At 49.1% G+C, this 142603-nt stretch overlaps 2 protein-coding genes across 2 annotated transcripts in view; one reads left to right on the top strand and one right to left on the bottom strand.

Annotated features, from left to right (window-relative positions):
• Positions 1–54832, top strand: part of SETX (senataxin) — a 64354-nt gene extending 9522 nt beyond the window's left edge. Inside the window, exons 6-24 of the mRNA XM_065878749.1 lie at positions 3444–3615; positions 3749–3836; positions 4330–8523; positions 17870–17969; positions 25361–25534; positions 27652–27884; positions 29491–29657; positions 30332–30489; positions 35594–35695; positions 35901–36016; positions 37427–37498; positions 39212–39361; positions 40314–40421; positions 43169–43356; positions 43980–44072; positions 45756–45920; positions 49291–49389; positions 49993–50080; positions 54080–54832. Coding sequence (XP_065734821.1) covers positions 3444–3615; positions 3749–3836; positions 4330–8523; positions 17870–17969; positions 25361–25534; positions 27652–27884; positions 29491–29657; positions 30332–30489; positions 35594–35695; positions 35901–36016; positions 37427–37498; positions 39212–39361; positions 40314–40421; positions 43169–43356; positions 43980–44072; positions 45756–45920; positions 49291–49389; positions 49993–50080; positions 54080–54832 — 7220 coding nt within the window. The remainder of the gene's footprint in view (positions 1–3443; positions 3616–3748; positions 3837–4329; positions 8524–17869; positions 17970–25360; positions 25535–27651; positions 27885–29490; positions 29658–30331; positions 30490–35593; positions 35696–35900; positions 36017–37426; positions 37499–39211; positions 39362–40313; positions 40422–43168; positions 43357–43979; positions 44073–45755; positions 45921–49290; positions 49390–49992; positions 50081–54079) is intronic.
• A 15035-nt stretch (positions 54833–69867) lies between these two features.
• NTNG2 (netrin G2) lies at positions 69868–137850 on the bottom strand. The gene is made up of 7 exons (XM_065879025.1): positions 137638–137850; positions 110930–111573; positions 82514–82686; positions 79971–79997; positions 72344–72511; positions 70793–70927; positions 69868–70103 (listed from the first exon to the last, which is right to left on the bottom strand). The coding sequence occupies exons 1-7, from the start codon at positions 137848–137850 to the stop codon at positions 69868–69870; spliced, it is 1596 nt and encodes a 531-aa protein (XP_065735097.1).
• Positions 137851–142603: the final 4753 nt, after the last annotated feature.

Genomic DNA, 142603 nt, shown 5'->3' with positions numbered 1-142603 from the left:
TCTTTTGTGGGGGATTCTAAAAGAAATACGTAAACGTTATTTATTTATTTATTTATTTTGTGGTGCGCGGGCATCTCACTGTTGTGGCCTCTCCCGTTGCGGAGCACAGGCTCCGGACGCGCAGGCTCAGTGGCCATGGCTCACGGGCCTAGCCGCTCTGCAGCATGTGGGATCTTCCCGGACCGGGGCACGAACCCGTGTCCCCTGCGTCGGCAGGTGGACTCTCAACCACTGCACCATCAGGGAAGCCCGCTAGATGATTTTTGATTAAGGTTATTACTAATTAGGGACTTCCCTGGTGGTGCAGTGGTAAAGAATCTGCCTGCCAATGCAGGGGACACGGGTTTGAGCCCTGGTCCAGGAAGATCCCACATGCCGCAGAGCAACTAAGCCCGTGCGCCACAACTACTGAGCCTGCAAGCCACAGCTACTGAAGCCCGTGCACCAGAGTCTGTGCTCCGCAACAAAAGAAGCCACCACAATGAGAAGCCTGTTCACCACAACAAAGAGTAACCCCTGCTCTCCGCAACTAGAGAAGGCCCGCGCACAATAACAAAGACCCAGCACAGCCCCCCAAATAAACAAATAAATAAATTTATTGAAAAGGTTATTACTAATTTGCTTACCGGCATTAACTACATAAATTGTTAGTTTTTTTCCCAGTGCTTTGCATATATATTTCTGTCCTCTCCGTTAATCCAGCTCCCCAACACTCCTTCAAAATGAGTCACCTCCTTTTTTTTAAGCACCTTTTTTTTTTTTTAAGATTGGCATTTTTATTTATTTTATTTATAAGTTCATTTATTTATTTTTGGGGCTGTGTTGGGTCTTCATTGCTTCGTGTGGGCTTTCTCTACTTACAGCAAGTGTGGGGCTACTCTTCGTTGTGGTGCACGGGCTTCTCATTGTGGCGGCTTCTCTTGTTACAGAGCACGGGCTCTAGGCGCGTGGGCTCAGTAGTTGTGGCTCGTGGGCTCTAGACGGCAGGCTCAGTAGTTGTGGCGCATGGGCTTAGTTGCTCCGTGGCATGTGGGATCGTCCTGGACCAGGGCTCAAACCCGTGTCCCCTGCATTGGCAGGCAGATTCTTTCTTTAACATCTTTATTGGAGTATAATTGCTTTACAATGGTGTGTTAGTTTCTGCTGTATAACAAAGTGAATCAGCTATACATATACATATATCCCCATATCCCCTCCCTCTTGCGTCTCCCTCCCACCCTCCCTATCCCACCCATCTAGGTGGTCACAGAGCACCAAGCTAATGTCCCTGTGCTATGTGGCCGCTTCCCACTAGCTATCTGTTTTACATGTGGTAGTGTATGTACGTCCATGCCACTCTCCCACTTCGTCCCAGCTTACCCTTCCCTCTCCCCGTGTCCTCACGTCCATTCTCTACATCTGCGTCTTTATTCCTGTCCTGCCCCTAGGTTCTTCAGAAGCTTTTTTTTTTTTTTTTTGTAGATTCCATATATAAGTGTCAGCATACAGTATTTGTTTTTCTCTTTCTGACTTACTGCACTCTGTACGACAGACTCTAGGTCCATCCACCTCACTACAAATAACTCGATTTCGTTTCTTTTTATGGCTGAGTAATATTCCACTGTATGTGTATGCCACATCTTCTTTATCTATTCATCTGTCGATGGACACTTAGGTTGCTTCCATGTCCTGGCTATTGTAGATAGAGCTGCAATGAACACGGTGGTACATGTCTCTTTTTGAATTATGGTTTTCTCAGGGTATATGCCCAGTAATGGGATTGCTGAGTCATAATGTTATTTCTATTTTTAATTTTTTAAGGAACCTCCATACTGTTCTCCATAGTGGCTGTATCAATTTACATTCCCACCAACAGTGCAAGAGCGTTCCCTTTTCTCCACACCCTCTCCAGCATTTATTGTTTGTAGATTTTTGATGATAGCCATTCTGACTGGTGTAAGATGATATCTCATTGTAGTTTTGATATGCATTTCTCTAATGATTAGTGATGTTGAGCATCCTTTCATGTGTTTGTTGGCAATCTGTATGTCTTCTTTGGGGAAATGTCTATGTAGGTCTTCTGCCCATTTTTGGATTGGGTTGTTTGTGTTTTTGATATTGAGCTGCTTGTAAATTTTGGAGATTAATCCTTTGTCTGTTGCTTCATTTGCAAATATTTTCTCCCATTCTGAGGGTTGTCTTTTCATCTTGTTTATGTTTTCCTTTGCTGTGCAAAAGCTTTTAAGTTTCATTAGGTCCCATTTGTTTGTTGTTATTTCCATGTCTCTAGGAGGTGGGTCAAAAAGGATCTTTCATGTCATAGAGTGTTCTGCCTGTGTTTTGGCAGGCGGATTCTTTACCACTTCACCACCAGGGAAGTCCCAAGTCACCTCTTTAAGAAACATTCCATAATTGTCTTCACCTAACTGATGACTTTCTTCCTTATTTGAGAGCTTCCTAGACATAAGACAGCTTCAGTAGAGGATAAAAAAGTATATGAGAAGTTCTACTCAAACGACTATGATAAAAAAAGGAATCTAAGAGCCCTGAGGGAAATAAAGCAGTAAGTTCTAGGGTTGTCAGTAATTGGGTGAGTTAGAGCACTTGCCTCCTGAGAATACTGCTGAGGATGATAGGGGGTGCTAATAGTGAAGCCGTTCTGGTTCTTACTTGGAAAAAGCCAGCTATCTGTTTTCTTCTGTAGGTGGTGTATCTTTATGTGAGTGTAAAAAAATAAATCTGGAAAGAAGGAATAGAGTAAGATCTTACAAATGCTTGACTGAGGACTTCTAATTTCCTTAGAAGACATTAAGGAGCAAGTGCAGGTCTTTGAGCAGGGCAGTGTTTCGCCACTGCATGTAGAGAGGAGGGAAAGGACCGGCCATAAGAGTGTGTGAGTAATGGGAATGCCTGCCAGTTGGGTGTAATGGAGATAACAACAAAGCCATGTTGAGACATGGGTGGATGAAGAGTATGTATCTCTGCTTCTCCAGTGGATGAGGGGTTCAGTCCTTTATACCAGCCAAATGACACCCACAATTCAGGATTTCTTGTATCATGGACTTTGTTTAGATCTGAAAATACCAAGTTTTTCTTTCTCTCCCTTCTTTTTCTACTTTACTTCTGTTATTTATTGAAGGATGGGCGTATAAAGGTCTGGAAGAAGCAGAGGAGGAAAGATTGTTTCAGGCTGGCAAACAGGATGAGAAAGTTGAGTTTATCTAGACTATCTCAGTTTGTTCCACACGAAAAAATTTCTTAACAGAGGTGTATTGCTTTAAAAAAAAAAGCAGACACTATTTAAAAGTTTGCCAGCTTTCTAAAACCTGTAGTTGGCAATGCTTTACTTTAAATTACTTCCTGCTTTGCTTTCAGTTTTGTTGCTACCCAGGTAAAGAATGCTTAATTCTCAATATAGTTTAGTGCCTTTCTCTAATTTGGCAAATTACTCCATTGTATTTCAGATGATAGTGTGGATCCTTTCTGGCCAGCGTTACACTGTTTCATGGTGATTCTGGATCGCCTTGGATCCAAGGTCTGGGGTCAACTTATTGATCCTATTGAGGCATTTCAAACCATTATCAACAATGTGAGCTACAATAAAGAGATTCAGAATATACGGAACAGCTCTATGAGGTTCGTGCAGTTCCTGTGTCAGGATGTCAAACAAGCTGTATGAGGAAGTCTACTATAATTGACTTAACAGTAGGATATTTCTCTTCTTTTTATCCTTCATTTCAGTAATTTCTATTTATTCTTAATATTTAAGGACCAGGTTCGAACCAGAGTCATATTTGGATGATATGGTGACTTGCAGCCAGATTGTATACAATTATAACCCTGAAAAGACCAAAAAGGTATAAAACATTTTGAGAATTCAGATGATATTGTATTGCCTTTATATTGTATAGACAGTGTTTTGTGTGGTTAGTTGCATTGCTGATTTTATATGTAGCTATTCTGAATCAACTGTTGCGTAAAACCTTTCTGATTGAACAGTAGCTCATGAGGAAAAATGGGCTCTAATGAGAGCGTGCACACTTTGAGAGATTAATTTTTCAGTACATTTCGGAAGGGTAGAACATTTATGGCATGAGGGAGATAAATCACATGACTAGAAATCAAAACCAACTGAAGGAAAGAGGTCCAGAGTACATGGAGGTTTTGTAAATTTAACCTTTTCATGAAACCTTAACCTCAAAATTGAACTGTTTTCAATTTCTTGGGGGTCCATATATGTACATCAAAACAGGAAAGTTGAGCAGTGTATTTTCTTGTTTGCAGCTTTTGTGTTAAACCTGTCGTGAATGGTACTTGTTTATCTGAATGTCAGTATCTCTTTCATTTTAGGATTCAGGGTGGAGATCAGCCATTTGCCCAGATTATTGTCCTAACATGTATGAAGAAATGGAAACATTAGCTAATGTGCTTCAGTCAGATATCGGTCAAGACATGCGTGTTCATAACAGCACGTTTCTGTGGTTCATCCCTTTTGTGCAGTCCCTCATGGATCTTAAGGATCTGGGTGTGGCTTATATAGTGGAGGTTATTCATCATCTGCATTCTGAAGTCAAAGACGTCCTCAACCAGACAGACGCCGTGTGTGACACAGTCACTGAGTTTTTCCTTCTGATTTTGGTGTCAGTGATTGAACTGCATAGAAATAAAAAGTGTTTGCATTTGCTGTGGGTTAGTTCCCAGCAGTGGGTGGAAGCCATCGTAAAATGTGCCAAGCTTCCCACCACCGCGTTTGCACGGAGTTCTGAGAAGTCATCTGGAAACGGCTCCAAAGGCACAATGATATCATCTCTGTCATTGCATTCAGTGCCATCTAACTCTGTACAACTTGCTTGTGTGCAGCTGATCAGAAGTCTCCTTAAAGAAGGCTGTCAGCTTGGGCAGCAGACTCTTTGTAAGCGATTCCGGGATAAGCTCAACTTATTCCTGCGAGGAAATTTATCTTTAGGTTGGCAGTTGACTAGTCAGGAAACCCATGAGTTACAAACTTGTTTAAAGCAAATTATTAGAAACATAAAATTCAAAGTACCTCAATGTAGCACTTCTGTGGATCTGACTTCTCCAGGTAAAATGCCTCCTGCATCATATAATAAAGAAGAAAGTGAACAAACAAGGAAGAAGTCTAAAAAAGACAGGCACTGTCTGGAAAACTCCAGCCCAACATTCTCTAAAGAACCAATGAAAGCTGATGCATGTCAAGTGCAAGAGAGTATTTTCAGCAAAGCAAATAATGCCATAGAAGAGGATAATGAGCAAACTTATATAAAAGATTTGAAACTCAAAGACCATCTCTCAGCTGAGTTGTGCTTGAAGCCGAGTAGTAAAAGGCTTGTTAATGAAAGAACTCGAGGCCAAGTTAAAATAAGTACAGGGAAGCATAAGTCTGTAAAAGAGAATTCCTCATATACCCCACAGAATTGTACTTCAAGGAATGGTCCAGAAAAGGTATTTGACAGAGGAATAATAACATCAACACGTTTGTTGACTGATTCTAGCAATGAGTCTCTGGAAAAGGTGTCTACATCAAATGAGGATTTCTCTTTAAAGGATGATGCTCTTGGCAAAACCTCAAAAGCAAAAACTAAGGCACATAAAGATGAAATCTGTGCTAAGTTATCACATGTAATAAAAAAGCAACACAGGAAAAGTATCACTTTAGAGGAAAACCTGACTGTATCTAGCATTGAAAGTTTCTATTCAAAGAAGGATACAGGAGGTCAGAAAGGAGATGGCTTCATGTACAATCTCTCTTTAGGCCCTAATGGTATTCTGGATGATAAAAATGGAGAGCAAAAATCTGAAAACAGTTTATTGCTGAAAAAGAAACAAGTACAGGAAGAAGAGTTAGGCATTTTCTCTACCCGTGAACTCAGTTGTCAAATACTAGAATGTCATGTTGGTAATAAAGATTTGGTCTCATTTACAGAAATGACCAATATTTTTGTGGAGAAAACACCTCCCTTTAAAGATCCTGTGACTGGACTTGAATCAAGAGATACGGAAATTATCAAGAGTACTGCTCAGTTTTCTTCTGATTTAAGAGAGCAAGTCCTTAGCATCAGTCCTAAGTCTGACACCTTAACAGATTCTCAGATAGACAGAGACCTCCACAAATTATCTTTAGTAGCTCAAGCCAGTGTTATTAAGTTCCCATCAGATTCAACTCAAAAAAGTTTATCCCAGCTACAAAGAAAAGTTAAAGATGATAGAAGATGTTTCACAGCCAACCAAAATAGTGTTAGGGAAACCTGCTGTGAACAGGTCATTATTATTTCAGATTCTGACGAAGAAGATGATGAGGAAAGAATTGTGGGTTTTAAGAAACACATTACACAGGATAAAACATGCATTGAGAAAGAATGTCCAGAGCAGCACGCTTCAATAGCTAACACAAACGTGGAACAGAAGGTAATAAGGGAAGAAAATGCCGGGTCCCTTTTGCAGTTTGAGGAATCTGATTCTCAGTTTTTTGAGTTTGAAAGTCCATGTGAAGTGTTTTCAGTTTGGCAAGATCGGAAGCCAGACAACAAGAATTCAGTTCAAGAGAATGAAGAAAATTCGTGCTTGACTCATGCAGGTGATACCACAAATGATTGGGGTTATGGTACAGATGATGTACCTGAAGAGGTCATTAAAAAAGCAGCAGAGGGCATTGAGGAACACGCAGAACCACACAGTAGTAGTATTTCTGTTGAGAAGTTTTGTGAGATTGAAGTAAAAAAACCCAAGAGAAGGCGATATCAGAAAGCTGCTATGGCTGAAGATCCTCTAAGGCCTTCATCTCCTGTCAAAAGTGAGGACCAGTCTGATATTCTTAATGAGGGAGATGTGACTGAAAATGATTTTAAAAGTATGGCCGTAAGGACTACAACTCCCAGTTCAAGCGTTCAGACCACTACGGTTTCCCTGAAGAGGTCTCCACCAAAGCTTCGCTCTTATTCCAAACGTGTTAGGAGAGTCTCACTTTCTAAAACTCCTAAAAAAACACGTTCGGATACCAAAACAGGGCAGAGTAAAAGTTCAAATTACCTAAGTTGTAGAACAACTCCTGCTATAGTGCCACCAAAGAAATTTCGCCAGTGTCCTGAACCAACTTCAACGGTTGAGAAACTTGGTCTGAAAAAGGCTCCTCGTAGGGCATTTGAGTTGTCCCAGCGATCTTTGGAGTGTTTAGCTCAGTTACGTGACCATGGCAAAACTGTTGGAGCAGTTGATACCCGGAAAAAGACTAAATTAATTTCTCCTCAGACTCTCTCTGTCAGAAATAATAAGAAACTGCTGACAAGTCAAGACCTTCAGCTGCGAAGGCAGCTGAGACCCAAATCACAGCGTAACAGACAAAGATGTTTTGATTATCAGAGTACAGATACAACACGAGCAGGCCCACGTGGAGCACAGAATTCTGACAAATGTGTGCCAGAATCAGATACGTCAGATTATAGCTATAAAGGAGGAGTTGAGGTAACTGCTAAAAGTAAGGAAAAAGAGTTAATAAAATGTGTGTCTTCTGAAACAGAACCCATGAAAGCAAAATACGTTTCTCAGGGAGCTGATGACACTTGTCTTTTGAACCAGTGTACTTCTGTAGTATTAAATGGAGAAATACCAACAAATGAAATAGTTGTTTCTACCTCAGGGGACCCTTTAGGTGGAGGTGACCTAACAGTACATCATTTAGATGTGGCAGCCTTGAGAGAGGGAGATCCTGAATCCAGCAGTGACGTAGAGGAAGAAAATATATTTTTAACACAACGTGATCCTGAAGATATGGATTTATGTTCACAAATGGAGAAAGAGAATGATAAACTCACTGAAGTAGTTCATGGAAAAGATACAGTCCAGGTAGAAGAAGATTCTGTGAGTCGGCCTCAGTTGGAATCTTTGAGTAGCACAAAATGTAAATACAAAGATTGTGTTGAAACACTGAAAAACCAGGGTGAATACTGTTCAAAACACTCTGAAGCTAAAGCAGCAGATGAAGATATATTTCGTAAACCTGGCTTGCCTCTCTCTGCATCTAAACCTTCGAGACCTCCCACTGCTAAGATTTTTAGCTCCAGTAGTACTTCGCGAATTGCTGGTCTTTCCAAGTCTTTGGAAAATACGGCATCGCTCTTACCAACTCTGAAAAATAAGTCAAGTGGGGTACAGTCTGTTTTGAAAGTACCGCCAGTCTCTCTGGTGTCCAAGAAGCCAGTGGCTGAAGTGAAGGGTTTGTGCAACGTTCTCCATTCTCATACTCCAAATAATTCCAACAGGCAAGGCTACAAAGTTCCATTTTGTGAAAACAGATCTTTTTCGGCTTCCCCTCCAGTAAACGTTCTCTTGTCAGCACAGTCCATCTCTGACACCTTCGTTAAAGAGGTCTTAAAATGGAAATACGAAATGTTTGTGAACTTTGATCAGTGTGGACCCCCGTCAACTCTGTGTCAGTCCATCTCAAGACCTGTGCCTGTGAGATTTCAAGATGGTGGAGATTATTTTAATGTGTTTTTCCCTTTGATGATGCTGAATACTTTTGAAACAGTAAGTATATGTTCTAATCGTATACGTTCAGACTTTGAAATTACCTTTCTTTACCGTGCTGAGTACGGCTAAAATAACTGAGCACATTTTGATTTAGATGTAGCTTGTAGATTTCATGTTGAACGGACATTGTGCCCGACACTGTTCTAGTTGCTGGTGCTACAGAGGAAACACTTAAACTCTGCCCTTCTGGAGCTTACAGACACAATTCAGAGTGCTAATGTACCAAGTCCAGAGGTGGCACAGGAGGAGGAAATGTTTTTCGGTGTAAAATAAGGGAAGACTTCTCAGAGGACATAGTCTCTCATCTGCGTTTATTTTTTTGAAAAGTAGTGTAAACCTTTACTGAAGTTTTCTTGAGGAGGTAGCAAAGGGCAAGTTACACTGATCAGCACAAAGCAATAAATCCCAAATTTCTCATCTGTCTTCCCAACTTCTTATGCCTCATAGCAGCCTTTAGCTGCCTCCCTACCCCAACACATCCCATTCTGGTTCTTCTCTCTTTCTTACTCCCCGACTGGGATTGCCAAGTAAAATATAGGATTCCCAGTTAAATTTGAACCTCAGAAAAACAGTAATTCTTTAGTGTAGACATCCACTTGCACTTGGAAGGATGTTTTTGGTGTTCTCAAAGCAGGTAGATTTTTACTTTTTTTCAAATTCCTTTAAAAAAAAAACCCAAAACGTGAGCATGCAATGAGACTCTTCAAAACCAAGAACGCTGAGGTAAATAACCACGTATTCAGTCAGGAGATACTTGGGTGCCTGATACTTGCCAAATACTATCACAGACCTGGGGCGGTAACGTGGTGAACACGACAGGCAAGGCCTCTGCCTTCTGGGAGTGATCATTTCAGATCAGGACCAAAGGCTCTAGAGTGCTCTAGAATGATCTAGAACAAAAGGGAGCAGGCACGGTGAGACAGCCTCTGTGAGCAATGGTATTCACACCGAGACCAGAGTGAGTAGAAGGAGTTGGCCATAGGAAGTATATCCCAGGCAGAGAGACTGCAAAGATCCAGCTTAGAATTGTTAAAGGCAAGGGAGGTATACTGCACAAAGAGGCAAGTTGGTGTCGATGTATGCCCTAAATTTCAGCCATTGTCTTAAGAATTATTTTACTAGTGTTTCAGAAACATTAGAAACAACTAATTGATAAAGGGCCTTCAGTCCGTCTCCTTAACAACAATGTGAAATGGTATTACAAGAATGATCTTCTTACCTTACAAAAGTGTTAGTTCAGTGAACAGTGTATACAGTTAAATAAGCTGGGGAATATACAGAGATTTTCTTCATTTTGAAGCTTATTTTTTTCTTGAACGTTTATCCTTTCCAGAAAACACTAAATCGCTTAGAAGCCATTCATAGCCCTTAAATTTAGGACACATATTTGTGATTTTATTTTTCCCTTAGTTAAGAAGTATTTATATGTTTATCTTTAAGATTTCTTCCTTCAGGACATTTCTGTAGCCAAAACCTTTTCAAAACAGAATGAGCACAAGTTCCGTTGGTATATACACAAAGTTCAAAATAGTCAAATACTTGTGGAAGACCCATTATAAAAAAAAAACAGCAGCCACTCTCACCTCCCCAAGTAATTATTTTTGATCCTTGATGGATCCTTTTGTTTACTTCCATATTTCTAAATAACATGCCACTATTTTGACTTGTTAATTTTTCAGTTCTAGACATTTTCTGTAGTTACCCACTACAGGAAGTACCCTCTCTTCCCAGCCCTGTGTTCACACACACCTCTCCTGTTTCCCCATCCTCACTATGGAGTAGTCTTGTAATTTTTAGATCAGTGTTTGTTATTATTTTGACGATATAAAAGGTGTCCACGGCTAAGTCATGTGGTAGCTGTAACTACTTTTTGTTTCCGACTCCTTGCTTTCTCTGGATTTATTGTTTACTTAATTTTCTATGAACGTATTACTAAATTAGCTTCAGATTGTCTCTTGGATTTGTAGGTCTCTCAGTATGATCAGGCACATCAGATAGTTGATCAATTTCATCTTCTTGGTTTAGGATGGTTAACCTGAAATGCTCACCATCCTCGTCCTAGGGCTTGCATTTCCTTCTTCCTGTGTTGGATCTCTGTCTCCTGTACCCAGGGTTGTCTGTTTTTGTCACCCCCTCACTTTAGTAAGGCACATCCTTCAAACTTCCTGAGAAAAGAATGTGTAGGAGATAAATTTTGAAACTTTGCATGTCTTAAAATTTCTTTCTATTTTGCCATCTCTGTCTGTTGTCGTCGTCGTTCTACTTCCTTGGAGACTTTCTCAGCGTCCAAGTCTATTGAAAAATTTTTGAGTGTATTTTTAGTTTCACGGAACTCTTGTTCTCTCATTATTCCTTTTTATAGGATTCTGTGCTTTCTTCATGTACACAGTATTTTTTATTACCTAAAGTTAATTAATGATACGTTTAAAGTTAGTTGAAAGTTTTCCTCTCTTTGCATCGTGCCTGTTTTCCCAGTTGCTTTTTTCCTATTCATTTTAGTGTCTACAGAGCTTTCATGTTAACTCCTTTCTTCACGTGTCTAATGATTTTTGGTGGTTTACTCACACTTAAGAACAGGATACTAAAAAGCAGATTGGAGCATTGTTCATAATAGCCAGAAGTTGAAAACAACTGAGATGTCCATCAGGAGATGAATGGATAAGCAAAACATGGTATATGCGTACAGTGGAACATTAGTCTGCTATCAAAAGGAGTGACCCGTTATATGCACTTTGACCTGTTCTTTGATGAACCTTGAAAATATTATGCTAAGTGAAAGAAGTCAGGTACAGAAGGCCACATATTGTGTAATTCCATTTATATGAATTTTCCAGAATAGGCAAATCTGTAGAGACAGAAAGTGGATTAGTAGTTGCCAGGGGATGGGTGGGGGGGCGGGAGTTAGGACTGACTGCTAATAGGTATACGGCTTGTTTTGGGATGGTGGGAATGTTCTGGAGTTAGATAATGGTGATGGTTGCACAAAATAGTGAATGTACTAAAAACACACTGTAGTGTGCACACTTTAAAGTGGTGAATTTTATATTGTGAAATATATCTCAACTTTTTAATGCTATAAGAAAAGAGGATGCATTTAAATAATGACAGGTCAAAAGAGATGCTTAGGAAAAGAGATACTTTTACTAAAATGGTCCTTTATTATTTGCACTGTGGAAGTCAAATGTGATCTGAAGGACACCATCACGTGGTGAAATCCAAATTAGTTTCATTCTTTATATTAAGATTATATGCTTAGGTATAGTTGTAATCTATATTTTGTTACACGTAAGATTTTAAAACAGATTAGAAGCTCTGAGTGAAAGGGATAGGCTTGTTGACCATTGGCATTTTATTGGGAAGCCTCATCCCCACCCTCATGTCACTGTTCTTAGTCTTTTTTTTTTTCCCCCTCTTAGTGAGGTCAGATTTCCCCAAGAAGAATCTTCAGATCGATTGCCTGGAAAGCATAGGCCTGATGGGGAGCTGACTGTGGGGTGAGGGTGGGGGCAGAGGGAAGGGTCCAGGCATTCAGTATATAAACATTTGCTTCATTCCTTTTTTTAAAATTGTTTTATTTTATTTTTAAAATTTATTTATTTATTTTTGGCTGCATTGGGTCTTCGTTGCTGCACGCGGGCTTTTCTCTAGTTGTGGTGAGGGCTTCAGTAGTTGTGGCTCGCGGACTCTAGAGCGCCGGCTCAGTAGTTGTGGTGCACGGGCTTAGTTGCTCCGCAGCATGTGGGATATTCCCGGACCAGGGATCGAACCCGTGTCCCCTGCATTGGCAGGCGGATTCCTAACCACGGTGCCACCAGGGACGTTCCCCCCCCCCCCCACCTTTTTTTTTTTTAAGTACCTTATCCCCTCTCTGTCTGCTGCCCCACAGCCAGAGACTGTCACACTTTATAGAGATGAAACCACTATAGCTTTTTGCTAGGAGCAGGGAGGGGCAGTCTCCCTTCAGCCCTCCTCCTTCTAGAGTGTATGTCAGACGCTTCCTGCTTAGGGTTCAGCTTCTTGGACTTGCTGAGTTAGCTAACCATTCATCCATCTGCTTACCAGCTTCCCAGATTTTGATACTTTTGCCTCCTCTTCTGTTCTCTTCATCCTAATGAATTAATCCTGTTGTGAAAAATCCCTGGGGTGTTTTAGTGGGGTTTCAGGGGGAATGAAAGGAAATGCCCGTGTCCAATCTGTCATCTTTACCACGAAGTTTTATCTTGTTCCTTTTTTTTTAACCATGTAGTGAAACAGCATTGTTTTAGCATTTCTAGTTTATATAGGCCCACATTTATTAATGGTATTATTAATATACCTTGATTACTTTTTTTTTTTTCCCCACTGTAACGTGTGGCTTGTGGTATCTTAGTTCCCTGACCAGGGATTGAACCTGGGCCCTCGGCAGTGAAAGCGCTAACAACTGAACTGCCAGAGAATTCTCAGATACCTTGATTACTTTTAATTTTTTCTTCTTTCTGATAAGCCAGAGACTGTGGCATCAACCACAGTCTTGGGCCAAGGCTTCTTACCCTCATTTGGATGTAATTTGACTTCATAATATTGTTTGTTAATGGAATGCTGAAGTGTGTTTAGAGTCCTTTGACAAAAATGCGGTTGGTATCCTCTTTAGGACATGAAATGCAGTGTTTGGTTATCCAGTTATTATGTCTTATTGCAGGTGGAATGCAATGACATTGCGTAGAATTATCCCTTGCCCCAAAGGGAAACGAGCAAATTCAACTTTTAGAAATATGAGTCTCTTGAATTAAAAAAAAAAAAAAAATCCCACAAGGACTCAGAGGCAAAAAATATACAAATCAATTTTCACAGCAAAGTAAAGGAGCTGTTACAGTGGAGGATTCCTGGACTGAATGTCAATATTACGACATAGTGTGAGTGTGTTTTGTGTTTGGTAATTGCGGTCATTGTTGCTTTTTGTTGTGGTCATCCATTTACAATGCTTGGCGTCAGTTTATTCATCTCTTGTAAAAATAAAATACAGTGTGTGTGGGGAAAAAAAAAGAAATATGAGTCTTTTGTGTACTGATGTGACTGATAGAGGATATATTAGTTTTTAATCCTTACGTTTAACACACAAAAGTATTAGATAAATGTGCAGTTTTGACAGGGACCAATTTTTTGGTCAGTTTTTGCGAATACTCTTTTTTCTTAAAGTTTCGGTTTGCAGTCCCCTTCTGTTACCTGTGTGTGCATGCATGTATATGCAGAGTGTAATTGGCAGGCGCTTTTTAGGTTGTGTAGACAAGGAGCAGGCAGAAAGGGGGCTCTTCTGGAGTACCAGCTGTGATTCTTAGTGCCCAAACCCCTTATAGGGAGATTGCACCGTTTTTTAGCTAATTTACAGTTATAATTTGTTCTGTGAAGGAAACAAAACAGGTTGATATGATGAGCGACATTGGGAGGCTGCTTTTGAGATCGGGCTGAGAGCCAGGAGAGGAGGGTTTTGTGCAGAGGAGGGGGGAGGGTCAAGACTATAATGCTTTGAAGTAGGCCCAACTGAGCATGTGTGAGCAAAGAGATTAGGCTGATGTGGCTGGAGTAAGGTAACTTAGAGGTAAAGGGAAATGAAGTAAGATTGGAGAAATCAGTCAAGAGCTGGATGGTATACAACCCTGTAAGTGCAGGTTGGGGTTTCATTCTCAGTACAGTGAGAAGATGTTGGAGAATTTTTAGCTGGTTGGTGTTTAGGCTGGGGGAGTAGAAATATGTAGTAGTTTACTTTTTAAAAAAAAAAAAAAACATTCTTAGTTGCTCATTAGAGAGTAACTGTAGAAAGGTAAGCATAGATGCAGTAGACCTGTCGGGGGCTATTACAGTAGCCCAGGAGAAAGATGCTGGTAGCTTGATCTAGGTGGCAGCTTTGGAGATAAAGAGAAGTGAATGCATTGGGCACACATTTTGGAGATAGTACTCAGTACCTCTCTTTTTATATATATATAAATTTATGTTATTTATCTTTGGTTGGGTTGGGTCTTGGTTGATGCACACAGGCTTTCTCTAGCTGCAGGGAGCTAGAGAAACTCTGCATAGCATCCCCCATTATCAACATCCCCTACCAGTGTAGTACATTTGTACAACTGATGAACCTACATTGACAAGTCATTACCACCCAGAGTCCATAGTTTTCATTAGGGTTCACTCTTGATTTGTACATTCTAAGGGTTTGGACAAACGTATAATGACATGTATCAGTCCTTTAATATCAGAGTACTTTCACTGCCCTAAAAATCCTCTGTGCTCTGCCTGTTCACCCCTCCCCCATCTCACCCCTGGCAATCACTCATCCTTTTACTGTCTCCATAGTTTGCCTTTTCCAGCATGTCACATAGTTGGAATCACACAGTATGTGGCCTTTCCAGATTGGCTTCTTTCACTTAGTAAGGTGCATTTCAGGTTCTTCCATGTCTTTTCATGGCTTGATAGCTCATTTCTTTTTAGCACTAAATAATATTCCATTGTCTGGTTGTACCATAGTTTGTTTATCCATTCACCCACTGAAGGGCATCTTGGTTGCTTCCAAGTTTAGGCAGTTATGAATAAAGCTGCTGTAAACATCCACGTGCAGGTTTTTAACGTAAATCTAAGTTTTCAGTTCATTTGGATAAATACTGAGGGCACTATTGCTGGATCCTACAGTAAGAATATGTTTAGTTTCATAAGAAACCACTGAACAGTCTTCCAAAGTGGTGCTACCATTTTGGGAATTCTCTGGCGGTCCAGTGGTTAGGACTATGCGCTTCCGCTGCAGGGGGCACAGGTTCGATCCCTGGTCAGGGAACTAAGATCCCACAAGCCATGTGGCTCAGCCAAAAAAAAAAAAAAAAAAGTAATGGTGCCATTTTACATTCCCACCAGCAATAAATGAGAGTTCCTACTGCTCCACATCCCCGTCAGCATTTGGTGCTGTCAGTGCTCCAGATCTTGGCCATTCTAATAGGTGTGTAATAGTATCTCATTGTTTTAATTTGCATTCCTTTGATGACATAAGATATGGAGCATTTTTTCATATACTAATTTACAGTCTGTATATCTACTTTGGTGAGGTGTCTGTCCAGGCCTTTTGCACATCTTTTTCATCAGGTTGTCTGTTTTCTTACTGTTGAGTTTTTTTTTTTTTAGTAAATTTATTTTATTTATTTTTGGCTGCATTGGGTCTTCATTGCTGTGCGCAGGCTTCCTCTAGTTGCAGAGAGCAGGGGCTACTCTTCATTGCAGTGCGCAGGCTTCTCATTTCGGTGGCTTCTCTTGTTATGGAGCACGGGCTCTAGGCATGGGGCCTTCAGTAGTTGTGGCACGCGGGCTCAGTAGTTGTGGCACGTGGGCTCAGTAGTTGTGGCTCACGGGCTTAGTTGCTTCGTGGCATGTGAGATCTTCCTGGACCAGGGATCGAACCTTTGTCCCCTGCGTTGGCAGGCGGATTCTTAACCACTGCACCACTAGGGAAGCCCTTCTCCTTCACTTTTAGAGGATAATTTTGCAGGATTCAGAATTCTAGGTTGGTAGGTTTTATTCTCTCAACAGTCTAAATATTTCACTACTCTCTCCTTGCTTGCATGGTTTCTGAGGAGAAGTTAGATGTAATTCTTATTTTTCCTCCTCTATAGATAAGGGGTTTTTTCCCACAGGCTTCTTTCATGATTTTTTTCTTTATCTTTGATATTTCATATTCCTGAAGTTTGAATATGATATGCCTAGGTGTAGTTTCTGGCATTGCTTCTGCTTGGTCTTGGAGTCATTATTGCCTCAAATACTGCTTCTTTTTCTCTCTCTCTTCTTCTCGTATCCCCATTATGTGTATGCTGTATCTTTTGTCATTGTCTCACAGTCTTGGATATTCCGGGGTGTGTGTTTTTCCCCCATTTTTTTTTTCTCCTTGCATTTTTTTTTTTTTCTCTCCTTGCTCTTCAGCTTTGGTAGCTTCTATTGCTGTAGCCTCAAGCTCAGAGATTGTTTCCTCAGCAATGTCCAGTGTACTAGTGAGCCCATCAGAGGCCTCCTTCATTTCTGTTACAGTGTTTTGTTTTGTTGGTTTTTTTCGCGGTACACGGGCCTCCCACTGCTGCGGCCTCTCCCGTTGCGGAGCACAGGCTCCGGATGCGCAGGCCCAGCGGCCATGGCCTATGGGCCCAGCTGCGCCGCGGCATGTGGGATCCTCCCGGACCGGGGCACGAACCCACGTCCCTTGCATCGGCAGGCGGACTCTCAACCACTGTGCCACCAGGGAAGCCCTGTTACAGTGTTTTTGATCTCTAGCATTACCTTTTGATTCTTTCTACTTTACATCTCATTCATTACCCATCTATGATTTCATGGTCTCCTTTTTCCGTTAAACTCTTAGTGTATTAACTATAGTTTAAAAAAAAATAATTCCTGGTCTGATAATTCCAGTATTCCTGCCATATCTGACAGGTTTTAGTGCTTCTTTAGTCTGTTCAAACTGTGTTTTTTGCCTTTGAGTATGCCTTGTAATTTTTTGTTGCAAGGCGGTCATAATCTACTAAATAAAAGGAACAGCGGTAAATAGGCCTTTAGTGATACAGAAATGAGGTATGGGGGAAGGAAGCTCATTCCACAGTCCTGTGATAAGGTGTCACTCTTTCAGTGAGCCTTTGCCTCTGGACTGAGAGCTTTACACCACATGCTTCTTAGTTTCCCCCACCTCCTTGGGTGAGACAGGATGGTTAGAATGGGCTGGAGCTGGTTTTCTTCCCTCAAGTAGGTTAGGCTCTGATAAAACCCCAGCAAGTTTGACTCTGGTAAAATAGCTTCTCATAGATCAGGCCTTGTTAAGAAGGTCAAGAATGCTCTGGTGTATTTCAGAATGTTTCCTTTTCCCCAGTCCCCACCACCCCCCACCACCCCCCACCCCCGCTGGAAGCACACAGGGAATTTTCTCCAGTGTTCACTGTGAGGGCCTGTTAGAGCTCCTAGAGGTAAAACTCACCAAAGTGTGGGGTCCCTCTTATGACTGGGTCCCCCTATATAAGAGAGTTGTTCATGCCGAGCCTCCAACAGTTTGTCACATCCAGTTCAGGTTTTCCTCCTGGCATGGAGGTTTCTACTTAAGAGTTTTCTGCTCTGGTAAGTTGTGGTTGCATCTACCTTTTTGTCTCTTTTTACTTGTTAGGATGGAGTGGTGACTTCTAAGTTCCTTAAATGCCAAGCTGGAAACCAGAAGTCCCAAATTAATTTTTAATGTTTGTGTCACACAGGAGTTCTAGGTTCTGGATTTTATGGTTGCTTACTTTGGAAATTTTTGCTGTTTAACATTGGCTTTTCAGATGTTTTTGCTTTCTTAATTTGCTTTTTTTGCTTTGCGTAGGTGGCACAGGAATGGATCAGCTCTCCAAACAAAGAGAAATTCCATCAGTTGCATTTACGAAAATTTCCTTCTGAGTATAAAAAACAGTGGGAGTTTGTGGGTAAGTTCTTTCTTATGTAACTTGGGCTATATCATATAGTAATTGGTGATTGCTGTTTGAGGGAACATAATAATTGTTTGAATTTTCTGGGATATAGGTTTCCTAAGGTGAATTTGTAACCTCTTACTAAGAATATGTTTAAAGTCTTTAATTAATGAGAATAATTACTGGGACAGTTATAAAATTCGTGGTTTTAACCATTGTGCAATCAAAATACCACAGGCCAAAGTGTCCCTAGATGCTGGGCAAGGGAGAGAGAAGGTGAGTGAGGGAGTTTGACTGGCGGGGGCGGAGGGGGCGTTGACATGATCGTGCGTACAGATTCTGAGTTAATCTCTCTGCCGTCTCTGCTCTCACTTCATGAGTGGTCTGGAGCACGTGTCACGGTTATGTCTTAGTTATAAATAAACCAAGCATTTAGAACCCTTTAAAATAAAACGTATAAATTTTCCGTCTGCCTCCTTCCCCCTTGCAATCCATCCTACTCCATAGATTCACTTAAGGAAAAAAGCATGTACATATATTTGGGGGGAAAGGTATTATATGTTCACTGTAGAATATTCAGATAATATTAGCCAATAGTAAAATAAACATCACTCACAGTTCCCATCATTCAGAGATAATCCTATGAACATAGTAGTGTATATCTTACTGTTAGACTTCCTACTCATCTGAGTGAAGTGGGGGTGGGAGGGGGTGGGGGGGTTGGTAGGGTTATTTTACCTAAGTGACTGTTTTCATGTATTTATTCAGCAAATATTTACTGACTTTATACTACCTGATAGTGTATGATTCTAGATGCTAGGTATGTAGCTGTGATGAAAACATAAAATTCCACCTTCATGAAGCTTACATTTGACTTATTTTCACTTAATCTATTATAAATGTCTTTTTAGAGATAAATAATAATAGCATGTTCGCTGTATGTAGTTATTCCATTGTAAGTATATTCCATAGTTCTATTTAACCAGTAATTTCTAGTTAGACATGTACATTATTTATGGTTTTTTACTGTTACACTGAATAAATCCCTTTGCTAGATCAGTGTGTGCATTTTAAGACTTTTGATTCATATTGCCTCTGTCTACCAAGAAGAATACGATTTTCACTTCTAACATAAGAATGTATCTCTTCTCATTTGCTAGTTTAAACTTTTCCCCCAGTTTTATATGGAAAATGTATCTCATTTGAGGTTGTAGTTTTTGTCCTCAAATCTTTATTGGTCTTTTGTATTCTTTGGGGGGCATGGATAATTGTCTGTTGATGCCTTTTGTCCTTTTTTTTTTTCTGTTAGGGAGGTTGTTTTCTTATTTGTGTGCATTGTTAATTTTTTTTCAATTTCATTATTTGCTGTTCAGCTTCACATGCAGTTTTTGAGGCAGACAGTTTTTATCTTCACATGTTCAAAAATACCGTATTTATTTCTTTACCATTCAGTTGGTTTTAGAAATCAGATAAATGCTTCCATATTTTCTTGTAGTAGTTTTATATTTCTTTTTAATGTTTAAATCACTGATTTATCTGCCGTTTATCTTGATGGTATGATAGAATCACATAACACTCTCGTGTCTGACTTCTTTCACGTAACATGTCTTCGTAATTCATCAGTTTTGTGTGCATCTTTGGTATTTTTTTTTCATTGCTGTGGTGGTATTTCAGTGTGTGACTATGTCACAATTTTACCGTTGATGGACATTTTTATTATTATTATTTTGAAGAAGTTTTTTTGGCAGTGCCATGTGGCTTGTGGGATCTTAGTTCCCTGACCAGGGATTGAACCCAGGCCACAGCAGTGAAAGCGCCGCCTCCTAACCACTGGATCGCCAGGGAACTCCCGTTAATGGACATTTTTTCCAGCAGTTTAGGTGTGTGTGTCAGGGCTCCCCAAGCCCATCCCCACGTTCAGTGATTTGCTAGGAGGACTCACAGGAATTGTATTCATGCTCATGGCTATGACTTACTGTGGCAAAAGGATACAAAGCAAAATTAGCCAAGGGAAAAAGCAAACCAGGAGCAAGTTTCCAAGAGTCCTTTCCCAGCGAAGTCACACAGGACGCACTTAACCTTCCCAGTAGTGAGGTGTGACACATTACCTACCAGGGAAGCTGAGACACTCAGTGCCTAAAACACCCTCTGCCTAGCTCAAATTCATGACTTTTCACAAGTAAAGTGGGTGTTCGACATAAGCTGTAGAGAAAAAATTTGGCAAACAGGTAAGGTACAGTGAGCCATTCTCATCAGCAAATGATGAGAGGTGTCCGGAAATCCAAGTTCCCAGATTCCAAGGGGGACCAACGTTGTAAGCAGGCCTTTCTAATGATAGCAGCCTCAGGCCTGCTTCTACACACAGCATTTTATGAATAATGCTACTATGATCATTCATGTGTCTCTTCATGTTATGCGAGGGCGTTTTTGTGGAGTCTGTCTCCTGAAGTGGGTCTCAGAGTCTCAGGGTATTATGTGTGAGCTTAACAAAAGTAGATAACGCCAAGCCAGTCATGCAAAATGACACGCCCCCACCAGCGTATGGAAGTCACGTTGCTCCATGTCTGTGCCAACACATTTGTGTTGATTGTGCTGTTCATTTTAGCCATTGCAATGTGTGTGTATTGATGGCCATTTGTGGTTTTATTTTGTACTATCCTGGCTATCAGTGAGATTGAGCACCTTCTCGTATATTTAGTAGATGCTTAAGTAACCTCTTTGGGGAAGCACCTATTAAAGACTCTTGTTCATTTTCTGTTAGTTGTCTTTTTCTTACTGATTTGTAGCGAGTTCTTTATATAATCTGGATATAAACCATTCTCTCACTTTGGCTTGCATTATGACTCTCTTAGTGATGTCTTTAAAATTCTTATTTTATTCTTGTTTAGAATTTATTTTTTAACATAACAAACGCATCTATGTATTTTTTACGGTTAATGGTCTGTGCCTCATTTAAGAAGCCTTTCCCTGCTGCAGGTCATAAATATATTATTTTAACATCTAGAACAGGTGTCAGCAAACCACAGCTTGCAGATCTACCCAGTATCCTGTTTTTATACTGCGGAAGAGTAAGGTTTTTTTTGTTTTGTTTTGTTTTTTTGCGGTACGCGGGCCTCTCACTGTTGTGGCCTCTCCCGTTGCGGAGCACAGGCTCCAGATGTGCAGGCTCAGCGGCCATGGCTCACAGGCCCAGCTGCTCTATGGCATGTGGGATCTTCCCAGACTGGGGCACGAACTCGTGTCCCCTGCATCGGCAGGTGGACTCTCAACCACTGCGCCACCAGGGAAACCCTCTGAATTTTAACCATTTCCAATTTATCGTGATTTTTTTTTTTTTTTCTATTTTTTTGCAGTACGCGGGCCTCTCACTGTTGTGGCCTCTCCCGTTGCGGAGCACAGGCTCCGGACGCACAGGCTCAGTGGCCATGGCTCACGGGCCTAGCCGCTCCGCGGCATGTGGGATCTTCCCGGACCGGGTCACAAACCCATGTCCCCTGCATCAGCAGGCGGACTCTCAACCACTGCGCCACCAGGGAAGCCCTTTGTTAAGGTTTTGAAAAAAAGATTATGATGAATATGCAACAGTCACCATATGTGGCCTGCAAAGAAAAATCTGGCTCTTTACAGAAAGTTTGCCAATCCCTTTTCTAGAGGCTTCACTGTTTTGCCAACCTGGAATGGATTTTGTACACGAGTAAGATAATAGGGGCCGTGTTTCATTTTTTTCCCTAATGGAGATGTTATTACCCCAGTAGTGTTTATTGAAAAGATTATCCTTTCTCCATGGTCTGCAGTGCCATATTTTTCATAAATCTAGTGTCCATTTAATGTACTGACCTTTTTCTGGACTCGTTTCTTCTTTATTGGATCATTTGCCTACCTCTCTGCCCATATCACGTTGCTTAATTTTACTTAATTAAGCTTTATTATAAACTTTAATGAGCAAGTCCGCCTACCTTGTTTTGCCTTAAGAGTATGTTGGCTATTCTTGTCCCTTTGCATTTCCATGTAAGTTTTAGAGAAAAAAAAAAATGTGGAAATTTGTTAAGAATTGACATCTTTCTAATACTGATTTGAATAAGATACATACATTCAGTTATTTAGGTTTACTTTCAGTAATGTTTTACAGTTTTCTAGGGAGAGGTTTTGCAGATCATCATTGGTTAGATTTTTTTTCTTTTGGTGCCATTTGTAATTATTTAAGTGACTATCTCTAAAAGATATGGACCTAAAAATTCATAGTAAAACATTATTTTGTTGCTAAAGTATTAACCGTGCTTTCTTAATATTAGATAGCTAGACAGTGTTCAAGTTTTCAGTTTCCTCATAAAGAACAATTTATTTCAGCCTGTTTGAATTAAGATCCAAATTAGGTCCACTCATTGACATTGTTAATATGTCTTCTTCAATTATAATTGTCTCCTTCATGGATTTCCCCCCCCCCTTTGTAATTTATTTGTTGAAGAAATTGTGTTGTTGACCCTGTAGAATTACTGTCTGTGTCTTGCTGATAGCATCCCCCTGGTGGTGTTTAGTATGTTTTTCAGTCCTTTGTATTTCTTGTAAATTGATAGTTGGATCTAGAGGCTTGATCAGATTCATTTGATCTAATATTTTTGGCAAAACTATTTCATAGCTGGGGTTGGTGTGTTCCTTTATCAGGAGGTGCTTGATCTTTAATTTCTCTTTTTGTAATATCTATAACCGTTGATCCTTAATGCCTAGATTAATTATTTTACTAAAGGATACAAAATGGTGATATTTTTATTTTATCATTTCTTTATTAGCTGTTGTAGTTCTATAAAGAGAAAGTGCTCCATTTTATTTGATTACTCAGTAGTATACTTTATAAAGAAGGGTAGAATAAGTATTGATACTTGACTCCTGACCAGTTTTCAAAATGATGACTTAATTCTCTGCAAGTGCTGGGTTGACCAGTGAACTTTAAAAAAAATTTTTTTCGTTACAAACACATGGACTTAAATACACTTCTGTTTCAAGTCTTTGTAATTGGCTTCTTCAGGTTGGCTCCTGAGCCCTTTAGACAGGACCCTACTAGTCTTTGAGAGCTCTCTTGCTACCTGATATAACCGATACCATCTATATTTTTTATCCTGTATGTGAGCTTGTGATTTTCTAAGTAGCCTTTGTATCTTTGGGTAGAAAAAGTTATTTCAAGATCAGTATTGGCATGTTATATGCTGTTAACAAGTAATACATGTAAACATAAGGATACAGGAAGGTTGGAAGAGAAAGATTGGAGAAAGCTACTCATGCAAACCCAACTAAAAGAAACTTGTTTTGCTCTGTTAATACCAGACTAAATAGACTTTACGGCAGAAAAGCATTATTTGAGATTAAAAGAGTATTTCACAATGATAGCAAGTTCAGTTAACAGAAGATAGGACCATTTTGCATACCTAATACAATATGTAAAGAAAAAACTGGCAGAACTAGAGTATACTCTTTACATATATGTGAGACCTTTGAACCATTCATTTTTTTCTTTTAGTTTGGAAATTATACCTCAATTTTTACCTCTTTTGCCATTTAGTAGTTCAGGTGAAAACTTAACAGCGTGCATAATTCAAAGCTTACAGTTTTAATCGATACTTTAAGTGTCTCCATAGGTAAGGCAAAATCTTAAAAACTTCAACCCTGTTTATCTGTTCCACTGCGTATACTCTTATTGTTGTGTATTTTTTAACTCTGTATTTTAAACTGTGTAAGGCATACAGTTGGTGCTCTGTATTTGCGGGATTTGCATCATCGGATTCAACCGTGGATTGAAAATATTCAGGGAAAAGAATTCAGAAAAACATATTTGCTATGCACCAGCACCTGTTTACATACCACTCACGTTGGATTTACAACTATGTACATAGCGTTTGCATTGTATTAGGTATTATAAGTAATCTAGAGATGATTTAAAGTGTACTGGAGGATGTGCGTGGGTTATATGCAAATACTACGCCATTTTACATAAGGGACTTGAGCATCTGAGGATTTTGGTGTCTGCGGGGGTTCTGGAACCAATTCAAGGACTGTACGACTGTACTCTGTGTAGTGCCTTGTGCAGCCCTTTTTTGTTTGTTTGTTTGTTGATACTACTAGTTCATGTATTTCTTCTCTCCTGGTGCTTTGCTTATCTCTAATATGTTGGTCATTGTCTTTGGAAAGTTATTTAAAAAATAATCAGAGGCCTAGGATGATAGGATGTGTTCTTCCAGAGAGGATTTTTCTTTGCTTCTGCCAGGATTCTGGGAGTACTAGCAATGTGGGATCATCTTAATCTGGTTTAAAGAATTGAGCTTTCCTGAAGTACTCGGGTGAATTGAAGCTGCCTTCATTCTTGGGTGTAGTCCTTCATGGTCCCAACCTGAAGCTTGAGGGCTACCAGGATGCCTACTCTATCTGTGCAGGCCCTGGACTCCAGTTTTTATCTCTTTTTTTGTACAAGGCTATCCCAGGTACGGCTCAAATTCCTGGCTGCCCACTCCCTGAAGAGTTCAGATGTTTCTAGGGAAAATACTGGGCTGATCCCTATGGATTTCCACATTGTTCTGGATCTCAACAGAGTAATTCTTCATTGTTGTATTTGGTCTCTGTTGCCTTCAAATAGACATTTCTTACATGATGCATTTTTTAAATTCTTTTTTTTTGCGGCACGCAGGCCTCTCACTGCTGTGGCCTCTCCCATTGCGGAGCACAGGCTCCGGATGCGCAGGCTCAGCGGCCATGGATCACGGGCCTAGCTGCTCCATGGCATGTGGGATCCTCCCGGACCAGGGTGCACGAACCCACGTCCCCTGCATCGGCAGGCGGACTCTCAACCACTGCACCACCAGGGGAGCCCTAAAATTCTTTTTTGACTTAGTAGTTCAGTCTACTTAATCCTAGTACTTCGTGCTTTGGTTCAGTATGTTGTTGCTGGATTTGGCAGTTGGTACTGAACTTTTTAATTTTAGATCTTGCTCTGTTTTCTCAGCCCCATTTATTTTACTACTGTCCTTTCCCCCTTGTTTGAAATGCCACTAGTAGGCTCAAAATTCGTATGTGTACATGGATCTGTTTCCAGATTTTCTTTTGGGATTTTCAAAGTAGGGCACAAAAGTGAAATTTTCTTGATTAAAAACTAAGATAAACTTCAAGGAAAAGAAATTTATTAGCTGCTTTTTAATATTATGACTTCATGTATTTTGGCTTTGTAGCAGTTTTTAAGAAGACTTTTATAATACTGTGTGATCAATATTTGACAATGCTGACTAGCTTAGACTGTCATTTTGAAGTATGTACAAAGTCCACTAGTGCTGTATACTTGCTTGAACTTAGTAAAAGGGTTTAATATCCTTTAATCTCATGTAAAATAATTCTGTTAGAATAAATGCTGATTTCTTGTTTTATAGTTTATCTTGAGGAATGTGAACTAGCTAAACAGCTTCATCCAAAGGAAAATGATTTGGTGTTTTTGATTCCTGAAAGACTAAATGGAGAGGAGGAGGACATAGAGAGAAATCGCATGCAAGATCCCTATGAATATTATTGTGGTTATGTTCATAAATTCCGCCGCACTTCAGTCAGTAAGTACCTAATGAGACATTGAAGCGAAATCTGTCAGCAGCTCATCTTTTAATTTCCCTCTAAATTAGGCTTTACTAGCCATGTATTTGCTATACATTTACCAGATGTATATTTGCTCGATGTTTACCAGACTGTATTTGCTAGGTTGACAGAGTCCTCTTTTAGTTTTTCTAGACTCAGCTGGAAAAGGCCCAGCATTTATTGCTTTAGACTTAGGATTTAAAACCTTTCTTTTGTAATGTCTTCTCCTTCTAGTAAATTCCTTCGTCTGTCAGTGTGTTTGTTATAAAACAGACAATTTGCAAACCATCTGTTTGTTAAATCACATTCCAGCCTTGGTTTTGTGGCTAATTATTGATGAGCAGACCAAACACATAACTAATTGTAAGGCAACTGGAGGGGTTTACTGTTTCATCACTCCCATCCATCGTGTTGTAGGGACCTCTCTCCCTAAGGTAGCATAACAAAAATAATGTTAGCTTGAATTTAAGGACTACTGACTATGTGCCAGCCAGTGTGCCCTGTCCTTCCTGTGCACATTTATCATCTTTTCCCAGAGCCCTGCAAAGCAGAATGGTTTGTTCCCTGCTCATTGGGAAATCAGAGTTCAGAGATGTTAAGTAACTTATCCAAAGACATCCTTAGTATTAAACGCTAGGTCCAGAATTGAAACCTAATTTTGTTTGACTGCGAAGTCCACACGCTTGATATATGCCAAGCTGCCTTTTTGACATTGCTGCTCTCTTAGTCCCTGTTATGTGAAGAGAATATGTGATCATTATTCCTTCACCTTTTTGCATCATATCTTAAAAATAGCAACAGAGCTGTTAGAGTTTACCATTGTGCCGCATCATAACTGGTGTGCCATGTTTACTGTTGTGTGATCAGAGCTCAGTCCTTTATGCAACAGGGATATATAGCTTCACCTGTGCTTTCAACTCTTACAAGTGGTTACATTTGCCAAAGTTCTGTTTCTAAGATTTAGAAACGGTTTCTGTCTCCTTCCCTGAACTCCTCATGCATCCAACTATCTGACATCTCCATTTGGAGATTATTAGACATTTCAAACCTACTCCAAAAAGAAACACTTGATTTACTGCCTGACATGTGCTGTTGCTTCGGTTTTTCCCAACTCAGCATGTGGGAGTTGGGACCTCCATCCCATTCTTCCAGTTGCTCAGCCCAAAACCTCAGAGTCATCCTTGAGTCTTGCTTTCCCTCACACGCTCCATCTAATGCATCAGGAAATCCTATCGGATCTTCCTTTGCCATATATCCTACATCCAAGCGCCACCTCTCCTGCTACCTCCTGGCCCACACGACCATTCACTTTTACCTAGATTTTAGCCTCTTAAGTTGTCTTTTTCCATTGCAGTTTATTCTTCATTCTCAATAAGTGATTCATGTGTGAGTTAGCGCATGTCACTTTGTTCTGAAAATAATCCAGGCACCTCGCTGCCTCATTGTCTGTGCAGTTGCTGGTTCTCTGCCTGTGACCCACTTCCCCTGGTTACGGGCATGGCTCACTCACATAATGCCATGTCTCTGCTCAAATATCATATCAGGAAGACCTCCCCTGACTCTCCTGTCTACGATAGCACGCCCTCACAACCCTCATCACTTCCTCATCCCCCCTCTCGGCTTTTTCCTAACACTTACCGTCACCTGACATGTTTATTTGCTTATCTGCCCCCTTCTTCTAAAAAACAAGCCTCCAGAAGACAGGAACGTTGCCTGGTTCTTAGGAAGCAGTCAGTAGATACTTGTGAGAAAATTATTTAAATGATGTATAAAAAACATGTTACAGGGCTTCCCTGGTGGCGCAGTGGTTGAGAGTCCGCCTGCCGATGCAGGGGACACGGGTTCACGCCTCGGTCCGTGAAGATCCCACGTGTGCGGAGCGGCTGGGCCCGTGAGCCATGGCCGCTGAGCCTGCACGTCCGGAGCCTGTGCTCCGCAACGGGAGAGGCCACAACAGTGAGAGGCCCACGTACTGCACAAAAAGAAAAAAAAAAAGAAAAAAAAAAGTTACAAAACATGTTGTTCTGAGTAACCTTTTTAACTGGACACTTATTCACTGGTAACTGAAATTGCCTTTTCTCCTTCTTGATAATAGTGCATAATGGGAAATCTGAGTGTTCCGTTTCCATCCAGACTCAACATAATTTACCAGTCAATTTAAATGAATTCGTGAAATGTCTTGTAATCAGCTCTCTGGTGACTACACAAAGGAAGTTGAAAGCCATGTCTTTGCTGAGTGGTCGGAACCAACTGGCCAGAGCCGTTCTGAATCCAAACCCCATGGACTTCTGTACAAAAGATTTACTAACTACAGCATCTGAGAAAATTGTGAGTGATAGTCATTTGATAACAGGGAAAGTCAGAACATTTCATGTCAGGATGTTAAAGCATCATGTTATTTTTATCTGTCACACATTCCCTTTTGTCTACAACAAAGACATAGTCACCATGTGTGCCCAGTGATATATTTAATATTACAAAGTAGTTCTTTGTGTTAGGTTAGTCAGCTTACCTCAGGAAAAAAGGTAGAGTGCAAAAAGGAATTGAAAATATGCTTGAAGAGCAACATTAAAATGTGAGGTGAACATCCTACTTAACTGTTTGTTAGGTGATTAAATGCAGGAGTAAGAGTAGGTTTAATGGAATGAATTTTGCATTTGAATGATCAGTGGAGCATTGACTGGTATTGTTGCCAGTGTGACAACGAAGTTGTGATTTTGTGTGAACACATATTTCTCACTGTTGTAAGAGTTGTGTGTAAGTTCCAGGAAATTAACACAGAGACAGGCGGAAGGAAAGGAATGTTATTTGAACCCCTGTCTTGTGTTAGGGCTTTCATATGCATTTTCTCAGTCAGTTCTTGTTGTAGTTTACCTTAGGACAGGGCCGAAAGTCAGCTCATCACACGAGATGAACTGTGCCGAAGCCCAGCAGTAGAGGGCTGCCGCTGGCTCGGGCAGAACAGCGCCGTCTGTCCTGCTGTGGTAGCTTTTATTAAAGCATTATCTAGGTTTACACTTTAAGACTTGTTTTCTTAACATTTCAGAAGTGCCAAAGCAGCAACCTATGTTTTTATTAATTATAGAAGCAATAATTGGCTTTCGTGAGCACCTGCCGTGCTTCGTCCTTGAGCGCAAAAGCAGCACAGGGTTCCCGCCATTATTCTGATTATACTGAAGCAGCACAAGGACATTTCCTCGCGTTCCCACCACTCTGATTATACTGAGGACATCTCATGGATCAGTGTCCAAAGCATTCAGTGCTTCTTCGCAGGCCCCCGGTTTGCCGGGGTCGGGGGGTGCTCAAAGCAATCAGGACTGTTTGCAGTTCTGGCTTATTCGCCAGCCCCCAGTTTGCTGGGGCGGGGGGGTGGCTCATGGGTCACGTCTGCTTTCCATCCTCAGTTATTCCACTACAGTTCTCACCCTCTAAGGAATCCCGGATTTAATGATTGACAAAGGCTGAAGCCCAGAGAGGTTAGGAGTTTAGAGACCTAGCTTTTGAGTGAAACTGAGGTGTAGACTCAAATCTGACCCAAAATCCATGCTTTTTCGATTGTATGACTTGTGTTAGGAAAGGAAATCTTGGAATGTTTTTACTGTCTAAAGAGAGAATTGACTAAAATGGGAAGAACCACAGAATAAAAAGAAAAAAAGTGCAAAACAATTTATTGTGATCAGCTTTATAAGAATCACAAATAAAAATATAGTTGTTGTAGTTGTAGGTGGACTGAGGCCTGTAGACACTCATCAGTAGCTCTTTCCAGTAGTGAAAGTGGTTCTTAGATTAAGGGTCATTTTGGGGTCTTGCCTGATCATCACCAAAGCTTCTGTCTGACAAAGGTCAGCAGATTCAAACAGATGCCTTCCACTCTCTTGCTCTCCTGTGCCTTCACAGGAAGAACCACTCATTCTCACTAATGTCTTTTGTATAGATTGCCCACCTAAGAGATTTCAATGAAGACCAAAAGAAAGCAATAGAAACTGCATATGCCATGGTGAAACACTCCCCAGCAGTTGCCAAGATCTGTCTGATTCATGGACCACCCGGGACAGGAAAATCAAAAACCATTGTGGGCCTCCTGTACCGCCTACTGACAGAGGTAGAGTGTGCGCGAGGGCATCTGTGCCCTTAATTGAGTATGTTGTTTTACTTTAACTAACGTGTAAATAAGTACTAAAGTGCGTTTTTTCCCTTCACTTATGTGTATCTTTTTGATACTGTGTGGAACTATATCAGATAAAGCGGTAGCAGAGGTAGAGAAGATTATAAGAAATAAAAGGAACAGAAAATGTTATCTTGTGTGAAACTAATGCTAAGGGCTAGAATGGTGGTCTTCGGGCTTTATTATAGGTCACAGCTAATCCCAGGAGACCATCTTGAATGTATTTCTGGGCTACATTTTGAACATTGAATAAAATAAGTGGATAGTAAGGTAAGGCTCAGAGAAGTTACGATAAAATTTTATGCCAGAGTAGTTTTTTGGTGGGGGGGGGTGGCGGGCACGCCATGTGGGATCTTAGTTCCCCGACCAGGGATCGAACCTGGGCCCTTGGCAGTAAGAGCACCGCATCCTAACCACTCGTTTGCCAGGGAATTCCCTGCCAGAGTAATTTTTTAACATCAATGTAAGATGTGGGTGCTTTTATTTACTTTTAACTATTTATTAGGGGAACTTTCAAATATATGTGGCAGTAGAGAAGAACTATAACGCTGCATAATAGAGCTCATCAGTATTTTTTGTTTGTTTGTTTGTTTGTTTGGTGCAAATTGTCGAACCAGAGGAGGGGACATTCAGATGAGAACTCCAATGCCAAAATCAAACAAAACCGTGTCCTTGTGTGTGCGCCTTCCAATGCAGCTGTTGATGAACTTATGAAAAAAATTATCCTTCAATTCAAAGAGAAGTGTAAAGACAAGAAGAATCCTTTGGGTATGATACTTATGTGGGCTTTTAATTTGTTTTTGTTTTCAATGTTTAGTGTGGGTAACCTTGGATGACAAAGAGCAAGCCAGTTCTGGTAATTTTTTCTACTTGAGGCTGTGGCCTATGTGTACTTACTGGTTTGTTTAATGAATATTTTGGAGCATTTATTCTGTGCCAGGCCCTGTGCTATGTACTGAGGTTTCAACAGTGAAACCCTCAAAGAGACAGGAAGTGGATGGATCAGTGGGCAATCATACTGTAAAGGTAGAAGCTCTATAATAGGAGTAAAATGTGGGTAGTTTGAAACACCTTAGAGCAGCCCTTGATTCAGTTGTGTAAGGGTTCGGGAAGACTTTTAGAGGAAATGATATCTAAGATGAAACTTGGAAGAGCAATGAGGCCGTGAAGTGGGGAGAGGACTCTCATGGAACTTACTGTAAATAAAAAGGACCAGAAGCCAGAGAACCATGGATGGTTCAGTATAGCTAGAATATAATGAGCTCCACCAAGGCAAGGGCTTTTAAAAATGTGTTCACTGTAGTAACCCCAGTGCCTGGAACAGTGCCTGGCACTCAGTTGGGACTTAGTAGATGTTTAGTGACGCAAAAGCTAGAGCAGTCATCACTTATGGTTACCGAGTGCTCAGTACGTGTCAGTACTCTCAGAGTAATCCTCTGAGCCACGCAATAAATAACCTATCTACATTTTATAGGTGGAGAAGCTGAAGAGTTGAGATGTAAAGTATACCACAGGGATAAGTCTTTTCAGTACAGTTGACAGATTGAAGAGCATTGCCACCGAGGATTCGGGATGCTTGAGTGAATGTGTAAAGTCATTTCTGTGCACTTAACCTTAACACCTGCTCTCACACCAGCCATCCTGAGTGGCGTGGTTGTGGCTCTGGGTCGGGCTGCTCTTCTAAGCACATGTATCTTGTCTTCCCTAACCAAATTTTATTTTCCTTGAGGTTACCTGGCAGTGACCTAAATCAGTTATGATTCAGTTGGGCTGCAAATAATAGACACTCCAAGTACAGTGGCTTAACTATGATAGAAGTTTATTTCCTTCTTACTCAGAAGCCCAGAGATGGACAGTTGAGGGATGATACTGGCCTGATGACTCTGCTTCCGAGTCTTCAGAGACCTAGGGTCTTTCTACCTTGTTGCTCTACTACGTGTGACCCCCCCACTCCTTAGTTCACCTCACGGTCAGAAATGGCTGCTCCAGCACCAGTAGTCACATCTAGCAAGTGCAAGGAAAAGGGGACAGATATACTAGCCGTGCTTTAAGAAAAGTTCTGAGACGCTGCCAGTAGCACCTCTGCTTATTTCCTTTTGGCCAGAACTTAGTCCCATGGCCACACCAGCTGCAAGAGCAGGTGGGATGTGTCGTCTTTATTCGGAGGGATCACACACGTGTTTCCTTTATTGCATATGTATTAGCTACATGTAGAATTCATTTGCTTTTAAAACTTAAAATGCATTGTCAACTGCAGCTTTTCTACTCACCATTATGTTTGTGGGAACTGTGGCCTTATGTCTCGCTGTATATGGATGCGGTCATTCATGTCAGCCGCTATAGGGCATTTCATCATATGAGTGCACGGTTTATTCGTTATCCATTGATAGCAGTGTAAGTTCTTTTCCATTTTTTGTTGTTGTTGTTGTTATTTCAAACTTTATTCCTGTACTTGTGCCTGTTTCTCCAGTGCAGGATGAAAACGTTTACTGCAGTGACTGAGTTGTATTGTGTTGTACTATACAGCAGCTGAAGGGAGCACACTGGAGTACTGTGTACTTACTCACGTCTCCTGAGTATTCATACAGGCTGCTAGGGCAGTGCTTTCACACTGTGGCTTGTGACTAGGTTAGTGGATTGTGAAATCAGTTTAGGGAGATCAGAACCAGCATACTTAAACAAGATAAGATAGAATAGAAGAGAACAGAAAAGATTAGAGTGTAGGTAGTGAGGGGTAAGTATTGTTTTGTGAAACCTGTTTTATTGGTGAGGTATGAGTGTACTGGCTTTCAATGTGAAGTGTACCTCATACTATAGATCACGGTCAAAAGAGTTTATAAAAACACTGGTCTAGTGTATATATACGTAGAAATGAAAATGCTGGGTTGAAGGATTTGTGCAGCCTCTAGATAGGGCCCGGTTCTGCTCCAAAGTGGTTGTATCAAATTATACAACCGAGAACAGTTCCCACGCGGTTTTCACTTTCCTTTCCCTGAGGGAGGGTTAATAAGCACTTTTTCAGGTGTGGGTTGACAACACAAGAAGGCTGGGACGAAGGTGGCACAAGTGTCGTGTCTAGGTTGGATTTTTAAATTTTTTTGTTAGAGAGGAAATGAAGTCTCTTGTCAGTAAAGACAGCTTTTTTCTTCTTTTTCAGTACTTTCATTTTTGCTTCTTTTCACTATGTCCAGTGGTCCTGGGTGTCCTTTAAGGAAATACCTTGGACATCTCACCATTAAGTGTGATGTTTGTTTCTGGGGTTTGGTATATACCCTTTTATCAGGTTAAAAAAGTCCCCGTCTAATTAGAGGTTTTTTTAATGACTGGGTGTTGAATTTTATTGCATGCAGTTTTTTTTTCCATTCATATCCCCCCTCCCCCCAACCGCGCAGCAATGGAAGCAGAGTCCTAACCAGGGAATTCTGCTTTTCTTTCCTTCCTTCCTTCCTTCCTTCCTTCCTTCCTTCCTTCCTTCCTCCCTCCCTCCCTCCCTCCCTCCCTCCCTCCCTCCCTCCCTCCCTCCCTCCCTTCCTTCCCTCCCTCCCCCGAGGCTTAAGGGATCTTAGTTCCCCGACCAGGGTTTGAACCCAGGCCCACGGCAGTGAAAGTGCCGAGTCCCAACCACTGGACTGCCAGGGAATTCCCTACAATGCTTTTCTAATGTGAAAATATCTTTGATTCCTAGAATAAGGTCAACTTGGTTGTGTACTATTATTTTTTAACACATTGCTGGATTGCTATTGATTTTTTTTTTTTTTTTGGCGGTACACGGGCCTCTCACTGTTGTGGCCTCTCCCGTTGCAGAGCACAGGCTCCGGACGCGCAGGCTCAGCGGCCATGGCTCACGGGCCCAGCCGCTCCGCGGCATGTGGGATCTTCCCGGACCGGGGCACGAACCCGTGTCCCCCGCATCGGCAGGTGGACTCTCAACCACTGCGCCACTGGGGAAGCCCTGCTATTGATTTTTTTAAATGAGGCCAGCCTGTAATTTTTCTTTGTCATATCTTTGGTTTTAGTATTGAAGTTATACAGACTTTAAAAATGAAGTTATACAGACATTTATTTGGAATGTTTCATATAAGACAGAGAATACCTGTTACTTGAAGGTTAATTTGTTTTTAGTGTTGTTTTTTGGGGGGACTTCTTGTTTGTTTGTTTTTTGTCTATTTTTTGACAGATGGATAAGTTTCTGTCTGCTGAATGTCTTTAATTTGTTGGTTTATTCAAGTTTTCTACATTTGAGTGAGTTTTGCTAATTCATATTATTCAAGAAAAATCTCCACTTCACCTTAGGTTTTCAAATATATTGGTATAACATTGTTCACTGTATTCTCATTTTAAAAATCTCACCTGTATTTTGGTTGGGTCACCTTTGTCATTCTCTGTATTATGTATTTAGACTCTAAGTCCACATGTGGCATGGGCCTATAGTTGGAAAGTCCTCGAAGAGAGTTTATTTTTTTCCCAGCTAAGCCCAGGCCAAGATAGATTCATGTCTTTTTCATCCCTCCACCTCTTCCATGCCCTCTTGCTTTCTAGTGGGCTTTAAAATCCAAGCCCCCATTATAAAATTTCTATATGTTGATTGGAATGGTAGTTTTGCTGTTGTAGATATTTGTCAAACTCCGTAGAACTAAGGGTTTTTAAATCTTTGCATTTTATTGTATGTAAATTAAAAAACAAACACCTAAGCACCTAGAGAGTGACCAGCCCTCACCCTGTTCCCTCCAGGGAAGCCACAGCAGCTCAGGGGCTTTCACCTCTGGTTTTCACCTTTCTCTTTGTTTTTGGCCCCTAGGAATTTCTCTTACATCCTTCTGAGCTCACCCTGCATTTTAAAGGATGTCTGTTTTAATTTCTGGAGCATTTTTAGGTGCTTATAGTGGGTATAAATCTCATCCACCTTTCTGGTAGAAACACAGGTTAGCAATTTTGAAACCTTCAAGTAAATGTTGGTCAGAGAAGATGGCTTCAAATTTTAGAAGAATGAGCTGAACTAGGAACAAAAATATGTGTAGACAGCTGTATAATGAGCTCATTTATTCATTGAACATACGTTTATTGTACTTACGTGCCAGCTGCTGTTCTAGGCAGTGACCAAAACAAAACCTGGTTCTTATAGGACTTGGATTCAGTGGAGGGAGTTAGCAAACAAGTATGTGATGTGTCAGATTGGGATAAGAGCTAATAAACGCTGCATGATTGCTATAGTTTAGTTCAGTGAAGCAGTGGGAGATTGTTAGATTAAATAATACCTGAAATGTGCTAACCTAAAATTAAAATGTGGTTAATAAGCCAGTTAAATGATGCTGACAGTTTTTGGAATTACCGTATTCCAGAATTTCCAGCTTCTTGTGTCCCTTAGATCCTGGAGTGGCATTGTGATGTGGAGCAGTTTCAAAACCTTGGTTCTCAGTATCCTGCAGAAAGCATATGATGGTCGCGTAAGATTCTGTTTGGGGAATTCAGACATGTATTAATAGATAAAAGTCTTCATCTTCGAAATATCCTATGGTCAAGAAATTTGTTTTATTTTCACTCGCCATTTCCCAAATACATTTTACCATGGAGTGATGTATAGAACATAGTTTGAGAAGCATTAGTGTAATAGAATCTCAGCTCTGCAGTGTACTGTTTATGCAACCTCAGTAGCTTTCATTAGGTGGAAATAGGTCCTTGCCTTATAGGATTCTTATGAAGCAAATCTAAAAGAATGTGTGTGGGACCTCTAGTGCAGTTCCAGGTATTTGGTTGATTAATAGTTCATGTTAGCTCCTTTCTCTGACTGTTAATATATTTGCTTAGAAATAGTTATTATGTACAGAAACTGACAGTGTTCTTATTAATCTCTAAGTGTGACTTTTATCAACAGGAAACTGTGGAGATATAAATTTACTACGTCTAGGTCCAGAAAAGTCTATTAATGCTGAGGTCCTAAAATTCAGTTTGGACAGCCAAGTTAACCACAGAATGAGTAAGTACTGAATAAAGGTATATATTAATTGATTTCTGTTTCTTTTTGTATGGTAGAAAATGGCGTGGGCATTAGAGGTAATTTGGAGACCCTAGAAGTAGTCTAGTTTTGGAAGCTAGTTTTTCTTCTCATTGTGTATGCATATGTATATATTCGTTAGAATGAGCAGTTGTTTATCTTTTATTTTATTTATTTTTTTTTAAAGAAAAAGAATTACCTTCTCATATTCAGGAGATGCATAGAAGAAAGGAATTTCTAGATCATCAACTAGATGAACTTTCCCGCCAGCGTGCTTTATGCCGAGGTGGAAGGGAGCTACAGGTATCTAAACATTTCTTGATCAGTGTTTTTTAATAGCTCGTAGATAAACTAGTTGGTGAGTATTTGATGCAATTCTTTCATTGTGGAATAGCATAATTTGTGTATAAAAATGTACACAGGGCTTCCCTGGTGGCGCAGTGGTTGAGAGTCCACCTGCCGATGCAGGGGACACGGGTTCGTGCCCCGGTCCGGGAAGATCCCACATGCCGCGGAGCGGCTGGGCCCGTGAGCCATGGCCGCTGAGCCTGCGCGTCCGGAGCCTGTGCTCCGCAGCGGGAGAGGCCACAACAGTGAGAGGCCCGTGTACTGCACACACACACACAAAAAAATGTACACAGAAATGGTATGCCTTACATTAGGGGTTAAACTTTTCTTAAAAGAACGAGATAGTAAATATTTTAGACTTTGCAGGCCATGTGGAGTCTGTTTTAGCCACTGAACGCCACTGTTAATGGCATGAAGGCAGAGTAGGTAACACATAAGTGATGCCCCAAGGGTTGGCCTGCTTAAGCAGAAAGAGCATACCTGCAGTACCCTGAACAGAACTGAATCATACACAGTATTAAGGATTTATTGGACTTCCCTGGTGGTCCAGTGGTTAAGAATCTGCACTTAACACTGAAGGGAGCTCAGGTTCAATCCCTGCTCAGGGAACTAGGGATCCCTCATGCCGCACAGTGTGGCCACAAAAAAAAAAAAAAAAAAAGAATTTATCAAATTAACACCTACGAATTGAAACATGGGGTGCTGGTTGTTGGGTTGCTTTGGATGTTTAAAAACAGACCACAAGAGAAATCGAAATCGAAATAGAGAAGTTTATTTTCACAGGTCTTGAAAAAGGTATAAGGCATGCCTTGTGGGGCGTGACAGGCAGGTCAAGGGAGAGTGCAGAGAGAGAGGCAGGCCCTGGCGCACATGTCATTATCAGAGTCCATGGGTGGAGTACTTTGGGGTTCCCAGGCTAGAGCTGGATTGGCCAATTTTAACCAAAAGAGCAGGGTTTTGGTAAGTTGCTTGGAGGGTCTTATCTAAAGGGCATATAAGGGGAAGGCACTGGATGGCAGGGGAGACTGTTGATCACAAGAGCTTATGTTGGCTGGTGGGCTGGTGACTCCACAGGCTGCCGTCTAGGGCGTGCGTGTGTGTGAAGGGGCCTAGAGTTAGTTTGGGGTCTCTGCAGGCTGCTTGGCCAAACAAAAATGGATGCCAGGGCAGCAGTACCATGGAGTAGCTTAGCTAAACTCTGACACACAGCAATACAGGAAGACTCGTATAGAGAAAACACACTGGGTGAATCAGTTTTTCATTGGTAAAGTACTGGCTCACCCTTTTGAAATGTGAGGCAGTCCACTGGAAAGCATTTTAAAACGCTTAATTTAATTTTAATGATGGCATTCTGATTTTTTCCAGAGGCAAGAATTAGATGAAAAAATTGTCAAAGTTTCAAAAGAAAGGCAGGAGCTTGCTTCTAAAGTTAAAGAGGTAAGTAGTTCACCTGTAGCATTTTCCTGGTATTACTTTTTCTTTTTTTTAACTTACGAAATAGTTCAGACAACCTATGGTCTTTTCTCAATTACATTTAAAAATTTGGGGGAATTCCCTGGCTGTCCAGTGGTTAGGACTCTGTGCTTCCATTGCAGGGGGTGTGGGTGTGATCCCTGGTCAGGGAACTAGATCCCGTGTGCTGCAACTAAGAGCCCGCATGCCACAACTAAAAGATCCCTCATGCCGCAACTAAAGATCCCACACGCTGCAGGGAAGATCCCACATGCCACAACTAAGACCCAGCGTAGCCAAATAAATAAATAAATATTTGAAAATACAGGAAAAAAATTACATGTCTGAATTCAGGTAGAGTGACAGTGGCTGGGATGTGGCCCAAGAAATACAAGCACCTTTTTTCTCAGTTTTTGGCTGAAAGCACATACTCTTTTTACTTGTTTTTGATGACAAAAATCCTTCTATAATATGTATAACTTTTCCCAGTATTCTTTGGATATAAAAGTATCAACTAACATTTAGATTGGTCAAAGCTAGGATGAGCCAGGTGTGTACCCCGTCACCAGAGTGCAGCCCTTAATGAAATGAATTGGGGGTCAGGGAAAGAGAGGGTAATACTCAACCGGTAATGGTATTTGTATTTTTGAGCTGAGGTTTTTCTCTTGAATGTATTATTGACCTTCTCTGTGTGGCTAAATAAGTATAATTGAACTTAATGCATATTTCCACTAGCAGTTTGTTTATTAAAAATTATGTGGAAAGCTTTTTATTATAACTTTAAGCTGAGCCCAAAATTAATCTTCCCATGTTTAAGGATGAATTCCAGGTTTACCAGTATTATGGTTTTTGCCACTGATCACGTTGTTCTGTGGGCCATTAAATTAATTGTACTTGGCAGTTTTACTCATTAGATGGCTGAGAGGAGAGGTATGTGACAGTTAACATGTGAGCACCAGAAGGCCACAGTCACCACCCTCTTCTCACAACACACGCCGTGGCATCCATGGTTGAATCTGTCATATGTTCAGGGATGATTCACGACAGCTTTTTCAGGAGGGGAAATAGGCTAACTGAATCTCTGATGAGAGTACTAGTTTATTAATTTGAACACTGAATGATATGCATTGTGAGGTGTCATTCATACTGTCAGTCTCCATCACAGTTTATTCCATTATAGTCTGGACCAAGGTTGTAGGATTCTACTGTGGAAGTAGAATGCTTGTCAGTTTCACAGGCGTTTTTGTTGGTACTAGCCCTTATAAAAGAGAGAACAATATTACGTACTTAAAAACTAACAGAAAAGGGTATGTTCAGGCTTAGTTCTGATCCTGGTTTTACTCAGATAATTGCTTCACAATCCTGGTTTTACTCAGATAATTGCTTCACAGCTCAGTAGAATTACTTAATCTTTGCTTATTCTGATACCTCCCCTCATACATCAGGCTGTAAGAATTGTAATCCACTTCGTCCAAATTAAACCCTGAATAAATTTTTCTTAATGTGCTTATTAACTCATGTTCTGAGATTAGACTCCACTGCAAAGTGTTCTTTCTGGTGGCTTCTGATTATCTTGAATGTTTCTGCTGTTTTCTAGGTTTGAGGTTCCTACCTTTTACTAGACATTATCCTGCCACATGATGAGTGTAGTTAGGAATTTATATACAACTGAATGTTGATTAACTTTTATTCTCTTAGGTTCAAGGACGCCCACAAAAGACACAGAACACCATCATCTTAGAGTCCCACATCATCTGCTGCACACTGAGCACGAGTGGTGGCTTGCTGCTCGAGGCTGCTTTCCGTGGGCAAGGGGGTGTCCCCTTTAGTTGCGTCATTGTTGATGAGGTCAGTAAGCAGTTGGCCATACAGCTTTGCCTAGGAGTAAGTCTTAGATGAAGAGTGGCTGCCGAGATGTTGACAAAGTGGTCTTTGCATCTGATTTTGACCTGCCATTACATGTGTATTCCCTTACGTTGAAATGTGCTGCTAGTGACCCACCACGATGAAAATTACTTTTTCAGTATTGGGACTGTAGTCTTAGGGATTCCTGATTGTTCTTCATAAAATCCCTCCCAAGGATTATTGTAGCTCTTGCTTGGGATATCTCTGGTTACCTTTTGAAGCATTTTTAATATAACTCTGGACAGCTCTGAGCCACCATATTTTCAGCTGATATCTTTATTCCTACTTCATTCATTGAGCAAACATTTATTGGGTACCTACTATTTGCCAGGATGTAGAGCTAGAAGACAAAAGAGATGGAAAATGAGGTACAGAGAACCCATCCAGGAGATCCAAGATCCAGTATTCACCAAAACGAAGGAATAGAAAAGATGGAAGTGATGAAATAATTGAAGGAAATGCCATTGAATTGAAAAGAAGCTTGAGTCTTGCAACTGAAGCGGCCTACTGAGGAAGAAGGAAGAGAGTGGGATGGGGGTGGGACACACAGACACGCAATCCCCTGAGGCATGTGCCCAGCGGGGGCAAAGAAGACAAACTGGGGATGTGACATGGCCCTTCTAGCTTATGGCTGCTTCCCAAGTGGTAGTGGCACCTGAGTGGTGGCTGACTTCAAAACGTGTGTGGGGTTTTTTTCCCCTGCTTGGCGTTTAGAATGTTTTTGTTGTTTTGTTTTCTAACCAAAGAAAGCTCTTATTTTTGATCTTTGGTGCAGAAGGAGAAAGTGTATGTTTCTGAATGGTTAGGACTCTTATGAATTGGATAGACTGTGTATGGATAAATAAATAATAGAGGTAATTCTGATTATGTCTCCATTCTGTACTCTCTTACCAAGGCCGGACAGTCTTGTGAAGTTGAAACTCTTACTCCGCTCATCCATCGTTGCAACAAGCTCATCCTCGTAGGAGATCCTAAGCAGCTCCCTCCCACAGTCATTTCTGTGGTACGTTTTTTCACATTCGTGTTGCTTTAAAGTGGAAGGGGCTTGTTTGGGTTTTTTTTGTTTTGGGCGGTGGGGCAGTCTTTCTTGGATCATCTCTTATTTGCAGGGAAGAACAGGGAATGGCTGAGAAAAGAGAACCACTGTTGAGAGCCTTCATAGTAAAGGTCTCCGGAGATGTTCCTCTGTTCATAATGTGCTTATGCGTGTGTGACAGGAGCCGTGTGAGTGTCACAGGCCAGAAGTTTAGGAGGAGGACGTCCCATGTGCAGTGAGCTGTTCCTTTGGGAAAGGCAGTGTGCAGCTGTTCTAAGGGCTGTATCTGATTTATTTTAGTAACATAAACACCAAAACAATAATAAAAGAAAAACTTTAAAAGCAAGGAAAAGAATCCAACCTCCTGATGTATATTTAAATATGTGCAAATTTGAGGAAAACAGTATAAAGAGAAATTATTCTTACAGTAACGTTTTCAATTTTAGGATTCTGTATCCTATAGCGCGGGAGAATGCCAGCGTCCCTCACATCCTCTGAAAGGGAAGGTGGTGAAAGGAAGGAGGTTGTGGGCTGTGCTTGTGGGAAGATGAGCACCAAAGTTGTGGTCCCCTTCACTTTGCTTCTTAAATCTCACTAAAGATGGGTCCTAGAAATGCACAGCAGAATCAGGATTCAGATGTTTTGGGTAATCTTCATAGGTCTAGATGATGGTTTTGAAATTTAATGAAATTTGAGCATTTTACTGATACATAATTTGTACAAATAGAGAGTAGTGGCTGCATAAACAGTCCCAGAGAACAGACCATTTTCACAGCATTTCTGTTACGTTATGGAAAGAAAGCAAGTTGTTTTTGTTACTACTGTTCTTTGACTTTGGAATCATCAAAATGATAGTGCAGTTCTTTGACATCTGAACACGCGTGCATGACTGTTCAAGGGAGTAGCCTAGGAGTGCCCGCATCCCTGAGTGAAAACCTTGTCCATAGGGCAGAGCTGCTGCAGGGGGCTCTGCTTGTGGACAACTAGGAGGAGCCAGCTCTGCCCTGCATTCTTTGAATAATGCGGTATTTCAGAAACCTACTCATCTGACTTCCTGAAGGGCCTTAGCCTGTGGTTAGTGAAAAAGGTTGTCAATAGGCCTCAACATTACTGTCTACTTTGGTGATTGATTAAAAACAGCAGAAGTGAGAAAAATCCATTTGGACTTTTCTTATTGTCACAAAAATAAATAGAGGCTTATTGAGAAAATTTCAGAAAATAATTACAAAGTTAATTTTCTCAACATGCCTTTCTAACCCTAGGGATAATTACTATGAACAGTTTAGTGAGTATTTGAACTGTTTGTGGGCACGTGCGTGTTGACTTTTTTTTCAGTCTGTGTTCATTGAGTGCCAGGCTAATTCAGGCACTGTTTTTAAGTTCTGGTGTCATGACAGTGATGAAAACACAAAAATCCCTGCCCTCATGAAGCTGACATTCTAGAGGGTAACAGACAGTAAATAAGTTACTAAATTCAGAATGTCAGATGGTTATAGGGAATGTATAAATTTGTGTATATGTATGTAGGTTTTGACCTTGTTTAAAGGTGGCAGAATCAGTCTGTACCAAATTACCTTTTTTCCAGTCAGTAAATAGATCAGGAATATATGTTCATGTCAAAACATAAAAATCTCCATCATTTTGTAGGATGGACTAGTTTTTTTTCTGGAAGTAGTTGTGTTACCTCATATAAAACATTTTCTTTTTCCCCAGAGTGAAGTAAATGGGGTTTTTTTAGCTAACTTGAATAGATAAACTTTGGGGGGGGGGTATAGATGAAATTGCCAAATGTCTACTAAAAATATTCTCTTTAATTATACAAACCTATTTAATATCACATATGTAAATCATCACACATAAATAATACTAATAAGAAGTAATGCCTGTTTTCTCCACTCTGATAGTTTGTGAAAGAGGTTTATTAAAACTTTGCACATACATCTTCAATGCTCATATTGTCAACATCACTTATAAAGATTGCATCATCTTAGTGGGTTTTCCAGAGCACATTTTCTGCTTCTAGATTATTTAAGATATAATACTTTTTGAATCTTGATATGATGCTACCATTGAAAAGTATATCCCAAGGCACGACCGTGATAACATTAAGACAGTTTTCTTCGTTTGTCAATTAAGTCACTGTATTTCAGATCACAGGTTTGTAACCCTTTCTTGGATTTATGAAATCAACTTAGTTGCCTATCTCCTCCACTAGAATGTAAGTTCTGTGACACTTGATCTTATTCACTGTAGACTCTCAGCACCCCAAGTTTTAGCTGCTCAGTATATGATGGATGGATGAAGAAATTGGTCTTTCAGAGGCTTATTTACAATGACATTCATTATTTCTAGTTGTGAGAGCATAGCCCAGAAATAATTGTTAAAATCTGTGTTACAGTTCTTTGCTGCTTTTATCATCGATTCTTTCAGGTGACCCCTGTTAGCACCAAAATAGCGACAGTTGTGGTCATTCACAAGATCACATCTCGTTCATAAGCAGTATGTGGGTTTTCTAAATAAGGAGAAAATACCTTAACTTTTGTAGTCAAGCTACATGGCTTTTCTAGGGCTAGAGTCGGAAACATCTTCTTTCTCTGAATCTTTGGTTGTTGGCAATACCTCTAATACATTTTAGAGCTCAGCAATTTGTTTTTAATAGTGGGAAAAGTACAAATGAATTCTTGGAGATTATTGCTTTGTTTTCCTCCTTTCAGAAGGCCCAGGAGTATGGCTATGACCAGTCGATGATGGCCCGCTTCTACAAACTTCTGGAAGAGAACGTGGAGCACAACGTGATTGGCAGGCTGCCTGTCTTACAGCTCACCGTTCAGTACAGGATGCACCCAGACATATGTCTCTTCCCTTCTAATTACGTTTATAACAGGAACTTGAAAACAAATAGGTGAGTTCTGTTCATTGCATGTTCACCTGTTTTATTTGTAGGTTTGGCTGCTCAGGAAGAATAGCTCTTTTGTTGTGCTTTTTTTAGGTCTTGTTATTAAAAACATAAAGGTTTAATAATTTTAATTATAAAAGTCCTATTGATTGTAGCAAATGCAGATAAACGAAAAGAAAGGGAAAAACCCAACCCCTATTTATGCTACCCAGAAGTAATCACTGGTAACATTTTGTTATATCTACTTCCAGTCCTTGTACTATGCACATCTTTTTTTACTTTTTCTCTTTTGGGGGGGGGGGGAAAAGCACACCATGCTCTACATAGTATTCTGTAGCTTGCTTTTTTCACTTACTGTATTATGAGTAACTTTCCAAGCATGATTGTTACATTTTAATTACATGGGTTATTCTCCCTAGTACTAGAATAGAAATGAAATTCACTTGCTTGCTACCTTTCACTAAAATGTGTTATTTAAAAGTAATTAATTTTATTTAAAAAGAAGGTCCTTCTTGTCCTCTTACTTTCCCTTGCTCTCTTCCCCAGAAAGAACAAATGGTAATAATAATTCTAAAACGTTTTCTCTTATAATTTGACTTGCATTCTAAATGGTGGCTGCTCTTTTGTAGAATGACAGAGGCCATTCGGTGTTCATCTGACTGGCCATTTCAACCCTACCTCGTGTTTGATGTTGGAGATGGTTCAGAAAAGCGGGATAATGAGTACGTCCTCCTTTTTCTTCAGTCCCCACTGATGGTCCCAGAATTTTTATATTGTTTTTGTTTATATTTAAATTCAAAATATTTTCCATATAAATATCTCTGCCTAGTGCCAGTGCACAATCATTTTCTTTTAGCTGGGTTGATAACTTCACCTTTTCAATCATAAATTACTGATGTATTTATATATTTCAGTCTTGATTTTTTTTTTTCTTAACTGGGTAATGGGGGTTATGTTACCTAAAATGCGGTCAGCACTTCAGTAGATCCATGCTGAGATCACAGCTGTGAGTAAAACAGACGTGGCCCCAGTGCAAGGCTGCTGTGGTCTAACAGGGGAAACAGACGTTAACCAGGCCATCACCGTGGTGATTACTGATCCCGGTTGGGTTAAGTGTTATGACGGGTAAGTACAGATACAGTTGGATCAAGGTGTGAGGCAGAGGGTGGACGATACTTTCAGCGTGTTGGATTGTGAATCAGGTGGTTTGTGAATGACAGCGAAAAGGAGCAGTGGTTGCTAATTAGGAAGCACCTCAGAGGAGCCAGGGCTTCTTGTGAGAATAAAGGAGAAGGAGCCCGGAGGCTGCATTTGTTAGCACAGATAGAAACGCCACCCCTGTATCATGACGTATGAAGAAATAGAAGTTCCACCTCTGCGTCAGGAGAGAGCTGCAGAGCAAGTGGTGTCCTCCGTGAGAATAAGATATTAGTTAATAGTGGTGGAGGGAGGAGCCACTCAGTGAAGAAGTTAGAAATACGGAGCAGTTGGCTGGGGGCTTGCTGTTCAGAGGGATTGTGGAGGTTGTTGTGGGGTCTTTTGGAATGGAGCAGAGGATTGAGAGTTTACCACGTAAGTATTATGGGGATGGATGGTCATGAGAAGAGTGTTGGCCTGAGAGGTGACCAAATAAAGATTGCAGGTAGGGAAAAGAAAGCTAGCTGACTGCGTTGTCTGTATAGTACGTCTTGAAATTAGAATAGTGAGTATTTAAGGCTTTAAAGTGAGACAGATAAGGTAGCCTCAGGAATAAAGGTGCGAGTGCAGGGCATCCTCCAGTGTGCACACGTGTTGCATTTGGTATGGTGATGAGGGAACGCATTGTAGTTCGGGAGATGAGTTGGGAGTGCAGGATGAAGCCAGCAAGGACAGAGGGACGTGATCCTGCTGTAGGGCCCCGTGTTTGTTCATCTCTGGGAGCTGGGTCACATTTAGTCTGTGTGGCTGCCATCCTCTCGGTCACGTGGTGCATGATCCGCACGGCCTGTGGCGGGGAATGCAGGAAGGGAGTACGTCGGAAGCACTTTTCTCAGTGTCGGGGAGATAGTAAATCCTTAGTGTTAGCTACTCGTTAGTCATGCCTTCATTATTATTATGAATACTTTTCGTTCTCACTGTGGCTATCCCTGTTTTAATAAGTGAAGAAGCTGGTGCCTTAACATCACTTAACCCCAACCTCTTTTCTCTCATACAACTTCGTGTTTCACTGGGCAGTTATTTTTATATTTGTTCATATGTACAATATTAATGGTCATTATAACAGCCTCCTTGAATCCCTGCTGACTGAATAAAGATGAAACCTACGTGCGTGCCCTTTCCTGTAGTGGAGAACAGTGGGACTGAGCTTAGTGATTGGACTGCTATTAGTTTTGATGTGTTGTATTTTTTGTTTTTGTCTTATTTAGCTCATACGTAAATGTTCAAGAAATAAAACTGGTAATGGAACTAGTTAAACTTATGAAAGACAAAAAAAGGGATTTTTCTTACCGAAACGTTGGGATAATAACCCATTACAAGGCCCAGAAGATGATGATTCAGAAGGATTTGGACAAAGAGTTTGATAGAAAAGGGTGAGGCGTCTCTATTTTTACAGATATTTCCAGTTTTTCTGTTGAATTAAAAAGAAGAAAGAGGGGATAGAAGGAAAGAAGAAAAGGAAACTTAACTCTAGGGAGTGGTCTTAGACCCTGGTAGTATATAGAACAAGGAGACTAGGACCCTGGCTCCATAGACTTGTGCTGGGAGGGAGTGTGGTTACACTTGTAGCCCCTGCAGATGGAGTGCCTCCTGCCAGTTCAAATGTCATCACCGTTACACTTGACAATGGAAGTGACTGAGAAATTCTTCAGGCCTTTCCCTTTACTTGGGTAACTTGTTATCTGAATTCTAACTCTACTGAGAATCATGTATTCACATTTTCACTTAGAATAAATTATTTAACCCTTTTAGTGCCTTCATGTATAGGGTGAAGATCTTGTTTTTGTCTCCTTTATACCTCAACAGTAAAATTAAAAATTAAATATTGGAAATGCATTAACTCAAAAGTTTCTGCACCTAGAAACACACAAAGTACCAAAATTGACTCTAGAAAAAAAACAAACTTTGGATAGACCTATTAAATGTAAAGAGATTGAGTTAGTAATCACTTTCCAACAGAGAAAAACACAGGACCAGACTTCACTGGTGAATTCTGTCAAACGCTAAGAATTAACACCAGTCCTTTGCAAATGCTTCCAAAAAATAGAAGGGAAGACTTTATAACTCATTTTATGGGGCCAATATTACCCTGATACCAAACCCATGGAGACATCACCAGAAAAGAAAACTATGGACCAATATCCTTTATGAATATGGATGCAGAAATTCTCAACAAAATAATGGCAACTGAACTCAACAGCATATTAAAAGGATTGTTTACCACAGTCAAGTGGAATTTATCTCAGGAATGCAAGGTTGGTTCAACATATGAAAGTCAGTCATTGTGATATATACCATATTAAAGGGGGAAACCCCACACGATGATCATCCGAATAAATGTGGAAAAGACATTGGACTGAATGCAGCAACTTTTCATGATAAAGATACCCAACAAACTAGGAATAGAAGGGAACTTCCTCAACCTAATAAAGAGCATCTATGAAAAACCCACAGCTAAAACATCATACTTGATGCTAAGATTGAAAGCTTTCCCCCTGTGATCAGGAAGGATGCCTACTCTCACTCCTTCTGTGCAGAGCAATTAAGCAAGAAAAGGAGATAAATGGCATCCATAATGGAAAAGAAGTAAAAGTGTCTCTTCACAAATGGCATAATCTGGGACTTGCCTGGTGGTCCAGTGGTTAAGACGCCATGCTTCCACCGCAGGGGGCATGGGTTTGATCCCTGGTCAGGGAACTAAGATCCTGCACGCCACGTGGCCAAAAAAAAAAATCCAAAAACCAAAAAAACAAAACCAACAACAAAAAACAAATGGCATACTCTACATATAGAAAACCCTAAAAAAATCTGTGCAAACTACTGGTCCTTATAAACAAGTTCAGCAGAGTTGTAGGGTACAAGATCAGTATACAAAAATCAGTTGTATTTCTGTACACTATAGAGAAATCTGAAAAGGAAAAGTTTTTAAATTCCATTTACAATAGCATCATGAAGAACAAAATACTTAGGAGTAAATGTTACCAAAGAAGTGTGAGCTCATACACAGAAGGACAAAACGTTGCTGAAAGAATTTAAAGAACTAGGTAAATGTAAAGACATTTCATGTTCATGGATCGGAAGACTTAATATTGTTAAGATGGCACCATTCCCCAGGTTGAGCTACAGATTCATTGTTACCTCTGTCAAAATTCCAACTACCTTTTTTTAAAGAAATGGACAAGCTTATTCTAAAATTCACATGGAAGTGCAAGAGACCCTAAATAGCTTGACAGAGAACAATGTTGGAGAGCTCACACTTCCCTCTTTCAAAATTTACTACAAAGCTATCAACACTGGTACTGTCATAAGGGTAGACATATAGACCAATACAATAGAAGTGAGATTCCAGAAATAAATCCATACATTTATGGCCAGTTGATTTTCAAGAAGGGTGCCAAGCCTATTCATTGGGGAAAGAATAGTTTTTCAACAAATGGTGCTGGAATAACTGGATATCCACATGCAAAAGAATGAATTCAGACCCCTGTCTCACACTGGATACAATAATGAACTCAAAATGAATTAGAGCCCCGAGCCTAAGAGACAAAATTATAGAGCTTACAAGGAAACAAAGGTGAATTTATATGACCTCAGATTAGGCAACAGATTCTTAGATATGATACCCAAGCACAAGTAACCAAAGGAGAAGTAAATCGGCCTTCGTAAAAATTAAAAACTTAGTGTTTCAAAGGACACACTATCAAAAGAGTGAAAGGACAACACACACAGTGGGAGAAAATACTTGAAAAATATTTATCTGACAAGTCATATCCAGAATATATAAAGAACTCATACAACTTAATAAAATGATAGTCTAACTTTTTAAGTGGGCAAAGGATATGAATAGCATTTCTCAAAAGAAGATAAACAAAAATCCAACAGGCACATGAAAAGCTGTTCCACATCATTTGTCATTAGGGAAATGCAAATCAAAACCACAATGAGGAGATATTTCGCACCCACCAAGATGACTGTCATTACAAAAAAAAAAAAACAAGTTTTGGCAAGGATGTGGAGAAATTGGATTACTTATACATTGCTGGTGAGAAACTGTAGAAAACAGTTTGGCATTTCCTCCTAAAGTTGAACATAGAATTACCACGTGACCCAGCAATTCCACTCCTAGGTCCATACCTGAAAGAATTGAGAAAGGGTTCACACAAAAGCTTGTACATGAATGTTCGTAGCAACATTATTCATGATAGTCAAAAAGTGGAAACAACCCAAATGTCCAAAAATGGTACATAGGTAAAAAATAAATAGTGTATCTGTACAAGCGAATAGTCAGTCGTGGAAGGAATGAAGTACAGTTAACAGTCTACGACACGGATGAACCTTGAAAACATTATGCTAGGTGAAGGAAGCCCAACACAAAAGGTCCCATATTTTATGATTCCATTTATATGAAATTTCCCATATAGAAAAGTCCATAGAGACAGACAGTAGATTAGCGGTTACCCGGGCCTGGGGAGGGGGAGATAGAGACTGATGGCTGATAGGCACAGGGCTTCTCTCCTGGGTGATGGACATGCTATGAAATTAGATAGCGGTGATGGCTGCACACCGTAGAGAATGGACTCAACACCACCAAATGGTGTACTTTAAAATGGTGAATTTTGTGTTATGTGAATTCTATTCCAGTTTAAAAAGATAGCATTAAAAAAGTAAGAAATACTACTGTATAAATATGTATACTTAATAATTATCTTTTTTCAGTAAATATGTTTCTCTCTTCGTAAATAGGCCAGCAGAAGTAGATACCGTGGATGCCTTCCAGGGTCGTCAGAAAGATTGTGTTATTGTTACATGTGTCAGAGCAAATGCCATGCAAGGTTCAATTGGGTGGGTAACTGTCATTATTGATTCTTTGCTTGTTTATGATCCAGAGTTAGATCTTTTTAATCACTGTTAGAGAATACCATCATTTGCTCTATTTTCTTATATAAAAAATTGAGTAATATCGTGAAGGTTTCTTTTTTAAGTTGTGAAGTTGATCCACTGTTAGGTCTGCTTCTCTTGGTACCTTGTGTATTAACCCATGTCACAGTGTGAATCTGTTTTTTCACTTGATAAGAGTGAAACAGATTATTGAATCCAGTATATTTTGCAGGGGCATGTTCTTCTCCATGGTATGTGTCATAATTGATCTACTATCATATTTTTAGGATCTTTTAAGGCTTAAAAATCATACCATTAAAATTTCCAAAATCTCATCCAAGTCAAAATAGGAAATCAACAGACAGATGCATCACTTTGAAGGAAAGCAGTGGGCATCTTGTTTGTTTGCTGTCCTTAATGGGAATTGCTTCTGTGCCAGTTCCTGCACCATGACCTTAAAGCAGGAGCCCAAGAAAAGCTGTCTGAAACGCCTGTGTCTCACCTACACTGACATGCCGAGTCATTCTGAAGAAAGAAGTAACTTTTTTTATTCCTTCTATTGCTTAGGTTTCTGGCAAGTTTGCAGAGATTGAATGTCACCATCACACGAGCCAAGTACAGCCTCTTCATCCTGGGACATTTGAGGACCCTGATGGTAGGTACATTCTGAAGGACCAGAGAACTCCAGAGTTTGCTCATCATGACTGATTGCGGGTTGAGGTTTTGTTTTTATTTTTCATCAAAGTGGAAATGATTTCGAGGCTACAAACAATAATGAGCCTCTTCCCCCTGGTTGTTATGTCCTCCAGCTGCTTCTTCTTGGGAGCTTTTATAATGCCTAAACCGCTCACCCTTTCTTAGCCCAAGACCCAGGTAGGTGTCCATAGTGTACTCTCAAGATGACCTTAAAAAAAAAAAAAAAAAAATTGTATCTACATCGTAGAATTGTTAAGAAGACTGTGTAAACCCATATATGTAAAGTGCTAGAAGATTGGTTAGCACTTAGTAAACACTCAGTAAATGTGGCTCTTAGCCTAGCAAGCCAGAGAGAGGGGGAATTTGCAGGAAAGTGCTTGGATCTTCATTTCTGTCTTGGCACTTAGAGCAGCACTGCTTGCTGTTTCTCTTGAGGGGTGAGTGGCATCAAAGCTTGTCCATCCGTACAGATACTCCTCTAGGAGGAGGGACAAGTTTACATCTGTAGTCGACAAATAGTACAGCTTAATTTGGTGAATCACAGCTAGATAAAGCATATGTTTGCTGCCTGTCTCATTAGGTGTAATAACTCAGTTTCCCTAATCTCTGTATTTAACAGAGTCATTGTTTTATCTCAGGAGAGGTGCCAACTCAGTAGGTTTTTCCCCTGTTTTGGTTAGTTCCACCAGAGGGCGCTCAAATACAGTCTTTCTCATTCAGCTTTTACCTAGATCTGTGGTCTTCAACCTTCGTTGTTTATGTACCCCATTGAAAGAATGTTTGAAAGCTGTGTATCCTCCGTTTTTAAGTTTATATTGAAAATTTTTCATCGTTAAGTGTTGATAAAGATTTTGTTTCTAATGTATTGTAAATATTTGACATTTTAAAATAAAGCTATTAAAAATAAATCCATTATGCCACTCTTAAGTATATCCAGTGGAATAGAGAGCAGTGTTATTCTTTCTGCTCTTTAAAATTGAATTGCCATTTATACTGTTGAGGATAAAATTCAGTGGGGGTAGTTTATATATTTTCATAATTAAAAGCCTTTCTGTTAATATGACTATTAGGCTTTTCTGCCACAAAAAATTTACATGTAAATTTGAAAGTTTAAAGAATTGGTTTTCATAACTCTTTGGGGAAACTGTGTGGAGGGTGCGTGGAACCTCTACTGTTTTGGTAACTTCCTGTGAATCTATAGTTACCTCAAAGAGTTCTTTAAAAAATTATTTTTCCTGTGACCGTAAGGATCTGAGTATTAACGAACAATATCTTGTCAGTTGAGTAATGTATTAACAATTATTATTTTCACACAGTTGAATTTTGATAATATTCAAACCGGAAGAGTAAAATGTTTATAGAGCTGTGTCTCTTAGATGCCCTGATTGCAGGAGCCTTCATGGGCACCCCTCTGTTTACCACCCCCTCTGTTTGACACCCAGGCATGTTTACCTCCCCTAGCCGTGTGCCCTGTGGTCAGATTTGGGACAGGTGAGAGTTGTGGTGGTTGTGAAGGACGGAGTGGAAGGGCAGAAAAGCCCCAGGAGGACGTAGGGGACTGGGGTTTGGAAGCTGAGGTTTGGAAATTGATTCCCAGAAAACGTGCTCACATCCCCCCCGAGGAAGTCTCTGTGAGCCCCAGAGTCACCGTCACGCAGATTTGAAGACCACTGACGTCTAGCTTGCGGTATAGACATTATTATCTTCACTCTGGGAAGCCAGTGTGACAAAAAGAGACCAGCAGAACAGAATAGAAAAACTTCCAGTTGATCATTTGGACTTTGCAATCCAACTTAACGTATTTGTCCTTGGGCTTCCCCCCGCCCTAGCCTCTTTCTTTTTGGTTCTTCAGCCCAGTTTCCCTTATGGAGATGGAATCAGTGATTAAGGCGCTTGGTTTCCTCTGAGAAATCAAGACTAATAGCCCCTTCTCAGAACTGTTTTTGTGATCTAGGGATTGGATTAAACAGCAAGTTCAGGTGCAGTAGAATTGGCAGAAATAGCAGCAAGGCCATCTGCTTTACATCTGCATTCCAGCCACAGGGTAGGACTCTCGAGCTCTCCTGAGTCGGAGATCTGAGCCTGGTACTGCTTACATGCACCTTCCTGGTGCATGCGGTCACCATTCCGTGCACTTGATTTACACGACTTACTTTAAAAGACCCTGTGAGGTCTGCATTGCCACCATAGTTTAACAAATCCAAGAAGCCATTAGTTATATAACGTGCATCATTATTTTATGTTCCGCTATTGAACCGTGACACTCTATTTTCACTTAGAATTTTTGTTTTATAGTTACTGAAAGAACTCTTTTAGACTTTAGACAGATTTTTATTGGGTTGGCCAGAAGGTTCATTTGGGTTTTTCTGTAACATCTAAATGAACTTTTGGGCCAACCCAGTGTCATACCACTCTTGTTTATACATAGGAAATACAGCAAAATAGGTAGACTAAGACACCCCTGAAAGCATCTCACTTTCAGACTAACACTCTGGTTGTCCCCATTCACCATCCCATGTACCCTTGCTCACGCTCGAACCGTTCCCTGTGCAGTCAGAGGCGTCTCATGAGAGGGCCCCACTGTGGTCCCGGGATTTTTTCCAACTTCTCATCTCCATTCTCCAAGTTGTAGTGCTGGTACTTTCTTGTCTTATCAGAAGATGTCTGTGGAAAGATTTTTCAGGCAAGAGCCAGGACTCATTCTTTTTAAAAGTGGTTTGTTGACTAAAAGTCAAAAGGTTGTAGCCGCCCAGCCATGAATTCCTCCAGGATTACATACATGGAAACTGCTGCCTGGCCAAGAGGCACCCCAAAGTCAGAAATGGTAAAATGTGAAAATAAAGTGCATTTTATTTTATTTCAAAGCACATTTTAGAGTCATTTAAATAAAATACTATTCATACTTTACAGTAAGGAAACAGGCTCAGAGAGGTCAAGTGACTTGACCAGGGTCACACAGCAGGTCAGTACTACGTATGCAGCTTCACTGCTATACCCTTACCCACCTTCATGAATAGTGCAGGAGCCCCCATGAGGGGAGCTATCCTTTTCTTCTCTTTCCTTCAGTCTCCGTCTTTTTTCCTCCCTCATACTCTCTCTTTCTTCTTTCTAAAGAGGCCCAAGTTCTGATGGTTGTAAAGAAGCAATTTATTGCTGAGGAAACTCTAAAAGGAAGAGAGGAGAGATGCGGGAGTTGGGTTTTTGTTTTGTTTTGTTTTTTGTTTTTCCCTTTAGCTGTGCTTTTCATAACTTAAGCCCTTCTAGAAAAGAGACAAAAGTGCGACAATATCTTTGGAATAGTTATCTCAGCGGATTAAGATGGTTTAGCCCTTTGGAGTTTGGGAAGCCTTTGGGAATTTGATGAAAGCTGTGGACTTCTTTCTAGAACAGTCAGCGTGCACTCAAAAGTTAGAGCTTTCTGAAGCCAAGCCTTCCTCTTCCAGACTGTTAGCCTTGGCCGGAGGCAGGCAAGACTCTAGGATCAGCAGTGTCACAGGGAGCTTGGTGGGCTGACGCAGCCCTTCTGTGTCCGTGTTGTCCCGGATGCGGACCCTAGTCACGTGCGGCTGCTGAGCACTTGAAATCTGGCTGGTGCAGCTGAGGAAATGAATTTTTAATTGTATTTTATTGACGATTAAATAGCTACATGAGGCTGCCGGCAGTTGGCACAGATGTGCATGACAGCTAATTCACCACGTGGCCTGAGTAACAGTGGTAAAATGGTGGGCGTTCTTTCTTAGGGGTGGTGCCCAGTGTTCTTTTCCAGCAGCGTGGCTTTATAGTTCTGAATTCCACCTTATTTTTCCTTTCAGCCTTGTCTAACAAGTAATGGATTCTTGAGAATCTGTTCACGAAGGTATACTTACTAGTTGTTCAGAAGTGAAAGCTGGAACCTCTGCTTCCCAAGCATACGAGTGTTTCTTTGCGATGTAATTTTCTTCCTTCTCTTTGTTTCAAGGAAAACTATCATTGGAATCAGCTGATTCAGGATGCGCAGAAGCGTGGTGCCATTGTTAAGACTTGGGACAAAAACTATAGACAAGATGCAGTGAAGATTCTGAAACTCAAGCCCGTACTGCAGAGAAGTCTGACTCACCCTCCTGCTATCGCCCCAGAGGTGTCCAGACCCCAGGGCGGAGTGCCCAGCAACAAGCTAGACAGTGAATTTGCCCAGATGTCTATTGCTTCTTCCCTGTACCCCTCACCCTCTGACTCCAAAGAAGGCACTGTCACTGTTACTGCAAATGACCCTGAAAGGCCACCCATTCAGGACTGGCTTCGGGACCCACGACTACTTAGGAGGATGGGCTTGGGCTGTGAAGCCAAAGGGAAATGCCTCAGTGAGCTGCAGCCCTCGAGCCCCCAGTATCCCGGAGCAGCGCCTCCCTCTGGAGAGCCAGGCTCCCCCGGAAGGCACCAGGATCCGACCAGTATCGGGCAGCAGCCCCCTGCCAAGGGAGCTGCTGTGAACAACCACAGACCTCACGCGCAGTGCGACCCTCCAGCTGCTAGTACCGATGCTTGCACGAGTAAGAGAAAATGTGCCCAGGAAGGGGAGGCAGTCAGCCACAGGAGGGAGACCAGGGCCTTCCCTGAGGGGGATCAGGAGACGTGTGGCTCTCTGAGCCACCACACAAAGAGGAACTCAGGCTGGGACGAGAGGGGGCTGGAGGAGGAGGACAGTAGCTTGAAGAAGAGGAAGCTTTTATAGTGGGGCCAAGTGAGACTGTCAGCCACAAGCATTACTGCAAACTTCAGGTGACCAGCTAGTAGGACTGTCCAGATAAGTTTACTTTTTTCCTTAAAGGAGTTTGTGTGCTGTTAGAAAACAGAAAATGTATCCTGACACATGGGCCTCTTGGTCATCTTCAGTACTTTTTGTCAGTTGCAGAAGCTTTCAGAAGGCATTTGTGTATCAGTAATAATGTCCTGGAAGTCGAAGACTTAAAATGTTGATTTCTTGTTCTTCTGTAGAAAAGGTCAGACTGGAGAGGATGCTGTAAAAGTTGGAATGTATATTTGTATAGCAAATAACAGAATCCTTTTAAAATTTGACCTGGTAGACAGCTTTTCTTTCCCCTGTTTAAAGTGTTAATCATTTTCAACGGAACAAACCTTATATTGAAAAAAAAAAAAAAAAAAGATGGGAGGAGGGCAAGTCCTTTCAAAGATTGTTGTAGCAAACAGACATCTTTAACAGCCCAGGCGGCCTGAGAGAAGCGAGTCAGTGCATTGGGTCAGATGCCTCTAGTCCTGTTAAACCAACTGGAGTGTCCTGGGCAAGACCCTGGGAAGCAGAGCTCTGTTAGGTGAGTTCCACTCATGCATCTTTTTAGACAAGGCGCCTTGGCACGGGATATTACATTTCTGTGACGAGTTCGTCTGCCTATTGTAGTGAGCACATAGTTCTCCAGCTAAAATTCTCATTCTGCGTGAGATAGAAGAATGTGAAATGAAAGAATAATTCTTGAAATGTCATTCAGATGCCCCCAGCATATTGTGAATTTCCTGCAACTGGTAGGTTACAAATCCAGTGGTTGCCAAGTATTAGATCAGTGCTGGGGTGGCTTGTGGAAGCCTGTAGATCAGCAAGAGAATCCAGCTCATGAAAAGCTGGATGTTTAGCATCTTCCCAGGGATTCTGGTCACCAGGCAGCTTGGGAACCAGGCAGGGCAGACCAGATACAGTATTTTAGGCAGGAGAGAAACATCCTCTAAAAAGAGAAGGATGGGGGCTTCCCTGGTGGCGCAGTGGTTGAGAGTCCACCTGCCAGCACAGGGGGCACGGGTTCGTGCCCCGGTCCGGGAAGATCCCACAAGCCGTGGAGCGGCTGGGCCCGTGAGCCATGGCCGCTGAGCCTGCACATCCGGAGCCTGTGCTCCGCAACGGGAGAGGCCACAGCAGTGAGAGGCCCGCGTACCGCAAAAAAAAAAAATAATAATAAATAAATAAATAAAAAGAGAAGGATGGGAGAGGAGTGCAAACACTTGGAGTTGAGAACAGGAAGAGAGTTGACAGATTGCGTCTGATCTTTGGAAACCATCGTAAGTGACGCAAATACACCGCTGTGGGGGAAGATCTGGTTAGAGGGGTTGTGCTTCTGTGAAAGGAAGTGGCCACGGTGGGTGGAGATTTGAGAGACTTGGATGAGGGCAGGGCTGCCTAATTTCAAAGTCCAGTTTTCCACGCGCGCACACACTGATGTTGAGGTATCCCAGACTGAGAATCTGTGTTAGTGACAGTTGACCATTGTTTGAACTAGCGGTTTGTAGTGAATGCTGTGCAGCCCTAGCTGATTTGGGGGAGAAATCACACATTCCTGAAGATGAATGTGCACCCTTTGAAACTTTTTTGGTCACCTGCGCATTTTTTTTTTCCCCTCGGTACGCGGGCCTCTCGCTGTTGTGGCCTCTCCCGTTGTGGAGCAACAGGCTCCGGACGCACAGGCTCAGCGGCCATGGTTCACGGGCCCAGCCGCTCCGCGGCATGTGGGATCTTCCCGGACCGGGGCACGAACCCGTATCCCCTCCATCGGCAGGCGGACTCTCAACCACCGCACCACCAGGGAAGCCCGGTCATCTGCTTTTTAAGCAAAAAGGGCTTTGTGTTCATCAGGAATTCTACTGAAGCAGGTTATTAAGAGCTTTAAAAAAATGTTTGGTTGCCAAAGGTTTAAACATGCTACTTCTTTGTTACCCTTGTCCCTCCCTCTGGTGTCCAGACCTCTGCTGATGGGATTGAACACTCCTGTCACTCGGGGAGTACGTGCTCTGTCCCCACAGTCAACCCCTGCTCCCCGTTCACGGAGGCGGGCTGAGCCCCACTCTGGGTCAGGGGCTTCGTAAGCTTCCTGCCTGGCCTTTGGCAAGACAGCTCATTGTTTAAGTTTACTTTCCTACTATCTTGGTAAAATGCTTCATTTAGCAGACACTTGTAGTGACAGTTTAGAGAATCTAAAACCTGTAAGCTTATAGAAGAGGCATGCTGGAAAGAGCTGGGGTCCGAAACTTCTCCCACTCTGCTCACACAACACGTGAAGTAAGCGCTCCCCACTGTACGTACTTTGCTGCCCCACCCAAACGATGTTATTTCCAGTTAAGTTTGGTGCCTGTTCTCAAACGTTGTGTTCACTTTTGGTTCACATTCCACCTAGTCTGGTAACGCGAGAATTAGTGCATCATCCCTTGTAGTGAGCAAGCCTGTGTCCTGACAGCCTCTCCTAGCGGGAAACAGTCATACCTGACATTGCATTGGAATCGATTTGTGGTTCCAGTTGGTGTATGTATTTGCATTAAGCATTTCATATGTACAGTGTGGCCTTTCTTGATGTGGCTGTCATAGCAGTGTTGTTGATTGGTGGTTAACCTTATTGCAGGTGAAAAATACGGCTGTTACTTTTGTCCTTGCCATGGAGTTATAAGAAAGTGGCCTTGTCGTCTTTCAATCTTAGTTCTTTCAACATGAATATATTCTACTTAAAAATTTGTTTTGCTTCTTTGTATATGATCTGCCTTGGATATACTGTGCACAGTTTATTTCTGTGTTTTCATGTATTATCAGGAGCAAATTTGATAAGTACATGTGAATACCTCCTGTAAATGAGTTTTATAACAAAACTGTACTAAACTATTTTCTAAAGTTAGTTGTGCAGATTGATAATTTTTTTGCTGTAGTTTTGATTCTTTCTATGCTCTGAATTCCTAGCTGGGATTTGGCAAGCAGTAGCCCTGTTGTCTTTGTTAAAACCTGAATATTAAGAGAAAATGGCAGAATTAAAAGTGGAAACAAGAAAACTGACATGGGTTAGGAGTTATGTGTTTTTGAATGAAGGTTCAAGGTACCTCCCAGGTACTCCATTTAGTCTGCCATTAGATTTATTTTATGCCGAACTTATCTGGTGACGATTTGTTTTATTCAGGTTTCTCATCCAGTCCGCACCCCCAGCTCTCCTTGTTTCTCAGCTCTTCTTGGAATCTTACCCATAAGGTTGCAGGGTGCACTGTGGCTAGTTGTGGTGTCAGTTACACGTTGACATTTGGTCCAGAAACGCATGCTTACCTCCAGGCTAAGATTGGGGAGCGGGTGAGAGAGGAGGGACAGATGAACGGTGACCCACGAAAGGAGCTCCCGGGGCACCGATGGGGGCGCAGGGAATAGATGGCCAAGTTGGGGGTCACCACTGATGGTTACAAAAGTATAAGTCGTTTTATAAAAGCAGTGGCTTCAGGGGGCGGTCAGATGTGCTGTGCTCCGCCAGGACGTGGGCAGCGCCAGCTTCGCTGGGCCTCCCGCTTATTCCGGATGGAGGCACCAACCACCCATGAGGGTAAAGTGACGTACGTGTTCTGGGGCGAGATGAACTTGCCAAGTGACCTGATGAGAGGTGAGCGCTCTGCGATGGCCATTTTATTTATGGAATTCGTTACTGCAGCAGCTGTAGCAGTGATTTTTAAAGTCCCTCCTGACCAGCACACGCGCTGTCACCACCATCTCCTGGGTTTCGCCATTTATTGTTTGAGGAATAAATAATTCGGGGAGGAAACTGAAATTTACCTTGAGCTTAAATAGAATTTCCAATGTTTTGCAGCACCGTGAAGGCGGGTTCTGTACACAGGGGATCCCTCCATAACTCTTAAAGGACCTGAGTTATCGTCACCCCGTCCTGCTGTACAGAAGGCATTTGCCAAGTCAAATAGCGTAAATGGTGTCTGCAGTTGGATGGTGCTCGGAACCACGGGCAGCCTCTGTGTTCTCTTCGTTAGCACTTGGGCCCAGCCATGCTGGTGGACGCTGTTGCCTTTGGTCTAAGCAGCATTGCTGCAAGTCGACTTGTTAGTGGTTTTCAGCCTGGGAGGTGCACTTTGGAGTCACTCCCGGGCCCTACTCTAGAATTCCTGATTTCATGGGTCTAGGGGCAAGTACTTATCGCCTTTTTCTTTTTTAAACGTAAGCTTAAACTCACTCTCAGGTGTTTCCGTCGAGTGGCCAGCCTTGCGGCCTGGCTCCTAAGGGTTCAGGAGGAAAGGGGAGCAGCCTTGGGGCCCATCGGGGTCACGTCTGCCTTCCTCAGTAATGGTCCCCCCACAGGGGCCCTGAGCGGGGCGAGGCCCACCACCAAAAGCCATGTGGCCATCTCTGCTTTTGTTCAGAAGGAGATTCCCAACGGCTGCACAGTGGGGCTGGGGAAGGAGGTCTGGAAATATATCCAGAGAAAACCATAATTTGAAAATATACGTGCACCCTGATGTTCATTGCCGCGCTATTTACGATAGCCAGGACATGGAAGCAACCTAAATGTCCATCCCCAGAGGAATGGATAAAGAAGATGTCGTACATATATACAATGGAATATTACTCGGCCATAAAAAAAAGAATGAAATAATGCCATTTGCAGCAACATGCATGGACTTAGAGATGGTCATACTGAGTGAAGTAAGTCAGAGACAAATATATGATGTCACTTATATGTGGAATCTAAAAAAATGGTACAAATGAACCTATTTACAGAACAGAAATAGAGTCGTAGATGTAGAAAACACACTTATGGTTACCAACGGGAAGGGGAGGGGGAGGGATACATTGGGAGATTAAGATTGACATGTACACACTATTATGTATAAAATAGGTACCTAATAAGGACCTGCTATATAACACAGGGAACTCTTCTCATTAGTCTGTAACGGCCTATATGGGAAAAGAATCAAATGGATATATGTGTATGTATAACTGATTTGTTTTGCTGTACAGCAGAAACTAACATTTAAAATCAACTATACTCCCATAAAAATTAAAAAAAACAAAACAAAAACCACACTGCCACCATTCAGGTCACAGGGACATCTTATCTTGGTTCCTCTGGTCAGAGGGATGGGTTTTCTATGAGGATTTTCCCACAGTCCCCACTCACAGGGGCCTCTTTTCCTGGTCCTCCAGAAAACTACAAAACATTGCTGCTGCTTCCTTTACCGAATACCCCCCTGGTCATTGTAAGTATCTGAAATAGTTAATTCTGATCTTTTTTTATAGTCTACTGCCATAAAAAGGAGGGCATAAGGGCATCACTCTTCTTTTTAAAGTGCATCTATAAATTAAATCTTTTTATTTTTTTAATTAAACTTTTTTAAAGAAAAAATTGGAAAATTTTATTTGGGCCAAATTTGAGGATTATAACCCAGGAAGAGCATCTCAGAAAGCTCTGAGAACTGTTTCCTAATTTTCTTTTTAAGGCCTTTAATTGCCACCTCTTCTAGTATTTAAACTGATCTAGTGAATCTAATAAACTCATAAACACGGTGAATCTCCAGTTCTTTTAAAAAATACCATTTACATACATACACTAGTATGTATAAAATGGATAACTAATAAGAACCTGCTGTATAAAAAAATAAAATTCAAAATATAAAAAAAAAAAAGAAACCAGAAAACCTGAGGTTTCTTTTCCTCATATCAAAAAATAATAATAGGGCTTCCCTGGTGGCGCAGTGGTTGAGAGTCCGCCTGCCGATGCAGGGGACACGGGTTCGTGCCCCGGTCCGGGAAGATCCCACATGCCGCGGAGCGGCTGAGCCAGTGAGCCATGGCCGGTGAGCCTGCGCGTCCGGAGCCTGTGCTCCGCAGCGGGAGAGGCTACAGCAGTGAGAGGCCCGCGTACCAAAAACAAAAATAATAATAATAAAACAAAATAAATACCATTTAGTACAGTGTTCTTAAACTTTTCCATTTAATCCTAAACTGAGTTATTTAGTAGGTTTCTAATTGAAATAACAAAACTAATCTGACATGAATATGCCAAATTCTCTTAAATGTTAAAAACACTTGAGCCATCAAATACGCTTTAAGTAACAAATAGAATTTGATATAAAAACATCACTATCTTTTTAATTCACTACATCATCTCAGGTTTAATTTTTAGTCTTCACAAAGTTAGAAAGCAGCCACTATGGGAAGTTTTTATCTTCCTGCGTGAATTAAGGTTGGCATCCCAAAGCAAGTTAGAAAACAGATATGGGACCTGGGGACGGTGAATGTCCACAGTGACTCTCAGACCACTGATCGGCACACTGGGGACGGTGTATGTCCACAGTGACTCACTCTCAGACCACTGATCGGCACAGACCCGGCTCTTAAAACTTCTGTGAAACAAATCATACACATCAGAGTGTATGTAAGACAGACATAAAAGGAAAGACATAATATAATAGACACCCGTGTACCCCCCAACCCCATCATAAGAAACGGCACTGCTGACGCCTGGAAAGGTCACTCTCCATGTTTCTTCCAGACACTCCTCCCTACCACCCCCTTCCACTTAGTTGTAACCCGAATTCTGAATTCTGTAGTTTGACAAAGTTTCACTGCACACCCCCAAATTATATTTACTTAATTTTGAAGTTTGTTATATATGATGTGTATTCTGGGGCTGACTTTTCTCCCCCTCATCTTTACATTTCTGAGATTACTAGCCGTTATCCACTCTTTTTGGGTGGAGGGTAGTATTCCATTTTAGGAACACGCTCCAGTCTGCCCGTTCTACTCTGATGGACTTTGGGGTTGTTACTGCTTTTCCTGTCGCATTCCTCTGGTACCCACATAGAAGACTTTTCCCAGGCAGTGCTCAGATGTTTGTCACGTAGGGACACAGGACAGGAAGGGACTCCAGAGCACCTGGACGTGGATGCTTCTGGGCTTGAGGCTGTGACTTCAGAGCTCCAGACGACAACACGGTCAGGTGCTCCCTTCCCCAGGAAGCAAGCCATGAGGACAGCATGCCAGGTGGGGCCTGATTGGAGCCCTGCCCTTTGCATCATAATCCCCTTATCCCACCAGTAACCCCCTTGATCACAGGAGCCAGACGTTGTGGGTTTCCATTCTTTGCAACATAAATGCCTTGATTTGGAATACCCCTTACCTAGCAATCTACTCTCAGGCAGTTATGGGATCTAGAGACACATCCTGTGGTACTAACAATGTTGGACTTACATCCACCTCTCTGGGGCAGAGTGACAGCGCCAGATGTAAATAGATCCCGGTAGCTGGAAGATGTCCACAATGTTATGGTTAGGTGGGGGTTATAGTTTTGTTCTATATACGTGTATGTGTGTGTGTGTGTGTGTGTGTGTGTGTGTGTGTGTGTGTATGTTTGTATATGTGTCTGTATATAGACAGGCAAACACAAAACGTTTCTATAGAAAAAAGGACATTCACCAAAATGCTGATAGAGGTTAGGTAGTTTGTTTTTTTTTAGTAGACTATTCTTTTAGAGCAGTTTTAGGTTTGTAGCAATATTGAGCAGAAGGTACAGAAATTTCCCATACACCCCCTGTCCCCACCAGCAACATCCCCACCAGATGGTACATTTGTTACAATCGATGAAGCTACACCAACATGTCATGATCACCCAGAGCCCACAGCTTACATTAGGGGCTCACTCTTGGGGCTGTACAGTCCATGGCTTTTGACAAACGTGTAATGACTTGTACCCACCATCAGAGTATCATACAGAGTATTTTCAGTGCCCTGAAAATCCTCTGTGTTCCACCTATTCTAAGGGGTAAATGTGTTATATTCTGCATACATTTTTTCATTTTTCCATTTGTTGTACAGTGTGCATGAGTTACTTTTACAATAACTTTATTTTAAAGAAGACACACCAGTTCTTCAGTCATTTTCTCTCTCTTTTTGTTCTTTTTTTTTTTTTTTTTTGGTTTTCTGGCCACCACGCAACTTGTAGGATCTTAGTTCCCGGACCAGAGATTGAACCCCGGCCCCCAGCAGTGGAGGCACGGAATCCTAACCACTGGACCGCCAGGGAACTCCCATCATTTTCTCTTTTTTAAAAGGTGTTGCCCCAGAGTCTGTGGAAAAAGCCGTGTTAACAAACCTTCATCATGTCCTGTGATGCTCCGGTTTCCGAGGTGGGCCGTGGGATGTCAGCAGTGTGGTACCGCCACGAGCCTTCCACAGGTGCTCACCATCTCTGGGGCTCAGTGTAACCTCCTCTTCCTCATGGAGGGCCCCCTGCCCTCACACGGCCTCCTGGCCTTCCCATCCTGTACCCCCAGAGCCAGGGGACACAGTGGGGGCTTAGGAAAGGGGTTATTGAATGAATGGCTAGAGGGACAGCTGCTCTGGGAGGAGACCTCCAGCCACCTTCCCTATCAAGGGAAGGACGCTGTGCCCAGGACACCCACCTGGGCCCTCCGGTCCTGGCCCTGCGGACCCGAGGTCCCCACAGTGCCAGGTGCGTCTGCAGCTGGGGTGTGATTGAACTCACCAGCTGGGCACCTCCTGACCTTGTGATACGAGGTGTCCTGGGCTCACGCAGACTGTCTCTGTCCAGCCGTGGAATCGGACTTCACTCCGAGGAGCCCTGGTTCCTCTTAGGGGAGGAGCATGTTTAGAAACCAAGATCTGGGCTCCAGCTTTCCACCCTTCACAGACCACCAGTATTGGCTCCTCTGCTGGAAGCTCTTTCCAGAACTGAAGTCCCAGGAGGAGCAGGGTTGCCACTGGCCCAGCAGATCAGGGCCTCCCCAAGGTCTGCCTCCTATGTCTCGGTGAGCGTGATGGGAGTGAAGGTGCCCTGAATGTGATCCCCTCCATCATCTCTTCCTCCTGGTGGAGGATGAAGAGGGGCTGTGATGCCTATAGGGAAGGGAGGGTGCTCACTGTGCCCGGGCTGGTGTTGGGCATCAGGGGAGGCAAGCAGTGTCTGCCTGGTTCCTTGTGCCCTGGGACCCGGCACGTGGAGGTCTAGGGTATGTGCTGGGTGAGGCAGGGAAGGAAGGAAGGAAGGAGAGACCGAGTGATGCGGCCCCCCCCTTGGCAGGCTTTGGTGGGGGAAGGAAATGGATAACAACAGCTGACACCGGTCACTTACTTTGGGGCAGCACTGCATGTATTAACTTCTTTAATCCTCACCATAGCCCCATGATGTAGGTGCTGTTTTTCACAACCCCATTTCACAGATAAGGAGACTGAGGCACAGAGAGATGGAGTGACTTGCCCAAGGTCATCCAGGTGGTGGAGAACAGCTTCGAACCCAGGTGGTGGGATTGAGAGCCCCTCAATGCCATCCCTTCTGCCTTTAGAAACTCTCTATCCCCGCCCCCCTTCCCCACATGCCCATGCTGCTCGAGGGGAGAAATGTGGGCACTGGGTCAGCTGTGAGATGTACAGCGCAGGACAGGCCCCAGTGCCTTTAGTGTCAGCTGCAGGGCACAGCTCTGGGAGCTCCCGGGACTCTGGGACCCATTCCAGCTGCTCCACTTGCTCGGTCAGTAAAGTAGGCGTCCTCTGGCCGGAAGCCATCTGTAACACGGCTGCCGCAGGTTCACCCACCTGGCCTCCGGCCTCATGCCCCCCCTTGCTGGACTGAAAGGTCTTCTGTGCCTCTGGGAGCCCAGCCACAGGGGTTCGGGGGGCCTGGCCAGACCCTGTCACGTGGGAGAGGTGCATGGGTGGGGCAGTGGGCGGGGAAGAGGGCCACTGGTGGGGGCAAAAAGGAAAAGGGTGAAGTTTTTCATGTCCTTTTAAAATTAAAAGATCTCCTTTGATAGGATGTATTGCTAAATTTTGTAAAGCAGGCTAAAGAAGGGTGTGTATAAGACGAGGCTATCATTGCTAAAATAAATAAAGTAGAAGGAAAAAGTGGCAGCTTTGCGGCTCAGTGTTACAAGCTTGGGCTTCTGCACCAGGGAGACTGCGCTTGCAACCTGGACTCAGCCTCTTCCTGGCTGTGTGACCCTGGGCAACTTGCCCACCCTCTCTGTGCTGGATAGTCATTGTTTCTTTGTGCCCCTCCTCTGGATGGAGAAAGACAGCCCACCTCCCTTGAGGGAGTGGGAAAAGCTGGACAGAAGGGTGTGGGCACACTGTGTGTGGCCTGCCGGGGACGCCAGCAGGAGGCAGGCCTGGGCCAGGGTGGTGCCCATGGCAGCATCAGGGCCTCACAGGGACAGAAGCGATGGCTCTCTGGCCAGGATACTGGGTGGCGCTCCTGGCTTCACGGCACCACCCCGCCTCACCCCGTGCATCTGGCGTGTGTCTATGGGTCCTATGATCTTTCAACTACTCTTTTCTGCTTAAATCACCCAGAGTTGTCTTTTGGCGCTGTGCCCAAGATCTCCGACCGCGACACTTTTAGAGCCTCAGTGTTCTCAGCTGTAAAATGGTTCTATTACCAGAGCTCACTTCTCAGCTTCACCTCGGGGATCCTTGAAAGAAGATGTATTCAACCTCAGCACAACGCTTGGCACGGTTTTAACAAATGCTGGGCAAACTCTCTGTATATAGGTTTGTTTCATGGGAAAGCACTGGAAATGTACTTCAGAAAATATTAACAGTTATTAGCTTTGGACGGAGGATTGTGGGTGATCTTAAGTTAAAAGTTATTATTATTTTGCATTTCTGTTTTTTTCTAACTCCCCTGCACTCATGATTTGTGTTTTATAAAGGGGAAAATAAAAACGAGTAAATAAAGCTTTTCTTCCCTGGGCTTTTACCCTTAACCTCAGGCTTTTACCCTGGCCTGAGATATGCAGGGATCTCTCGGGGACTGGGGGAGACTGGCCCAGCTGGAGGTGCAGGGCCAGGGCAGGGGTGCGGGCATGGGGGAGCCCCCTGCCCAAGCCTGTGGGGAGATGCCGACAGCTGCTCCCCAGGTGCCCATAAATTCCTCATAACTGTAAAAACGCCGACGCAGCAGGCCTGCTCATTTAGAGGGGGCAGGTGAGGGCAGGGGGCGAGGCATCTCCCCTGACAGCAAAGCCATTCGGATGACGCCCGGCTCCCCAGGGCCCCTCGCTCTGCCCTGGAGCCGCTGCAGGGGCGGAGGAGGGGTGTGGGCAGGAGCTGCAGGCCCTACCGGGTGGACAGCCTTTTGCCTGGGCTGCCGAGGCTGCAAGACCTGGGTTCACGCTCACGCTGTCCTGAGTCACCTCCTGTCCCTGCTTCTTAGCAAGCGTGACTTCAGGCAAGTTACCTCCCATCTCTGAGCCTCGACTTCCCTCTCTGTTAACTGGGTAGACAATCCCTTCCGCTGAGAGCATTCTCAGCGTGGGGTAATTTTGCCCCCACTTTGCAGTGCCCGGAGGGAGGGCTACCGGCACCTAGAGGCTCGAGGCCGGGGATGCAGCTAAACAACCTACCACACATAGGACAGCCACTCCCCACCCCACCCCGAAAGAATTATCCAGCCCCAAATGTCAGTGGCACTGAGGGTGAGAAACCTGTCCTAGGGTGAAGGTGAAGGTTACACGTAATCATGCACGCACCGTGCCTGCGACGGTGGCTGTTACCGTTCATGCTGTGAAAGGGGAGCTTTCTCCTCTTTACCTCTCAGAACCAGATGTCAAAACATGAGGTCTGGGACCAGGGCGCACCATTGAAAAGAGGCCGGGCTGTGACTTTGGGCTCTGCTAACCTTGTTTTCTCCTTTTCCCCACTGCCTGAAAGATGTCAGAGTTTTCCAAATGGGCACTGGCAGCTTTCCCTCCCTCCTCCGGCTGAGGTCAGGGCCTGAGCCGAGTCCTCAGGGACCTGGGCTGCCACTCTGATTTACAATGCGCTCCACCTCCCCGGCCCTTGCTTACACAGAGACTAGTCACAGGGAAGCTGACATAGCGCTGCTGGTCTGGCAAGAGAGGTCAGGGCGGACAGAGTGCTGCCCACTGAGGACCCCTCTTCCCAGACCCCTCAGGGCCTTCCAGGGACACACCCAGGGTGACACCAAGGGGTATGTGTGTGTGTATGTTCAGTGGAAGCTGCTGGTGCCCGACCCAGAGCCCGTCTATGGTCCACTGCTGTGATGCCTGTTACAGCCGCCCATCTTCTGTACTGGGGGGCCCCCAAATCCAGCCTGAAGCCAACGGCATGAGACTGCCCCCTTGCCTCAAGATGTGATTTATGCTCAGAGCCCCGGTGGGTGGACCAGGCTGAAGCTGGGCATCCTCACTGGGCTTCCCCGCCCCATCCTAATTCTCTCACTCCCTTTCACATGTATCCTGACAGCACACCCTCCACAAATCCACGCACTGAACCCCTGTCTCAAGCTCTGCTAATAAGGGACCCAGACCTAGGACTGTGTGTGTGTGTGTGTGTGTGTGTGTGTGTGTGTGTGTGTGTGTATTTGGGGGTGAATGATCATGGTTCCTTTATATGTTAATATGATGATTAGGAGGAAGGCGACCACGCTTACAAATTGCACCCTGCAGTTGGTGTTTTATCTAGAGGTGGATTTTGGTCAGCCTGCCCTGTGTTCCTTTGAAGGCGGAGGCAGGTCCTGTTCTGGAAGGAGGCGGCTTGACAGGCCCTGAACTCCTGGGCCTAAAGCCACTGCCATCTGTTGTCTTCGTTGTGGGCAGTGTTATGACACAGGGGCTGTGGCTAAGCGGGGGTAACGTTTTAGTGTCTCTGCATCAGTGGACTCAGAGACCAAGATGCTGGGTGGGGAGGGCCAATAACTTAGGAATTGGTAAGTCTGCGTGTAACAGAAAACCCAAAGACCAGTGTTTTAATCACATCAAGGTTTATTTTTTCTCACACATTAAGAAGTGTGGAGGTCAGCAACTGGGGCTGGCGTCCCCTGCCCTGCTAGGTCCTCAGAAAACCAACTTCCACCCTCTCGGCTCCACCATCCTGAGGGAGTGGCTCTCCCACCCCATGCCACCAGAGCATGAAGAGAGGGGGGAAGAGAAACGCCGGGGCCCCAAACTTGGCCAGCTGAGGCTGGGTGGGGAGTGAGGGGAGGAGAGGCTTCTACGGAGCTTTCTGGTGACCCCGCCCATCACTCCTGCTTATAGCCCATTGGCCAGAGCTGTCACATGGCCCCTCCCGTCCACGAGGACCCCAGGGATGTTTTCTTTTAGCCACTTGGGCCACGGGGCAGGGGCAGGGGCGGAGCTGAAAGAAGGCACTTTCTTGGGGTTAGGAGCAGAGGGAGATCTGGAGGCCAGGAGAGGGTCAGTGTTTGACCCCGAGAGGCTCTAAGCATATTTTATATCCACCTGTAGCCATGTTGTAATCTCTTGTCATCCTCAACTTTTGTTAAACTCCGTCTGAGCCTTGCTTTGGGGACTTGCAGGAGGAACGCAGTTTTAAACTTCCCAGCCTGGAAAGAGCAGCTGCAGCCAGAGGGTAACTTCAGGGGGTGGGGAGCGGGGGGGAGGGGGGAGCGGGGGAGGGGTCGGCTGTAGGAGCAACAAGGGACCAGAACCTGATCTGTGGGCCGGGAATCTTCCAGGGCTGCTGGGAAGTAAGCAGGTGGGCAGGGAAATCGATCTTCTTGAGAGACAGCAGGGAAATCCAACTCCCAAGGGCCAGAGAGACCCACGGGCACCCCAGAAGCACAGGGCTAAGCGGATGCACCCCTTTCTTTGGAGCTCCCTTTCACAATTCCCACACTGCCCCTGGTCCCCTCGGCCATCACCTTCCTGATGCTCTGGAGGGAAAGAGGAAGGAGAGAGGAGAGGGGGGGTCGGCTGTGGGTCTTTGCGTTGCCGCCTCCACCAGCCTGTGCCCACCCTGGCATGTGACCATCAGGGGGCTCTGGAAAGTGGTGGCAGCAGCAGACACTGGGCCTGAGGCTGGGGTCCAGCAGGCCTGATAGGACCCCCCCCATCCTGATTTATAAACAGGAGCATCAGAGTCGAGCCCTGTTAGATGGCTCTGCCAGTCGCTTGCCTTGCACTTTTCAGCAAAGGTATCAATGTCCACCACATGCTTTTAAATTTGAGGACAACCAAGGCAAAGTGCCAATAAGCTCTGGATTTTTTTTTGGTGGTGGGGGGAAGAAGGGAGATAACCTCCCAAGTTTGGGGAACATTGTAGGTTTCTGCAGGGCCAGGCCTGGCCACATGGTGAGAGAGCTCAGGTGGCTATGCCTGCCTGTCATTCACAGAAGGGCCTGGGGAAGGGACGGCCTTGAGCGCGAAATTGCTTCTTTAAGGCTATTTTGTGGGCTCCCCTTTAACTCCCACACTTGCTGGGTAAAAAAGAACAGAAAGAAAACAGGCCCTGGAGGCAGCAGTGAGCAGATTCTTTACTGTCAGATTATACACCATCAACCACCCCCGTGGTGTCCAGCGTCCCAGCTCTTGTCCCTCCTTATAGGGGTGGTTAATACAAACAAAGATAGTTCTCTACAAAAGGAAGTTTCCAACCCTCCTTCCTAACTCCCTTCCCCCAGACAGCGAGCTCCTTGGTCACCAGGCCCCTGGAAAGGCCTGGGGTCTGGTGGGTTGTAAGGGAAAACAAAGAATAGAAAAGAGAAGTCAGCGACTAGAGGTGTAGGCAACTGGATTTTCGGGTCCGCTGGCTGATGGTGAGCCAGGGACAGGCGCAGGGGTTATCTGCAACAGTCGTGTGTGTGTGGGTGGGGGGGTGGGGGAGAGGGAGGCAGGAGGCAGGACCTGGGGCTGTTGGGATGAGCAGCGCTTCTCCCACGCCCCTGTCTCACCGCCAGCTAAAAAAAAAAGGAAAGGGTCGGTGGGTAATATAAAAGAAAAACTAAGACCGAAATCGCGGGCCGCTGGGCATCCCCTGCTGCAGCGCCGGGGCGGGGGCAGGTGCCACTTCGAGGGGGACGGGGCGGGAGGACTCTGCTGAGTAGCACCTGGGAGCAGCTCGGGCCGCACCCTTCTGGCCGCCGGGCCTCCGACGCCGGCCCCCGGGCTCCCGGCTCTCCGGGCGCGGGGGGGCGCACGGACCGCCTCCCCCCACCCCCGGCCGGGGGTTCTCCGCGGGTCTCAGCAGTCCAGGCAGGTGGCCAGCCGCAGCAGCAGCAGGCAGCCGAGCAGCGTGGCGGGGCACGGGGCGGCCCCGGGCGCGCGGTCGCAGTCCAGGCCGCTGTCGGCGGCGCCGGGGTCGCAGCGGGGCTGCTCGCAGCGCACGCCGGTGTAGCCGCGCGGGCAGGCGCAGCGCTGGTTCTGCACGCAGGTGCCGCCGTTCTGGCACAGCAGCTGGTCGTCGTCGCACACGTTGGCTGCGGGGCGGAGGAGCGGTTAACTCGGGTGGTCCAGCCCTCCCTCCCCCAGCCCCGCGCTGGAGCTTCAGCCCCTGGGACGTGCGAACACTGGGGCCGCGGCCTGGACCAGGGGGTGTTGGGGACTCAGGGCGCATTGGCGCGAAGCGTCCCGGCGGGGATGGTACCAAGGGCCACGCGAGACCGGGTCCTTGCCTCCCTCCCGCCGCTGCCCGGCTCTCCCCGCCCCGGCCCCGGCACTGGCCTTGGTGCGGTTCTTTAGACGCACCTGCTCTCCCGTCCAGAGCTTAGCACGTGCTGCTCCACGTGCCTGGGGCGCCCTTCCACCCTCTTCCCGTGGCTAACGTCGGGTCTCCGCCAGCCCCTCACTTCCTCGGTCTGCCTCCCTCCCTCCCTCCCCGCAAATCCGCCCGCCTCCAGCCAACTGCAGCCAACCCCCGGCTCCACTTTGGCCTCCAAGTCCCTTCCCGATACCGACTCAACACCGGCTAGCATCAGGCCCCGCCCACCACCCGGACCCTGCTGCGGGCAACGCCAGGCCCCGCCCACCTGCCGGGCCCCGCCCCGGAAGCTCCAGGTCCCGCCCCTGGGACCCACCCACCGACCCGGACCCGGCCTGGGCGGCCTCGAGGCCCCGCCCCGGGCCCCACAGCACGGGGCCCCGCGCAGGGGGGGCGGCGCGCACTCACGGTGGCAGCCCTGGCGCCAGTAGTGCGTGGGGAGGCAGTCGTCGCACTTCGGCCCCGCCGCGCCCTCGCGGCACTCGCAGAAGCCGGTCTCGTTGCACCGGTCGTGCACGGAGCCGATCTGGTTGCAGTTACACTCTGGACGGACACGCGCACGGCGAGCGGTCAGGGGCGACGTGTGGGCGCCGTCCGCACGGGCCCACCCCGCCCGGTCCCGGCAACCCTCCCAGCCGGATCTCCGCACCCGCCGCTGGACGGCGGGGTGGGGACGCCTGGGGCGTCCAGATCTCGAGGGGACAGTTTTCATTTTCTCACATCCACTAAGCCCCTTCCCCTCTCTGGCCCTGGCGCTGCGTGGCCCGGACCAGCCCCTTCCCGTCTCTGGGCCTGCGTCTCCGCTTCTGTAACTCGAACGGGCGCTGATCCCTCCCGGCTCCGAAGAGCTCTGACTGGCAGGTGGGAGGAGCCTCAGCAGAGGCCACCGGCCATCCGTCCTGGGAGCTGGGGTGTGTGTGCGGAGGGGGCAGGGTGCAGAAGGCCTCCGAAGCTCCTCTCCAGGGCGGGTGGAGGAGCAGCCCCAGAGGCCTCCAGCTCGCCCTGCTCCGTGGGAGAAGCTGAAAGCCCCCACTCTGGGAGTCCTTGTCGCCTAGTGCCGGCCCGGGGGTGGGGGGCGGAGGCAGACAGGCAAGGCAAAAGGAGGCGCTGGGGGAGGAGGCACGCCTCTAATCGGATCCAGAGGCCCTGCCCTGTCCCTGCTGCTGGCTGGTGTGACATGGGCAGCACAGTTCCGTTGGGATCACTTTAGAGTTGTGATGAAATTATCTGAAAGCCGCTGCCATAATTCAGACTGACAGCTGCAGCTTTGCGGGCGGCCCCTCCTGTGCACAGCCTTGGCTGGCCTGCTGGGCGGGGCATGGGCAATGGGTTCCCAAGGGCGCTGGGCATCCGAGGGCTGAGAACTGGCCTCTACGGGAGACCGTCTTCCAGACTAGTGGGTGTTGGTTGCGGGCCACATGTTCGGTCTTTTGGAATGGCCTGCCTCTGCCTGGGCCCAGGGCCCCTATAGATTTCCTTTTTTACCCCAAAAGCCAGTCCTGGAGCGGAGTTTAAAGAAAGCCAACCGTCTGCCCACTGGGGGTGGAGGGCATATAAAATGTGAGAAAAGAATTGATTTGAAGAAAAGCTTCAGTTCCCCCAAAATGGTTGAAAACCCTTGATCTGATCCACCTCCCTATTTTACAAACAGGGAAACAGCCCCAGAGGGGGGAAGAGAATTGCCCCAAGGCACACAGCCCGGCAAGCCCTAGAACCTGTCTTTGACTGGAACTAGTGGTTCTGAAATGCCAGTGCCTGCAGGGAGGACCACATGGGGAGGTAGGTTATTAATAGAGCGGATTCTGTATTTAGAGTCGGCCCAGGAATTGGCATTTCCCCAGCCTCCCCCGGGGATTCCAATGCAGGGGTGTCCAGACCCCGTCTAACGCTGCTCTTCCGCCTTGCACCCTGGTCCACACACTCGCGTGCGGGGCCCCCGCCTCCCAGCCGAGGGCTCACCAATGCACACGTTCTCGTCGTCCAGCTCTGCGGAGCCGTTGCGGTAGTAGCCCAGACGACAGTGCTGGCAGTGCTGGCCTCGTGTGTTGTGCTTGCAGCTGACACAGGTCACCACGTTCAGGAAGTCGATGTAGCTGCAGCGATTGGAATGGCCATAGCACTCGCAGTCTGGGCCGGCCAAACGTGAGAAACACCAAGGGTCAGAGAACAAGTGGCAAGTGTGCCTTCTCGCTGCCCCCTCCCTGGTGCATTCCGGAAAACGGAGGCCAGGGGTAGGACCTGGCACAGGACGGTGCCGTGGGTCTCTGACACTTCTGTACCATGTGGGGAGAGATGGGCCTGCTAGCTTCGAGCCTGAACGAGAACCAGTGTAGGCCCAGCTCACAGATTACCACCTGGCCCCATGGACAGGGCACCAGGGAGGGCCAGTGGGCAGCATCCGCTAAAAGCCTGGCCGGGTACCAGGGCAAAGTGCTTTCTGGAGGGTGGCCCTCGTGATGCTGCGGGTGGTTAGATATGATTCATGCAGGGAAGATGGGTCATGCCGTCAGACCGTGAGCTCAGGGAGGGCGGTGCCCGGGTTCATGGCGTTCACCACGGTACCCCAGTGATTCAATGAAGGGTAGACGCATGCATGAACGCTGGAGAGGATGGAAAGGGCCAGGAGCTTCCTCCCCATGCTGCTTTGGAAGTTGGTTGGAAGGAAAACACCCACCTGCAGGACCCTTTCTTATTAGCCTGAGCTGTTCTGCAAATCTCATTGGCATCAGAGGGCCTGCTCTTGCACGACCCTGAGAGTGAGTGCTGCCTTAAAGTTTGTGCCCCCAGCATCTCACCTTGACTCCTCCTAGCCCTGGCCCAGCTTCTGACTCTCACTGGAGGCACCTGTGACCACCTGGGGCAAGGCCCCGGGGTTTGGAGGTGGCTCCCATGACATCATCAAGGGGCGGGATTTGGTGAGGAGGGTCACCTTCCCTGCCACAGAGGGGGGCATCCCTTGGTGTCCCTCCTAAGAGGCTCAACACCCCCTTGAACAAGAAAGGATGCCAGCTCCCCGCTGTGAGACACCATCTGTGTATCTCTAGAGGATCCAACCCCCATTTTGTGATGCGAGAAGGAGGGACTGACCAGATGTCGGGGTCAAGGGCGTGGGAGACCTTGGAGAAATCAGCCTCTGACATGTGCCCAGGAGGAGACGGTGAGCATTCCCACACCATGGCCTCCTGGACCCGTCCCCTTCACCTTGTCCCTCCAGGGACAGTGAGAAGGTGAGGCATCCTCCAGGTGTCCCAAGGAGTACTGTCAGTGACCCCTGTGTCCCAGATCTTGCTTCAGCCAAGACGAGCCCCTGGGCCACACCTCCCAGGGAAGCCAGGACGGGCTATTCCTGGCAGCTCCTGTGCCTGCCCCGTGCTAGCCCACTGTACTTCGGACTCATACCTGCTCCCAGCTCCCTTGGGGAGGGGGGACTGGAGGCGAGAGTGGCTCCGTTTCACCTTGACCCAGCTACTCGGGGAGGGGGCATCGGTCCACGCACTGCATTGTTTTGTTTTGTTTTTTTCCAGTGGAGGTGGGGGGAGAGGGGCCGGAGGAGGGGCTGATCAGCCCCGGGGCCTTCCTCTTACCTTCGAATTCTTCAATAGGCATCACTTGAGGAGATTTGGGCCTGAGCTGGAAAAGTCTGGAGGCCTTGGCGGGGGCGGGGGCAGCAGCGGAGGTGCCCGCAGCTTGGAGAGATGAGAAAGAAGCTCTTTCATCAGCTGTGGTCCAGCTGCCCAGGGTGGGCTGTCCTGGTCGAGGTAGAGCTCAGCACAGGCTCCCAAGGTGCCCTGGGCAAGCTCTGAGCAGCTTTGTCACCTGCTCAGAGACGACACAGCACAACCAGGAGCACAGCAGAACCAGGCCTGCCTTTGGTCCCGCCTTGGACACCATCTACACATCCAGCTGGATTCATCCCTCATATTGTGCTAAATACTTCGCTGAAGCTGGACAATTTTTTGACTGGTTGAAAACATTGCTTTGCACACCCTGGTACTCTTGCTGTCCCCTCTCCTCTCCAAACTCCCGGGAGCATCACGTCCAGCGTCTGTAGCTGGTATTCGAGATTTGGCCATCTCCCTTCCCTTCTGAAGCAAGCTCCCTGCTCCAGCCAGAGTGAGTCCTTTACCGTCCATGGACTCCCCTCTGGCAGGTGCCGTCCAGCCATGAGCACAGACTGCCCTGCCTTCCACTGCCCAGAATCCCAGCCCCGTACTTGCGGGGGAGCATGCCACGGTCTCCTCGGCTTCCACCTGGGAGGCTGTCGTGCCCCAGTGGGTCCAGGGCCGGGAAGTGGTTGCTCCAGCCTGCTCTCCGGGGAGGACGCCCTGACTCAGAGGCCGGCCAGGTCGCTGGAAACTGCAGACCCTCGCCGTTGTGGGTCCGGCTCCGGAACTGCTTGCCAGCAGGGGGCTTTGCCAGCAGGGGGCGCCCAAAGCCCTGCTCACCACTCACAGCTGGCGCGGGAGGGAACTGGAGGTGTGGGCTGGGTTGCTGCCTAAGCCAGGCCTTAGGGCTTAACGTCCAGGGAACCGTGAGCCGGGACCGGGGACAGCGTCCCATCTTGGAGACTCAGGCAGGCCCTGTGTGCCTCCTGGGTGTGTCCACGATGGCTACCAATGAGCCCGTGCGCCCCCACGTGTTTCTTCCCACTGCGGTGGGAGAATGAGGCTCTGGGCTTGGTCTCAGTGCCTTCCACGACCCCTCCCCGCATCTCGCTCGGTCAGGCCGCTGCTCCCTGCCGTCCCACCGCCAAGCCTTTGCCCCAGCTGGTCCTGCCGCCCGGAAGGCTACCTTCCCCCTTCATCTACTCACAGCCAACCCCCTGCAGGAAGCCCTCTCTGACTCTGAGCTCCACCTCGCCCAGGGTGTCCTGTGAGCACGATGGTGGGAGAGAGATTGGGTGACTGTTATCAGGACAGGGTCTCCACTTGCTTCGGAAGCCCTTGGGGCTTAGGGTTAGGGTTAGAGTGTAGGACTGAAAGGGGTCGGGTGTGGTGATATCACTCGGGCTAAGTAGGTGAGAGTTGGGGGTAGGGGCAGGCAGAGATCCAAGGCCCCTCCGCTCGGTGCCCTTGGGCCCCTTTTGCCACCCTGCGTCCCCACCCCGTGCCCCTGCTCCCTCCACTACAGTCTCAGAAGGAGCTCCGGCTCCCCATACCTTCTGCACTGGAGGACACCTGGGGCCAGGGGGCGCTCGCCCAGAGGGGGGCAGCGGTAGATGGCCTGATCCGCTCTTAGGGGAAAGAAGAGGAGAAACCAAGTTATGCAAGGGGCTGGGGCTGGGCGTATCCTGGGGACCTACTGAGGCATCACCGCATACAGGCCCCTTACAAGAAGCAGTGCTATGAGAAGCAGCTCTGCCTACGCTGGCCAAATAGACCTGGGTTCAAATCTACAGGAGAGGCAGCGTCTACGCTACGGCAGCCTATGAAGGGCACGCGGACACCGGATGGAAGCGGGACCCATGCCCGAGAGTCTGCGTACTTTGGGCAGTCCTTTCTTCAGCGGGACACCTGATTCTTGAATCTCCCTCCCTGTGTGGCCCCCGTTCACACTGAAGGCTAGAGTTAGATCAAGTCCCATGTATCTGGGCCCAGACCTCTCTGCGCTAAAGTCTCTGGCCAATGGCTGAAAAGGGGGCATGTGTTCTGGCTAAGACATCAAACGTGTCCAGAGGGTCCTCTTCCTGTCCAACCCCAATCTAGGGACTGGAGCATCCTCCCTGACCCCTAGATTGGGCCCATGTTCACCAGGGACCCCAACGTGAGTCAGCCCCCAATGCCACCGTGCCCATCTATCTCCAAGACTAACTGGACACACAGCAGGGGACGCAGGTAGGGCTGGCAAGGCGAGGAATCATTCTGTGCCAAATTTCAAAGGACAAACCCAGAGGGACAAGGGAGAAGTCGGATCTTTTCCGCTTCTTAAAGGGATTACGCACGATGCCCGTTGGTGGGGAAAGAAAAAGAAAATCTACCAGCTAAGAAGTGTGGGAGACTTTGCAGCTGGGAGCCAAGAGCCTCTGGACATGAAATTGACATTTATGCGATGTTCAATGAGAAGAGGCTGCCAGTGTCCAAATTGGCAAGGGCTTAATTAAGGCCGCCATAAACCCGCCCTGAAGGCCTTGCGCTTTGCAGCCTCTCTCCCACCACCCTTGACGGCCAAGCTGGGGAGAGGGTCAATGGTCTTGAACAGCCTTTCTGCCGGCAGCCCCTGCCCTGTGGACTGCCTGACACTGGCAGAAGGGAGAAACATCTGGGCCAGGGGTTCAAGGGCCCAGGTGGACTTGGGCCAGAGGGCCTGAAGCACTTCTTGGGAGGTACCTGGAGAGAATCGGGACCTTCATGGGGGCCTGGGGGTGGAAAAGACTGGGCTCTCCAGGGACAGGCTCAGGTATGCAGGAGGAACCTTCTCGCAATGACCTGTGTCACTTGCCAAGGCCAGATGGAGGCCCCGTCTGTTCCTTCGGAACCGGGGAGCTGTGCAGGCCAGGTCTTAAAGGCGGCACCACCTCCCAGACCCCCGAGGCCTCGGGGCCGTGGCACTGGGTGGCTGAGTGGGCAGGAAGCATCGGGAATCAGTGAGCCTCGAGTTCAGGTCCTGCCTGTAATCTTGAGCAACTACTTCTTTTTTCTTTTTTCAAAACAGCTTTATTAAGTATAATTTACATACCATAAAAATCCAGCTGCTTCTTCCTAAGCCTTCATATCCTCACCTACGGGGCTACGAAAATAACAGCCCCATCTCATGGGGCTGAGAGCAAAGAATAGAGTACAAGCTCCTGGCCCAGGAGACGTCCGAGCTCCACTACCTGCAGCGAGAGTCACGATTCGTGGGGTGGGGGGAATGGGGGCCCAGGCCCAGGCTTCGGTCGCTAAAGAGGCCTGATGACCCCTAAGGCTGGGGACACTCGGGTCGCCAGCTGTCACACCGCAGCCGCCTTTCTCTCTTAATGCCTGCAGCCCGGCACTGGAGTCAGGATGCAAAGTGGACCACGACCCCACTGAATGACGGTCCTGCCTGGAGGGAGGGGCATGTCCTTCTCACCACCTGAGTCCTGGGGACCCTCACGATTCAAACCTTCTCTCGTCCAGGCTCACCGCCCTGACTCTGATGCTTTCCTTAACTCCTAGCTTTGCAGTTTGCACCCCTCGTACCACGTCAGAAGCAGCTCCAGAAACGGGGTCTGGGTTCCTCAATGTGTGTGTGTGAGCGTCTGGCCTCCCACCCAGACAGATCACCGTTTGCAGGCAGACACGGGACCTACCACGACTATTTTTGGTCCCATGTGCCCATCACAAGCTCAGCAAAAAAAGCGCAAGTCTCAGGCGGCTGGACCAACTTGTGTCCGGAGCCCGGATTTCCAGAGTGACACATGTCCTCCACCCCAGAGAGGATTCCTGGGCCAAGAGGCCATCCTGAAATCCTCGAATCTCCCGGCTAGCCCCCTGCCCCCCGCAGATGCCTCCCGTGGAGAAGGGAAGGAGGTAGAAAGAAAAGAAGTGCGACGTGTCACCCTCTGGTCCAGTGGAGGAGCTGGGCATTTTCCACGGCATTCACTGGCTGGGAGCGTTCTGAGCATCGACCCCCCAACAGGCCAAAGCCGGAGTGTCGGGGATCCCTCCCCAGGGGACAGAGGGGTCTCTGCCCGTTGGAAACACCACCCTTCCAAGGGTCCATGAGCGTCAGAGAGAAGAAGGGCCTCTGCAGTGGCTGGCTGTTTGACAAGTTCTCTCTCTCTGCCCAAGGAGTAAGGGGCACCTTACCCCGCCGCCTCCTCCCTGCAGAGGGGGTGGGGCAGAAGCAGGGCACACTGTTGGGGACCAGGGACCTTGGACACATCTTCCCGGCATCCTCTGGGAGGGATGAGTCCTTTCAGACTCCTGGCACTCGCGGTAGGCAGGAGCCGGTGGGATGCCCCAAGTGAGGCCGGGTGAGACAAGGGGCCACCCCAGCACCCCAAGCCTTGAACACACCCCTGGCCTGGCCCTGCCCCGAAAGGCCCAGCAGCCCAGAGTCTGAAAACGCCAGCTCAGAGGCTCCCTTCCGCCTTGCTGATCTGAGGAGTCTACCTTCTTGGCTAACCCTGCACTGTTCGTTCCTGGGGGTCAGCTGCTGATGGGCAGGGGGCAGAGCCGGGGCTAGGATGGCTGGTGGGGGCGGGGCCTGGGCCGGCTCCCCTGGGCACCCCCTGCTAGGTCACCCCGCCTTTTGGCCAGGCTGAGCAGTGCCCTGGTGGGGGTGGGCAGCAGGAAGAGGATGCAGGACTTTCATGGGAGCCCTGGATGCCCTGGCTGGGCCCAGTGACAGGTGTGTCCAGGCAGCCCGGAGGGCTCTTGGCGCCATGCTCTTGCGGCTCTGGGATCTAGCATTCTCTACTCTAAAAGCCAAGCCCCTGCCCTCCCCAGGGCTGATGCTCCCACATCATCGCACATCACAGAGAGAGGCAGGGACTCGGGCCAGAAGTGGGAAAGGGCAGGGCAGCTGGGGCTGTAGCTGGGCACCCACCTGTGGACTGTGGGGTGCTGGGGGCCATGGGGGCCCAAGCAGTGGATGTGGAAGGGGCAGGAGTGGTGGGGTCCCCCCTCACGGCCACAGCGGCCACAGGGGCTTTGGGGACGGGGTCTTTCCGGGACCTGCTGATGCCTGGTAAGAGATGAGAAAAGCAAGAGAGGGTGGGGCAGTTGGTGGGTGTGGAGCAATGCAGAGGGGCAACTTAAGACCCCCACGAGTGGACCAGCGTCCCCGCCAGGTCCAGCTTCCTCTGGCCCCCTCTCCGCCCGCTGGTGCCCCACAGGGAGCAGCCCCGGGGCTGAGTGTGGCCCCAAAGAGCCCTGGCGGAGGGAGGCGGCGCCCCTGGAAGCCTTCCTGAGACTTGGGGTCTGCACTGGCTGGCTGCTTGACAAGTTCTCTCCTGCTGAATCTGAGAGCAGATGGCGATACCCACCTGGGGGGCGGCGGCTTCAAGGATGAAACGCGATGGTACCAGTGCCCTGCTTAGCCGACGCCTGGCACTGTGCGTGCTGGCTGATGACTTCGTGATAGGTGGTCACGCCCTACCGCCCTCCCTCACCTTCCCTGTGGAGCTCTCGGGACTCCCCTGACCCTCCTTCAGATGGGCTGGCTGCTCTGGGGCCTGAGCTGACCTGGACGCGTCGGGATCCGGGCTCACTTCCCTCAGCCTCCCCGTGGGCGAGCGGCTGCAGAGGTGATAGCTGCGGGCTGCCCGGAGGGAGGCCGAACCCCATGGTCAGACTGGGGGGGAGGGGTTCTGCCACTGGTCGGGGAAGGTGACCCCCACTCTTGCCTGGCAGGAGAGGGAGGGGCAGAGAGTGCCCCCGGGGGGGCAAGGGGACCTTTCCAAAGCAGCACCAGCTGAGAAGCTAGGGGGAGGAACTGTGAGACATGAAGGAGGGGGAAGAAGCAAATGGATTAGAGGAGCGGGTGGTGAGGCCTATGGACCCAGGGGGACAGGAAAGCCCTGTCTTTTCTCTCCTGCTCTTCCCAGGACATGCAAAGAGGCTCATGCACCGAGGGCCCCAGCCGCCTTCCCAGGGTGGTGGTGACCCAGGTGTGTACTTACTGCCAACGGCAGAGCCTGCGGCGGCACCTGCGGAAAGAGAAGGGTCACAGCAGAGTAAGGGGCCCGGCCACCTCCTCCCTGCAGAGGAGGGGGTGGCAGGGCTGGGGAAAGGAAATCGGGGGGCCCGGGCACCTCTCCGTGCAGGGATTGGGTCAGATCATCCATTCCATCCTCACTGGCGCCCTGAGAGGGAGGGGCCCCTATTAGCCCCTTTTGCAGGTGGAGAAACTGAGTCTCAGAGCTGTGACTTACCCTATCAGGGGACCTGCTGATAAGCCTCCACTGGGGGCTTCACAGGCACCCTTCTCATTTGATTTGAGACTCTCGGGTCCTCCAGTGCAGGACAAGGAGGCGGGTGGCCGTTCTCTCAGGAGTGAGGGGATTTCAGAGAACATGAGGGTCCCCAGCCACGGGGACAGACTGGTTTACTGGAAGATCTGATGGAAGTTACCACCAGAGGGAAACCATGGTGCATGCTCCCACCTGAGGAAATGCAGGGACGGCTGAACGACTGATTGGAAGATGATCGCAGCGCCTGCCACGTGTTGAGAGCTTTCTGCACGTGGGCACGTGCTGAGTGCTGTCCCCACCTGGGCCGTTCAGTCCTCACACAGCCCCACGGGAGCTTTTACTAGGGTCCTGATTCTACAGCTGAGAAAACAGGGCTCGGGCGGAGAAATGGCTTGTCCAAGGCCACACAGCTGTGAGTGGCAGAGGCCTGACTCCGACCCGGGCCTCTCTGTCTGTGCCCTGGGGATGAGAGGGGCCCAAGGCCACAGTTTGACCTGGGACTTTGGGTACCAGGGCGGGAATCGTCAGTCTCAGAAGGAAGGAGCCAGGGCCACAGCTTCCCCTCCAGGCGGTCCTGACAAAGGACGGAGCGTGAGGACAGCCCTCCGTGCCCCGGGAGCCCTGGGGTGGATGCCGAGATGTGGGCAGGGGGACGTGTGGCGTGAGGACCTTCCCTGGTGACCCTGGCGGCGGGACTGTGAGGGAGGCCTGGGAGGATGCACCTGGGGGCCCACAGTGCATGACCTGCAGGTAAGGGTCTTAGTCTGTGGGTGCCGGGGGACCTTGGGGGATCCTTCCGGGAGGAGAACAGGGTCCAGAGAGGAAGCAGGGAGGTGGGGAGGCCAGCAGGACAGATGAAGGGGTGAGCCTGCGAGCCAGAGGGAGGTGACAGCGATTAAGGAAAGTGTTCAAGAAACGGTTCTGGCAACAAAGAGGTGGGCTGGGCATGTGGTGAGGGGGGAGCCGGGCGGCGCTGGGCTGTCACCCAGAGCGCTCTCCGTGCCTTTGCAGGCCAGCAGGTGCCGTGACTCTGGGAGGTCACCCTTCAAAGGCTTCTTAAGCGGTGCCCGCACACACACAACACGCCTGTCACAGCCTTGTTGCGAGGCTTCCGGCTTTGTCAGCCTAAAGTTGCGTAAATCTTTCACCGGTTGGTCGCGGGGGTGCCGATGGAGGGGCTCCTGGGAGCGTGCCCAGGAGGGGCGAGCTGAGCGGTGCCGGCAGCCCAGCCTGGCTTTGGAGCTGGGTCCAGTGGTGGCATCTAACTTGCTGCTAAACTAGGAGGGCACTGAGGGTCACTGGGGCTCTGTCTGTTCATCTGGAGAGTGGGACAATGATGAACATAGCACCCGAGGGGTTACTGTGAGGGTTGAGAAGCTGTGGATGGAATGTGCCCAGTGCAGCCTCCTTGTCAAAGCACTTGACCAGTGTCAGCAAATCACTGCGGCGGGGGCAGCTGGGGAGTCCCACTCTGGGGCCGGCCCAGGCCCCCTTGTCCATGGCAGCTGGGGGCTCCCTGGGACTCTTGATTTCAGGGAGATACCCAGGGACTATGTTGGAGGCCAATGATGGGGGCCCCCAAAGCGTGTTCCTAGTGCAGGCGTGTGTGGGCGCAACCCGAGGATGACCTCTGGCACAGAAAGGCTGAGCCGGGAGAGGAGAGGGCCATGCAGACGGCACGGGCCAGGCCCTCGGAGGAGCCCTCTGTAAGATGGGATGATAGGAGACCCGCTTCCTGGGGCCCCCCAAGGGCTGAGGGAGTGGGGACCCCATAGCACTTGGCTATGTAAATGCCCCATAAACACTGGTTATGAGGGATGGTGCCGCTCTTCACGGTTAGCCCGGAGCGAGGGCTCCCTTGCCCCTCCTCCCTGACACCCTCTGGGCCTCCTCTCCTGCCCTGGGGACAAGAAGGGGAAGAGGCCAGCGGAAGGATGCTGACGAGGCTCATCTCAGGTTTCCAGCAGGATGAAGGTGTGCTAGAGGCTCTTGACCACAAAGCCTGGCGCTTAGGAGCTTGGTAACGAGGGGGTGCCTGTGTGTGTGCGTGTGTGTGTCCACGTGTGCATGCGTGCACGTTTCTGTGTGCACACCTTTGTAGGGAGTACAAGTGTGTGCATGTGTGTGCGTGATGAGATCCACAGCTCCTGAGGTTGAAGGCTAGGGGAGACCGTGGCCTCACTGGTCCGAGGGGGCAGTGGGCGGGGGGGGGGGGGGCGGTCCCGGGTGCAGCGGCCGCTCTGTGTACGCACACGCATTGGGAGAGCCGTGGGGCAGCGGCAGGTAGGAGCCAGCCCGCCAGGACCGCGTGCGGAAGCTCCTCTTGCACTTGCCGCAGTCGGGGCCTGTGGTGTTGTGTTCACACTCGCACTGCAGGCTGCCCTCGCGCACGGAGCACAGGTTGGCGTGCAGGTTGCACTTGCACCTGGGGGGACACGGAGGGGGCAAGGCGTCAGTGAGCGTGTGGGCGGGCTGTTCCAGCTCTCTGGAGGGGCTTGGAGGGTGGCCTGGAAGGGACTCTTGAGGCCATCTGTCCAACCTGCCACGACTCTCCTTCGGGACAAATACTCCCGGATTCAACATTCTGAGTCCTTCCCCAGCATGAGGTGCCCCTGGCTCCTACCTCTCGGTGAGGGGGGTGGGGGGCGTGATGAGATGCCCTTGTCCCAGGTGCTGAATTTTTAGTAACGCAGCTTCTGGTCACCTTTGCTCTCAACCATGGAGGGTTGACAGGTAGCAAGAGTTACCTGTCCCTGGTTGTGGAGACGTGCACCTGGCCCCAGGCTGTACCTCTGCTCTCAGCCGCGGCCCACACCCATGCCCTTGAGGGCAGAAAGAAACCCCAGCTCCCCAAACCCTGTCAATTCATCCACACATGTATCATTCATTCATTCATTCAAATATTTATAGGCAACTCATCATTCTGAAACCAGTAAATAAAGGGAAAGAATCAAGCATTTGTCTCGCCTGTCCTATAAAAAGGGTACCTCCAGGTAACCAGTAGTTGACGAGGGGATGTTTCTTTTTATAGAAGCATTCCAGCTGATAACCGAAGAAGGAAGGACAGAATTTGAAAGTCACCACGTAGCATCCCCTACCGAACGGATAGCTATTGGCACAGAGCATCAATAGAGAGAGACAACCAAAGAAAAAGTCTCGTCAAGGCAAATTGAACTTGAATCTGATCAACGCTCTGCATCCAGCTACAAATTTATGGGAAATGCAGAGGACAGAGAAACATACTAAACACCACCAGGGGGACGCAATCAGCAAAACCCGGAAGTGATGATATAGTTTATAGGACAGATGAATTGCAAGGGGCAAAACTTGAAATGGAGGGAGGAGGGACCCAGATCAAGAGAAACCTCAAAGGCAAAGCAATCAAGTGCAGGTCGTGGACCTCCTCTGGATCTCGGTCAGACAACCTCTAAACTCAGATAAACAATGTATATTCGTGAGACACCTGGAAATGTGAACACTGACTACCTCTGGTGATATTAAATTAATGTTTATTAAATGCAACGATGGTACTGTGGTTACATCTTTAGAAGTCCTTGGCTTTAGGGACACACACAAGTATTTACAGATGAAAGTATCTGATGTCTGGGATCTCCTTCAGAAGAACACAGAAAGGGAAAACATGGGCAGAGATACAGACGAAACAAGCAAGGCTATGAGTGAACTGCTGAAGTGGGGTGACAGGTATGTGGCAGTTCATCATAGTAGATTCTATTTTCGTGTGCATGTTGGAAATCGTCCACAAGAAAAAGTTAGAGAGACAGAGTGCTCCCTATTCTCATACGGGAAGATTTCCAAGATATATTGTCCATATTTGTAAAAAGCAAATTGCAGAATAACGTGTTTGGTAGGATCTTCTTTTTATTAAAATACACAAAGAAAAATATTTATAGGGCACCTGTTATGTGCCAGGCTCTGAGCTGGGAATGGTGAGTATAATGGTCGACAAAGCGGATGGGGTCCCTGCTCTGATGGAGGATAGGGTCCAGCGGGGAGACAATCAAAAGATCAGTGACTGGGGGAGGGACGGGAAGGATGAATAGGTGGAGCCCAGGGGATTTTTAGGGCAGCAAAGTGATTCTGTACATGACACTGTCATGGCGGACACGCGGCAATACACATTTGTCAAAACCCACAGCAGCACACAGCAGCAAGACAGAGCCCTAGTGTCAGCTGTGGACTTGAGTTGACCATACTGTATCAATGCTGGTTCATCAACTACAACAAACGTATCACACTAATGCAAGATGTTAGTAACAGGTGGAACTGGGTGGGGACCCCGGGTGTTAGGAACTCTTTGCATGATCTGCTCAATTTTCTGTAAACCTAAAACCTAAAATTTAATACAGACTTAATTTTAAAATAATAATCATGCCAATCTTTCACTAATGCCAATTGTTATAGGTGCCCACGTGTTCTACAAAGGAGAGGGGATCATGGGTGGGTCTTAACTTAGTCTGGGGGCAGCAGGATAGGCTTCCAGGAAGAACAATTTAAATCTGAGACCTGAAGGAACATCGAGAGTTACTCAGGCAAGGAGGGGAGAACCTTCTGGAAGGAGACAAGAGCACTGGGGAAGACCCTAGGGCCGAGAAGAGCTCAACCTGTAAGGTGTAAGATGAGGTAAGGGGGAAGAGGAGGCCAGACCGTGATTCGGAGGCTGGGCTGTGTTCTGCAAGCCATTGGAAGGTTGGAGGTGTCCCGCTCTGGCTCTTATTTTATATGGCACCGCGGTCGCCCCATGGAGGGTGCTTTGTCAGGGGGACCAGAGCCAGGGTATGGAGAGCGGGGAGGAAGCTGTGCCCGGCTGGCAGCAGAGGACAGTGGCGTGGACCAGGGTGGAGGCGCCTACGTCCCACCAGTGACGCCCGGCGTGTGCAACATTTCCCCTCGCTGGATGTCATCGTCTCGAAGATTGTTCCCCGAATGCTAAACCAGCATTTCTTCTCCAGCTCGTAATTTCCCCCTTCTCTTCATACCCCACCTTCCCCTGAGGGACACTCCTCCCGGACGGAGCGTCTCCCCTTAGCCTCTGCTTATTCACACGATGAATATTTAACTCCCTGCATCTTCCCGCTTCATAAATCAGTCCTGCCTCCCCTCCTGCCTTCTTTGACTCCATCTGACTGGAGCACTCCTGTGAGGCCGGCCTTCCAGGGCAAGGATCCCAAATGGGGAAAACTGGTTGCCAGGTTCCTAGCAGCCCTGCAGCTTGGAGTTAACCTGCTGCCTGCTGGCTTCAGAAGTGCTGGGGCTGCCTTCCTTCTCATAGCTTCTCTCTGCCCTCATATCATCTTGAGGAATGGTTACAGGAAATTGGGCACATCCATGTTATGGAGTATTATAAAGCCATTAAATATTATGTTGTCAAAGGCTACTTCAAGCCTTGGGGAATGTTCCAAATAGAAATGAAAAGACCATACTCAGCAAGTGTTTACTGTGTGCCAATGGGTATCTCATCCGACCCTTGAATGACCACAAACGCTGGTACTATTGTCACCTTCATTTTACAGACGAGGAAATGGAGGCTCAGAGAGGTTAAGTATCTTGCCCAGAGTCACAGGGCGGTCCAGAACTGTGACTGAAACCGGAACGCAGAGATATCCAACTCCGGAGTCCAAGAGGTTAACATGGGTTAGAATATGGATTGTAAATATGTAAGATACCAAACTGTAGGTATTATAGTGTTATGGACTGAATTGTGTCCCCCCCCCCAAATTCATATGTTGAAGCCCTAATGCCCCAATGCAACTGTATTTGGAGAGAGACCCCTTAGAGAGGTAATTAAAGTTCAAGGAGGTCAGAAGGGTGGGGCCCTAATCCCCTAGGGTTGGTGCCCTTACAAGAGGAGGAAGAGACCCCAGAGCTCTCTCTCCACCATGTGAGGACACAGTGAGAAATTGGCAATCTGCAAGCCAGAAAGAGGGGTCTCACCAGAAACCAACCCTGGTAGCATCTTGATCTTGGACTTCTAACTTCCAAAATTGTGAGAAAATAAAGAAATGTCTGCTGTTAAAGCCCCCCAGTCTGTGGCACTCCATTATGGCAGCCCAAGCAGACTAGTACATGCAGCTTCTGATTATGTTTAAGTACATATATCCATACCCGAAACACCAGTAGAGAATACATCTAGGTATTCCTGTACTTGTCCTGAGGGAGGGGTGGGATTATAAATGATTATAGTTATTATTTCTATTTCCTTCTTTGTCACTTTGCACATTTCCTGCATTCTCTATAGTGAGCAGGTGTTACTTATTATAAGTAGATAACAAATGGTTTTTGAAAACTGGAAGTCAGGCCAGGCGGGGAAGGAGGCTGGTTCTTGAGCTCACACAGGCCTTTCCTCTCAGGAGGAGGAGCAGGTCCGTCAGGGTCCTGTTTGGGAAACCATCGCTCCATGTTACACACCACGCACTGTTCGTGACTCTCAAGTCCCAGGTTCAAGGATGTTTTCTGAACTCTCTGGAATAGAATTCTGATGTAGAGTGAAGGCCCTGTCCAAGGAAATTAGCCAGTGCTAAAGTCTGTGCTATTTTAACTCCATCTTCCCTGGAGTTCCAATCGATTACCACATATGTACTGTGAGCCTACTATGTGCTCAGCTCTGGGAAAGGCACAGAGAGGGCTGGGCAGGCACCCGCTGGCACTGGGGACCCTTCTTCCTGGGAACACTAGACCCCAAGGGTGGTCCATGGCAAAGAAAGGTTCTGTGTTTAAACCTTATTGGTCAACACATATGATGCTCTCCTAATGCCCTCACATTCTGCTCCCTGATTGCCACCCTCCACCCAGGGTCCCAGTGCACATTAGCATATTAAAGGCTCTGACAAGTCCTGCAGGAAAGAAACCTGACTTTGTCTAACAAAAGTTTGTTTGCAAAACAAACCTTCTGGTATTTGACCTCAGAAGGTTTTAATTTTTTTCATCTGAATTCCTATTTAACATACCACTGAGCTAGCTGGAGAGGAACACCCCAGCTGGGTGGAACCAGGAATGTACCCCATGCCTCTGGCCCGAGGATCAGATATTTTCAGATATCAGCTACAGAAAACAAAGATTGCCATCTCAACTTTGGGTGTTAACACTGACCTTGGCTTGTTAAAACTGTGTAAAAGGGCAGCTGACTCTGATGATGGTAGAGGGAGTCACAGAATGTGAGAGCTCAACGGGTCTGGCGGGGGCTCGGGGTACAGCCGGGGAGAAGCCTGCCCAAGGTCGCGCAGTTTAGAGGTTACTCTGGATCCAAATCCAGACTTCCTTCCCTGACCCTGGCTCTGCCCCACCCCGTGCTGGCCAGCCCCTCCCACCATCTTCATCTCCCAGAGGGTGTCTTGGCTTCCCTGCCCTCCCTGGTTGAGCCCTGGAATGAGCACTGTGCCTCCTCTATCGGGGAGAGAAGAAGTTCCCTGCTGGGCAGGGCTGCCAGGAGGAGCCCACACAGTGTGGGGGAAGCCTCGCCAGGGCTGGCACAAAAACAGAACCCAGTCAATGGAACTGCTTCTCAGACTTCCTGACTTTTGCAGGGAGCGCATTGCAGGGAGTAATGCGCTGTGTGTGTGGGGAGGGGCTTCACCTTTCTGGCTCTCTCTTTGTGTCCCTCTATGTCTCTCCGTGTCTCTGTGTCCCTTCCCATCTCTGTCCAGCATGTGTTCTGATCCTGCTTTCCTCTAGACCTCTGCGCAATGCAGTTCCCTCCGCTTGGATCGAGCTGCCAGGCTCCGCCCCTTTCTCCTAAAGCTAACACCTAGTGGGCGTGTCAGGTTCAAGGCCAAATGTCGCTTCCGCGGGGAGGACCTCCCATCAGCCCCTGCTATACCTTCCCTCGTCCCAATGCTCATTGTAATAAGCATCATCTCCCAAAGTGGAGCATACGACATGACTGGGGGAGATGCGGGCTAGAACTATAAAAGAGTTTAATCGATTTTGTTTATTTTTGATTACACAGTATTTTTTTTTTTTTTAAGTGACAAACTCACCAAGCCTGTGAATCTCAAAAATATTATTTGGCCAAAGGTCAAAGTTTAAAAGCGTATTATTTGAAGAAATTATTAAGTAAATAAATAAATCATGTGCAATATCCTTATGCACAAGCCTGACATTAGAACTCAACCTCACGCCATAAACAGAAGTTAACTCAAAATGGATCAAAAACCGGTATGTAAGAGCTAAAACTGGATAACTCTGAAAAGGAAACACAGGGGTAAATCTTCATGACTTTGGATTAAACAGTGATTTCTTACACATGACACCAAAAGTACAAGTAACGGAAGAAAAAATAGATACATTGGACTTCATCAAAATTAAATACTTTTGTGTTTCAGAGGACGCCATCAGGAAAGTGAACAGATAACCCACAGAATGGGAGAAAAATCTTATCTCTGGTGAGAGACTTATATCTAAGAATATATAATGAACCCTTACAACTCAATAATAAAAAAACAACTCAATTTTTCAAATGAGGAAAGGATTTGAACAGGTAGTTCTTCCAAGAAGATACACAAATGGCCAAGAAGCACATGCTCACATCACTAATCATCACAGAAATGCAAGCAAATAACAAGGGTTACCACCTCACATCCTTAGAATGGCTAGTGTCAAAACCACAGATAATAACAAGAAAATGATTGTGAGAATCTGGAGGAAATGGAAGCCGCGTACACTGCCGGTGGGGATGTAAAGTGTTGTGAGTGACTTTGGAAAACTTTCCTCAAAAGTGAAACTGACTCACCATATGACCTAGCAATTCCCCTCCCAAGTATATACCCAAGAGAAACGAAAACACATCTGTACATGAAGGTTCACTGCAGTGTTATTCATAATAGTCACAAGGTAGAAACAACTCATATGTCCATCAACAGAAAAACCAAATGTGGTGTATATACACCATGGAATGTTGTTCACCCATAAAAAAGAACAAAGCACGACACCTGCTACAGCGTGGATGAACCTGGAAGATATCATGCTACACGAAGGAGCCAGACACAAAAGGCCACATACTGTACGATTCCACTGATATGAAATGCCCAGAACAGACAGAAAGTAGACTCGTGGTTGCCAGGGGCTGGGGAGAGGGGAGAATGGGAGTGACCGCTAGATGGTACAGGGTTTCTTTTTGGGGAAACGAAAATGCCCTAAAGTTGACCATAGGGATGGCTGCACAACTCCGTGAACGTACCAAAAGCCACGGAATTGTACACTTTAAATGGATATGTTATGGCATGTAAATTACATTTCAGCAAAGCTGTTGCTAAACAAACAAATGAATAACTAACTGGAATATATGGGAAATAGTGAGGTCGTTACCTGAGTGACTAAAGCCTGGGAACCAGGGTTTTATTGCAATCTCTCTCCTGCAAAGCTTCAAAGGTTTGTTTTACTATTTGTATCGACCTAGCACGTTGCACCTTAAAGAAAGTCTTGCTGGGTGAACGCACCATTCTGAGAACTCACGGATAAACACTTCAGCCTTTACCAACCATCCTATGAATGACATACTGTTATTATCTGCATTATACAGATGGAGAAACTGCGGCCTGGAGCGGTGAAGTGAGCTGCCTGAGGCCCCCCAGCTAGTAAGGGGCAGACCCACGACTTGAATCCGGGCAGCCTGACGCCAGAGCCGACACTGAACGTCCACATGCCGTGGTGGCCCAGTGTGGCGGGCACTGGGTTCCTGGGATCCCCGGGCAGGGCTTCGACCGGCTCCCAGTGCACATGCTGGGTGGCCCTGCACAAATTCTTCACTAATCTGAGTCCTAGTTTTCTCACCTGGAGAATGGGGGAGCAACAACCCTGGTCACACCACGGGCTGTCGTGAGGATCGGTGACCTCGGTCATTCCTGAATAGGGGATGAGCGAATGGACATAAGTAATGCATCTGCCGTGTCACCCAGCCTCGCACACAGGTGCTCATTTGGGGTTCATACTTCTCTTGCCTTTCCTGCTGATTGTAAGATGGTAGCCCTGGCCCCTCGTCGCCCTAGCCTGGGATGTTCTGCCACTTCCTGTGTGACCTTAGGAGGGTTGCTGAAGTTCCTCGGCCTCTGTTTTCTCATCTGTAAAATAGGGATGGCAGTGGCACCTACCTCATATGGCTGTCCTAAGGAGCAGCTGAGACATGGCCCTGAAGACACGCATGTAAGCGCTTGGCAAACGCTAGCGTCTTGTTGGTTTTCTCATTTCTTATCTTTATGAGTGTCTAGAGACGGGGTCCTGAGAGCTTTCTTTGAACAAATGTGTCGGTTCTTCACAAGAACCTCATGAAAGGTTTATTGCTATTATCTCTATTTTACAGACAAGGAAATGAGGCACAGAGAAGTTCAGCAAGCGGCCCAAGGCCACACAGCTGGTGAGCCCCACTTTAAGAAGGGGGTGGCGGCCTGGGGTCCTCCAGTGCTGGCTCTCACACAGACATAGGCTCAGAGAAATCCAACCTGCCCACAGTTCCCCCAAAGGACACAGTCATGTCCTTTCCTCCCCGCCCTCAGGCTGCTGTCCTGAGGTTTCCCTTCCCTATTCCAGAAGGCCCTCAGGAGATGAAATTATAATAAATAAGCAAGCATATATAAATATAGAGCACTCATAGGTGGACAGGTGACGTGCATTATTAACTGAATCCTTGTGAAAACCCAGAAGGCATCACTCTTCCCATTTTACAGGTAAGGATATAAGATTGTAGCAGGTCAAGTGTCACGAACTCACCCCCAGGTCTCTGGGTGGAAGAGGCTGGATTTGAACCCAGAACTGTTGGGTGCCAGACTTGGATTTCATCCCCATTCTATTGGCCTGTCTCTCCCGGCACTTGCCTTATGTTGATTCCACTTGGATACTGAAGGCCAGTGGGGAGGGGCCCCCGGACAGATACTCCCCCAAGCCCACTACCAATTCCGAGGCCCAGCCTCAGCCTAGGAAATGCGGGAGAAAGAAGCTCCCTTTCCTAACTTTCTAACACCAACTGCAGCCTGCGTCTAGACGTAGGTGGGTGGTCCAGACTCCTGGCTCTACCGCTGGCCCGAGTATTTCTCCTGCATCCATGCGATCAATTTTCCTAGGGAATTGCTTTCTGAATTTGACCTTTGAGAACCATCAATCTCACCAGAAAGCCATCATCTGAGCCGCCTGACCCCGCTACACAGCACTTTTCGGCTCATCCATCAGGGAACATTATTTAATAATGAAAGAGGGACAGGGCAAGGCCGGCCAGCCAGCCCACGGGGCCTGCCACTGGCCAGCAGTCCACTCCCAGCCCATCAGGATCTGCTGCCTGCCCCATCACAGAATCCCAGGGCTTTGACCCTTCGGATGGCAGCAGGCATGGCTCAGTAAGAATGGGGGGTAACGGAGGAACAGAGACACTGAGTCAGCAGCCGAAGTCCGAGCAGATTCCCTGCTCCTGATCTGCCTGGGTGACCTTGAGCGAGTCACTTCTCCCGATCTCAGACCTTTCGGTTGCAGTTTGGAAGGGCTGAATTACATCTTAGCTTTTCAACTTTTCTATTTAGTTCTTCATGGGTGCCTCATACACTGTTTGGCACGCAGTGGGCTCTCAATCGAAAGCGGCTGAATGAATGGAGGAGGAAAGGAAGGGAGGGAGGAGACGATGCACAGAGGCTCTTTGCACAGCATCTGGCACGGATGAGCCTTAACGGCTCAGCGAAAGCCAGGCAGTATCGCGGCTGGAGCAGTGTGGTGGCAGGTGACTGCAGGGTCTTAGTCTCCGGGTCCATAAAACTGGGGACTTGACGGTTTCCACGGGACAGGGCTATTGAGAGGATGAAGATGGGCTGGCCCATGGGGCATGCTCAGCACAGGGTCGGGCACATAGGGAGGCCCCCATAAATACCAGCTGCTTTGCCATTGCTAATGGCCAACAAGTGACATCAGTGGGAATCCGGGGGGACCCCCAGGAACAAAGATTGTCCTTATTCGCCAGCCCCCGGGTGCCCAGCCCCAAGGGACAGGTCCCCCTATCCATGCTGTCCTGCCAACACCCTACCCCAGAGCCCCCCCGCTGAGATAAGCTGGCCTTTTCTCCAGGCCCCTTGGGATGCACCCACTGTCCTCTTAGAGTCACTTCCATGAAGGGTCTCCTGTCACTACAATTGCCAGATTGAGCAAAAAAAAATATAGCATGCCTGGTTAACTTTGAATTTCAGGTAAACACTGAATAAGTTTTTAGCATAAGTACAGGCGTGTCTCGGGGATATTGCGGGTTCAGTTCCAGACCAATAGAGCAAATATCGCAATGAAGCGAGCCACACGAATTCTTTTGGTTTTCCAGCGCATATAAAAGTTATGTTTACACTATACTGTAGTCTATTAAGTGTGCAATAGTATTATGTCTAAAAAAATGTACATACCTTGACTAAAAAATATTATATTGCGAAAAATGTTAACCATCAACTGAGCCTTTGGTGGGTTGCAGCAGTAACAGCACAGATCGCTGTTCACCACAACCAACATAATAATAAAGAAAGAAAGTTTGAAGTGGAGCGAGAATTACCAGAATGCGACACAGAGACCTGAAGTGAGCAAACACTGTTGGAAAAACAGCACCGACAGACTTCCTCGATGCAGGGTTGCCACAAACCTTCAATTTATAAAAAAACACATTATCTGCGAAGTTCAATAATGTGAGAGCAATAAAACAAGGTTTGCCTGTACGTCCCATGAAATATCCGGGACACACACTTACACTAAAAACATTGTTTGTGGCTCACCGGAAATTCAGATTTAGCTGGTATCCTGCGTTTTACCTGGCGGCCCTACCTGTCACCCCTGCTCACCCACATGGTGAGCCATGGTCCTCTGGCCCGACCCCTGACCCCTCTCAAGGTCTGGCCTGGGTGTCCCCACCCACCCATCAGAAGCTGGCCGGGCTGCCTGCCCTCCAGAGAGGAGGCCACGGCTGCCTTCTCCTCTAAGTCGCTAAGTTGTTTCTTTTTCTCTAGTTGATGAGTCCCTAACGAGCCCCAGGGGACCATGACGGAGGCAGGACCGAGCCTCACCTGCACGGGAAGGCCATCCCAGACAACCCGAGTTCTCAGGGAAATGTGCCCTGCTCCTGCCAGGAGGAGACTGACATGCTGACTTCACCCCCTCCTGTCCACCTGCCGGGCCCGGCCGGGGGCCTGACAGCCGCACGAAGCACGAAGCAGTCGTCGGACGGCAGGGGCACCAGCCCGTACCAGGCGCCAGCGTGCCCTGCCCCGCAGGGAGGGGAGGGCAGCGCCTGGGCCCTGCTGGCGGGAGTGCCATCTGGACACGGGCCTGGCACCAGTACGCCACGAAAATCAAAATCGTGAGCCGGGCCCTCCCCTCCTCAGGGTGAGAGAAGCGGGGTGTTTGGAGCGCCTCCCAGACAGGAGGGTGGAGGAATGTAGGTCAACTCCTGGCTGCCGGAAAGAGTGATGTCATCGGCTCCTGGGGGAAAGATGGGGAAGTGGTAAGTTTAGGCAAGCGAGAGAGCCGGGTGCCGGAGCCGGGCAGCGAGGAGGGGGCCGGGGCTGGTTCCCCTCAATGGTCAAACCTGCCAGGATTTCAGGGCAGTCACAGGGACCCCTCGGTGAGCACAGGTGGGGCGCTCGGGAGAGCCCAGGACCCCGGGCGGTCTTGGTAATTGATCACCTCTTCCTGGTGTCTCCCCCACTTCTTTTACCACTTGTCCAAACATCATTGCATATGGAGCCTTCTGGGAGTGGATGGGTGTATTTCTGACACCTTGAAGGTCAGAGTCGCTTGAAACAAGTTTCTATTTTAAAGCCTCCAGCAGTGTCTTCCCATTTCTCTTGTCAGAGAGAGCATTTATTTCTGGGGAAAGACTGTTCTTTTGTTTGGGGAAAAACAGTTCAGTGGGCTGCTGGGTTTATAGGGAAGCAAACCCCGAGCCTATGCTGGCCTGGAGACGTTAGCACGTGAGGGTGGACACATGAGGGAGGAGGCTGACCTCGAGAAGGGCGCTTCCCTTGTGGAGGGGCTCATGCATCTGGGGTTGGAGGCCTGGACTCCAGGGAGGAAGGATGCAGCCATGAGAGGGGGCTGGAGGCTCACGACAGAGGTGGTCCAGGGGCTGCCCCTCCCAGGCAGCCGGTGGCCACGGCCAATGGCTGGGTCTCCAGGTCAGTGCTGGCTAATGGCCATCCTCTGAAGTGTTCTCTTTGTACGTGATCATTCTCCTGGGCTCGCCGCAGCCTGTGAGTCCACGTGCGATGGATCACCGTGGCCTGGGGGTGTTAGATCTTCTCTGGGGGATTAAGGGAGAGACCGTGTCCTCGTCTGGCGCACAGCAGCGTGGAGAGATTGACAGCCTTCAAGGAAGCAAGCAATGGTCAGGAGAACCTCTCCTGATCCCAGAGAGGCTGGATCAAGAGGTGACCAGAAATGAGAAGGCCATAGTTGGGGATCTTGCTAAGGGAAGCCTATAAAATATTGGACTCGTAGCTAATTAGTGGAATGGGGGCAGGGCTAGGGTACTAGTGGAAAGAGGGCTCCTGGATGCTGGAGAATTTGAACCATCTGGGTCAAAAGGCTTCAAGTCAAGCCCTGAGACCCCGAGAAGGGGGGGGCACTGAAAGCTGCTGCGGGGCGCGGGTGTGCAAGGCCTCGGCCACCTGGCGTGACCTGGCTCTCTCAGGGTCACGTGGATAAATGCCGGCTGCTGCATCTCCTGGAACGCAGTCGGGCTGGCAGCTGAGTTCATTGCCAAATCAGATTTGGGCTTCTGTGCGAAGTCCTTTTATATTAAGTGCTTTAACATACATCACCTCCTCCGGTCTATTGATAAATCCTATTACCCATTATGAAGCCAGAGGCAGCTTCCCAGCCAACAGGAGAGAGGCTGATGGAGGGGTGCTGGGGGTCTCGGGCGTGTGGCTTGGGGGAGACACGGTGGGTATGACCAGGCTGGTTGACTAAAGCAAGCTCACCTCTTCCCCTGTGGGAGGGCTCAACACCCTGGAGGGAAGGGCCAGGCCTGGGTCCGGGGAGAGGGGGGAAATGTGAGGAGTGCTGGGCTGACGGTGGAGGGCCAGCCCGTTGGTTTTGTCTACCCACCTCCTGGCTCCCGGATTCCAGACCCCTTCTCCTCCGAAAGAGTTACGGATATTAAGACCCATTTGTTCATGAATGAATGCGCGAATGATTTCAAGGAACGCACAGCATTCCTGCCTGGTTCTCAGTGCTGGCCTCACAGGGTCAAGAACACAGACCCAGACCCTGTTCTCTCAGAGCTCAGAGCCCGGGGTGGGGAAGGGGGAGGGCGGCTGGGTACAGGCGTGTGTGTGCAGCAACGCACCTGTGACGATGCAGTGGGATTGCTGTGCTCTTTGAAGGCCAGAGGAGGGGAGGCAAGGGCTGGCCGCCCAGATCTCCAGCCTGCGGGGACCCCGGAGAGGCGCCCTGCGAGCCAAGCCCTGAGGAATGAGGCGTTTGCCAGACAGGAGGGGCGGACGGGGTGCGTTGTGCTACAGGCAGGAGGAGCAGCCCTGAGGCGAGTCAGAGGGACCCAGCTCCGGGCGGGGGGCTGGCCTGTGAGGACTCAGGGCCCAGGCTGCCCAGGGAGGCGAGAGGAAGGATGTGTGGTCCACGGGAACGGAGTTTCTAAGGTCAACGGGAAGCCACTGAAGGGTGTTGTTCAGGGCAGTGACGTGACTGGGTTTGGGTTTGGGGAAAAACCTCCACGTGGAAGGGGCAAGGCTGAAGGGGGCAAGCCCAGTCCCCTCCCCAAACAAACTCCTGATGCCCCTCTCCGTGGGGCAGGGGTAGCGATGGAGTCCATGTAGGAAACTGCTCAGGCTGACAGAGGGGGATGGGAGAGGTGGGTAGGAATCCAGAGGTGGTCACACCGGTCAGAATGGCCATCATTAAAAAGTCTACGAATAACAAATGCTGGAGAAGGTGTGGAGAAAAGGGAACCTTCCTACACTGTTGGCGGGAACGTAAGTTGGTGCTGCTACTATGGAGAACAGTACGGCGGTTCCTCAGAAACTAAAAACAGAATTACCATGTGATCCAGCAATCGAACTGCTGGGTATATATCCAGACGAAACTCTAATTCAAAAAGCTACATGCACCCCTGTGTCCATAGCAGCACTATTCACAATAGCCAAGTCACGGAAGCAACCTGAATGTCTATCGACAGAGGAATGGGTAAAGAAGATGTGGTGCATACACACAACGGAAAACTACTCAGCCGTAAAAAAGAATGAAATAATGCCATTTGCAGCAACGTGGGTGGACCCAGAGATTGTCGTACTAAGGGAAGTAAGTCAGAAAGAGAAAGACAAATACTATGTGATATCACTTATATGTGGAATCTGAAACATGACACAAATGAACCTAACTATGAAACAGAAGCAGACTCACAGACGTACAGAACAGACTTGTGGTTGCCAAGGGGGAGAGGGCTGGGGGAGGGGTGGAGTGAGAGGTTGGGGTCAGCAGATGTAAGCTTTTATATATAGAATGGATAAACAACAAGGCCCTCCTGTATAGCACAAGGAACTATATTCAATACGATATAGTTATCCTATGATTAAACTATAATGGGAAAGAATATATAAAAAAGAATGTATATATATATGTATAACTGAGTCACCTTGCTGTACACCAGAAATTAACACAACATTGCAAATCAACTATACTTCGATTTAAAAAAAGATATTTTAAAAAAAGGAATCCAGAGGTGGGCATTTCCCCACAGAGTGGAAAGAGGCAACTCCAAATGGGGGAGAGGCACCCAGACTCCCCGAGGCCAGGGCAGCCCAGACGAGGCCCCTCGTTGACCCTGGACTTCTGCAGAAGCCTCGGCTTGTCCTGCGGGTCAGCCTCTGTGACCTGGGGTGCATGAAGGCGGTGGAGCGTGTGATGTGTATGTGACCGGTGCTTGTGGAAGTGGATTCACGTGTGCAGGTGGGGCAGGTACGTGTGTGCATATAAGGGAGCACCTGTAAATCTAAAACGCGCTTGAGGGACTTCCCTGGTGGTCCAGTGGTTAAGACTCCGTGCTCCCAATGCAGGGGGCCCGGGTTCAATCCCTGGTCAGGGAACTATATTCCGCATGCCGCAGTGAAGATCCCGCGTGCCGCGACTAAGACCCGACGTGACCAAATAAATTAATTAATTAAAAGTAAATAAATAAAACATGCTTGATATGGGCAGCGTGCCAGCAAGTCTTCAAAATGACCCACTCTGGGCTCCCCCTGTTGTGGGGTAGAGAAGCGGCCCAGCCAGGGCAGGAGCCCCCACTCCAGCCCTGTCTGTCCTGCCCATGCCTCCTTAGCCTCAGTTACAGCTAATAAGGTCCCTCCAATCCCCAAGCTGGGGGCGGGGCAGAGAGCCAGACAGGAGCAGAGATCCAGGGATTCAACTTGGCTGGAGAGGGTCCCCCAGGTGAGCCATGTACCCGTGGAAATGGGGTTTTGTTCAGGTAACTAAATACTGACTCCTTACAAATAACAAGGGCTCCCATTTCGCAAGCACCTACTGCACGTCAGGCCTCGAGCTGACCTACAAGTGCTCTGACAGTCCTCAAAACAGTAGGATCCCATTTCACAGATGAGGAAACTGAGGCTCGGGAAAATTGAAGAGACTTGCCCTGGACCGTGAACTAGCAAATGAAAGAGTCTGAATTCAAATGCAGTCTTCTCTTTGACACCAAGATGTGCCTCTAGCGACTCATTACAAAGAGACCTCGGAGCCCCGAGGATGGCTGCCTTCGGTTGCCAGGACGATATGGGGTCTTTAGAAGTGTAAGATGCGGGGTTTCTGGCCTAAATATTGTCTGTCAGCCCGCACCTGTTCTCTTCTCCTTGTACATCATGGAAGCCCGCCCCCCCCCCACCCCGCCCCCGTCCTCTCAGGCCCTCTGCCCCTCGCTGATGGCTTTCTCCAGCAGTTTCCCCTGCTGTTCCTTTCTGTTTTCTCTGCATCATCACCAGAACCCCAGCGTGCTGCGGTCCCTCCCTCTTTTCAGGAAGAACCCTTTCCTTCCCTCAAACTCCCCACCAGCTTGTACTCCATTTCCCTGCTCCCTTTCATGATCAAACCTCTGGAAAAGCCTTATCGACACCACTTTTGGTTTTTTTACCCCTCATTCATTCTTTTAAAATCTTCTGCATTCACCCTGGAATCCACCCAAGATGGGCTTTGTCCCCGACTCCCCCAAATCTGCCCTCCCAAGGTCACCTTTGACCTCCATGTTGCTAAGTCCACGGACCCACCTGGCGGTCCTCTGTCTGGACCCCCTCAGTGGCACTGGACACTGATGCCCATCCCCCCTGGACATGCTCCGCCCGCTGGGCTTTGGGGCACCATCCTTCCCGATTTTCTCCCCTCTATGGCTCCTTGCTCTCCATGTGCTGCCTTCACCGTCCAACTTCCCAGGGCTCCATCCCAGGTCAGCCCTCACCTTCCTCCTTGTTCTCAGAGCCTCACACGCTCCCATGGCGTCCGGGGTCATCTCTAAGCCCAGGACAGGGTTGCCTGCCCTTCAGACTTGGACGTCCAAATGCTCCCATGCCTCAAGGGCACCTCACAGCAACAGGTCAAAACAGAACTCTGGGGCTTCCCCGGTGGCGCAGTGGTTGAGAGTCCGCCTGCCGATGCAGGCGACGCGGGTTCGTGCCCCGGCCCGGGAGGATCCCACGTGCCGCGGAGCGGCTGGGCCCGTGAGCCATGGCCGCTGAGCCTGCGCGTCCGGAGCCTGTGCTCCGCAACGGGAGAGGCCACAACAGTGAGAGGCCCGCGTACCGCAAAAAAAAAAAAATAATAATAAATAAAATAAAATTTAAAAAAAACCAGAACTCTTCCTCTGGGGGCACAGCCACTTGGGAAAACCGTTCTGCAGTTTCTTATAAAGTTAAACACACATTTATCATATGACCCTACAATCCCACACCCAGGGATTCACTCAAGAGAAATGAAAGCTTATGTTCATACCCAAGCCTTTACACGAATTTTCAGAGCTGCTCTATTCATAGCTGCCCCAAACTGGAAGCAACTGAAATTCCCTTCTCCGAGCAAATGTGTTAGGGAACCGTTGATTGAAACCACTCACCTTGGCCAGGCATGATGATGACCGCTTCCCTGAGTTGTCTCACGACAGGAGGTCCCGATGAGGAACCCGGTGCTGCAGCCAAAAACTAGCCAGAAGAATTTGGGAGGGGCCCAAAAGGGGAAGGAGACGCCAGCCCATAATATGTCCTACCAACCTCCCAGAAACCCTCACGCTGGAATCCATCTTGGCTGAGAGATGCGTGCGCCACCAGGAAGGACCCTGAGTCAGAAGAAATATGGGTGAAGCAAGATGATTGGCCAGATACAACCCGGAAACTCACCTCATCACCATAAACCCCGAGACTGCGAGCCACGTGGCAGAGCAGGTCTCCTGGGCTCCCTTACCCTGCCGCTCTCCGTCTGGGCGCCCCTTCCCAATAAAGTCTCCTGCTTTGTCAGCACGTGTGTCTCCTCGGACGATTCACCGCCAAGTGTTAGACAAGAGCCCACTTGGGCCCTGGAAGGGGTCCCCCTTCCTGCAACAATGGACGGAACTGCAGTGCTGGGGGCAGGGTGCTCCCCAGCAATAAAAAGGACCATGCTTGACGGCAACAACACAAGCACCTTGAGGGCACGTGCTGAGCGAAGGAAGCCTCTCACATGCTGTGCGACTCCATTTACAAGACGTTTTCAAAAAGACAAAGCTGTAGTGACAGAGATCAGTGTTTGCTGAGGACTGGGGGCCGGGAGAGGAGGGTGTAGCTACAAGGGGGCAGCCCGAGGGAGCTCTCTGGGGAGATGGACTGTTCTGTGTCTTGATTGTGCTGGCGGTCATATAAATCTACATGGGTTAAAATTCATAGAACTGCACCCCCAAAGGTCAATTTTACTGTATGATAATATACAAAACAAAATGTGAACATATTCAAAAATTTCTTCCTCCACCGGCTGTGCCCACTTCACTAGGTACAATCTCCATCCACCCAGGGTCTCCAGCCAGAACCCGGGGCTCCCCTGGATGCCTCCTACCATCCACTCCGTCAACTCCATCCCCAGGCAGCCCTCGGCTCCCATCTCCTCATCCAGAACCCAGTCCAGGCTGTGGTTTGTCTTGGCGGAAACTGCCTGGTCTCCCTCCAGCTGCCCCTCCCAACTCAAGCGGCCGGCCAAGCATCAGAAATCAGAGAGTGTGACCTCCCTGCCTAAAATCCTGCAATGGCTTTCCCCGAACTGAGAACAAAACCAACTCCCTCCCGAGGCTGCAGGGCTAGCACCACCTGGCCCTGTCCCCTCTGCTCTCACGGCGCTCACACACTCTAGCCACGTCACATTAAGCTCTTAGAAGGCATCACCCGTGAGTTGAAGGCAGGGCCTTTGCACCTGCGGTTCCCCTGCCGGGAATGCACCTCCGCTTGCTGCGGCTCCCCCTTCCGCCTGCAAAGCTTCTTCCTCGGGGGGCTTCCCCCACCACCTGGGGCCTGGTGTCAGGTCGCCCCTCCCAGCCACCCTCCCTATAGCCCCCTCGGTTTGTTACCTTCCCAGCACCTTTAGTCACCTGTGGTGGTTTGTTTTGTTTAGTCCCATCTCCCTACTAGACCGTAAACCCCGTGGGGCTCTTGGATCTGAAGCACCTGGCTGTGTTGGACACATAGTAGGTACCTGTTATGGATTGAATTGTGTCCCCCAAAAAGATAGATTGAAGTTCTATCTATCCTGGTGCCTGTGACTGTGACCTGATATGGAAACAGGGTCTTTGCAGATGTGATTAAGATATAAATTAAGGGGCTTCCCTGGTGACGCAGTGGTTGAGAGTCCGCCTGCCGATGGAGGGGACACGGGTTCGTGCCCCGGTCCGGGAGGATGCCGCGTGCCGTGGAGCGGCTGGGCCCGTGAGCCATGGCCGCTGAGCCTGTGCGTCCGGAGCCAGTGCTCCGCAACGGGAGAGGCCACGGCAGTGAGAGGCCCGCGTACCGCAAAAAAAAAAAAAAAAAAAAAAAAGATATAAATTAAGATGAAGTGATACTGGAGTAGGGTGAGCCCTTAGTCCAGTACGACTGCTGTCCTTCTAAGAAGAAGAGATACGGGGAGAACACTCTATCGAGACAGAGGCACAGAGAGAAGACGGCCACGAGAAGACAGACGCAGGGATGGGGTGATGCATCTACAGCCAGGGGATGCCAAAGATGCTGGCTTCCCCCAGCAGCTCGGAGAACGGATTCTCCCTGACAGGTTTTGGAAAGAGCATGGCCCTGCCACCACCTTGATTTCAGACTTCCAGCCCCCAGAACTGTAAGGCAATACATTTCTGTCGTTTTAAGCCCACCTGATCTGTGGTACTTGGTGATGGCAGCCCTAGGAGACTAACTAATACAAGTGCCCATTAAAAATATCCATTGAACGAATTAATACGACAGTGACAAAACTCTCAGAACGAAATCCTCCCCGCTCAGCGAGAGAAAGGGGGGCGCTCGTTCTCCCCAGCACTGTTGGAAGGCATTACTGTCAGGGATTCCATCCCTAACTCACCCACTGGGGCCCCATATCTTCTGAGACCCCGGCCAAACCCAGGACCCCCCTGCTGCCCCCTCCCACCAGGGCTGGGGCCACACCTGGTAGGTGAGCAGCCCAGAGGTACTCAAAGGAGCCTGGATAAATGCCCCATGGGTCCCCCTGCCACACTTGGCAGTGGACAGCCCCCCATAACCTCAGCACAGCTCTGCCCCCACCCCATTCCTCAGCAGACGACAATATGGTGCATGTCCCATCTTTGGTGGGAGGGAGTGGTTCAGGAAGCTTGACAGGTTCGGTTAAAGGGTGTAAACTGTACCTAACAAAATCTCTCTCCTTAATGGGCTGGGAACATACACGTTGGGTTGAAAAATTAAAAATAGAACACGAAACTGACTCTCCAAACGTTTGGGGATCATGGACCCCTTTGGCAATGGAATGAAAACTAAGGCCCTCACTTGGGCCGACCTCACACCCACACAATGCTTAGCATGTATTTCCGGGAGTCCAGGACCATTAAAGCCCACTCTCCTGAAAGCCCATGGGCCCCGTAGAAGGACCTCCAGGCTGTGCCCTGTGATCCTGGTGTTTTATTGACACAGTGGTGACCCTAGCACTTACTGCATGTTTACCACGGCCTGGCCACGGCTCTGAGCCTCTTCATGGGTTGTCTGATTTAAACTCCATGGTTATAGGACTTCCCTGGTGGTGCAGTGGTCGAGAATGCGCTTGCCAACGCAGGGGACGTGGGTTCGAGCCCTGGTCCGGGAAGATCCCACATGCCGCGGAGCAGCTAAGCCCGTGAGCCACAGCTACTGAGTCTGTGCTCTAGAGCCCATGAGCCACAACTACTGAGCCTGCATGCCACAACTACTGAAGCCCGTGTGCCTAGAGCCCATGCTCCGCAACAAGAGAAGCCACCGCAACGAGAAGCCTGCACACCACGACGAAGAGTAGACCCTGCTCGCCGCAACTAGAGAAAGCCCGTGCACAGCAACGAAGACCCAACGCAGCCAAAAAAGAAACAAACAAACAAACTCCATGGTTATTATCTCCATTTTATGGAGGTGGGAAAGGAGCCACAGACAAGTTAAGAAACTTGCCCTGGGTCACACCCGAGCCAGGATTTGCACCTGGACAGTCTGACATGGAAGCCATCCACCTATTTCTTTTTCTTCGTGTGTGTGTTAAAATATACATAACATAACACTTACTGTTTTGCCATCTTAAAGTGGATATAGTTCAGTGACAGTACGTACATTCACGTTATTGTGAAACTGCCGTCAATATCCTTTCCTAGGGACTTCCCCGGTGGTCTAGTGGTTAGGACTCAGTGCTTTCACCACCGTGGCCAGGGGTCAATCCCTAGTCGGGGAACTAAGATCCTGCAAGCTGCACAGCACAGCCAAAAATAAAATAAAATTAACAAACAAACAAACGCAATTACCTTTAAGAAATAGCCTTTTCCACGGCGAGGGGGAAGGGCGAGCGGTGACAGAGTGAGAGAGCGGCATGGACATATATACACTACCAGACGTAAAATAGACAGCTAGTGGGAAGCGGCCGCATAGCACAGGGAGATCAGCTCGGTGCTCTGTGACCACCTAGAGGGGTGGGAGAGGGAGGGTGGGAGGGAGGCTCAAGAGGGAGGAGATACGGGGATATATGTATACGTACAGCTGATTCACTTTGTCATAAAGCAGAAGCTAACACACCGTTGTAAAGCAAGTCTACTCCAATAAAGATGTTTAAGTAAACAAATGATTTTGATCCGTTAAAAAAAAAAAATCCTTTTCCAGAACACTTACATCGTCCCAAACAGAAACTCTATACCCTCTAAGTAACTCTCCATTCCCCCCTCCCTCCGGCCCCTGGCAACCTTATCCTATTTTCCATCTCTATGAATTTGCCTACTCCTGGTGCCTTACGTATGTGGACTCACACAGTATTTGTCCTTCTGTGTCTGGTTTATATCATCCATGTTGTAGCAGGTGTCAGGATTTCCTTCCTTTTCAAGGCTGAATAATATTCCACGGTATGTATAGACCACATTTTGTTAAGCCATCATCAGTTGCTGGACACTTGGGTTATTTCCACCTTTCCACTATGCAAATAATGCTGCTAGGAACATGGATGCACAAGTATCTATTCAAGTCTCTGTTTTCAGTTCTTTTGGGTATATAAGCCGGAGCGGAACTGCTGGATCATATGGGGATTCTGTTTAATTTTCTGAGGAACCAAACCACTGTTTCCCACAGCAGCTGCGCCATTTGACATTCCTACCAATAGTGCACGTGGGTTCACATTTGTCCACATCCTTGCCAACACTCGTTTTCTGTTTTCCTGACAGTAGTCATCCTGAGGGGGCACCTCCATCTGCTTCTTAACCTCCAAGCCTCAGTTTCCTCATCCGCGTACTGGGGACAAGGACCCTCAAGGGGTAGGACTCAATGAGGAAACACACATACGGGACTTAGAGTACCATATGGCCCATAAGAACTGCTCGGCAATGACAGCTAATGTTCCTGAAGGGGGGAGCCCCACCCTCCAACCCCAGGTGGGGGTCACAGAGCTACAAGGGTCAATGCAGGCAGAATAAAATCACAGGCTTCCCTTCTCACCCATGTTCCCTGTGGATCAGCAACGGAAGAGACTAGACGGAGAGCGGGGCAAGTCCGTGCAGTAAGTGGAAAGGCCTCTGCCTCCTCCCCCTCCCCCTCTCCTCCACACACGCACACACACATGCACAAAGCCTGCTTCCCTCCTGCGGTTTCTATTCTTGTCCTAAGTTCCGTCTATCTTTAGTTACTGGGTGATCAATACGGCAGGACGTTTATGGAAGAAGACAAGAAGGCAAGAAAGGGGCAGGGGGTCAAGGGAGGAGAAACCAGGCCGGTGCCGGCTGGCCCAGGGCCTTGGATGAGAAGCCAGACCCCAGCAGCATCTGGGAAAGCCAGTGGATTCTCACACCTACCAAATTTTAAAATGGTGTCTATAGTTCCTGTTCACTTAATCAATGGTGTACAGATCAGGTGCACAGGACCTTCATCTGATGCATAGGACCTCTCTCCGTCATCTCCCACCAACACCACCCTGCTTGGCTTGAATACCTCCAAGAATGGGGAACTCACTCTTCCTTTCCTGTCCTTGGCTGGCTAAGGCCCAGCTGGACTGGTTCCCTGGAGCCTCCAAGAGTTTTCTGGGTGGAAGACTTTGCCCTGGGGCAGGGCCTGAGGGTGAGAATAGGATGACCATTTCCCCTTCCCTCTGCCCCAGACCCAGAGTCAGCAGGCTGCTTACCCGGAGTTTGTCCAGATCCCAGGTGCCCGCCCTGCCAGAGGCCTGCAGAATACTGTGAGTGTAGCGGCTATGCTGTCACGGCTGTGAGAAGACAGGCAGGTCTCAGAGCAGAGGGGGCACACTGACAGCTTGTGAGCTGCCTTGGGTTGCAGGTGTGTTTTGTTTACCTGCACAGGATTTTCAGTAGGTGCCAGTATTTCAAAAAGCAAGTGATTTCACATATATATCTGCTACATGCCTTCTCTCACAACATCAGAAGATGTGGCAACATCTGGTCTGCCTCTCTCCCTGACCTCTCCGGCCACCTAGCCAGAGGAATGGGACACTAGGGTAAGCTCTTCAAATATATCGTTTCACTGAAGTCTCACCCCAAGCTGGTGAGGTCGTTATCATATCTCCATTTTGCAGATGGGAAAACTGAGGCTTAGACAGGTTAAGGTGATCCAGCTAATCAGTGATGGAGGCAGGATTCAAACCCTGGTTGGTCTAATGATGCCAGCTCCTACCTGGGGGTTCCCAACTCTCCACTTCCTTGCAGAGATTTGTAAAGAATCTCTTCTGGACCTCGCCCCAAACTTATGGGACCCAGAGCTCTTAGCAGTGGGGCTGGGGAGCCCGTTGTTTTAAAATGCCCTCCTGAGGATTCCCCTGGCGGTCCAGTGGTTAAGAATCCACCTTCCAATGCGGGGGACAGGGGTTTGATCCCTGGTTGGGGAACTAAGATCCCACATGCCGTGGGGCAACCAAGTCTGCATGCCGCAACTAGAGAGAAGCCCACGCGCTGCAACGGAAGATCCCGCATGCCAGATCCCGCATGCGGCAACGAAGGACCCCGTGTGCCGCAACTAAGACCCGAAGCAGCCAAAAATAAAATAAATAAATATTTAAAAAATAAATAAAGTAAAATGCTCTCCTGTATGAAGCTGGTTGGATGTGGGCCTGGCTGCCCTTGACCACTGTGTTGGGGGTGCAGGTGGGGGCCTTGTCTCTTCTCCAAGCACCGTCTCGTTCCTCCTCAAATCCGGTGCCGCCCCGGACTTGCCCAGTTAAAGCCAGCCGCTCTCCCAGTCCACACCTGAGTTTCCCTGTGTGTGGAAGGAGAAAATCGCTCCCGCCCCTTCCCAGCCTTCCAGGAATGGGAGCAACTTAACGGGCGGGACCCCCTCTTCTCTTTATCTCAGACCCAGAGTAAGCAGGACTGGCAAGGCTGTTTTGCCTGGTCCTGAAAGGAGGGGAGGCCGGTGGTGGGCCGGGACCTCCAGGTGCTGGAAGCTACTTTGCTCCCTGCACCGCTGCCCTGTGGGGCTGCGGTTTGCTCTCCTTCTTCCTCTCACCCCCTGATTTGTACCAGGTCCTCACCCCCAGGGGCCTGGGCTTCTCCATCTGCTCCATCCTCCTCCCCCAGAGCCAGGTGCTTGCTGGCTGGAAATAGCTGACATGAGTGACAGGGCTGGAAGCATCCATGGTGTCAAAGACCTTTAGATTCCACAGGGAGATGGACTTGAGCTTGGGCACACTAGGGTTGGACCTTGGCTGTTCGGTGGTCAGTTTCGCTGTGTGATCTACTTATGTCCCCTGACCTCGGCCTCCTTATCTAAAAACACAAGGTGGAGGGGAATGTCGTCCCTGTGGGAAAGGCTCTATGGGGTGGAGATCAGGTCCGGCTTGCTCAATGCTCCAGCTTGTGGGGTCTTAGAGATTTAATAACCTTGTGGGAAGTGAATGACTATTGATTAACTAAGATGCATGTGAGCCCTGAGCTCACTGTTCAACAGGAAAGGAGCCCACAGCAAACACTCAATAAGTATCAGCTACTATTGTTAGCAGGCCACAGGGGGAGGCACCGTGTAACTCTGGGTCATGAAATTCTGAGCAAATACCAGAACAGGTTCAGTCTGAAATCCCAGCACCCGAGAGCCCGGGGATCCTCAGGTCACTACTCAGGAACACCAAGGGCATCATCTGGGTGGGCCCACGGGCACCTTTACCACCCCATCCTGCCTCTCTGGCCTCTCTGGCTCCCAGGCACAGCTGGACTTTCCCACCTGGAATTTAAAAAGGAAAAGTAGAGGAAGTCACAGCCCGTTGCTGAAGCATCTGACCAGATCTAATTAATCGATTAGCCAAGCTGCCACTTTCCTGCCAGCCAGCCGCCTGAAGAGTACTTACTTTATCTGTGAATTGATTGCGTACTTTCACCACCACTACAGCTAATCCCCACCACCCACAGAGGCTGGGTGCCGGCGGGAGCTGGGAGCTGCCGGGCAGGGACCGCCCTGCCTCGTTGCCAGGGAGGCACAGGCTCCAGGCAGCCCCAGGCCTCAGGTTACAGACAGGAAACTGAGGTCCAGAGAGGGGAGCAGAGGGGCGGGGCTGGAACCCAGCTCACCTGACCCCTAGGTCACCTGGCACCAGAACAGCCCTCTTGATCTAGATGAGGCTGAAAAGCTGAGACTCTTTCCTCTGCCGCACCCCCCCGCCCCGACCCCGGCACTGTCCCTCTGTCCCTTCCCAAATACGATCTGCCCCACTTCTGCATCTCAGAGTCCCTCCTAAGAGAAAAATGACCTTCACCCCTGGCGGAGGTGTAAGGGGCACTACAGGTCCTGGCTGTCACCATCCAGCGCAGACCCTGCAGCCAGCCTGGACCTCAGGACCCTGCACGAGCCGCCTAATGAAGGGGCAGGCGGGCTCTTGATTAGACTCCTGAAGATGATGGACACCCCCGTAGCAGCCCAAGGAGGTCAGAAAAGGGGCCACAGCCCCCAGAAGGGGTGGGGATCTTGTTCCTACCTCCGAACTGCTAAGCTGTTGGGTCGGTGGATGGGAGGGTCTTAAGAGAACCAGACCATCACATCCCCAGGGCTGGCAGAGGTCACCAAGATGGCCCACGGCCCAAAGCCTGCACACAGATCTGAGAAACAGGAGCAGGACATTGATCCTTGACTCCCTGCTACTGCAACAGCTGCCACATATCAGGCGGTCTCCAGACCACTCCTGGTTTAAAATAGCCTGCCCCCTGGGCTTCCCTGGTGGCGCACTGGTTGAGAGTCCGCCTGCCGATGCAGGGGACACGGGTTCATGCCCCGGTCCGGGAAGATCCCACATGCCGCGGAGCGGCTGGGCCCGTGAGCCATGGCCGCTGAGCCTGCGCGTCCGGAGCCCGTGCTCCGCAACGGGAGAGGCCACAGCAGTGAGAGGCCCGCGTACCGCAAAAAATAAAAAAATAAAATAAAATAGCCTGCCCCAAGTGCGGGTGGGCTAGGAGTCACGGGTGTCAGAACCACAGGCCCCTGCGTGTGCACCTGCCTTGCTGCCACCTGCTGGCCTTGAACTGACCCCACCTCATGAATCGCTTGCCTTTGCCTTGGCCCACCTGGAATCCACACAGAGTCAAAGGAAAATAAAATGCAGACACAGCGGAAAACCAAAACCCCACACCGCCCCTGCCCACCCCTACTCCGCAGGTGTGACCACAGTGAGAAGTTAGTACACAAGCTTCTAGCCTTTCCCCACATCCACGATGTTCCCGGGCCCGAAAGGGCTTCTTTCCAATGTCAACGTCAACAGAGAAATCATGTGTGCGGGCATATTATATATTCTACAAAAATGGGATTATACTATACACACCATGCCGCAAACTGGTTTTTGCACTCATCGGTAATTATACACTCGGGCCGTCTGCAGAGCCTGTCGTGGAAAGCTGCCCAAGGTATGTTGTCCCAGCTGGGTTCTGGTGCAGCCCCTGCCCAAACTGGCCTAAGCCATGCTCCTGGCCCTAATTATGCCCCAATACCCTTGGGTCTCAACTTGGTCCTTCCTCAACCTGCCCCAGCTCTCGGACGCCATTATTTTGAACACTATGTATTTTATTCAATAAACACTTTTTTAGCACGTGTGATGTGCTAAACCCACAGGAGTTTAACCTACGATGTAATAAACGCAAGCTCACAGTAGTTCTGAGTATCTCATCAACTCTAACTCTAACTCAATTCGCTTACCACGATGCAATGAGACAAGCATGTTCGTTATCACCCCTGTTCTACGGATGGGGAAACTGAGGCGCAGAGAGGTCCTCGTCCGGAGGCTCACAGCCAGTCGATGGCAGAGCTGGGAATTCACCCCAGGCCATCTGGCTCCAGAATGCCTACTCCAACTGTCACAGCAGCGGTTCTCAAACGCGAGTGTGTATCCGAATCCTCCAGAGAGCTTATTAAAACACAGATTGCTGGGCCTCACCCCTGGGATTTACGATACAGTAGGTCTGGCACGGGGCCCGAGAATTTGCATTTCTAACAAGTTTCCAAGTGACGCTAATGCTGCTGGTTCAGGAACCACACTGAGAGAGCTCCTGTGTTACATGCTGCTGCCCCTTATGATTGACCCCTTGGTTACCAGCGATGACCCCCCGCCTCCAAGCCTCGCTCTTGAGTGCAGACCAGGGTGTTATATCCATGGCTTGGGATAAACGCCTTGCCCCTACTGACCAGCAGGTCATCTGTCGAATGAACAGATGATCTGGGACAGCGTGCGACCATTTTATCATCTGCAATCTACAGAGGTCCTGGGAATCAAAGGCTGTTTTTACCTCCTATGATGGTCTTTTGCCTCCCCCAAAAGTGTCCACAAAACATCTTCTTCTCCAAAGCTGTGAGTAAAGGAATAACTCGGCAGGGTTGGGTTGTCCACACGCTACATAGTCCAAAGGAAAGTCTGGCCCTTAACTAGCTCCTGGGAGGAGTTTATGAGCCTTGGAATGTCCTGCCTCATAAGAGTCTTTGTTTATCTGGGGCCTTGGGCCACTCCAGATAACTTACACTAATGATGTGATTTATGATGGCGGCCTTGGGCCATGCAGTATCAGCATGACCTGTGGGTCAAGGAATTGGGGCCCAAGGTCAACCACGTGGGCAGTCAGCCACGCCTACATAACCAACTCCCAATAAAACCCCTGGATACCCAGGCTCGGGCAAGCTCCCCTGGCTGGCCCTACTCCGCACGTGCTGTCACCGTTGCTGCACTGGCAGAGGATGACCGGAGCTCGCACTGCTCTCTCCCAGAGCCTGCCCTCTGAACCTTTCCCCGTTGCTGATTGTAACCTGTATCCTTTCATTGTAACAACAGCAACTGTGGGTGTAACAGCTTTGCTAGGCTCTGTGAGTCCTTCTAGCGAATCCTGGAGCCTGAAGGCGGTCTCGGGCACCCCCCAGACACAAGTGCCCATTCATGGAGTCCGTGGCCAGTTACATTGTACCTCCTGAGCACCAGGCTTTAGCTCAAGCCCCACCCACACTGCCCAGGTCTGCTCTGCTCCACCCATCCTCTCCAGACCTCCCAGCCCTGTGGCTAGAGGTAGCCTGGGCCCTATGGAGGACATTTATCATCCGCCATTCACCTCCCTCCATGGAAAATCGCAGGTAGCCCCTTTGATGTAACACCAGGTAATGTCCCAGGTATCACGTAACATCCTAGGTATCAGGTAACATTCCAGGTTATCAGGTAATATCCCAGAAAACAGGTAACATCCTGGGAACAAGATAATATTCCAGGAACCAGGTAACATCCTGGGCACCAGGTAATGTCCCAGGTGTCACGTAACATCCTAGGTATCAGGTAACATTCCAGGTTATCAGGTAATATCCCAGAAAACAGGTAACATCCTGGGCACCAGGTAATGTCCCAGGAACCAGGTACTATCCCAGGAACCATGTAACGTCCTAGGTACCAGGTAACATCCCAGGTATCAGATAACATGCCAGGAAACAGGTAACATCCTAGGCCTCCAGGTATCTGGTAATAGCCCAGCAAGCAGGTAACATCCTGGGTACCAGGTTGCCCCCGGGCCTTACCTGCCCATGACCTCGATGTTGGAGATGGCGTAGAAGTACTTGTAGAGGTTCTCCCGCTGCACGTACGTGCCGCCCAGCGCCGGGCGCAGCAGCCGCATACGCAGGTCGGTGAGGGTGAAGAATTCCTTGAGGCCCTTGGCGCTCTCCAGCCGCGTGTACAAGTTGTCCATGTTGCGCAGGTTGGGGCCGGCGAAGATGGCGAAGCGGTCCCGCACCTCGAAGCGCACGTGCTTCTCCTTCTTGGAGCCGGCCCAGCGCGAGTACTCCTCCGTGCACAGCACCCGGTGGGCACCCGATGCCGACAGGTCGCGGGCGCGGCGGGCGGGCATGCCGAAGGCCTCCATGCAGTCCTCTGCGTAGAACTGGTAGGGCTGCCACGTGCGCCCGTTGTCCAGCGACTTCTCCAGGACCATGGCGGTGGGCCGGCCATACTCGAACGTCACCACCACGTCGTCCGTCAGCTCCAGGCTCTTGTTCCACGACAGGGTGATGTTGGCCTCCAGCGGGCTGGGGTAGCGGCTCCACGGGACGCTCTGCCAGTAGGTGGCCAGGCCCTCATCCTCTCTGTCCAACATGAGCCGGGGCGGGTGAGCCAGGTCCGGGTTGGAGGCGTCACACTCGTTGCTGCACAGGTAGGGGTTCTCCTGCGGGTGGGGAGAAGACCAGGGTGGATGCTGACTGTTCTGGGGGGCCCGGGAGCCTTGTCCCAGCCCAGCCCCGGTGTCTGCCCAGAGGTCTCAGAGCCTGTGCTCCGATGTCCGGGCACCAGGAAGCCTTTCTCTTCCAAAGCCCATAAAGACATGCAGCTCTATTGCCTCCCAAGAAAACATTCATTGCTACTCTAAGCTCAGACAATCAAGAAGGGCGGGAGCTAGTCACTGCTCCGAGACCCTCCGTGGCTCCCCACTGCCCGGAGGATAAAGCCCTACCGCTTTACCTCATTGACTCTGACCTCCTCCCACCATATCTGGAGCCACTGTTCCTGGCCTCCCACCTGAGCACTCCTGTCCTCCAAGCCTCCCTTTTCTGTGCCTCTGAGCCTTTGCAGACGGCATCCCCTCTCCTTGACATGCCCTTCCACTCTCTGTCTGCCTCCAAATTCCTACTCACACTTTTTTTTTCATCTTTATTGGAGTATAATGGCTTTACAATGGTGTGTTAGTTTCTGCTGTATAACAAAGTGAATCAGCCATATGCATACGTATATCCCCATATCCCCTCCGTCTTGAACCTCCCTCCCACCCTCCCTATCCCACCCCTCTAGGTCATTGCAAAGCACCGAGCTGATCTCCCTGTGCTATGCGGCTGCTTCCCACTAGCTGTTTTACATCTGGTAGTGGGTATATGTGCAGGCCGCTCTCTCACTTCATCCCAGCTTACCCTTCCCCCTCCCCGTGTCCTCAAGTCTATTCTCTGCGTCTGCGTCTTCATTCCCGCCCTTCCCCTAGGTTCTTCAGCACCATTTTTTTTAGATTCCATACGTATGTGTTAGCATATGGTATTTGTTTCTCTCTTTCTGACTTACTTCACTCTGTATGACAGACTCTAGGTCCATCCACCTCATTACAAATAGCTCAATTTCGTTTCTTTTTATGGCTGAGTAATGTTCCATTGTACATATGTGCCACATCTTCTTTAGCCATTCATCTGTCGATGGACATTTGACTCTTGAAATATCTCCTACACAGAGACGCCTTCTCGACCCTTCAGACAATACAATTAGTAGCAACAGGAGGGGCTGTGGAAGAAGTCCACCTGGTGCCCAGCACATTATCTCATTTCTCTCCTGTTTAGTAACTAGCTCACCGCCAATACTCACAGTGTGGGAGTGTCAACTCCATGCTCGGGATGAAGCAACCCGGGCTTTGGAAGGTGGTGGCCCTTGCCGGAGGCCCTGCTAGGAAGAGCTGGGGGCCGCACTGTGGCCTGTCTGCCACTGGGGCCCGCTCTCTGTCCCCACAGCCCGCGTGTCTGCCTCACGCACAGCCCGGGCTCCTCTCAAGGGGGTGTGTCTTGTGGCAGTCCCTTCCGGGTCCTCGGCACATGCCTGGCTGGCCCAGTGGGGGACACTGGCTGGGGAAGGCAGGGCACGGCCCCCACACGCTTCCTCTCCCCTCACCCCCGCCTCCGAAAGCTGGCAGCCCACTCCCTGGCCCGGTGGGCTCCAGCCGGGGCTTCCCTCCTCCGCAGTTCAAATCCATCCCCCGGGTCTGGTCTGCCGTGTGAACTCACCCGGAGGCCTGAAAATATCACTGACATGGTGGTTGCCGGGGGTTGGAGGGATGAATAGGGGCGAGCCCAGGGAATTTTTAGGGCAGTGAAGCCATCTTGTATGACCCTGTCACGCTGGGTAAATGACATGGTACATTTGCGCAACGCCAAGAGGGAGCCCTACTGTCAACGTGGGCTTGCGTTAATAACAACACGTCCATGTAACAATGGTACCACGCTAACGCAAGCTATTAATAATGGGGCAACTGTGTGGGGAAACGGGTCTTAGGGGCTCTCTGGACTGTCTGCTCCATTTTCGGTAAACCTAAGACTGCTCTAAAAAATAAAGGCTATTCATTAACAGGAAACACCGTCACTGAGAACCGCATGTGCCCCAGACCAATTGCAGCTCCTTTGATGAATATTTCAGGGCCCTGGTTCGCTCAGACACAAGCGGCTTCGATCTGAGTTAAAGCCTCACATTCTAAAATGAGGCATTCGGCTCCCAGTGGCAGTGGGCGCCTTGTCTCCCTAGGGGCCGAGCCGGCATCACCGCAGCGACCTTGGGCCGTCACCTTTGAAGCCCGTTAGTGGAGGACCAGTTACTAGGCCACCCAGGGATCCTCAGCGGGCAGGCTGGCTCTGGGGTTTACTGAGGCAGGTCCCACCAAAATAGCTCTGTCCTGGGTGCCCTGTGGTACCACTATCCACCCCACCTGGCCAGACCTGCTGATTCCCAGGACCCGGAAAACTTGGGGTGGAAGGGGTACAGCATTGAGTCCACCCCCCTCACTGAGCAAATGGGGAAACCGAGGCCCAGGGTGGGGCAGGACTGGCCCAGGACTCCCTGAGGGTGGGAGGGGTTTGAGGACGAGCCTGCTTGTGTCCTGGACAACCTCAGAGGTGTTCTGGAACTCTGGGGACCTCACGCACAACGTGGCAGGGAGAGGGGCCTGGCTCAGCCCATGGGGGTCCAAGCTTCCCCGCACTTCAGCGGGTGCTCTTGTGACGTCGCCCGGAACGGGGAGAGGCTGAAAGGCCCCATGGGGATGGCTCAGTGGCTTGTAGAGTCCAGGCCTGGTGATGAAAGGGGGTCAGGCCTGCCTGTGGGGGACAGCCCGCTCCCCAGGCCCTCAGCTGGCTCAGAGCTCACACCTGGACACTGGGGACCGGAAGACACAGTTTGCACCCAAGTGGGCATCCTCCCCTCCCCCGACCCAGCAATCATCCTCTTCCCACAGCTTCCCTTCTTCTACCGCCCCTGGCAACTTGTTATGGAGTATACTGTGCTCCCCCGCCCCCCAAATTCATATGTTGAAGCCTTAACCCCCAGTGCTTCTGAATGTGGCTGTATTTGGAAATAGGGCCTTTAAAAGTGATTACATTAAAATGAGGCCCTTAGGGTGGGCCCTAATCCAATCTGACTGGTGTCCTTACAAGAAGGGAAAATTTGGATACACAGACCCCTGGGGCACGTGCACACAGAATGACCACGTGAAGAAGCAGCAACAGGGGCCCACGGGCAAGTCATGGAGAGAAGCCTCAGAAGAAACTAGCCTGCCTTGGTTTTCAAGGGTCAGACCTTGACCTTGGACTTCCAGCCTCCAGAACCTGAGAAAAGAAATTTCTGTGGTTTAAGCCACCCAGGCCCTAGCAAACTAATACATGCCTCACCCCAAGTGAGCAAAGCGTGGGTCAGGGTGGAAGGAACGGGCCCGATGCTCTCTCTGGGGCCCTCCTCTACCAGCCCGCTTCTCAATACGCTGGCACCAGGTGGCATCATGGTACTCTGCCCACCTGGAAAGCTATCCACCCAGCACTGATGCTGGGCCTTTTCCCTGGCTGTCTCATCCCCTCTCACCTCTGAGCTTGTGCCCCTGCAGCTGCGCTCCCTCCTCTGGGTTTTTAGAGCTTTCCCCATGTACTTCCTCCAGGAAGCCCTCCTTGCTTGATTCACTTTTGAACCCAGTTCCCCCGTCATTCATCACAGGACTGTTAGTGTGCTCATCTGGGACAGTGCAGTGAAGCCTCCCGATAGGGCTTGGGCCTCAGTGACGTCACTAAGTTACAGTTATTTGCTCGTCCTATTAATTAGTTAGTAATAGAATGATAATTAGATTAATAGTCGTAGACCTCATATGGAATGTTGATATTATTCCTGTCAACCCCCAGCTGCTGTGAAACACCTCACCTCTCCCCTGGTCCTTTTTTTTTTTTTTCCTTTTTTTTCGGCCACACCGCGTGGCTTGTGGGACCCTAGCTCCCCGACCAGGGATTGAACCTGGGCCCTCCGCAGTGAGAGCGCGGAGTCCTAACCACTGGACCTCCAGGGAAGTCCCTCCTCTGGTCCTTCTCCATCCCCCTGCCTACGTTCCCTCACCTGCCCAGCCTCCTGTGGTTCCCATGGCGGGACATTGGATCCCTCACGCCCCACCCCTGCGCCCGGCCTGTCTGTCATCAGGAAGACTGACGCGGACGGGGGGCTCCAACCTGGCTGCCCTAGCCTGCAGGGCTCACTGCCCCCCGCCCCGGCCTCAGCCCGGGAAGCAGATGGTCGGAAACTAATGAATCAGCCTGTGTATTTACCAGCTCTGCGCCTGCTGCGGAGTGAGCGGGCTTAGTCAACAGCAAGCACAATAAATAAATCCCAAGCCATCGCCAACACAATTCCCTCTCTCCTATTTCTCTTCTTTCTTCCACCGCCCTCCCACCCCAAGATCTCGGAATTCCATTTAACCGTTGAGGGGCCAGGGTGCCCCCGACTGAAGGCGGCTTCAAGCCCACGGTCCTTCCCGAGCGCCAGGGGCTCATACCCTCATTTTCCTCCTGTCCACTAGGGAGGATGCCGAGGAGGAAGCCTGGGGTGCGAAGGCCGTTTCACCCCGAGCCCCGCACCCTGAGCGCTGCTGCATCTGACACGGCCGATCGCTGAGAGTGTGAGGGAGGGGCCGGCAGGGGGGCCAGCGCTGGCTGGCCTCCTAGGTCTGCGCATTTCTCCTCATCTCTATGAGATCAGATTAACTGATCACCGTCAAGATAAAGTGGCCTAATACCGGGGAGACAGAGCCAGGGATGTTTGGGGCACACCCCTAACTTCTCAGGATGACAGCAGGGCCAAACTTTGATATTATCAAAAGTTGTCATTGTTTCTTTAGACATTTCATGAATATCACCAAAACCAAAAAATCATACCCCTGTTTAAAAACCTTTGGATGTTCTCTGGAAAAATGTAACACATCACGTTTTCCACTTAGGGGACTCGTGGGGTCCCATTTCCCCAGTTAGGAACCCCTGTTCTGGGGTCAAACAGTTAAGGAAACTGGTGTTGGGGTCTGAAAGCCTTGGCCTCAATCTTGGCTCAACCCCTTGAGGCTGTGTGACCTTGAGAAAGTTGCTTTACCTCTCTGAGTCTTTATTTTCTCATCCAATATCACATGAGATTATCTGTATGAAATGCCTAGGAAATGTCCTCAAATGGTAGCAATTATTATTAAATAGCAGCTTCATGTACACCAGGTCAAGGGTTTTCCCAGCAACAAGGCTGAAGGGCACCTGGCCCCTTCACGGTGAAGCCAGGAGCTTCGCACACGACACTGACCACAGTGGGGACTGCTGGCTTGAAAGGGCGTGACGATCATGACATTCACTGAATGCCAACCATAGGCCAGGGCGGGCTGGGCACTGCACATCCATCCCGGCCGCATCCTCCCGGCACCCCCAGGAGGTAGGGCATCTCCATTTCCCAGACAAGAAACCAAGTACTTGCCAGCCCTGCATGACTTCCTCTGGATCCTGTGGGACCCCAGCAAGGAAATCTTGGGGAAACCAAGCCCATCATATCTGTGGCTCACTTATCTCTACAGATACACAAAGGCAAGTCACCTGCAAAGTGGGGCAGAACAGCTGGAGGGGTGAAGGCCGGGGTGCAGGGCGAGGGGAAGGCAGTCAGCCTGGGCACCAGCACGGCAGAGAACGGGGTGGGGACAAATCTCCTCCACAGACACTGAGCAGGAGTCACCTGGACCAACTGTTCTACAGAGAAACATTTCGTACCAGGCTTTTCATTGAAGAGACCTTGCAACTGTCTCTCCAGTGCTTTTACTTTTATGTTATTTTTTTGTGCAAAAGGTGCAGCTGGAGTCAGAGGCCAGGTTGTAAAGAGCAGAGACAAGCTACCAGCAAAAATTATCATCGAGGGCTTCCGTGGTGGCGCAGTGGTTAAGAACCCGCCTGCCAATGCAGGGGACACGGGTTCGAGCCCTGGTCCGGGAAGATCCCACATGCCGCGGAGCAACTAAGCCCGTGCACCACAACTACTGAGCCTGCGCGCCTAGAGCCCGCGAGCCACAAATACAGAGCCCGCGAGCCACAAGTTCTGAGCCCACGAGCCACAACTACTGAAGCCCATGTGCCTAGAGCCTGTGCTCCGCAACAAGAGAAGCCACCGCAGTGAGAAGCCCGCGCACCGCAACGAAGAGTAGTCCCTGCTCGCCGCAACTAGAGAAAGCCCGCACGCAGCAATGAAGAACCAACGCAGCCTATAAATAAATTAATTAATTAATTAACTTTTTAAAATGAAAAAGTTTACAAATGTATATATCATCGAGTGGGAAAGCTGACTGTTAGCAGAGATGGATGGCTTTCTGGGTCCTTAACCAAGGAGAGCATGGACGGGGCAGTCACCGGAATTGTAAGCAAGTCTTAGGAGGAGGAATAAACAACTTCATGCAGACGGGCCTTGCCATCCAAACCTGTGTTGGGACAAAATCACACCACTGCCGGACACCGCCAGAGCAGGTACGGGTCTTTGCGGAGCAGCGGGCCACAGTGTGGCAGGAAGGGCTTTGCCCTCTGTAACTGGGAGGGCGGGCACAGGGCTCGGCCGCTCACTGGGCACTTGAGCAGTCGCTCCACTGCCGTGAGCCTTAGGTTCCCAACTGCAGGGGAAGTACCAGGGGGGCCGTGGCCTCCCCCGCCTCCTTCCCCACTGCAGCCCAGACCTTGGCACTTTCCGGGGACTCAGGAAAGCTCTGTCCAGTGAATGAAAGTCCAGGGAGGCTGCGAAGGCTGACTTCATGGGCGGTCCTGAGAATTGCACCAGGTGCCACGTGGCAGGCACTCTGGGTGGCCCAGGCTTGTGGACAGGGCATGTAGGGAGAGCATCTTGACTATCACCGGCCCCGTGGCCTGGGCCAAGCGCAAGGTCCACGGCCATGCTTAAGCCCTGCATATGCTTTATCCTGGAGGATGGGGTCCTTTTACTTACATTCTGCAAAGGAAGGGGACTGAGCAATGTCTCAAGGTCACGGGGCTCCGCGGTGGCCGAGGTGGGACAAGAAGCCAGGGTGTCAGGCTTGGACACAAGTCAGGAACTGTGCCCCTCACCCAGAGGGAAAGGCGGCTGGCGCCCCAGCCGTGCGCCACTCCCCAGAGGCTCGGGTGCCACCGAGGCGTGTGGGCGAGCCCAGGGAACAGTTTAGCAGCTGACAGATTTTTTTGAACCTGTCTGCCAAGTTGCTAGCTGAAGTCTCATCCTCAGCCCCACCAACCTCAGCTGGGGCTGGGGCATCTGCGGGTGGGAGGCTGGAGGCGGGGGGCTGGGCAAGGACTCGGAACACGGCCTTCCCCGGGGACCCTGGCAGGGCGCTTAGGGGAAGGCGGGGCAGCACAGCTCCGTCTTACAGAACAGGACTTAGGCAGGAGCAACGGTGGGGGGAAGTCAACCCGCAGAGGAGCTAGCCCCACCTCCGCCCTGGATGACGCTTCTAGAACTTCAGGGGGAAACTCTTTGGGCCTGGTCGCCGACCCATGAGATCATGGAGTTGGGATCCCGGAGACTGTCCCTGACCCCGTGTGTGACCTTGGGTGGGGCCTTGCCCTGCCTGTGCCTCGGTTTCCCCATTCATGAAACGACTGAGCTCTGACTCTCACCTCCCCAAGTCCAAGTTCCTCGGTCGCCCACACCAGTTCGATGAAAGGATGCTGAGACAGATCCCCATGCCCTCATCCCAGGGAGAAAGCCAGGGTGCCGGGGGAATTCTCCTTAACAAGTTATTTCCTATTTATTGGTAAGAAAAGTTGCAGCGGGGATAAATTATTAACAAATCGGAAACGGAGATTCTGTTGGGAGCCGATTCTAATGCTAGCTGCGCTGAGGTCTCTAACTCTCTCCTCCCTCCCTCCCTCTGCTCCTCCCCCCGCCCCGCCCCCCTTCTCCTTCTGCGGTTTCACTGATCCCTGTCCCGCCTCTAACTCCTCCCAACCCGATCCCCCAGGCCTCTCTCCCTTCTCTTTTTCTGGTTTCTTTCTGAGCAAAAGCCCTGGACAGCAGCAAGGTCACCCTTCCCTGCTCGTGAATCAGCAGAAACCGACCCTCATGTTATTTTGGGGCAGGAGCTGCAGCTGGCCAGGGAGGCTCCTCTTGTAATTTTCTGGTTTTGTTTCTCCTTGGAGCCATTTCTTCCCAGCCTGGCCGTTACTCAGGCAGGGGAAGGTGTCTTCCCAGGGCTCATCCATCCTGGCAATGACTCTCCAGAAGCCACAGTGATGTCTTCCCCACCCCCACCCCAGACCCTGATCCCGAGCCAGCCACCGTGGGCATCTCCTGGTCCAAGGTCTGCCTTGGACCCAGAGTCACCGGCCACCTCCTGAGCCTGGCCTGGCCAGGCTGTAACTTAGGAAACGCACTTCAGTTCTGCAGCTGCTTGGAGCAGCCCTCCACTCTGCTCCAGGCCCCCTTTCATTTCACCCCTGCCCACATTTACCTCCTTCCGGAACCTTCCGAGACTGAGACTGGACTCTGGGACAGCAGGGGCCGGGTCTGGCTCATCCTTGCCACCCCGCACTCCCAGCAGTGATTTGCACAAAGTGGCATTTGATAAGTATTTCCAAACTCGGTGAGGATCCTTGACAGTTGGATCTAAGGATGGTATCTATTGAGCAGTTATTCAACATGCCCTTTTCTTTTCTTTCTTTCTTTTTTTTTTTTTTTTAATATTTTGGCTCCACCGCGAGTCATGCGGGATCTTCTTTCCCCAACCAGGGATCGAAGCCGTGCCCCCTGCAGTGGAAGCGCAGAGTCCTAACCACTGAACTCCAGGGAAGTCCCAATGCGCCCTTCCTAACGTGCCTCACTGGATCCCATTGCTCTGATGCGACTCAGAGAGGGTAAGCGACCCTCCCGGCATCACCCAGGGAGGACTGTGCGGTTATTTAGGGGAGTGGAAAGCAGCCGGCCCAGGTGTTGTTCTAGCAGCGGGGCAGGGACCCACTTCCTCAGTCCTCCTCGCCCTGACTCTTGATTTCCCCGACAGACCCAGCCAGCCAGCCTTTCTGACCACCTGAGGCATAGGGCTGCCCCGGAGGACGAGCTGTCCAGGAGACAGACAAGGACGCAACGCCAAACACTGCTTCCACCGCTGAAGACCCAGAGAGGCTGTCCATCAGCTGAACAGCCAGAGAGGGTGGGGTGAGGTCTTGCCAAGGCTCTGGCTAGACAAGGGTTAATCTCTCCAGGAACTCAAAATTGTATTCCTTAAAAAAAAAAAAAAAAAAAGAAAAAAAGGAAATATTTCACTCCGTCCTGGGCATATGCAGATTCTTGCCACAGCCAGATTTTTAGGAATGTTTGGGGTGGGAAATTCTATCCCAGCTGAAGAGTGCCTGGGTTGATCCCTGTAGGACCACCCCCCCACCACGGGCACCTGCTGCACCCCAGCCCCTCACTGGGTACCACATAACTGATCAGATCCACGTGGGCATCTCTCTCAGACAAGGGATGGCAGCTCTTCATTTGCATACCTTCCACGACCGGGAGCTCATTACTATAAAAAGCAGATAGGCCAATCTGGACTGCTGGCTCCTTAGAAAGTTTGGTGATGTATTTGGACTCACACTCTGCATATTGCCCCCTTTCTTCTACGTGTTTGTCCTCTTTTCTCTGGTTATGCTGTAAACATTTTCTAATTGATTAGAAAAAGGAGAGTGAGAGGCCGGATTAGCCCAAGCCCTCCTCTTCCCCCCCGTGCCAGGAGCTCAAACGCTTCCCCACCAGGGCCAGCGGGAAGGCTCAGCGTTCCTCCTCGCCCCGCCTCGCACGCAGACTCCACCTGTTCATCCAAGGACCCGCCTGCTTGGCAGCTGCCCTGGCCTCTCTCCATCCTCCCTGCCTGCCCACCCCACTCCCCATCCGAGGCTCGCCACCCAAACAGCTCAGCGCTTTCGTGGAACACATTTAGAAAAAAAGTAAATAAAAGTAAATAGGGAGAGACAGAAGGACAAAAGAAAGAAGGAAAGAGAGAAAGAGAGAGAAATCGGGGCAGGGTGGGGGGAAGGGCGCAGAGAGGAAGAAAAGCTGCATTCAGAGAAGCTGGGTAAAGTGCATTATTGATTGAGGACTTAGAAAATGCTTAGAGAGTAGGAAAAGCGCCCTGCTCTTTAAAAGCTTGTACAAAGCAGAAGCTAGACACAGGCAGCCTTCCCAAAGAGGGCCTGCTCTGCTGACATGAATATTTTATCACGGAGGAAAAAAGCGACTTGGAGGATGCAGTACTGGGGGCGGGGGGCGGGGAGTCAGGGGGACGAGCAGCCCCCTTGGAGGGGCCTGGCTGGAGTACTCAGGGGAGCCACCTTCCCCAGACCCCCGGGGCCTTTGCAGAGCCCCTCTCCTCCTCTCTGAGAGCTGCCCTTGGCTTTCTTGCTGAAGAGCCATGGGGCCTCGGTGGGTCCTGAAAGAGCCCCAAGGCTGGTGGGACCACCGGCTGAAAGGGGTGGGTCCAAGAGGGTTGAGGTTGAAGATCCATCCCGGCAGCCCCCTCCCCTGACAGTTGTCCTGTCCACCCCCTGCCACCAGCAACCCCTCCGGCCTCCCCGCCCCGACCTGCCACCAGGCACACTCTAGAAAGCAGCCGTGTGCTTCAGCACCCCCGATCGGCACCCCAGAGCACCCTCTTCGGATAAATTCCAAACCCAAGCTGGTCCTGGCTCTGCCCACCTCGCCCACCTATCTCGCTTCTCATCTTGCCTTGCTTCCGTTTTTCTTTTTTAAACTTCCCTACTGAGTATTTTTCTTAGCACCAGACATTGAGATCGTGATTTTTCGTGTGAAATTTCCTTTTCTCTATCCATGACGATCCTAATAATTATTTTCAAAGTGGAGAAGCCAAGGCACCGATAGGTTAGAAAACCTATTCAATGGCACTTTTCTGAGCAAAGGGCAGAACTGGTGTTAGAAGCTCCACGATATATACTCTATAAAGAGCCCGCTACGCTACCCTGCCTCTGCCCGTAGGCTCATTCTTTGGTTTAGGGAAGATGAAATGAACTTTTGTGCCACGGAGTCTACAAAACGTATACAAAATTCTTACAAATCATTGTGTGATCCCATTGAGGTCAATTTCCACCTTGTTTTGGACCCTGGAATCTCTCTTCCTATCTTGATGCCCATCCCCCATCCCACCTGGTGGCTTCGCCACCTCTGTCTGGAGCGCCTCTCCTCCACCCCTTTGCAGGTGTCTGCTAACCCTCCCTTCCTCGGAGAACACCCTGGCCAACACCTCCCTCCCCGAGATGGGCACTTGATCGGTTTTCCTTAGCGACTTCTTCTGTTAATTACTGTGTGGTCCCCTCCCCACTGTGTGCCCTGTGAAGACAGGAGTGGGGCCTGTCACACGCAAGATGCTTAATTAAGGTTTGCAGAGCGACTCCCCCTCCCGGGCGGGTCCCCTCTCCAGGTCCTCCGCATTGAAAAGGAGGTGTCAGGAGTGGATGCAGCACCTGGACGGATGGGACCTGACTGTGCCAATGGCCACAAGCTGAGACTTTCTAGGGCTTCTTCTTGCTGGTCTCTGAGGCGTAAGAAGCGGTCGGGTAGAGGAAAGAGAAAGAAGTGTCTGGGCCTGCCCCACCCCCGGGCACAACTGGACAGGTGCATCGCTCTACTGATGAAGGCCTTGGTGGTGGTGAGAGAGGCAAGCCTGAGCTGGTAAGGTTTCATTTATTTATTCCTTCACTTATTCAACAACTATCTCTAATGTGCAAAATGGCCCCGAAGAAACAGCCATCAAACCTGGCTGCCCATCCACATCCTTGGGAAGAAGAAAGAGATGAAAGTATCTCTGGGCACTAAGACCAGAAGTTCTGCTCCAGGTTGAAAGTGAACCAAGCCACCAAACAACCAACCACTCAAAACCCCCTGCAGTGACTCAGATGCCTGGCCAGGTAGGGGCCCCTGCTACAGTTGGTCCAAAGAAGGACACCTGTACAGTGATGTCAGCCCAGCTCTCACCATCATCCCTGCTTTATAGCTGAGGGGACTGAGGCCCCCAGAGGCCAGGCACTGACTCAAGGTCATACCTGCAGTAACCTTTGACCCCTTATGGGAGCATTGACCACCGTGCTGTGACCACCAGAGTACGGCACGGATGACAAGCCTGGAGGGGAACTGGCTGGGAAGGTCAGGAAGGCTTCCTGGAGGAGGTGGGGTTTCAGAAGGACAGGCCCACAAGGGTGGGTGGGCTGGATATGGACAGGTGGAGGGAGATTTGACCGGGCTGCGGGGAGGGTGCGCTATGTAGCGGGATCAAGAGAAGGGCCAGACCAGACGTGCAAAAGCCACAGGTAGAGAGGAGTTAATGTGCTTGGATGGACCAGGAGCCTGGTGGGCAGCAGGAGATAAGGTGGAAGGGGAGGCCTGGAGCCAGCCGGCAGCCTTGACATTTAGCAGCTGCGGGGAAAGCCCTGACTCTGGCTGGGCAGCCTCCTTTCAGAAAGAGAGGTTAAGAACCTGGGAACAAAGGGTAAGGTGGCGGCCAGCACCCTTCAGGTCCCAGGAAGCCAGAGCAAGGATGGGGTGCCTGCAGCTCAGATGGAAGGAAAGACTCTGAGAGCAGTCTCTCTCCTCCTCTAGTCTTTGAATTCAAAAAGCGAGATGCTTAAGATGAAAAGACAAGATGCTTACAGCTGGAAGGGACCCAGTGCCGTCCTGGGCAAGACTGAAATGTTGGTTCTCAAACTTGGTTTCATCCTGGGACCACCCGGCTTGAATAAATCCTCGGCCCAGGCCCACCCTAGAGACTCTGCAGTAGCAGGTGGGGCTGCAGCCCCGGCAGGTTGGGGGGGATGTTAAGAGCTCCCAGGTGGATCCACGGTGAGGCTCAACTGAGGACACTCAGGGGGGATGGGGACCCGGACAGAACCAAGAGTCTGCATAGCTCCCTGTCCCCTGCCTTCACTCCTCTGGAGTCCCAGCGGACCATCTGGGTTTGGGGCCTTCAGAAAGGCTGTCTCAAGGTTTAGGAGACCCGGGGGCAAAGGAGGAGAGAGCCCCCAAATCTGCACCCCTATTCCTGCTGTGGAGACACCCCTTAGAGTGGTTCTCACGTTGACTCACCTAGGGGAACCCCGGACCAACCACGTCAGACCCTCAGGGGTAGGTCCCTTCCCAGGCATTGGCTGGTTACAGCTCCCCAGGAGACTCTGACGTGCAGCCAAGGTCAAGGCCACAGCCCGGAGGACCCTTCGATGGGACAATTCTCCATCTTGGAGTGGCATCTGGCTCCCGGTCTTGCTTTCCTTCCGCTCCCCATTCCCATGCCTCTCCTCCAGGCTGAGAGGCAGCCAGACCCTTGGGGAACCCACGGGTGGGAGGGGGGGAGCTGCCGGGTGCAAGCAGGCCCAGTGGAAGGCAGATGCCTGGCTCCCCGCCCCCACTTCCCTCCACCCTCTATTTTTAGGTCCATTATTGTCCATTCTTGGGTGTATTTTTTCCCCACTCCTTCCCCAGAAAAACAGATCGGATTCCTCCAGGCAAAGCCATCTCGCCTTCCCTGGAGCTGGTGCGTGGGAGCCCACACACTGCCAAATAGACAGGAAATAAGTGAATTATCAAATAATCGGATTAGGAGACTCCATCATGTCTCAAGGGGTAGAGGGGGTGGGCAAAACGCTGCCGTCACTCCTCCCCAGCCCTCCTTGCTCAGGCTGCCGAGGAGTGCTGGGGGAGGAGGGGCAGACAGGGACAGTACACTCCCCCAGCAAAACGGCCACACATACGTGCACGCACGCACACACGCACATACACACACAACAACCACCTCAATCCAACCGTGAGATAGAGATTCAGAGCGCCTCAGGTCAGCTAAACAGCCTGGTTAGGAGCTAGGCACTGGGTCCAGGGAGCCTGGAGTGGAGGTGCCAGGCTCCTCTACTTGGAAGCTGTGTGACTTTGAGCAAGTGGCTTAACCTCTCTGAACCTCAGGTTCCTCATATTGAAAATGGGTATAAATATAGGATCTGTCGTTAAGTGTTCTGGGTGGGTTCAACGAGCAACTTCGGGTCAAGTGTTTGGTATGCAGTAGACACTCAATAAATATGAGCTTTTGCTGGTCTGAAGAGGCGGTGGAAGATGTGGAATCAAGAAAAGCCTCAGGCAACAGGATCAGTCAGTTACAAGAAGACAAATGGTGACTTTCCTGAGCTTAAGGGCCCCCAGAGGGAGCATAGGGGCCCACAGGGGCCCACATGTGGACTCAGGGTGGTCTGGGAAGCCTTGTGAGTGTTTGCAACCGTGTGTGTGTGTGTGTGTGTGTGTGTGTGTGTGTGTGTGCATGCGCACGTGCATGCACACACATTGCTCCAGGAAGAGCGCCATGGATTCTCAAAGGGGCTGAGACCCCGCCAGAGAAGGAGGCACTGCTCTGGGGTTTTGCAGCTGAGCTGAGGTTGGTGTCCTGCCTCTGCCCATCCCCTCCGGGTCCTCCAGTGCCTGGGAGGTTATTGCTCTCTCCATGCCTCTCCCTCTTCCTCCCTCTAAGTCTGAAAGTCCCAAAAGCCAGAAGCAAGATCTAGGAATGCAGTGGGGTCTGGAGGGTGAATACATAGACCCCCTCTGGTGAAGGCAGGAAGTTTACATCCCAAAGCAGGGACGAGACCCAAGGGCACCCAGCCCCTGGCAGCCAGTCCAGCGTGGAGCCTGATCCCCAGAAGCCCAGACCCAGCAAGACGCCAGCCTCGGAGCGGTTGGCAAGGGGTTTTAGATGGTGCCTGGGGTGGGAACAGGGCATGCTCTTTGGCCCACTGGCTTCTCCTCCGGCTGTCACCTGCCTTTGCTGTCTCTTGATTCCGCAGAAGGAAGGGACAGTTCGGGAACCTGCAGTCTCCCACATGGGCACCATGCCCTTTCTGTGGGCTCAGGCGGGGGCGTGCTGCTGTAGCTGACGAGGCTCTGGGGTTACCTGCAGGCTCCATCTCTCATTGTCCTCCTTTTCATCTTTTGCCCAAAAACGGACTTCTGCTACGACCGAGGGGAAATGCCCTGGTTGTGTTTCATTTCCTTTTATTTCCCTGGTTGACACTTGGAGTCAAGTGGACAAATGATTCAGGCAACAGGAGGGAGCTGGAATGCAGGACCGAGGGGGTCCAAACTGTCCCAAAGCCCCCAGGACAAACTGCGCTGGGGGAGAAGAATGCCAGGTCCTTGCAGACGGGCCCAGGACACTTTAATAGGAAGGGCAGCTCTAGAAAGCCCCAGGTGTAGATCTGGAGGGATCCACAAATGTGGATTTAATTCCTTCCTACCAACGAGGCCCTGAGGATCTCAGGTCCCCAAGGACAGTGATCCCGACTTTTGACAAGGCAGGATGGGACAGTGGTCAAGGCCCCGGAGACAGATCCTGGCTTTGTCACTGCTGTGCAAACTTGGGTAAGTCTCTCCACCTCTCTGAGCCTCCCTCCCTTCATTTGCGGTATACCCGTCCCGGTGCTGCGGAGAAAACACAAACGCTATGCACAGAAAGTGCATGAGCAGGGTACCCGGCCCACAGGGAGGCCTCAGGAAATGGCAGCCGAAACCCACGAGATGGGGCGGGTGGGAGAAACACCAGCGTGTGGTGAAGCACACGAGAGTGTATCCCCGGCTCTTGCTTCCTGAAGCTCCCAGCTGCGGGCCGGGGCTGGACCACATGCACCCCAGCCCGACATCGGAGGGTAATCGCCGAGGCTGACTTTTCTGCCCCCCATCCTGCCTCACCCCTGGCCTTGCCCACCTCCCACAAACATCCCCTTCCTGTCCACCTTTCACAGTGCTGCCACAGCAAGGAGAACCACAGCTTGCGGACGGGCCAGGGCAGGGGCCTTAGGATCCCCAGGGCCTGCAAGAGCCAGCTCTGAGCAGGGCTGGGTCACCAGGGGCTACACACAGGTGTGAGAGCTCACCTGAGCAGGCCAGAGAGCAAACTTTAACCTTACGGCCATGCCTACCCTGAAGGTGTAGCTCCACCGCGCGCTGGGAGGCATTCCAGGTCCCCCACCGAATGCCACCACATGTGGTCAAATCCAGGAGGTGACTGGATGTACGGGGACCTGGTGTGGAGGGCCTCATGTCCCCAGGGCTCCAGTCCATGGCTTACGGTTGAACCTCCCGGGTCTGCTGCTCCCTCACTGGGGCCCGAGGAAGTCAGTCCATCCCGTCGGGCCTCAGTTTCCCCAACTGAGGAAATGGGGCAGAAGTTGGACTCTATTAGTGGTTTCGTATTGTGTTCACAGGAGCCCTAGGATTTCCGGGGGTGGGGGCTCAGGGGTCCGGGGCAGGGGCAGAGGGTGCCAGCAGCCAGGTTCCAGGCACCCACCTTCCCTTGAGTAGTTAGTTCCACTGTGATGTGCTTAAGAGATATCGGGGTTCCTCTGGTTTAGATAATCTCTAAGACCCCTTCCCAACTGCACCATCTACTTGAGATGAGGGATAATTATCACCAGCATTTCTTTATCGCCTACTTGTGTAGCAAAGATGGAGACACAGAATCTGGTGCCCTGGTGAGCAGGGGAGGCGAGGAGGTGAAGTGGAGGCAGGAGATATTTGGAGACCAGAGAGGTCACAGGTCATGACATCCCCTCCCCAGATACCCTTCTCTGGGAATCACAGTTAACATCCCAGCTTAAAGGATAAGTTAGGAAAAAAGGAGCAAAAGAGGGAGGAAAGGACGGAGGTGGGAGAGAAAGGGAGGGAGGAGGGGTGAGCATTTGGACTTCCTCCCTCCTCGGGAGGTTGAGTGACTAGGGTCTGAGTTTGGGCCTGGACTTTGCCACTCAGTATTAGACTCTCAGTTTTCTCATCTGTAAAATGGGGACAATAAGATAAAGGTTGTTTCCACCATGAGCGATATTTGGGAGCGTTAGATGAAATACTGCACATAGACAGCTCAGTGCCTCAGTGGAATAGATCTGAGAGTCCAGAAATAAACCCATACGTCTATGGCCAACTGATTTTCAACAAGGGTGTCAAGACCGTTCCATGGGGAAAGAATAGTCTTTTCAACATGTAGTGTTGGGAAAAGCGTATATCCACATGTAAAAGACTGAAGTTGGATGCTTGTCTGACATCATATACAAAAATTAACTCAAAATGGATCAAAAATCTAACTATAAGAGGGAAAACTATTAAAGTCTTAGAAGAAAACATAGGGGTAAGCACTCGTGGGCTTGAATTTAGCAATGATTTCTTAGATATGACTCCAAAAGCACAAGGAAAAAAGAGATGAATTAGACTTCACTAAAATAAAAAAAGAAATTGTGCCTAAAAGGACACAATCAAGAGAATGAAAGATTATCTGTAGAATGGGGGAAATATTTGCAAATCATATATCTGATAAGGATTTAGTATCCAGAATATATAAAAAACATGTACTACTCAACAACAAAAAGACAAGCCAATGAAAAAATGGGCAAAAGACTTGAATATATATTTCTCCCAAGAAGATATATAAATGGTCAATAAGCACATAATATCCAGCATCATTAGTCATTAGGGACATGAAAATCAAAATCCTAATGAGATACCACTTCACACCAACCAGGTTAGCCATTATAGTAAAAAACAAAGACGGAAAATGACAAACGTTGGCAAGGACCTGGAGAAACTGGAACCCTTGTACAGAGCTGGTAGGAATGTGATATGGTGCAGCTGCCCTGGAAAACCGTTCGGCAGCTCCTTAAAAACTTAAATCTAAAATTACCATATGGGGGCTCCCCTGGTGGCACAGTGGTTAAGAATCCGCCTGCCGATGCAGGGGACACGGGTTCGAGCCCTGGTCCCGGAAGGTCCCACATGCTGCGGAGCAGCTAAGCCCGTGCGCCACAACTACTGAGCCTGTGCTCTAGAGCCCACGAGCCACAACTACTGAGCCCACGTGCCACAACTACCGAAGCCCGTGCGCCTAGAGCCCGTGCTCCGCAACAAAGAGAAGCCAACGCGATGAGAAGCCTGCACGCTGCAACGAAGAGTGGCCCCGTCTCGCTGCAACTGGAGAGAAAGCCCGCGCGCAGCAACGAAGACCCGACGCAGCCAAAGATAAACAGACACATAAATAAATTTATTTAAAAAATAAATAAACAAAAAATAAAATTACCATATGACCCAGCAATTCCACTCCTAGGTATAGACCCAAGAGGAATGAAAACATATGTCCACTCAAAACCTTGTACATAAATGTTCCTAACAATATTATTCATAATAGCCCCAAAGTGGAAACAACCCAAATGCGAATGGATAAACAAAACGTGGTAGCGCATATGGTGGAATATTATTCGGCCATAAAAAGGAATGAAGTACTGGTACGAGCTACAACGTGGATGAAGCTCGAGCACGTTATGCTGAGTGCAGGAAGCCAGATACAAAAAGTCACACCCTGCACGATTCCGTTTATATGAAATGTCTGGAATAGGCAAATGTGAGAGACAGAAGGCAGACTAGTGGTTGCCAGGGGCTGGGGGAAGGAGGAACGGGGAGTGGCTGCTGAGGGAGACGGGGTTTCCCGTCTGGTTACACAACATCATGAATGTGCTAAATGCTCAACTTAAAAATGGTTCAAAAGGCAAATTTTATGTCATATGTTTTACCCCAACTTTAAAAAATTGAATGGTTAATTTCATGTTACGTGACTATCTCCTCAATTCTTTTAATTAAAAAATATTTTTAAATGCCTTCGCCACAAGAAAAACCTTTTAACTGTGCGTGGTGATGGATATTAACTCAACCTGCAGTGGTAATCCTTCCACAGTTAGTACCTACATCAAATCATGTTGTACAGTACGCCTAAAACTAATACAGTCTTCTATGTCAATTATACCTCCGTGAAAAATTTGTAAAAGAATTTAGGAGCAGAAACCAAGGGGAAACGATGTGATGTACCGTTATGTTTTTAGCCCTCAGCTTTGTTTTTCTTTGTTTTGATTTTCCTTTAATAGACTACTATAATGAAGGGATTTAAACTTGAAAAAAAGCCTCGTGCTGTGCTGAGCCCTGGATATGCACTTGGAACCCTTCTGTCTGCACTGGAGCCCCTCATTTTGTCTGTTTGAGACCAAGACTGAACCCCAGCATAGATTTTTACCAAACTCCGAGAATGTATCTACAGTCACGCAGGGATGCTGGGCGAAGCGGTTAAGCTAGCCAAACCCCATCGTTGCACAGTTGGGGAAACTGAGGCTAAGGAGCTGTCCCAGCAGCGAGGAGACTCTGTCGGGGCCCGGCACTGCCCCGCTCGCATCCTGCACTCATGTTACTCTGACACGCCACGCCCCCCCCACCAGCGCCAGCAGTTGGTGTGTGCTTGGGGAATTAGAAACACGTTTGCATAGATTTAAGCAAATACGCTGTGATGAAAAACAAATCAGAACCTGCGAACCAAAGCTGAACAGACCCATGTATCATCTGCATTTCCCACTTTCCCCATCGCTCCGGTCCCTCCAGGTAGGAGCTGAGCATCCTCGTGGGCCAAGTGGGCCCTGGCCAGGTCTGAGGCAGGAAAGCCTGGGTCCTGGGCTGTGGGACAGGAACAGAGCTTTGCAGCCTGGACCCCGTTACTGGGGCAGTGAGGGTGAGGGAACCTGCTTCTCTGAGCCTGCCAAGCTCTGTTCGGCCCTGTGGCTCAGGAATCCCATGCCCTGTGGGCTCCCTCAGGTCTCTGCATGCCCACTGCTCTGCCCCTCATGTCACACGGACCCCTACCTGCATCTCTGCAATTGCGATTCTTTCTGCTTCATCATCACTCTTCTGAATCCTCCAACCCTTCAAGGTCATAGACCAACACAGACCAACCCGGTGCCCTGCCTTCCCCCCCCGAACTCCCACAGCATATGCTGACTATACCCCACCTTACACACTTGGCTAACAGGCTCCTCTTCTGTTATTTTCTACTTTTACTCCTTTTGTCTCTCATGCTAAATTCTAGGATGGGGGGAAAAAGTCCCTTTTGGGAAACATTCATTTTGTGCCAGGCACCCAGGTGAGGGCTCTACACGCTTTGTCTCATCTCATCCGTACGACCTTCCTTTGAGATTGTGTTTAGCATCATCCCAATTTTCAGATGAGAAAACCGAGGCTCAGAGCACGAGGGACTTATCCAAAGTCCCACAACCCAGAAGGGGTGGGATGAGCATGGGCCCCCGTTTGCCCCATCCCAAACCTCAAGTTCTCACCCACAGCTGGAGTGGCCTGCCTGTCCATCCACCCCCTGCCTCGTCACACGTGGGACTTAACAAGGCAGCTTGTGTTATACATGCATTAAGGGAGAAAAATGAAAATATATGAAAAATCAGGGCCAGGGAATGTGGAGAGGGAAGAGGCAGATGAGCCTGGGGAAAAGTTCTAGAACCTCTAAGTCTCTGACACTCTTTGGAAAGACGTGTCCTCCGGGCCATTGCCCTTCCCCCTGGCACTCCAGAGGCCCTGCCCCCTACCCTCCATGGAGTGTCTGGACCCAAACTCATTCCCTTAAGAAGAGTAAGAGGCCAGGATCTCAGTCGTGTGAGCCCGGCCCTCGGAGGCAGTGCTGCTCCCATCCTGTCACTCGTCTGCTCCCCAGGAAGGAGACTGTACCAAGCAACAAGATGTCATGCACGGAACTATTCTTGTCCCAGGCTGGGCCCTGCCTCGGGCATTTCAAGAGACTGAGTGGCTTTCACTAAGGGCTGGGGGAAGCTCAGGTTCCAAAACCACTTCCTGCTTAAGGACAGAACTGTGCAGACCTCCTGGTGTCAACTGATTGAAAATCCTACAGAACAGGGACTCAAATGGAGATAAGTAGAGGCCTTTGGTGCCTCCTCTGTCCTGATTGAAACCCATTTATTCCTGTAAGAGTCAGCCCCAATCTCTCCTCCTCCGAGAAGCCTTCCTGGATCACACTGTCCCTCCACCCACCCATCCATTGGTTCAGTAAATAAATGCCTTCTGAGAATTAACTGAGCCAAGAGGGAGGGATGCAAAGATGAACAAGGCAGCCCTGCCTCTGGGGAGCTCACAGTCCAAGGGGGAGGCAAACATCAGGAGTAGAATAATGAGCATGGATTGACCGTTGACTCTAGGCACTGTGCTCATGACAGTTCCAAATGCGTATTCCATCAATAGTCCCATTTAAGGAAATGAGACTCAGAGAGGTTAAGCTTCACGCCAAAGGTCACACAGCAGGGGATTCCAACCTCTACCTCTCTGCCTCTAGAGCCTGAACAGTAGGCCACGTCTGTAAGCCCAACGACACAGATGTGACCAGATGGGGCCTTCTAATCCACCTGGGCTAGGGAGTCAAGGACGGCCTCCTGGGGGAGGTGGGTCCAACCTGAACCTCAAAAACTGAGGTAATCTAGGTAAACACGAAAGCCTCGGAAATGAAGGAAGCAAAGAAGGCGGAGGAGGCAGCACGGGCCAAGGCAAGGAGGCAGGAAACCCTGTGGTGAGGAGCTAGAGCATATGGTGCGGGGGGGATTTGCAGGAGTTATTGCACTGTCCCATCACAGCTGTACCTGGCATGAGGTCAGCCCCGGAAACGGGACGGGAGGGCTGTGACGGGGAGAGGAGGGAGGGGTGGGGAAGGGTGTTCCCCAGGCTGTCCTCTGTGGGTTTGGGGGCAGAACACAGAGGGGAAAGAAGACCCGAGCCAGTGGGCTGGTGAGCTCAGTGCTGCTGGATGGAAACGTTTCGTGAACATCAAGGTCTGGCAGGAGGCGCGGCATCTGTGACCTTGATTCTGCACGTGGTGTTCGGTGTCATGGTGGGGAGGGGCTTGAGGCCCCCGGGACCCACCTGTCCTCTGCAGTCATCAGCCCAGCAGACCCCATGGGGTAGGGATGGGGCCCTTTGCTCTGCGTCTGGGTATACGGAGGCGCAGAGAAGGCAAAGCAGGTTCTGAGGAAGACGTGTGCTCTAAGATGCGCCTTCATGACCATCTCTGGGTTTTCCTGTGCACCAAGACCCAGGCGCCTCTGTGTGCTCGAGTCTCCTTAGATGAAACATTTCATGTTCAGCTATTTCACCATGGAAAAAGCAAGATGCTCAAGACTGGATCAACGACACTATCAAAGCCTCACCCTAGAAGAGAACTTGCACTCTTTAAGCGCTTTCAGATATTCTGAAAGGCACTTCCTTCTCCCAGGAAGTCGTGGGGTGGGGGGGGGGGGCAAGGCAGCCATGTCCCATTACGTGGGGAAACTGAGGCTCAGAAAATTGAAAGACTTGCCCCAGATCACCCAGCCCACAAGCAGCAAAGCTGGGACGCAAGCTCCGGTCTTCAGATTCCAGGCCTGTGGCTCTTGTCGGGATAGCACACCACTTTTCTGGAACCTTCTGCCAGGTCTCCCACATTCAGGAATCTGAGCTCCCAGCTTCACCCCTCACCCCTGGGACCTCCACCCCTCCTGCTCTCTGCTTTCCTCCTTCAGCAGTGGCGACACCTCCTTACCCTGCAAAGGTCCCGTGGCAACTACAGGCCTCCTGTCTGCCCATCATCAATAATAAGTATCACCCATCACTGACAGATCACGTAGAGCAGCGTTCCTCAGAGCATTCCCCGAGTGCATCCGAATTACCTGGACTTCTCATTAAAATGCAGCTTCTGGCTCAGCGGGTCTGGGGCGGGGCCCAGGGGTCTGCATTTCTAACAAGGTGAGTCCAGGGACTACACTTTGGGCAGCAGTGTGTAGCTAGCTGTAGGATCATTCTAAACACCACCTGCCTGGTCTATGCCCCCCACCCTCTTTTCTCACCGTCTCTCTCCTGAGGCTCAAGGCATGGGGACAGGGTTTCCCCCTTCCTTTCACGGAAGTGCAGGCAGCTGGCCGGCGACCGCTCTTTCGAAGCTCTGCGGGGCTGCTCCCCTAACCCAACAGTGCCCTCCCCATCCCAAAGGGGTCCTGCTAGGGGCTGAGAAGCCCTTGCGGGCGCTGCCTTTCCCTCCTTCTCAGAAGGCTGGCCCTCTCCAACCAGGCCCTGGGAGTCAGGGGTGGGAGGCCGCCCGCCTTCTCCCGCAGCCCTCATTGAAATTTCGCCCTTGCCCAAGAATCCTTGGTTGAGAGCTCAGCCCTATTAATTCTCATTGTGCATTTGGAGCCAATAGGTTTCTTGTTCATTTATCTTGGTCTTCCTCCCCACTCGCCTTCCTCCCCAGGCTGGAATTTACAATTCAGTTCTCAGGTGGCCTTGCGGAACTACACAAGTCCGGGGGGGGGGGGGGGGGGGCGGGGGGGGAGAGGGTCTGCACACTGAAGTCTGAAAGGGGCCGTCGTTCCGTGGCCCCTCTTGCAACCTCAGGGTGCCCCAGGGCTCATGCTCCGTTTGGGTGGATGTTAGGACAGGCCCAGCACTCGCCGCAGGAGGGGTGCCAGGAAACAGGGACCCACTGGGCTATTGTAAGGCTAAGGGGGCAGAGGTCCACCTGGGTACCACTAGGGCGCCCCCTAGTGGCGCCACCGGCCATGGCTAGAGGAGTGAACGCTTCCTGAGCCCACGTCCACCACCTGCTGCCCTGAGACCAGGAATACAGGGCGTGGTGTCCCCAAGGCTGGAGAGAGGCAAAGAGACAAAGGCCCGGACACAACCAAGGACATAATAGCCACAATGGTAAGCAAATAACAGCTACCACACATTGAGTACCTACTACGTGCCAGGACACCCATGGCCGGGCTGCGTCTTTCCACTGGCACTGTGACTTGCCTACACCATCATCTCTGCTTCACCGAAGCTCAGAGAGGGCAGGCTGGGCCGTCGGGTGCATAAGCATGGGTCCTGGCCACGTACAAGTTCCCAGCCTGCCCTCTAGACCGAGTGACCTTGGCGGGATTTAGCCAACGCTTTCTAATCCCTACAATGGGATTAGAAGAGTCCCCACCTCAGAGCATCCTAGAGATGATTTAATGAGACATGCACAGAACCTGCTTAGGGAAGCTGCAATAAACAGCGGGGTGGGGTGGGGGTTTGAGTCCATCTGGATGTGACCCCCTCCTCCCTGCAGAAGCCAGCCTAGGCAGCCTCCCCATCCTCATTGGTTGCACATCTGTAATCAAGGGCAGAGCCGGATGGCAGCCCATCATGAAATATTTAAGTCCATCAGACAGGTGTCAGGACACCGAAGGAGATGCTGTTCCTCCCCTGCCCCCTCCCCACAGGTCTTCCCAGGAGAGGACAGGAAGGGCATGAATGCTCCTTGCACAGCTCAAGGACCCATGCCGGGTGGCATCAGGACTGTGGCGGGGTGACCACTCCACCCCGGCAGCTGCACTGGGTTCTCTGTGTGTGAGAGTGGGGGCAGGGCGGAGGCCCGGGGCCAAGGGCCTCCTGAGCCAGCTTTGGCCAGGAGAGGGCCTCAGACTTGCATTTGATGGTCATCTCCAGCCCTCAAGCCTTGACCAGAAGCTGGTCCAGTGATTTATGATTTAGGCACCCCGCCCCACGGCCCCGCCCCCAGCACATTAAGACGATTAATATTCAAAAGAAGAAATACAGTCAAGACTCTGAATACAAGAGGCAGCGGTTGACTCTGCTCAGGGAGTGTGTGGAGAAGTCCTTACATGAGCTGGGGTGGGCAGCCAGCTTCAGATGTGGACTCAGAGCTGGGCTCCCCCGGTGCTGTCCTTGGCCCTGACCTTCAGGGGCCAGCCCCCTTGCCTGTCCCTGAGCCAGCAAAGCCCTGGGGTCCTCAGTGCAGTGGGACTCTCCAGTCCCTGGCTCCTGGCCCTTTGCTGCTTTCTCCTCCCTCCCTCTCTCTCTCCCCAGCTAGCTCCCCCCCAGCCCAGCCACCACCCACAGCGACAGCCTCCTGACTGCTGACCATCCAAGTGGGAACCTACCTTCCCGGGCTGACTGCTCTAGGATACGACCCAAGCGCCCCACGGGACTGAGGCCCCCTCAGGAGCCGAGTGGGGACACCGGCTCAGTCCAGCCATAAGCCCAGAGACCTGGAGCCTCCCCGCAGGACACGTGAAGGCAGCAGCCACCCGAGGATGACACTGAGCCCTTCCTGTGGCTCCTGCAGCCTGGCTGCCCTGTCCAGCCTCCCGCCCGACCCGGGGCTCTGCCCGGTGGGAAGGTGTCTCTCGGGAGGTAGATTAGCTCAGTGGCTCTGGAGCCAGACACTCAAATCATAGCTGCATCACTTCCTGGGCTGTGGCTCTGGACCTCAGTTTCTCCATCTGTACAATGGGAATGACAATAGCTAACACCTAGGGGCACTTGCTCTGTGCCAGACCCTAGTCTGAGCATTTTAGGGTGCATTAGCTCACTTATTCCTTACAACGACTTGAGTGTGTGCTATTAGCGTACACACTTTACAGGTGACGGAGTAGTGGCCCAGAGATGCCACTGGTCCAGAGCTCACCCCCTGAGACTCCTACTTTGTACGACACAGGATCAGCCCAGCTCAGCTGAGTGGAGGACTCCGTGGAACGACTCGTATTGAGCTCGTAGCCTCCACACTCAGGGGCTTTTGCACAAACGACCCCCGCTATTACTATCGTTGTTGTTAATGTTACTTGAGTACTGATGTCCTCCGTGGCTCTAAGACTCCAACTTCCTCTAACTAGGGACTCAGGTGACAACGCCTGAAAGCCTGCCTCCCCCCTGACTTACCCAGCGACTGTGGTCACTGCACATAGGGGTGGAATCAGAAATGGCACCAGCCACACCACCCGCCCTGCTCTGACCCCTTCCGTCCTCCCTTACGAATCCCCTCTGCGCTGCCATCAAACCTTCCCCTGCAAGGCGCCACCTCGGTGCTCGGCGTTCCCTCGCTCGGCAAATCTGTTTGCCGGATTGGATTGGGTGGAATAGGAGGTGGTGCCACAAAGGGACAAACCGAGGGAGGTCAGAGTGCAACGCTGCAAATAGTACTCTGCTGGCTCGCCCAGATGCTGACTTCCTACCAGAGAGGCGGGGCTTATCTGCAAGGCTGGGGAACTGACTGGTACGGTGGTTTTCCCAAGAGGAGAGGATCTAGTGATCACCTGGCCAAGAATTTCCCCACCCCAAAGAACCATGTCACGTGACCCCAGCATCCTCGGGGCCGCCTTTGCTTTGGCACGTTTCCAAGGTGGGTCAGAGACCTGATCCCAAACCTACATGCAGGAGAGTCAACCTTGCGTCTTGGTCCTCCTGCTCTGCTCACCCACCCCCAGGGTCCGGCCCAGACCCCCACCCACTTGGCCTGAGCGAACAGAACGGCGGGGTGGGGCTGACTTACGTGGGAGCAGAATCTCTCAGGGGGGTCTCCGCACGTGATGCCGGAGGGCTCTACCTTCACCTTGACATAGTCCTTCAGGCGCATCACCTTGGGCTGGCAGGCATAGAACTCCCAGGTGGGGCCTTCATCCGTGGTCACCCAGGATTTGCAGATGTCGTAGTCCCCAGAGGCCAGCGGGAGGCAGTGCAGGAAAAGGGCCAGCAGGTGCAGCATGGCGGCGCAGTCCCCAGGGGCGAGGCCCAGAGAGGGACCGGAGAGGTGGCGACTGGGTCAGGAGGGCCTCGCCACCTCAGCATGGAAAAGCCACATCTACCAGGCGACGGAAGCCGGACGTCCCAGGGACTCTGCCAGGTTGCAAACAGCGAGGAACTTGTTTTTTCCAAGAGGCCGATGTGGAAAACTCAGAGCCAGCGTTTCTCAGACTGCTGATGGGCAGATCGAGAAGTTGCCCACAACTTGGCGTCCTCCTAACCTTGGCATCACACCTCTCCCAGAGGGGAATCTGATCAAATCAGGCAGACTCTCAAATTGTGACGGTGGATGGAAATGGGATAGGGAGAAAATCCGCAGGGATCTGGCGTGAGGCCGGATCAGATTGCTTTTAATTTTGGTCCTTCCAATCAACCCAGGTCTTTAAAGGGCCCTGAACGTGTGATGTGCGCTCAGCACAAGTGCAAAACAAGCCTCCGGCCTGCGTTGTAAAGATAAAGTAAAATCAGGAGGTGTACCTGTTTGCTGCAAACACGTTCCCTCTATGGGATTGGACTTGGCATTTTGGACCAATAAAAGAGATTTCTTTTCATATGGGCTTGAAGTGACAACAATAGTGCAGCTGGACTGGAGCATAAAAAAAGCGACTGAGGTGTTAACTGGGGAGCAACTTATTTGGCTCGTCTTTGGTGGGGACAGGCGCTAATGGGAACCAGCTGACCTTGGCTGGTAGCCATGGGCAACTTATTAGGAAGTTTCTGAGACTTCAGCTCCCAATCCATCCAGGTACCCGGGGTCTGGCATGTCTTTCATTGTAAGAAGGGAGGAGAGAGAGCTCGTTAGCAACAACACCTGCAACGAATTAAATAGAGAAAGAGGGGGGAGAGTAAAGATGTATAAGAACAAAAGCTCTCTGGCAAAATGTGCAAAAAATGAGGCTGCATTATCAGCAAGGTGTCCCGAGGAAACTGGGTTATTTTTGTTAATATAGGAGATGCACATTTGGGGATGGGGCACATTATTTAAAAGGTGATGCGCTTTCTCCATATTTATGGGGGTGTTGGGGTCAGCAGAAGTGCCCCTGTTTGGGGTCAGTGACTTTCTAAAGCAGCCCCAGGAGCCGAGACTGACAAGTCAAAACGTCAAAACCGTGGATGAGGCTGTAATTACAGGTGCCGATGAGGCTGTGAGGACAGGTTCAGATTAAGAATGGTCCACGCGTGGGCCGACAATTACGAACTGGGTGCCAGTAGATATATCTCCAAAATTCTGAAATGGTGAATTTAGTTTTTAACTGTAAGAAACTAGGGATGTTGAAGACTTGGACGGAAGTGACAGTGATTTGTCATATTCGCTTTTTCCAATCAAGGCCAAAATTTTGCAATCATCCCTTAGAGGGTATGTTTAGAAACAGGTCACCATTATGATTATTGCTTTACTATTTTAAGCTACCGGTAATTATTTAAAAGCCCTAAATAGACATAACTAAGATGAATGTTACATTGCGAAAAGCACGACTCCAGTAGTGCGGGGTGTTCCAGGACACCTGATATATCACCAGGAGAATTTGGTCCCCAGTGTGGGATCTGGCCAAAAAATGCTAGCCAATAGGGCAAAGGTTACTGCAATGAGCCACAGCAGAAGCGCGTCTGTTATTAATTCTGGTTATTATGTCTACAATCATTGCATGTAAATTCCCAAACTGCTGACTCTTCAGCCATTGTACCTAGAAGGTCCACTACGTTTCCATGAACCTCCATTCTCCAGACACAAACGCACTCCTGCCAAAAATGACAAACCGGAGTGGGGGGACATTGTCCAAATGGGGGGCTGGCCTCTCCGCACCTCCCCAGGAGAAGTCCCCAGCCTCTGCCCCAAAGCTCCAGGCTGGGGGCATCATAAATCTGCATTAAGGCAGCCCCTGCCCCTCTCTCTGGCTGAAGGGCTCTTGATGCAGATGAACGAGCCGAGGGGGACACATTTTCACATCTCACCTCTGGCTGTTTAAAGAGAAACAGTGTTACAGAGCCTGTCCGGCCTTGAATGTGCTCCTTGCTACAAAACTCTCAGAAAGAACCCGCCTGGAGACTATTTTTACAACCTGAGAAAATGTAGTAAAAATAAGATAGCGCGGCCGGCAAAGGTTTGGATGCCTCTGTCTGAGCTTCGCGCTGCCCAGAAAACAGCACATTCCTCACTCATTCTTCCAGCCGCGGGCTCCTAACTGTTCACTCCCAGGTAGGGCGCCCGACTGCGGCTCGCAGGGTGCGCCCGGACACGGGCTTCCTTCGTCTGCAGGACCAGAGTGCTGCCTCCGGCCTGGACCGCACTGGACGCAGGCGGGCGTGGGGAGGCAGTGAGGCCCAGAGGCCAGGAGGCCCGCGAGATCGAAGGGGCAGCGCGCCTCGCAAGCCTATTCATTGCTTTGCAGTTCTGCAGGCTTAAATGCCATGCATTCCCTGGAAAATGGGGTGGGGGAGCCAACAACATCAAAATCTGCGGTGGGGGGGTGGGGGGGTAATAGATGTGTTTACAACTAGTCAATCAGTTGGGCGTTGCTGGCATCGTAAGGGAATTGTGAGCTCAGCTTGAGAATGTTACAGTCAGTTTTTGCCAAACAGAAAAAAAGGGAGGGGGAGAGATGCAAGAGTCTTCGGAACAGCGAGGAGGGAAGCACGGAGTGAGAAGCCAGTGTGGGAAATTTCAGAGCAAGAGGTTGTATCCCGGTGGATAGTTTACTCCTTGGAAAATAAATCTTCACCTGATATTATTAAGAAACTACAGCTCCCAGAAACAAATAGAATCAATGCGCTTTATTTTCTTTTAAGAGTCCTCAGGAACCGAGGGGGGCTGAAAGCCAGGTTATTAAAACCCGAAAATTAGATTTTACCAGGATTTCTGAACTCAGATTTTTCTGTCTTATTGAATTAGCGCCTCTCGAGCTGGCTGGGCTGGAAGCAGGCTCCTCCCGGAGTTGCCGGCTGCGCCCTCGCCTCGTGGGAAACTTGCCTTGGTGGACGCGGAGCCCCTGGGGGGGGGGGTGGTCCCTGGAGAGGGGGCGCTGGGGGCTTCTCCCAGGACCCAGCCCACCCCCAAGTTTCTTCTCCTTTCCCAGCGGAGACAGTCGAGGGGGGTGATATCTGCCTTCAGGGAGGGTGCTGGGAGCCAGGAAGGAAAGGGGAGCCCGCTCCCGGTCGCGATCACCTTCCAGTCCCACCCCATCCTCCCAACCCTAAACCTCCCTCACCCCGCGCCGGTCCAGTAGGGGCCCCGCTCAACGCGGCCGCACGAGTGAGCATCCCATTTCCGGCGGCCCCGGTGCCCCCAGCCCCGGTATGGGAGCCTTCTTGGGCTCCCGGGCGCCCCCCACGCCCTCTCAGCGCCCAGACAGCCCCGAAGAGTTGAGCGCGGGGGGTGGGGCGCGAGGAGGAGGCCTCGGCTGGGCGGCTGGGGCCGGGGGGAGGGCGGGGGTGTGGAGATGGGGGTCAGCTCCCAGCCTTGGACGCCAAGGGTTCGGAGTCCGTGCTTCGGGTGGGCTGCATCGCACGGGGACGCGCCTGGCAATCCCGCAGTTGCTTTTTGTCTTCCCGAAGTTGAGTGCAAGCCACAGGAGCAATTAATAATCACGCCTTTCAAAAAGGCCCGGCGGGCACCGAGGGTGCACCCACACCTGGCACCGCCTCCCTTACTTAGAAGACGCCAGCAAAGCGCCGGGGAATTCGTTGCACCCTTTTCTCCAGCGCTGCCGCCCCCAGCCCAGGCGGACAACTTACTTCGGAGCCCGCGGACGCCGCGAGTCCACGGTCCTCTTCCCGCCTTCCCGCGGCCTCTGCTCCCACCATCTGCGTGCCACCCAGCTGGAGGTTCGACTCCACGCTGTCCCCAAGCCGGTCCAGGCACATAACCCTCCCCATTAGCCCACCCCTCCAGGGCACGGAAAGAAGTTTCTAGCCGCCGCTGGAAGACAGAGTTTCTCTGTGCAACTCACACATACCCAGTTTTCAGAGAGGGGAAGGGGATGGGAGGAATTGGGGTGGCGATTAAATTGGGGTAGGGGAATGGCGCGCGAGAAGGGTTCATTTCCTTTTCACAAACACATCCAGGCATTCTGGTAACATTCATCCCCGCCACTCACTCTCACAAACGATGGAAAAAGACCCTGGTGGGAAAAAGCCAGCCAGGAAGACAAGCTACTCCTTTAAGATGCTGCTACAAATGCACACTCACACACCCCTCTCCAAGCGACTCCAGTCCTCCGCTAGTAACGGCCGCCACCAAATAACTTTTGCATCCGAGCCTTTGCTGGGCCGCCTTAAGTGGCTCCTGGGCCGCGGGAAAGCCTGCATGGTCACCGAAGCCCTTTAAAAATGAAACCAGCCTGGCAAAGCTGCAGCATCTCTCCCCCCACCCCGCCCCCCCCGCTCGCCTCCCGGGCTCTCCCCTCCAGCCTTACCCCGGCTCGGAGCGGCTTCCCGGAGCGGAGACCCGGGAGGCCGAGGACCGCCACCCTCGGCGCTCCGCCTCCCCCGTCTGGCTGGCGCTGGGTGGGGCGAGGGCCGAGGGCTGCGAGCCGGTTCTGTTTCCCCGCGCTGCTCCCGCTGCCGCTGTGGCCGCCGCCGCCGCGGCCGTCAGATCGGGGCTGGGGAGCCCTCCGGCCGCCGGGGGGGCCGCCCGCAGCCGTCCCGGAGACGCGGGCCGGGGGAGGGGCCCGCCCCAGCCGCCCGCATCGCCCGCCCCGGCCGAGCGGGAGGTCGCC

Source organism: Phocoena phocoena, chromosome 6 (genome assembly GCF_963924675.1).
Source record: "Phocoena phocoena chromosome 6, mPhoPho1.1, whole genome shotgun sequence".
In the NCBI taxonomy this organism is placed as follows: domain Eukaryota; kingdom Metazoa; phylum Chordata; class Mammalia; order Artiodactyla; family Phocoenidae; genus Phocoena; species Phocoena phocoena.
This window is presented reverse-complemented; position numbering and strand designations above follow the sequence as displayed.

Coding starts and splice junctions, on each gene's coding strand:
- NTNG2 (XM_065879025.1), bottom strand. CDS start 137,850: ATGCTGCACCTGCTGGCCCTTTTCCTGCACTGCCTCCCGCTGGCCTCT. Junction 72,512..79,970: donor CGCAGGCTCTGCCGTTGGCA/GTAAGTACACAC, acceptor TGGCCGGCCCAG/ACTGCGAGTGCTATGGCCAT. Junction 70,104..70,792: donor CTGGCGCCAGGGCTGCCACC/GTGAGTGCGCGC, acceptor TCCGCCCCGCAG/CCAACGTGTGCGACGACGAC.